Source organism: Coregonus clupeaformis, chromosome 18, assembly GCF_020615455.1.
Source record: "Coregonus clupeaformis isolate EN_2021a chromosome 18, ASM2061545v1, whole genome shotgun sequence".
NCBI classification, from domain to species: domain Eukaryota; kingdom Metazoa; phylum Chordata; class Actinopteri; order Salmoniformes; family Salmonidae; genus Coregonus; species Coregonus clupeaformis.
Genome location: NC_059209.1, coordinates 14,000,338 through 14,144,516, shown reverse-complemented (window position 1 = coordinate 14,144,516; position 144,179 = coordinate 14,000,338). Strand labels below are relative to the sequence as shown.

The window sequence follows — 144,179 nt, the reverse complement described above, 5'->3', positions numbered from 1 at the left end:
ATACAAGTCGTGATGAAATAAATCTCTCCTCCACTTTGAGCCAGGAGAGATTGACATGCATATTATTAATGTTAGCTCTCTGTGTACATCCAAGGGCCAGCCGTGCTGCCCTGTTCTGAGCCAATTGCAATCTTCCTTAAGTCCCTCTGTAGCACCTGACCACACAACTGAACAGTAGTCCAGGTGCGACAAACCTAGGACCTGCCTTGTTGATAGTGCTGTTAAGAATGCAGAGTAACGCTTTATTATGGACAGACTTCTCCCCATCCTAGCTACTGTTGTATCAATATGTTTTGACCATGACAGTTTACAATCCAGGGTTACTGCAAGCAGTTTAGGGTCCTCAACTTTCTTAATTACCACATTATTCATTACAATATTTAGTTGAGGTTTAGGGTTCAGTGAATGATTTGTCCCAAATACAATGCTTTTAGTTTTTTAAACATTTAGGACTAAAACGTATTCCTTGCCACCCATTCTGAAACTAACTGCAGCTCTTTGTTAAGTGCTGCATTAATTTCAGTCACTGTGGTAGCTGACGCGTATAGCGTTGAGTCATCCGCATACATAGACACTGTCGTTAGTAAAGATTGAAACAAGTAAGGGGCCTAGACAGCTGCCCTGGGGAATTCCTGATTCTACCTGGATTTTGTTGGAGAGGCTTCCATTAAAGATCACCCTCTGTGTTCTGTTAGACAGATAACTCTTTATCCACAATATAGCAGGGGATGTAAAGCCATAACACATATGTTTTTCCAGCAACAGACTATGATCGATAATGTCAAAAGCCGCACTGAAGTCTAACAAAATAGCCCCCACAATCTTTTTATCATCAATTTCTCTCAGCCAATCATGAGTCATTTGTGTGTGTGCTGTGCTTGTTGAATGTCCGTCCCTATAAGCATGCTGATAGTCTGTGGTCATTTTGTTTACTGTAAAATAGCATTGTATCTGATCAAATGCAAATTTTCCAAAAGTTTACTAAGGGTTGGTAACAGGCTGATTGGTCAGAATAGCCACCCTTTGCCTTCATGACAGCTTTGCAAACTCTTGGCATTCTCTCAACCAGCTTCACCTGGAATGCTTTTCCAACAGTATTGAAGGAGTTCCCACATATGCTGAATACTTGTTGGCTGCTTTTCCTTCACTTTGCGGTCCAACTCATCCCAAACCATCTCAATTTGGTTGAGGTTGGGGGATTGTGGAGGCCAGGTCATCTGATGCAGCACTCGATCACTCTCCTTGTTGGTAAAATAGCCCTTACACAGCCTGGAGGTGTGTTGGGTCATTGTCCTGTTAAAAAACAAATGATAGTCCCACTAAGCCCAAACCAGATGGGATGGCATATCGCTGCAGAATTCTGTGGTAGCCATGCTGGTTAAGTGTGCCTTGAATTCTACATACATCACAGACAGTGTCACCTGCAAAGCACCCCCACACCATAACATCTCCTCCTCCATGCTTTACGGTGGGAAATACACATGTGGAGATCATCCGTTCACCCACACCGCGTCTCACAAAAACACGGCGGTTGGAACCAAAAATCTCAAATCTGGACTCCAGACCAAAGGACAAATTTCCACCGGTCTAATGTCCATTGCTCGTGTTTCATGTCCTTTAGTAGTGGTTTCATTGCAGCAATTAGACAATGAAAGCCTGAGTCACACAGTCTCCTCTGAACAGTTGATGTTGAGATGTGTCTGTAACTTGAACTCTGTGAAGCATTTATTTGGGCTACAATTTCTGAGGCTGGTAACTCTAATGAACTTATCCTCTGCAGCAGAGGTAACTCTGGGTATTCCATTCCTGTGGGTGTCCTCATGAGAGCCAGATTCATCATAGCACTTGATGGTTTTTGCGACTGCACTTGAAGAAAATGTTCAAAGTTATTGAAATGTTCTGTATTGACTGACCTTCTAGTCTTAAAGTAATGATGGACTGTCATTTCTCTTTGCTTATTTGAGCTGTTCTTGCCATAGCATGGACTTGGTCTTTTCCCAAATAGGGCTATTTTCTGTCACAACACAACTGATTGGCTCAAACGCATTAAGAAGGAAAGGCACACCTGTTAATTGAAATGCATTCCAGGTGACTACCTCATGATGGTTGAGATAATGCCAAGAGTGTGCAAGGCAAAGGGTGGCTATTTGAAGAATATAAAATATATTTTGATTTGTTTAACACTTGTTTGGTTACTACATGATTCCATATGTGTTATTTCATAGTTTAGATTTCTTCACTATTATTCTACAATGTAGAAAATAGTAAAAATAAAGTAAAACCCTTGAATGAGTAGCTGTTCTAAAACTTTTGACCGGTAGTGTACTTGGATCTGTAGTTTTAGCGTTTGTTGCTGGCATGTCATGCCTAAGTTTGCTAGGCATGACATGGCAGATGTCAGCGTTGCGGATGTGTTGTTACCTACCCTCACCACCTGGGGGCGGCCCATCAGGAAGTCCAGGATCTAATTGCAGAGGAAGGTGTTCAGTCCTAAGATCCAGAGCTTAGTAATGAGCTTGGAGGGTACTAGGGTGTTGAACGCTGATCTATAGTCAATAAACAGTATCCTCACATAGGTGTTCCTCTTGTCCAGGTGGGAGAGGGCAGTGTTGAGTGCAGTAGAGATTGCTTCATCTGTGGATCTGTTGGGGCGGTATGCGAATTGGAGTGGGTCCAGTGTGTCTGGGATGATGGTGTTGATGTGAGCCATGATCAGCCTTTCAAAGCATTTCATGGCTACAGATGTAAGTGCTACTGGGTGTAATCATTTAGACAGGTTACCTTGGGCAACGGCACTATGGTGGTCTGCTTAAAACATATAAGTATTACAGACTGGGTCAGGAGGTTGAAAATGTCATGACTTGCCCTCATGGGCTGAGGATCAAAGATGCCGGCTAGGCAAAGGTTTGAACACCCCCTTTCCTGGGGGCCAGTTTTATGACCGGTCGTAAATTCCTTGCAGAAACTCTATTTTCCGTACCATGCAGTATTGGGAGAGGGAATTTCCCTGTGAAACAAAGGAAGTCTTCCCGCCAAGACTCCAACATCCAAAAGTGGATAATGAAACAATATTCCTACTTAAAAGAATGTGGGAAATATTCAGTGGGGACTTAAAGAACAATCATGTCAAATTCGTTACTATGTTGTGATGTCATTAAAGATGGTGGAACAACATAACTGTATCTCTGGGGGTATACACTTCCGAGTTATGAGGTTTGCATCTAATTGTTGAATAAAACAAATGATTAAATATAATAATACTTTTGTGAAGATAACAATGTGATTTTAGCATTCCAGATGAGATGATTGTTTTCCATATTGATTTGTTCTCAGTCAGTGGCCACGCCCAGATGAGCATAAACATGATGGAATGTCCCTTTAACCCGGAGTGCATAAAAAGCCTCGTGACGAAATTCACCTCAGACCAGGAAGCCCACGGCTTAAAATGGTTGACATTCCAAAAGACCAGCAGACGTAAAGCGTGAGCTAAACGTTACATAAATCGGTTTAAAACTATAACTCCATTACCAAAGGAAGACCAAGCATACTATGGTATAAGCCGGATGTTGCAAATGGTTGAATTTCTACAAGACCAAGAAGCATGAAGCTGAAGCTACACATTACAAAATGGTTAGACCAGAAAGACCAGAAAACTTGAGACGTTAGTCCACACATTTGAAATGGAGAAACACTAAAACTCTCAACCTCTACATGAGGTGAACAAGAAGACAATGCACTAGACTTTATCATTTCAGTCTGCAGCTGGCATGTATAGTCGTCTAGAGAACTTTCACTAAAGACACGAGGTGGGAAGGACAATCCATCTCAGACAACCGCTGGAGTATCTACATCTGACCACTACTACGACCATAAACTCTACCAAGGACATTGGGACCTCTGGTGGGCAAACCAGAGTCCTACATCATCAACTCAACTATCGAGGACAGCTACACGTATATACATGTTGCATTTCTAATCCGAATGAGCGTAGTTTCCAAAGTAACCACAATAATTTGAATCTCTCTCTCCCGTCCACTCTGGTTCTCCTTCTACCCAAGCATTCATGCTAATTAGGGGTGTAACGATTCGTTTTAACAACGATTCGATTTGTATCACGATTCGTGGTTGTCGATACGATTCAAGGACGATATTGGTTCATTTAGAACGATACGATCCGAAACGATTCAGCAACTTGAAATCGATTCAGTAACCTTTTAGCCAAAAATTCAACCAGTGTGACTGAAATAAATACCTGGATACTGGACAGTGCAGGTGAAGTTTCCTAGATTCCTGTTTCTTGTAAGGACCGCAATGGTGGCTTGATAATTTCTCGCTCGTCGGCTTCTCCTCTGTCGTCCGCCATGCTATGTTTTGTTGTCTTGGCGCCTTTGCGCTGCTGCTGGCGCGATGACGTCACGGATAGGCAGACTGAATCGAGTAATGTTTAAAGCCTTTATCATTAAAAGTGCTAAGAAAAAACATCCATATAAAGTCTGACGTGCTTAAATCCAATGGGTTATTTCCTAGTATCGATACAATCGATTTATTACATTTTAAAACGATGTTAGATCGATATATGTTGTCCAAAAGGCCAACTCGCCGAGCACAGATCGATGTAGTTGGATCATAGGAATATAAATCGATACATCGATGTAGTAGATGGATCGTTACACCCCTAATGCTAATGTTATTCCAGTCTAATGGGGACCTGTATTCATTATATTACGTTAGTCATCAATAACCTTGGTGTGTGTGTGTGTGTGTGTTTGTATGGTGTTATTATTTAGTTAGTTAGTAAATAAATAATTAAGCCAATTTGTGTATTGCTGATTCATAAATAAGGTTAGGGTTCTTGCAGGTTCAAGGATTATGCGACGTTCAGAATGAGACTGATAAGAGGTAATTATTTGATAAGTGACTGTTATCGATATATACAGTGGGGGAAAAAAGTATTTAGTCAGCCACCAATTGTGCAAGTTCTCCCACTTAAAAAGATGAGAGAGGCCTGTAATTTTCATCATAGGTACATGTCAACTATGACAGACAAAATGAGGGAAAAAAATCCAGAAAATCACATTGTAGGATTTTTTATGAATTTATTTGCAAATTATGGTGGAAAATAAGTATTTGTTCACCTACAAACAAGCAAGATTTCTGGCTCTCACAGACCTGTAACTTCTTCTTTAAGAGGCTCCTCTGTCCTCCACTCGTTACCTGTATTAATGGCACCTGTTTGAACTTGTTATCAGTATAAAATACACCTGTCCACAACCTCAAACAGTCACACTCCAAACTCCACTATGGCCAAGACCAAAGAGCTGTCAAAGGACACCAGAAACAAAAATTGTAGACCTGCACCAGGCTGGGAAGACTGAATCTGCAATAGGTAAGCAGCTTGGTTTGAAGAAATCAACTGTGGGAGCAATTATTAGGAAATGGAAGACATACAAGACCACTGATAATCGCCCTCGATCTGGGGCTCCAACGCAAGATCTCCAACACAAGATCTCACCCCGTGGGGTCAAAATGATCACAAGAACGGTGAGCAAAAATCCCAGAACCACACGGGGGGACCTAGTGAATGACCTGCAGAGAACTGGGACAAAAGTAACAAAGCCTACCATCAGTAACACACTATGCCGCCAGGGACTCAAATCCTGCAGTGCCAGACGTGTCCCCCTGCTTAAGCCAGTACATGTTCAGGCCCGTCTGAAGTTTGCTAGAGTGCATTTGGATGATCCAGAAGAGGATTGGGAGAATGTCATATGGTCAGATGAAACCAAAATAGAACTTTTTGGTAAAAACTCAACTCGTCGTGTTTGGAGGACAAAGAATGCTGAGTTGCATCCAAAGAACACCATTCCTACTGTGAAGCATGGGGGTGGAAACATCATGCTTTGGGGCTGTTTTTCTGCAAAGGGACCAGGACGACTGATCCGTGTAATGGAAAGAATGAATGGGGCCATGTATCGTGAGATTTTGAGTGAAAACCTCCTTCCATCAGCAAGGGCATTGAAGATGAAACGTGGCTGGGTCTTTCAGCATGACAATGATCCCAAACACACCGCCCGGGCAACGAAGGAGTGGCTTCGTAAGAAGCATTTCAAGGTCCTGGAGTGGCCTAGCCAGTCTCCAGATCTCAACCCCATAGAAAATCTTTGGAGGGAGTTGAAAGTCTGTGTTGCCCAGCGACAGCCCCAAAACATCACTGCTCTAGAGGAGATCTGCATGGAGGAATGGGCCAAAATACCAGTAACAGTGTGTGAAAACCTTGTGAAGACTTACAGAAACAACAAAGGGTATATAACAAAGTATTGAGAAACTTTTGTTATTGACCAAATACTTATTTTCCACCGTAATTTGCAAATAAATTCATAAAAAATTCTACAATGTGGTTTTCTGGATTTTATTTCCTCATTTTGTCTGTCATAGTTGACGTGTACCGATGATGAAAATTACAGGCCTCTCTCATCTTTTTAAGTGGGAGAACATGCACAATTGGTGGCTGACTAAATACTTTTTTTCCCCACTGTAACATACATATCTACTAAGAGTTTAATTCGGGAAATGGTAACTCGTTAAACAACTTCTTCCGTAGTGCCCCAAATTCCTAATGAGTTAATTGCTACATGATTAATTTAATCAAGTGACAATTAAACATAGTTAGGTGATTCGATAAATAACAGTGATACATTAAAGTAAGTCACGTCACGACAAGGTCTTACTCATATCAACTACGGAGAACGAGATCACACAGTTGTCCATAACAGCTGGTGCGCTCATGGAGGGTTCAGTGTTGCTTTTCGCGAAGCAAGCATAGAAAGCATTTAGCTCATCTGGTAGGTTTGCGTCACTGTGCAGCTCGCGGCTGGATTTCCCTTTGTAATCCGTAATAGTTTGCATGCCCTGCCACATCCAACGAGCCTCAGAGCCGGCGTAGTAGGACCCTGAACAGCTTCTACCCCAAGCTATAAGACTGCTAAATAGTTAGCCCAATAGCTATCCGGACTCTCTGCATTGACCCCCCTTTGCACTATCTCTTTTGACTCATCACATACGCTGCTGGTACCCCCTGTGTATAGCCAAGTGATCATAACTCATTGTATGTTCATTCCTGGTGTTATCTTTCTATTATTTTTATATTTGTCTCTCTGCATCGTTGGGAAGGGCCCGTAAGTAAGCATTTCACTGTTAGTCTTCACCTGTTTACGAAGCATGTGACAAATACATTTGATTTGATTCAGGTCTCAAACAAGGTTACTCATCATCACACTCAATCACCTCTGCTACGCACACAATAATGAGCAACCTTTCTTGCAACCTACCTTGAAGTAATTTCACTTAGCTTCCACAAATACATGGCTTTTTAAAGCCCCACTAAAATACACAACCTTCAGAGTTGTTTTTACACTAATGACTCGGTAGTTACCCGCACCCTTTCCTAAGTCTTGGCTTTCCCTCACTTTGGCCAATCCCATTTTTAGAGTTGTTCCCGTCTCAGCGTAGGTGTTGGGTGATTGTTGAGTATAACCCTTTGTCCCAGAATAGGATACAAGGGTCAGTGACATGATCTGGGCACAAGCAGATATTTAAGCTGGAGTGGTGTTACAAAACAGGGACATATAGGGCCGGTTTGCCAGACCTAGATTATGCCTACTCTTGGACTAAAAAGCATACCCAATGAAGAGTCTAAATTAAAAATGGTAGGCTTAATCTGGTTCTGTAATTGGCAACCCTTTTAATGTAGAATGAGTTCATGCATCATGGAGAATATCATATGGTGTTCAATGTGGAGGAAATTGTTAATTATGTGGATGATTGTTCACCCCACTTAGGACAGACATATTTAGGTTATGTGCATTTGGCAACAATTTATCTCTCTTCCTAACTCTACTATTTTGCTTGTTGGTCTGCAATGGAATTGGTTTGGTCATGGTCAAACACCACTGAGTGAGAGATCTGGAGTGGTGTTCAAATATGAGCAGAAACAGCCTAGACCAGGGGTGACTCTACCGATCAGTTCATCTTCATGTGTGGCTTTCCATACTGTACAGATACATAATGAAATGTGATGGTGAAAGAAGATTGACGGCTGTGTGGGAAATGACTTACAAATCTTTACTAAACCCAGGCTTTGTTACGACTGCTTGTCATCTGATTATTTTCCTTCTCTATCTCATAACCAACATGGTAAGAAGTCAATTTCCCCAGTTATCCATTACTGTTATGCTTTCATTGGACAGCTTTTTTTCTTTCTATGAGGTACTCACATAGGACAGACCTTGGCTTTCTTCCAGGGTAAAATGTGGTCCCTCTGAGCCACACACACACTCAGTGCATAGCTGTGTTCTTTATCCATTTTAGTCATTTAGCAGACGCTCTTATCCAGAGCGATTTACAGTTAGTGAGTGCATACATTTTCATACTGGCCCCTCGTGGGAAACGAACCCACAACCCTGGCGTTACAAGCGCCATGCTCTACCAACTGAGCTACAGGGGACTACACCCTGGTCCTCTCCAGCTGTGCTATGACATGGTTCTTCTTAATCTAAAGGAGAAATATAGGGTCACTGACAACGTGTCTGGCTTCTGGTATATACTATAATCCAGTGTGATCCCTCCAATGCCTTTACATCTTCTGATTCAACTCCAGCACTGTTAACTGGCCATGTGTTTTCAATCTGCAAGCCCTCTTTAACGATCCGAACTAGAGAGTTACATCCATGTTGTATTGCCTATTTGCTTACAATAAAATAAGATGTTGATTAAACTCAAATTAAAAACAAACATTAAAACAACTGACATGACGCGCTGAAGACATTTGAAATTTGTATTGGCGATGGCTCCAGTTGGGATCCTGGACTGTGTGACTTTTTACAACCCCTTAAATCAATTATGAATAAAAGCACATGTAGCTGTAAACCTGGCCCTGCCAGATCACCTGGGTCATTCATTAAATCTGAAGGAGCACAGTGATTTTCATGAATCCACCTCCCTACCCACTACCCCATGACACACGTCCTTCAAATTCCAATTGTCTACGGTTTCAGCTCTTTCCCATCCATAGAAGCTGACTTCAGCTACATACGGCCTCCAGCCTTACTAACACTCTGTGAAGGTACTCCTAAACTAATCAATTCATTTCACTAGGATCACAGAATACTTGTCTGAGGTAAAACTCTCTTGGATTGCAAAGAAACATTGAATGGAGGAACCCGTACTCCAAAGGCTTGCATGGTGAGTAATGACACTGTCTCCAGCACTCAAAGCCCCGCTGCCTTTCATCTTCTCCTGTCCTTTTACTTGGACCAAACCATGCCTAGACCACAGACCTAATGATTCACTGTGAGGAAGAGAGGTGGTTGTTCTCCAGTCATCAGGGACCTTAATATGTTATTTACATTTACATTTACATTTTAGCAGACGCTCTTATCCAGAGCGACTTACATTATTATTATTATTAATTATTATTTATATGTATTTTTTTTCCCCCATACTGGCCCCCCGTGGGAATCGAACCCACAACCCTGGCGTTGCAAACGCCATGCTCTACCAACTGAGCTACATCCCTGCCGGCCATTCCCTCCCCTACCCTGGACGACGCTGGGCCAATTGTGCGCCGCCCCATGGGTTAGACATCTCAGTTAGACATCTCCCCGAGCCATGTGTCTTCATGGTGCCACCTTAAGCCTCTCTAAAGTCCAGAAGCAGATGCTAAGAGGCCTTGTTTCATCATGCTTAAAATGATTCAGAGAAGACCAAATACTGCACATCCTGTAATTTGTCCCTTGAGGAGTGAATGTTTGAATATACAGTACCAGTCAAAAGTTTGGACACACCTACTTATTCCAGGGTTTTTCTTTATTTTTTTAAATTTTCTACATGTAATCTAATGATGGACTGTCATTTCTCTTTGCTTATTTGAGCTGTTCTTGCCATAATATGGAATTGGTATTTTATCAAATAGGGCTATCTTCTGTATACCAACCCTACCTTGTCACAACACAACTGATTGGCTCAAACGCATTAACAAATTCCACAATTTAACTTTTAACAAGGCACACCTGTTAATTGAAATGCATTCCAGGTGACTACCTCATGAAGCTGGTTGAGAGAATGCCAAGCGTGTGCAAAGATGTCATCAAGGCAAAGGGTGGCTACTTTGAAGAATCTGAAATATAAAATATATTTTGATTTGATTAACACTTTTGTGGTTACTACATGATTCCATATGTGTTATTTCATGGTTTTGATGTCTTCACTATTATTCTACAATGTAGAAAATAGCAAAAAATTTAGAAAAACCCTGGAATGAGTAGGTATGTTGAAACGTTTGACTGGTACTGTAATTCTGTAACAGGGTCTGATATTTCATCAGATGTCACTAAGTGGGCCTCCTGTAGCTCAGTTGGTAGAGCAAGGCGCTTGCAACGCCAGGGTTGTGGGTTTGATTCCCACGGAGTGGGGGCGGTATGAAAAATTTATGCACTCACTAACTGTAAGTCACTCTGGATAAGAGCGTCTGCTAAATGACTAAAAATGTAAAATGTAAATGTGGTTTGGGTGGTGAGAGTGAGGCTTACAGGCCACTGTAAAGAAGGCTAGACCACCCTCTCCACTGATTGGTGACACATTGGTGCAGCTGACACGTTAAAGGTATGATCACTTACAGGAATATAACAACAGTAACTAATGTAGCTCGGTTTCTCGTAAATAATGACTGTATAACGCTGTACCACTCGAGGAAACCATAAACAAATGTGCTCAGTGATGGCAACCAGTGAACTTAAACAGAAAGCTATGAGACTGACAATGTACTGTAATCACATCTGGGTTCTATGGAGCGTACACTTTCTTTATCTTCAGAGATATTTTATGAAAAAGTATTGTTTTGGGTTTGAATGTTTTCCTTTCAAACACCATACATTCAGAACCCATAATGAGACATAATTGTCCAATGCTTAACTATTTTTTCAAAAGCAACTGAAACAGATGAAGAGAAAAACATAGCGTTTGATTGTTGATTGTTCCTTGCCAGTGAATTCCCCGGGAAACATAGACATGTCTGTCTCCATCCTGACACACGTTGGGAAGCATGCCAGCACTTATGCAAAGGCTACAGACCACCACTTCCTCCTCCCCATACTGGTTCTACCAGAGCCTGACTGAAAATGATGGGGAGTGTGTGCCCACTTCAGAGCCTCACCCTGTGTCCCAATCCAATATGGCTGACTCCATATGCATAGCCCGTTAGCTGTAGTCTCACACAGAGGTCACATGAATCCTATTACAACCCTAATTATTCCCTGCTATGCATTCAGACCATGGGCCATTTGTTTTATAACACTTCACTGATTCAGATATATGCTTTTCCATAGAGTCATGGACCTCTAAAGCACTCTCAATGTCTCTATTCTACGCCAGCTGTGGGGTTACAGCCAGCAATTAGCTGGCATGAAGGAAAGTGCACTGCCCCCTGACTGTCAGCTATAGCAGCACCACAAATAATCAAGGTTTTGCAACAAAGGATGTCTAAAAAATATGTGTACACCCCAACATACTTATCCAACATTTGTTTCATTAAATCTGGCAACAACAAAAGAGAGAGCCAGAGTGACCCTTGCCAATAGCTGAGCACCCAGTGGTGTCTCCATCCAACGATGATATAATTTACAATTATATGTAGTAATCATAAGAGGTTTAATAATTGAAGTTGGGCTTTTTAAACAATCAAAGGGTTACAAGTCATAAGAGGTGTAATAACTCATGTTGGCCTCTTACCAATTATGGTGATGCTCCCACCGTCCTTGGCCAGAATGGTTTACATCTGCAGCCAAAATGGAGCCATATACTCCCTTGCCGCCCCCAATCCCCCCAGGGGTCTTATAATGCTCTTAACCTGTCTTGCAGTCATAAACTGATCCAAGGTGTGTTTTATGCCCTCTTGTGTGTGGTGTGTATATCACAAGCTGTGTAAAGTTTCGAAGACTTATCTGAGTGGTTCTTGGAGGGAGTTGTGGGTACTCATGCTCCATCCATGTGCATTTGTTGTGTTCCTCACATGGTTGCTTCATGGTGGCACAGTGCAGACATATTCTCATTTGAATATCTCTTTGTTCATGGAGTGGTGCTTTTATAACTTTAATGTAGCATTGTGTGTTTCTATCTGAAATCAAACAGACAGGCCAAATGCTAGTCTTTAGCATTTGAGATGCTGTGCAGTGATAACGACCTGGCATGGGCAAAGGACACTCTTACTATTGCCACCCTGGACGCCATGCATTGCACATAGATGGCATATAAATGGGGATGCAGTGCTAAGGCAACTCTACCGTTAGTCAAGCCATCTTTAAAATCAGGATGAGATGACGAAGTACCTCCATAATAAGACAGCTTAACAAAACACATTGTTTTTGTTCCTCCCTGATCTGAAGCGAGGCTGAAACCACTATACACCACTTCTGGTCACGCATGAGTCCAGCCCTTTCTAAACGCACCTAGCTCCCCTCTTTGTCCCCACCACATCCTCATGTTACTATAAGCAGCATGTTGTCTGAGTGTCATTAACCAGCAATATTCCTGTCCCCAATCACATGTTGTATCTGTGAAGATGATTAGAAACACGTTTGGCGGTGGCTAATGTGGCAAACATGGATACCCTCTCCCTGTTCAGCCTCGACCTGCTCTCCTCAGGCCTTTGTGGAGGTTCATGTAATAGGGCCCCAGGGGTATCAGATGCCCCTCCGGATGCCTGCCGTCGGATGGCCCTTGTCCCGTGGCCACCGATGGCAGGAGCCCAGGGAGCTGTTATATGTTAACGGGAACCGTACCACCCTGTCAAGAGCAGGAAGCACAAACCTCAGAGAGCCAGCTGTGATTGCGCTCATGGCCCGTGAGACTTGGCTCTGACGCAGCAGACTCGGGGAAGGGTCTTTGGGTGGGACACCAAATCCAAAGTCTCCAGACATTCCACAATACTTATATACAGCTCAGCATGTCCTCTTCCACACACACACTCCCACAAGTGCACAGACGGAAAGGCTCACAGACACAACAACAAATACTTAGGGACAGTTAGAAATGTACTGGGGGGGGGGTGACTGGTCGAACTCGAGTCGAGGTGTCATAAAAAAAACATGCACCCCCCTCCTCAACGTTAAAAGTATTTTCACATGACCTTCCCCTTGTACTGTAAAAAAAAGAAAATGGCACAACCTCCCCCGTAAAATAAAATCCATCAAAAATAATTATTATCACCATAAATTACAATAGCTGTAGCAAACCTGTGTTTATAAACGTGGATATCAACCTTACCATTTCAGCATGGGCTAATGAGCCAGCAGGTTGATGGTTCGCCAACCACCATGAACGAGCTCACTCTCCCTGCCTGTCTCATTGCACTACAATCAGAGCCGGCTGTAGACAATGATCAGCTAGTGGGAAATCAGATTTTCAAAATGTTGATGCTATATTTATAATTATATAAAACATATGTAACACATTTTCCACCAACAGGTTTCTATGCCAATGCACCACACACAACCAATAATCAATGCGTAACTGCATACCAATTACCGACTTTGAGAGCTTATCATCATGGTTTGCATTGTCAACATCACAATCAAATAGAGTATGTCAATCTCGACAAACAGAAAATACATCCCTTTCTACTCAGTATCAAAGGCTTAGTTAGAACATTTCCGAATGTCATTAAACTTTTTGGTGTTTTGTAACAGATGTCTTGTTCCATTAAAGCTGCAATATGTAACTTTTTGGGCTACCCGGCCAAATTCACATAGGCATCTGTGTTATAGATCTGTCATTCTCATTGAAAGCAAGTGTAAGAAGTGGTAGATCAGTTTTATGTGCGCTATTTCTATGCTTCCCGTTCTTTAGCTTCATTTTTGTATATTTTACTTTCAGTTTTGTACACCCGCTTCAAACAGCTGAAAATACAATATCTTTGGTTATGGAAAATATATTGACTGAGCTCAATTTCGAGTCTCATAGCAAAGGGTCTGAATACTTACGTAAATAAGGTATTTCTGTTTTTTATTTTTAATACATTTGCAAACATTTCTAAAAACCTGTTCTCGGTTTGTCATTATCAACGGAAACAGGATGCACCCGAGCTCAATTTCGAGTCTCATAGCAAAGGATCTGAATACTTACGTAAATAAGGTATTTCTGTTTTTTTTACATTTGCAGAAATTTCTAAACACCTATTTTCGCTTTGTCATTATCGGGTATTGTGTGTAGATTGCTGAGGATTTTTATTGTTATTTAATCAATTTTAGAATAAAGCTGTAACGTAACAAAATGTGGAAACAGTCAAGGGGTCTGAATACTTTCCGAAGTCACTGTATGTGTGAAATGTTGGATAATGTACAGTAAGTTTGGACACCTTCTCATTCCAGGGTTTTTCTTTATTTTGTACTATTTTCTACATTGTAGAATAATAGTGAAGACATCAAAACTATGAAATGACACATATGGAATCATGTAGTAACCAAAAAAGTGTTAAACAAATGAAAATATATTTTATATTTGAGATTCTTCAAAGTAGCCACCCTTTGCCTCGATGACAGCTTTGCACACTCTTGGCATTCTCTCAACCAGCTTCATGAGGTAGTCACCTGGAATGCATTTCAATTAACAGGTGTGCCGTGTTAAAAGTTCATTTGTGGAATTTATTTCCTTCTTAATGCGTTTGAGCCAATCAGTTGTGTTGTGACAAGGTAGGGGAGTATACAGAAGATAGCCCTATTTGGTAAAAGACCAAGTCCATATTATGACAATTTCAAGAACTTTGGAAGTTTCTTCAAGTGCAGTCGCAAAAACCATCAAGCGCTATGATGAAACTGGCTCTCATGAGGACCGCCAAAGGAAAGGAAGACCCAGAGTTACCTCTGCTGCAGAGGATGTTAATTAGAGTTGCCAGCCTCAGAAATTGCAGCCTAAATAAATGTTTCACAGAGTTGAAGTAACTGACACATCTCAACATGAACTGTTCAGAGGAGACTCCGTGAATCAGGCCTTCATGGTCGAATTGCTGCAAAGAAACCACTACTAAAAGGACACCAATAAGAAGAAGAAACATGATCAATGGACAATAGACCAGTGGAAATATGTCCTTTGGTCTGATGAGTCCAACTTTGAGATATTTGGTTTCAACCGCCGTGTCTTTGTGAGACGCAGAGTAGGTGAAGGGATGATCTCAGCATGTGTGGTTCCCACCGTGAAGCATGGAGGAGGATGTGTGATGGTGTGGGGGTGCTTTGCTGGTGACACTGTCAGTGATTTATTTAGAATTCAAGGCACACTAAACCAGAATAGCCACCACAGCATTCTGCAGCGATACACCATCCCATCTGGTTTGCGCTTAGTGGGACTATCTTTTGTTTTTCAACAGGAAAATGACCCAACACACCTCCAGGCTGTTTAAGGGCTATTTGACCAAGAAGGAGAGTGATGGAGTGCTGCATCAGATGACCTGGCCTCCACAATCACCTGACCTCAACCCAGTTGAGATGGTTTGGGATGAGTTGGACCGCAGAGTGAAGGAAAAGCAGCCAACAGGTGCTCAGCATATGTGGGAACTCCTTCAAGACTTTTGGAAAAGCATTCCAGGTGAAGGTGGTTGAGAGAATGCCAAGAGTGTGCAAAGCTGGTTTGTTTAACACTTTTGTGGTTACTACATGATTACATATGTGTTATTTCATAGTTTTGATGTCTTCACTACTACTTTACAATGTAGTAAATAGTAAAAATAAAGAAAAACCCTTGAATGAGTATGTGTCCAAACGTTTGGCTGGTGCTGTATTTGATATCAACAGAGAGGTGTGTATATATATATATATATAATAATAATAATATATATATTATTATTTATTTACCTTTATTTAACCAGGTAAACCAGTTGAGAACAAGTTCTCATTTACAACTGCGACCAGGCCAAGATAAAGCAAAGCAGTGCGATAAAAAACAACAAAACAGAGTTACATATGGGGTAAACAAAACATAAAGTCAAAAATACAACAGAAAATATATATACAGTGTGTGCAAATGTAGCAAGTTATGGAGGTAAGGCAATAAATAGGCCATAGTGCAAAATAATTACAATTTAGTATTAACACTGGAATGATAGATGTGCAAGAGATGATGTGCAAATAGAGATACTGGTGTGCAAAATAGCAAAATAAATAACAATATGGGGATGAGGTAGTTTTCAGATGGGCTGTGTACAAGTGCAGTGATCGGTAAGGTGCTCTGACAACTGATGCTTAAAGTTAGTGAGGGAGATAAGAGTCTCCAGCTTCAGAGATTTTTGCAGTTCGTTCCAGTCATTGGCAGCAGAGAACTGGAAGGAATGGCGGCCAAAGGAGGTGTTGGCTTTGGGGATGACCAGTGAGATATACCTGCTGGAGCGCATACTAGGGGTGGGTGTTGCTATGGTGACCAATGAGCTAAGATAAGGTGGGGATTTGCCTAGCAGTGATTTATAGATGACCTGGAGCCAGTGGGTTTGGCGACGAATATGTAGTGAGGACCAACCAACAAGAGCGTACAGGTCACAGTGGTGGGTATTATATAGGGCTTTGGTGACAAAGCGGATAGCACTGTGATAGACTGCATCTAATTTGCTGAGTAGAGTGTTGGAGGCTATTTGGTAAATGACATCGCCGAAGTCAAGGATCGGTAGGATAGTCAGTTTAACGAGGGCATGTTTGGCAGCATGAGTGAAGGAGGCTTTGTTGTGAAATAGGAAGGCAATTCTAGATTTAACTTTGAATTGGAGATGCTTAATGTGAGTCTGGAAAGATAGTTTACAGTCTAACCAGACACCTAGGTATTTGTAGTTGTCCACATACTCTAGGTCAGACCCGCCGAGAGTAGTGATTCTAGTCGGGTGGGCGGGTACCAGCAGCGTTCGATTGAAGAGCATGCATTTAGTTTTACTAGTGTTTAAGAGCAGTTGGAGGCTACAGAAGGAGTGTTGTATGGCATTGAAGCTCGTTTGGAGGTTTGTTAACACAGTTTCCAATGAAGGGCCAGATGTATACAAAATGGTGTCGTCTGCATAGAGGTGGATCTGAGAGTCACCAGCAGCAAGAGCGACATCACTGATATACACAGAGAAAAGAGTCGGCCCGAGAATTGAACCCTGTGGCAACCCCATAGAGACTTCCATAGGTCCAGACAACAGGCCCGCCTATTTGACACATTGAACTATATCTGAGAAGTAGTTGGTGAACCAGGCGAGGCAGTCATTTGAGAAACCAAGGCTATTTAGTCTGCCAATAAGAATGTGGTGGTTGACAGAGTCGAAAGCCTTGGCCAGGTCGATGAAGAAGGCTGCACAGTACTGTCTATTATTGATTGCGGTTATAATATTGTTTAGGACCTTGAGCGTGGCTGAGGTGCACCCATGACCAGCTCGGAAACCGGATTGAATAGTGGAGAAGGTACGGTGGGATTTGAAATGGTCGGTGATCTGTTTGTTAACTTGGCTTTCAAAAACGTTAGAACGGCAGGGCAGGATGGATATAGGTCTGTAACAGTTTGGATCTAGAGTGTCACCCCCTTTGAAGAGGGGGATGACCGCGGCAGCTTTCCAATCTCTGGGGATCTCAGACGTTACGAAAAAGAGGTTGAACAGGCTAGTAATAGGGGTTGCGACAATTTCGGTTGCAAATTTTAGAAAGAAAGGGTCCAGATTGTCTAGCCCAGATGATTTGTAGGGGTCCAGATTTTGCAGCTCTTTCAGAACATCAGCTGTCTGAATTTGTGTGAAGGAGAAGCGGGGCGGGGGCATGGGCAAGTTGCAGCGGAGGGTGCAGAGCTGGTGGCCGGGGTAGTGGTAGCCAGGTGGAAAGCATGATGCAAATTTCTGTTTGAAAAAGCTAGCCTTTGCTTTCCTAACTGCTTGTGTATATTGGTTCCTAACTTCCCTGAAAAGTTGCATATCGCGGGGGCTATTCGATGCTAATGCAGTACGCCACAGGATGTTTTTGTGCTGGTCAAGGGCAGTCAAGTCTGAGGAGAACCAGGGGCTATATCTGTTCTTAGTTCTGAATTTTTTTGAATGGGGCATGCTTATTTAAGATTGAGAGGAAAGCACTTTTAAAGAACAACCAGGCATCCTCTACTGACGGAATGAGATCGATATCCATCCAGGATACCTGGGCCAGGTCAATTAGGAAGGCCTGCTCGCTAAAGTGTTTTAGGGAGCGTTTGACAGTGATGAGGGATGGTTGTTTGACCGTGGACACGTTACGGACGCAGGCAATAAGGCAGTGATCGCTGAGATCCTGGTTGAAGACAGCTGAGGTGTATTTAGAGGGTAAGTTAGTCAGGATGATATCTATGAGGGTGCACATGTTTACGGATTTAGGGTTGTACCTGGTAGGTTCCTTGATAATTTGTGTGAGATTGAGGGCATCTAGTTTGGATTGTAGGATGGCCGGGCTGTTAAGCATATCCCAGTTTAGGTAACCAAGCAGTACGAACTCTGAGGATAAATGGGGGGCAATCAATTCACATATGGTGTCCAGGGCACAGCTGGGGGCTGAGGGGGGTCTGTAGCAAGCGGCAACAGTGAGAGACTTATTTCTGGAAAAGTGGATTTTTAGAAGTAGGAGCTCAAACTGTTTGGGCACAGACCTGGATAGTATGATAGAGCTCTACAGGATATCTCTACAGTAGATTGCATCTCCACCCCCTTTGGCAGTTCTATCTAGATGGAAAATGTTGTAGTTGGGGATGGACATTTCTGAATTTTTGGTGGCCTTCCTAAGCCAGGATTCAGACACTGCTAGAACATCAGGGTTGGCGGAGTGTGCTAACGCAGTGAATAACTCAAACTTAGGAAGGCGGCTTCTGATGTTAACATGTAAAAAGCCAAGGCTTTTACGGTTACTGAAGTCAACAAATTATAGTGCCTGGGGAGTAGGAGTGATACTGGGGGCTGCAGGGCCTGGGTTAACCTCTACATCACCAGAGGAACAGAGGAGGACTAGAATAAGGATACGGCTAAAGGCTTTAAGAACTGGTCTTCTAGTGCGTTGGGTACAGAGAATAAAAGGTGCAGATTTCCGGGCGTTGTGGAATAGATTCAGGGCATTATGTACAGACAAGGATATGGAAGGATATGAGTACAGTGGAGGTAAACCTAAGCGTTGCGTAAAAATGAAAGAGATAGCATCACTGGAGGCACCGATTCAGCCAGTCTCCGCGTGTATGGGGGGTGAAACAAAGGAGCAATTTGAGGCAGTTTGAGAGGGACTTGGGGCTCTACAGTGAAATTGTATAATATGAACTAACTGGAAGAGCAATAGGCAAGGCATATTGACATGGGAGAGAGGCATAAAGCAATCACAGGTGTTATTCGAGAGAGCTAAGACAACAACTGGTAATGGCGATGAAAGTTTGGGCTGAGGCTAAACAGATAAAACAGGACAGGGTACCGTGTAAAGGAACAGTCCAGCAGGCATCAGCTGTGCAGCTGAGTGATCATAAGGTCCAGTGAACAGCAATGTGAGTCCGAGAGTAGTTCGAATTGGTGCTACAGCACAGGCGATCAGGAAGCATGGATGTTGAATTGCCTGTGCTAGCGGGCCGGGCCTAGTAGATGGATCTTCGTGGTTGTTGCAACGGGAAGCCTGTTGAAACCACAGACGATTACGTTGGCAGACCAGTCGTGCTGGATCGGCGGGGCTCCGTGTTGACACTAGGAGGTCCCGTCCGGTTGACAGAGGTAGATAGCCGGGAGATGGGCCTGACTCGAGGCTAGCTCAAGGCTGATTAGCCAACCACAACATCCATTCGGTTGCAGCTAGCTAGTTGCGATGATCCGATGTTAAAGGTCCAGTGATTCAGTGATTCCGGCAGAAAATCCGATATGTTCTGGGTCGATAACGCGCTGTGCAGACTGGCCGATAATAGTCCAGGCTAGAGCTGGCTGGTAGGTAGTGCAGACACGGACAATGGTGAAAATAAACGCTAACGGTGGCTAATAGCAAGTAGCTAGTTACTCCCATCCGGTAGACAGAGAGGTAGATAGCCGGGATATGGGCCTGGCTCGAGGCTAGCTCAAGGCTAACTGGTGCTTGCTTCGGGGGCAGTGGTGATTAGCCAACAGCAACATCCATTCGGTTGCGGCTAGCTGGTTGCGATCCGGTGTTAAGGTCCAGTGATTCAGTTATTCCGGCAGAAAATCCGATGTTCTGGGTGAAAACCGCTAATGGTGGCTAATAGCAAGTAGCTAGTTAGCTGGCTAGCTAGTTTCAACTGGAGATTCTAGATAAAAGGTAAGTAAATAATAGAATACGTTCCACATTGAGTGAGGCGGGTTGCAGGAAAGTATATTTAGTAGAAGGATGAAAATTGTGATAGGGGAAATATATAAAACAAAAGACAAAAAAAGAAAAAACAAGCTATATACACGGACACACAACAGAGTACACGACCGCACTGCTACGCCATCATGGGTGACCTAAATATTGACTGATTGTCATCAAGCTGCCCACTCAAAAAGAAGCTCCAAGCTGTAACCAGTGTCTGCAATGTGGTTCAAGTCATCAGTCAACCTACCAGGGTATTTAAAAACAGAACTGTAACAAAATCATCCACGTGTATTGATCACATCTTTACTAATGTTGCAGAAATCTGCTCTAAAAGCAGCATCCACACCCATCGGATGTAGTGATCATAATACACTGCTCAAAAAAATTAAGGGAACACTTAAACAACACAATGTAACTCCAAGTCATTCACACTTCTGTGAAATCAAACTGTCCACTTAGGAAGCAACACTGATTGACAATACATTTCACATGCTGTTGTGCAAATGGAATAGACAACAGGTGGAAATTATAGGCAATTAGCAAGACACCCCCAATAAAGGACTGGTTTTCGCAGGTGGTGACCACAGACCACTTCTCAGTTCCTATGCTTCCTGGCTGATGTTTTGGTCACTTTTGAATACTGCCGGTGCTTTCACTCTAGTGGTAGCATGAGACGGAGTCTACAACCCACACAAGTGGCTCAAGTAGTGCAGCTCATCCAGGATGGCACATCAATGCGAGCTGTAGCAAGAAGGTTTGCTGTGTCTGTCAGCGTAGTGTCCAGAGCATGGATGCGCTACCAGGAGACAGGCCAGTACATCAGGAGACGTGGAGGAGGCCGTAGGAGGGCAACAACCCAGCAGCAGGACTGCTACCTCCGTCTTTGTGCAAGGAGGAGCAGGAGGAGCACTGCCAGAGCCCTGCAAAATGACCTCCAGCAGGCCACAAATGTGCATGTGTCTGCTCAAACGGTCAGAACAGACTCCATGAGGGTGGTATGAGGGCCCGACGTCCACAGGTGGGGGTTGTGCTTACAGCCCAACACCGTGCAGGACGTTTGGCATTTGCCAAAGAACACCAAGATTGGCAAATTCGCCACTGGCGCCCTGTGCTCTTCACAGATGAAAGCAGGTTCACACTGAGCATGTGAGAGTCTGGAGACGCCATGGAGAACGTTCTGCTGCCTGCAACATCCTCCAGCATGACCGGTTTGGCGGTGGGTCAGTCATGGTGTGGGGTGGCATTTCTTTGGGGGGCCGCACAGCCCTCCATGTGCTCGCCAGAGGTAGCCTGACTGCCATTAGGTACCGAGATGAGATCCTCAGACCCCTTGTGAGACCATATGCTGGTGCGGTTGGCCCTGGGTTCCTCCTAATGCAAGACAATGCTAGACCTCATGTGGCTGGAGTGTGTCAGCAGTTCCTGCAAGAGGAAGGCATTGATGCTATGGACTGGCCCGCCCGTTCCCCAGACCTGAATCCAATTGAGCACATCTGGGACATCATGTCTCGCTCCGTCCACCAACGTCACGTTGCACCAGAGACTGTCCAGGAGTTGGCGGATGCTTTATTCCAGGTCTGGGAGGAGATCCCTCAGGAGACCATCCGCCACCTCATCAGGAGCATGCCCAGGCGTTTTAGGGAGGTCATACAGGCACGTGGAGGCCACACACACTACTGAGCCTCATTTGGACTTGTTTTAAGGACATTACAATCAATGTTGGATCAGCCTGTAGTGTGGTTTTCCACTTTAATTTTGAGGGTGACTCCAAATCCAGACCTCCATGGGTTGATAAAATTGATTTCCATTGATAATTTTTGTGTGATTTTGTTGTCAGCACATTCAACTATGTAAAGAAAAAAGTATTTAATAAGATTATGTCATTCATTCAGATCTAGGATGTGTTATTTTAGTGTTCCCTTTATTTTTTTGAGCAGTGTATAATAGCCATATTTTTGAAAAACCTAAGTTCCAAACACTGTACCTAAAATTGTGTATAAACAGTCATACAAGAGGTTTTGCAATTATTCCTTTGTCGAAGATGTGAAAAATATTTGTTGGTCTGATGTGTGTAATGAGGAACATGCGGACGCTGCACTTGAAGCATTTATGAAACTGCTTCTTCTGGTTACTGATAGGCATGTGCCCATCAAGAAACTGACTGTTAGAACTGCCAAATCCCCACGGATAGACGATGAATTCAAAAACAGTATGGCTGAGGGATGAGGCAAAGGGAATAGCAAATAAGTCTGACAACACAGCAGACTGGCAAACATACAGTACAATTAGAAATCACGTAACTAAACTAAACAAAAAGAAGAAGAAACTATACTATGGAACAAAAATACATGATATAAAGAAGGATAGTAAAAAGACTGTCTGTTCAAGCAGTTGGCACACAGTTCGGACACTCATCGGTACAACACAAGACATGCAACCAGAGGTCTCTTCACAGTCCCCAGGTCCAGAACAGAGGCTGGGAAACGCACAGTATTAAATAGAGCCATGAACTACATGGAACATCTATCACCCCAGGCAACTCAAGCTAGCAATAAAAACAGTTGAAAAAAAACAGATAAAAGGAACACCTTACTGCACAAAGGGGACTGTGAAGAAACAGACATTTTATATATCTTGTATTGTAATTTGCACTGTACTATGTATTAGACCTAGATATTGTGTGTATGTACTGATATGTACACTATGTGTGACGTTTGAAATGTATGTATTTCAGTCCATAACTAATAATGTTCTGTACTATGTATTATGTCATGTTTCATGTGGACCCAAGGAAGAGTAGCTGTTGCAGTGGCTAATGGGGATCCTAATAAATACCAAATACCAAAACAGCGGCGTTTAAACAGTCTTTCAACAGGACTGTGTTAAAGGCCAATATGCCAGTGATTAAGTTCTAAACACTAGCTTGGTTCCATCCAATTTGCGACAGATTTTCATGCAATTATTATAAAATCTGCATTAAATATGCACATTTTCCCACCAGAGGTTTATTTCCATCAAAACTGACTTGTTGTGGATAAAAGGCTGTTCATGATGATGTAGCGCACATAAAAAAGTTATCATGTACAGTTCCAAATAAAAAACTTAAGTTCAATGTGTTTCCATTGCATTTTCCAATCTATTAATGGTTTTGTCATGCAAAATGTTGAGTTAAATGGCACACTTGCCCAATCTGGTTTTCGTGCATTCAACAGTTTGCTGATAAAGTTGACAAGTTAGGTAATATGATGAGACGGATAAGAGCAAGATCATTCTTATTTGTTAATTGGCAGCTAAACACTGATCATCATGTCACTTGCATACAGATTAAAAAACGTGATATTTATTGGAAAGGAGCATCAAGCTCATAACCGTGCAGTTTCACCAACCTGTGAAGTTCATCATAATTTATTTAATCTGTAGCCTAATAAACAATGCAGCTTTTTCAAGTCGTGGTAAGAGGACCATACAACATAGCATCGCTATTCTAGCAATACTTGCGCAAGAAATCGTTTCCACAACAATTTGTCACATAATTCCTTTTACCGACACAAAAAGATCCCACCATGTCGAACGAACAAACAGACAGATTTTTATGGTGATTTTTGTATTATGCTAATTTATTTCCACGGGCCAGAAATCAACTCTAGGGGGTTAATGAATGGTTTTCTATTACATTGTTACTGAGGGATCTTCGTCATGGTCAATGATCTTTGGCTTGGATTCTGTGGGATGGGTTTGTTTCAAGTGATGATCAAAGTTGCTGCTAAAATACAAAAACTATGGAAAAGGTGGAACTTGAGAGACTATGAGTGTCCAAATCAGTACAACAGAAAGGAAAACACTTGGGAAAATCTGATTTTAAGCCTTGATCTTATTTAAAAAGCATGGAATGCCGAAGTAACCGAGAAAGCCAGTGTTTGGAGAACATCAGGTATCAGTTGTGTCCTCAAAGGTTGATTGTGTGTCTAACTACACTTACATGATTTTTCCCATAGACAATTCTAGTAAAACAATACTGTTAAAATCTGCTCACATCCAAGATAAACTGGTTCAATAGCATTGTAAGTTTGGATGCAGAATGGTTGGTGTGTTTGCTGGATCTACATTTCCCTTGTGGTTTGTCTGTAAGTATTTCCCTCAATGGGGGTGAAAATGATCACAATACTGGCGGTGCTTGCTTTGATTAGAGGAGAACACTATATAGACTTGTATGTTGAGGTGAAATCCCCCAGTGGTTACACAGCCATTCATTAGATTTACTTTCCAGCCTAGAGCAGGTCTGTAGTGCTCATACGATCTGCCAAACATTTTACTGTAATTGCTGAAACATCAACTACCACAGGACTAGAATCTTTTGAAAGTATAGGCAAAGGTATTCATCTATGCGATATTGCACCATACATTGAGTTCCCTTGCATTTTAGATCAATCTTTACTGAATCCTACTGCTGACAACTTACAGTAGAGGATTGAAGTTGCATCTGGCTAGCTTATGTTCCAAGTTCCTATCTCTGCTCATCCCTGTAGTAAACTTATGGCTTAAGCCTTACGTAACATCTCCGGTGGATGGAGGTTTAGGTGGGGAGGATGTGATTAGCTGGGGCTTTAGTCTATACAACAGGGGGCCCATAGGGTGTTCTGTGACAGGGGTGTTGTCACATCTCAGGGGGTGTAAAAAAAAAGATAGAGAGATAGCGAAAGAGAGAGACCGAGAGAGAGAAAGAGAAAAACGTTGAATTCCCCCAGCTGTAACAACTCTTGTGATCGAGTGGCCCAGGGCACCATATGCGGTTTGTTCCTCCATTCCCAGTGCTGCCTTCACTCAAGGACTATCCGGACAGCTGAGAAAATGATTAAGACAGACCACATACGCCCCCTCCTTACTCCCCTCACCCGCCATCCCCTGGAATAGCCTAAGTAGCCCCATCAAATCTGTTCAGAAAGACCTGAAGAGCTTTCCAGATTAGAGTTTAAATGTGGAGTCCTCTTCATTGAATAGGGCACTATCTATAGTGTCCCTATCTAGTCAGTTATTATTGCCCACATCTCTGCCATAGAACAACTTTAAATGAAAATTGGCTTTCACTGTACATAGAGCGTTAGACTAAGAAACCAAAGAAAGAGAGGGGGTTAGGGGGAAAAAATAAGGTGAAGGCGCGGAGAGTGGTTTGCAGTGAGGTGTACTTTGGGTACACTGTACATATTTGCAGCGAGGCACATTTTAGGTGCTTGCGTCATAATTAGATGTAGAAATAATTCAAATATCACCAAGGGCCGAAAAGAAAGAGCAGGCGAAATCAAATGAAGGCCACCACACACCCCAACACAAACCCCAGGCAGGTGCAGCCTCTACAGTGAGGGAAAAAAGTATTTGATCCCCTGCTGATTTTGTACGTTTGCCCACTGACAAAGAAATGATCAGTCTATAATTTTAACGGTAGGTTTATTTGAACAGTGAGAGACAGAACAACAAAAAAATCCAGAAAAACGCATGTCAAAAATGTTATAAATTGATTTGCATTTTAATGAGGGAAATAAGTATTTGACCCCCTCTCAATCAGAAAGATTTCTGGCTCTCAGGTGTCTTTTATACAGGTAACAAGCTGAGATTAGGAGCACACTCTTAAAGGGAGTGTTACCTGTATAAAAGACACCTGTCCACAGAAGCAATCAATCAATCAGATTCCAAACTCTCCACCATGGCCAAGACCAAAGAGCTCTCCAAGGATGTCAGGGACAAGATTGTAGACCTACTCAAGGCTGGAATGGGCTACAATACCATTCCCAAGCAGCTTGGTGAGAAGGTGACAACAGTTGGTGTGATTATTCACAAATAGAAGAAACACAAAATAACTGTCAATCTCCCTCGGCCTGGGGCTCCATGCAAGATCTCACCTCGTGGAGTTGCAATGATCATGAGAACGGTGAGGAATCAGCCCAGAACTACACGGGAGGATCTTGTCAAAGATCTCAAGGCAGCTGGGACCATAGTCACCAAGAAAACAATTGGTAACCCACTACGCTGTGATGGACTGAAATCCTGCAGCGCCCGCAAGGTCCCCCTGCTCAAGAAAGCACATATACAGGCCCGTCTGAAGTTTGCCAATGAACATCTGAATGATTCAGAGGAGAACTGGGTGAAAGTGTTGTGGTCAGATGAGACCAAAATCGAGCTCTTTGGCATCAACTCAACTCGCCGTGTTTGGAGGAGGAGGACTGCTGCCTATGACCCCAGGAACACCATCCCCACCATCAAACACGGAGGTGGAAACATTATGCTTTGGGGGACAGGACAACTTCACCGCATCAAAGGGACGATGGACGGGGCCATGTACCGTCAAATCTTGGGTGAGAACCTCCTTCCCTCAGCCAGGGCATTGAAAATGGGTCGTGGATGGGTATTCCAGCATGACAATGACCCAAAACACACAGCCAAGGCAACAAAGGAGTGGCTCAAGAAGAAGCACATTAAGGTCCTGGAGTGGCCTAGCCAGTCTCCAGACCTTAATCCTATAGAAAATCTGTGGAGGGAGATGAAGGTTAGAGTTGCCAAACGTCAGGCTCAAACCCTTAATGACTTGGAGAAGATCTGCAAAGAGGAGTCGGACAAAATCCCTTCTGAGATGTGTGCAAACCTGGTGGCCAACTACAAGAAACGTCTGACCTCTGTGATTGCCAACAAGGGTTTTGCCACCAAATACTAAGTCATGTTTTGCAGAGAGGTCAAATACTTATTTCCCTCATTAAAATGCAAATCAATTTATAACATTTTTTACATGTGTTTTTCTAGATTTTTTTGTTGTTATTCTGTCTCTCACTGTTCAAATAAACCTACCATTAAAATTATAGACTGATCATGTCTTTGTCAGTGGGCAAACGTACAAAATCAGCAGGGGATCAAATACTTTTTTCCTTCACTGTATTTAAGATGGCGCTTTCCCCCCTCTCAACTGTAAAGGTGCTCGGCTTTCAGTTGCGGAGGTAAAACATTACAACAGGACTTACAGCCATAGTAAAAGTACTATAATAGTTTAGGTTGTGCTGCAGTCTCACTACATAGAACATGGAAGAAGCACCATTGTGGTCACAGGAACAAAATCATCACCAAAAAGTAATTAAAATGAGTGGATAAAGGTATTTTTTTTGCTTTGGAACTGAATAGACACTATATCACTATTTCTTAATATATTTCTTTGTTCAGTGGACTCTCCTGAGGGACACGTTGAAGACAGTATAGTGTACCTTTTCTGCTCCTCGCAGAGACCAGCGTGGAGACACCTAACGTTGTGGGGATGTTGAGGAGAGCTGTTCATACATTACGTAGCTGAGGGAAGCCTTTATAGAGCCAGGGTGATGGGCTCTCTCTCTCTGAGGGGGAGTGGTCTCAGCCATGCTGGGCTACAATAAAAGGCACTTGTGTGGACCTCTAAAGAGCCCAAACTTTCCAGTAGCTCCACCAGGGTTACTGGCACACCTCATAAAAGAAGGAAAGAACAAAAGAAAGAAAACAAACAAACTCTTGATTCTGACACATTTGTTACATAGCTAATTAGTGTGACTTTTCTTTTTGAATTTCTTTGCATTTCTAGTGGAGGCCCCTTGGTGTGAAAAAAAAAGAGAAAATGATAGCTCTGCTTTGCACCGCTTTGCTTTCCCTGACCCTGGCCAGCAGTGTGCACAGTGATACCAACAGCACTGCTTCTACACCAGTCTACACAGCAGGTAAGTGAGTGTGTGTGTGTCTGTGTGTGGGTTTGTGCGTGTGTTGGCAGGGGTGTGCGTGTGCATGCTATGGGGCCTCAGTAAAGTGGTACCATAGACTAATATAACAGCAGGGTCATTGTAGTGGTTGGTAATGGAACCCTCTCTGGGGTGCCATACACAGTCTGGCTCACTGACTCACTGTTTACGGCTGGCCACTGGCTGAGCATAAATCAGCGTGTCACTCACAATGGCTTGCTTCCACACATCACAAACTAACGGTTTTACACTGCATATGGACCAAACTACTATTTTTAGAATAGAAATGTGTCACTGTTTTCATTGTAGCTCAAGTTCTAGTTCAGAATTGTTCAAAATGGTTTACAGAGACTGTAGCTAATTGATTATTATGTCTACAATTGGACCACTTGGTCTTTTTTGTTTCTTTACAATGTGTTTATTAGGATGGAGTGAGAAGTGGAAAATTGGAGGGGAACATTTTCAGATTGCACCTGCTCAAGCTACATAATTGAGTTTAACTTAAAATAGCATCTGTGGCCTACACCAAATAATGGGGGATATCTAACTGACAAATGCACTAGTCCAATACCACTGAGAAACACATGGTTCTAGCTCAAACCAGAGTCTCAATGTACAAAGTGAAGAGTATATGAATGAATTTTTCCAGTCCTGTAGGCTGACTCAGGGGATTTGAGTTCCAGCATGTGTTAGCTCTATCACGGCAGAGAGAGAAATCCTAGCAATAAGCAAAATGCACTTCCTCAGAGTCTGTAGATGAGATGCTGCTGTTCTGTCTGTCTCTGTAAACATTTGTTCTACTCCTGCAGCCTGATGATGTCAGAAGTGTGTGTGTGTGCGTGCGTGTGTGTGTAGACCCATGATTTCAGAGCCTTGGCTCTGGCCGGCACCCAGCCCTACTCTATACAGTAGCTCTTTATACTAACCATATGGAGAAGACGTCTTAATTTACACTTATGCCAGGGGCGTTGCCTGCTCCACAGACTCAGCAGTACATGCATTCTGACAGGAACGAAGTTAAGATTAACAGCCACAGCCAAATCTATAGAGCCCTGTGCTGAACACTCTCCAAATGACTCTCCCTTTCCAACTGGCGTTGCAAGCTCCATGCTCTACCAACTGAGCTACAGGGGACTTGGTGTAATAACGCAAATCTGTGAAAATAATAAATGTTCTGTCACAGTGAACATGCAACATTTGGGAAGGACAATCGATTGTGAGATATGGCATATTCATTTGATGTGGGAAAAATAAAATAAAAGTGATACATTTGGGTCTTGGTTCACAATTTGAACTTTTTTGGGATCTCTGCCAAGCAAGGAGGAAACAGCAGCTCAGCTTACTGCTCATGCAACAACACATGCACAAGAGAACTCCTCATAAACCCAACGCTGTCACTGGCAGCTTTCAAAATACATCAGACTTTAGCACATCAACCAACACAACACACCTTTTACTATAGGCCTATTGTCAGAAGCATAATCAGACCTCAGTAGTAGCCTAGTTTAATTTCTCTCTTTCAATGCCTTTCTCTGGAAACCAAGCAGAAAATGCTGTGAGCTAAAAATGGCATTGTAGCCACAAAAATAAATTAGACGATAATTGTCAAACAGATCAGAAACACTACTGCTCACAACCTTTACCTCCTAAATGGTGTCGCTGGTGTGTTCTGTTAGAATTTCGGAATATAATGCGCAATAGGCTATAAGGTTTTTACCTGGCCCGAGTCCATCCATATACTGTGCGTGACACAACACACATAACTTTTAATGCGCTCGAGAAATACTGAAGCAAAGTTTCACCCACCTTTTAGATAAGAACATGTCTGCCTACCTTTCTGTCATGTCAACCATCCATCCAAATCAAATAATTCCATGTGTCCGTCTGTTTTTTTTTTTGTCTTCATAAACGTTCACTCACGTAGCCTATAGGCTACGTGAGTGAATGTTTATGTTAGGGATCATCAACTAGATTCAGCCGCGGGCCGATTTTATTTTGCTGAGCAGATGGTCAGGGGGCTGAAACATAATTACAAATCATTTGTAGACTGCAAATTGACCGCAAGAAGCCCAAACAGATACAATATTTGACTCAAACATAATAATTCCAAACCTTGCCTACATTTGTATGCGATCACGTGTCTTTCTATTATCCGTGGGGATACTTGGGAAAATATTTCCAATATTAAAATCATTTGGAGGTGATTTCCTGGTGTTTTTACAGTCTTTCATGTTCAACAATAAATAAATAAATAATTTATTTTTTTGCTCAGAAAACTTGGGGGCGAAATAAAACCACTCGTGGGCCAAATTCGTCCGCCAGTTGGGGAACGCTGTTATATGGGGTAATCCAATGAGCAACATTGCAGCTGTAGCTTGCCAGTAATAATCATTCATCACGTATACTATACAGCATATAATCAATACACAACTTTCAAGAAGTAGGGTATTTCATGCAGAAAATTATAACTACTTGCTATTTTATAAAATTATCACATTCTCTGTCTCGCTCATATAAATACATTTGGCCCTGGCTGTCACGTCTCCTCCCGTTGCTCCCCTCCGGCGCTCTGATTCGCCGATCTACTGAGCAACCGGTCTGAGCGCACCTCCTCGGCAACACCGGAATGGAAACCCAACGCACCCTAATCACCTCCAGCGCACCTGCACCTCATCATCTCATCACCACCCCTATTTAGCCCTGGACTGTTCTGTATTGTCTTGTGTGTGATTGTTTAGTGTTGTGTCGTTTACGCTCTCTTTTGTTATTCTCGTTCTCATTATTAAGTAAACCTTGACCTTGTTTATTCCTGCGTCTGCTTCCTGCTTCTTCGTATCAGTACTCGCTTGCAAACGAAATCTCTTGCATAATTTTGTAAATTATTGTCATTAGTCTACCGATTTCAAAATGTAAATGTAGGCCTAATAATAGCGTATTTGATTCAACCCCTCAAAAAATGTGGCGTGACCATGAATCGCATTTCGATAGATGCACGCATCAGTATGCTATTATAGCCAATCTGCAGTGGGGAAATTATTTTACAAGGATATATTTTAGGTCAGCTGGCTACTGTAGAAAAGTTACAATCTAATGAAACATTTGTTACATAATTTAGCTCATGTGTCATCCTATGAAGTGGACATTATGATGCACATTCAACACTAATTAGGCGATCCCTCTCATTTTAGTAGCTATACGTATATTGCCGTAATGATCTGATGACACCATAAAACAAGGGATGTAGAGTCAATAGCCTACGACAACCTAAAGTGATGGACAATGTTGATTGACAGGTGGAATGATGTCCAGTGGGATTGCAAGGTAAAAGTGGGAGGTAGGATCAGGTTGGCTCCCTATTTCCTTGGTTGGTAGAGACTTCAGAAAATATGAAATTGTTACCTGTGACCCAAATGTATCACATAAAAATGTATATGTCATATCTCACAATCGATTGGGTTTACCGAATTCAGTATGTTCGCTGTAACAGAACGTTAATCTGTGTGTGTTTAAGAGAGTTGACGTGTGTATGTGTGTGCGTGCATGCATGCGTGTTCACGCATGTGTGCCTGTGCATGCGTTTGTGCGTGTGCTTGTACATGCATGCGTGTGTGTATGTGTATGAGAGTGAGTGAAAGTGTTTTGGGCACGTGCCAGGGGTGTGTGTGTAGGTGTGTGCCTTGGTCACAGCTGTGCCTGTTAACTCCATCTTCTTATTGATTCAGACTAGCTGTGCAGAGCTGTAGGATGTTGTAAAGGATAGCATGTCTAGCAGGCCTGGGTTGGTGTGGTTTTCTACTCAATGAGACACATGTAGTTACAGCTGTGTAACATACTCTCTCTCTGTATACATACTGATTTAGGCTTATAGGCTAATTAGTGACTAATCAACTTGCTCGGTTGCTCCTTCAACATCTCAGACCACAATCAAGTTAATATAAGTTTAGGATAACATTATTAAATGCCTGTAGATGCAGAACATACAGTATATGCCGCATGGCAACGTTGGACAATTATGATGTTACTGTTAATTTATTCCATTATGATGTTACTGTTAATTTATTGCCTACGTTGCTACACTCTCAAAGACACAGCTGTTTCCAATAACTCAGTACTGTAAGCTTTTACGGAGTGAGAGAGAATTGTGTTTAGTTATTCTCTGCTCTCTTTCATTTTAACCCCACCCTTAACATAATATGTGGGGGGGAAATGGTTGGTAATGGTTTAATGAGCCGTTTGTATACGTTACATCTGACAATTAGGGGTAACCCTTGACCCCACAGAAATAGCCTTGTATAAATAAGCTAAGGCTTGATATAAAAAATACTTGGCTGTTTGCCAAGTGGTTAAATACACATGCCAGGCTGCCACTTTATGATTGCAGTGTATATTACTTGGGGCCACATACTCTCAAGGGCAATATATCTCCACTGGTAACTGAGGTAGCAGGGGTAGGGGTAACAGAGCAGTCTTACACTCATGTCTCTTCTGAAATTAGGCATTTTTGTGTGCAAGTGTTCACCAATATATCTTTACAAAGTCATTCTTTGTTCACCAATATATCTTTACAATGTCATTCTTTGTATAGTATTTTGTGCAGGATCTGTCTGTTCTTCATGTTTCAGATGCATGTTGTCAGTATTTGTGCTGTATGGGGTCTCCTTGTACAGGTTTTTTTTTTGTTTACGTTCAACCACATAGTGTTTCCTGTTAGCTATGAGATCTCTTATTTTTACCATGTACACCCAATCCCCAGCCTCATATGTTCAGGGATTATAAACCTCAGCCAGAACAACGTTTCTATAAATCAGACAAACAAGGTCTTTATTATTTTGCCTCGTATCTGCTGAATAAGAATCAGAAACGTTTAGGGATAAATCCTGGCCGATTGGCGTTGACGTCATCATGCGCGCCCGGTTTGATGAGGAGCGACTGTGTCATTCTGGGCTTTCAGTTTCCAATCAAACTTCAGTCAACGGCTTCCCAAGTCCAGAATTTATGAGGCTGAGAGAAGCTGTGAGTCATAAGCCAGTGACAGAGGGGGAACTCATACAAAGACACTTGGCTTCTTCAAGAAACTCTCCACGCCCCATTAATTTTTTTTGCCTCTTAAACCCTTTGGCGTGCATCTGGTGCGCCTGCCTGCCTGGATGGAGGTGAGGTGTCTGGGTGGGTATGGAGGGGAGGGGTGGTGGTGAGTGAGTTGCAGCCCTGAGGAAAGGAAGGAAATGAAAGAGCGTTTGGAGTTAGGGATATAGGGTGACATTACATTTGTCAGGCAGCACAGCTTCTGTTCATTAAACCCCTCTGCAGGATAGCGTGCGACTGATAAAGTATAGGCCACTCTATTAAGCCCAGCCACGTGTCGACTATTTGCTCTGTGTGCATGGGAGAATGGGGTTATGGGGTTTAGATAGGTTGGGTGAAAAACAGGGGTGGAGGAAGTTGGGGTGGGGGGAGAGATGATCGGAGCAGAAGGCTGCTAACCTGGAGCGCCTGGTAGTGATTCCTGCACCGGTATTGGCACATGTGGAAAATATTTTGCCTGTTGAAGAGACAGCAGAACCGTTTTCCAGTCATGGCTTTGGTGTGGCTCAACGAGAACCCGACAGAGACAAGAAGAGAAAGAGAGAAAGAGACAGAGGCACCAGGAGAGACAGTCAGACACAAGGGAGGAAGGGAAAGAGGGAGAGAGAGAGGCATACTATTTTGTTAAGCTTAGATACTGGCTAGGATGACTGTGGACACTAGTTAGTAGCTTCTGACATAATTTGATCACTAACCAGGTTTCCATCCAACCTTTTTATATGTCGGATAAAAAATGTAGTGATGGAAACAGTATTTTTTTCCGTCAACTTTCCAAATGTCGACAAAACAAAATACGCTAGACAAGGTGGCATCTTTTTGTGTCGGTAAAATTAATAATGCGAGAAATGTGGGTGGAAATGCTTTTATGCATATATTGTTGTGAAGGGCCTGGAGGTCAGGGAGATTGTGGGAACTCATGTCGAGTTGTCGGGAAAGCATGCAGTTTAGGCTACAGACAAAATAAATTATCATGAACTTCACAGGGTGGTGAAAGTGCAAGGTGATGAGCTTGATTATCCTTTTCAATATTATTCTGGTGACATGATAATCTATGCTTTGCTGCAGTTTGACATATAAAAATAATCTTGCTCTTTTGTCCATAATAATAATCTCATCATATAGGCCAGGGGTCTCCAACAAGTCGATCGCGAGTTACCAGTAGCTCGCAGACCACCTATGAGTAGCTCGCCAAACAATTATGAACATGGAATTTACTTCATGATTTATACTTTTACATTTGATACTTCAGTATATTTTAGCAATTACATTTACTTTTGATACTTAAGTATATGAAAAAACCAAATACTTTTAGACTTTTACTCAACTAGTATTTTACTGGGTGACTTTCACTTTTACTTGAGTCATTTTCTATTAAGGTATCTTGACTTTTACTCAAGTATAACAATTGGGTACTTTTTCCACCGCTGCATACAGTAAATGCTTATTTTACAGTAAATGCTTATTTTACAGTAAATGCTTATTCTACTCTTTCCGTAGATCATATAGACTAACTGTTTGTCTTTTAGCCATGTTTGTATAGTTAATTGAAGTGCGATGTGTCAGCATTGTGTTTTTTAAACACTTTAATTTACTACATCATATATTTAAGAAGTGGCTGATGTGTGGTGACCATTGGCTGCTCTGTCCAGCCCAGGGGGCTGTATATCCTGGGGCTCTACACACAGCTTTATTGGTTGTGGTGAGTGGGTCATGGGTCAAGTGCATCCATCATGTCCCTGCCTGGGCTCAGTGGGCTGGAGGCCAGGGAGATTGTGGGAACTCACGTGGAGTGACTGATAGCAGCTACCACTCTGAACTGAAGGGTGGCCTGGTTAGGAGGGAGGCCAGGAGGGAGGCTGGGAGGGAGGGAGGGAGGGAGGGAGGGAGGGAGGGAGGGAAGGAGGGAGGGAGGGAAAGAATGATGATGGCCATAACGTGAGGGAAAACGTGTCAGTTTGCAAACAATATAGTCACCTTTTTTTGTAAATGCTGAATAGCAGGATGCCCAACTCATGTTTTTCACAAGTCTGCTGGGGCGGGTGAAACATAACATTTTTATCTCGGGGGTTAATGTGGAATAACGTTGCATTTGATAACTGCCAGAGCTGGTCGTGGTATACAGTTTGGTGAGAGCTAGCTGCATATTATTTGCTCCAGAGGCGGGAGACTGGCTGGTTCCCAAAACTGAATCTAATCAGGACTGAAGGGACACTTTTATGATATAGCTGACTGGCCCCTACAAAGAGGGGGAGTGTGTGTGTGTGTGTGTGTGTGTGTGCGTGTGCATGTGTGTTCATAACACACAATCACCATAAAGTATTCAAATAATATGTCTACAGTGTATAGTGTGACCCAAGTCTGTAAAAAACAATGTGTTAACTACTGTAAGACTCGGAGAGTGATAAGGAAACTTTGCTGGTAGTCAGTTTCACTCCTGCACCCCCCCACCAAAATACACTATAAAGTTAAGCCTATACAGTTATGTCCATTTAAACTGCCCCCCATTCCCATACCCAACCACTAGTGCCAGGAACATGGCAAGATTGCTCTGCAAATTATTGCTAGGGGGACAGAGCCATGCCACAATGGGAAAGACATTTTGTGACAAACAATCTGGTCTCATAGCTATATTAACATTGTTCAACTACAAGCCACAGTCATTATGGGTTTCAAAAGCGTAAAATTTTAGAGGACAGAGCCTGTTTATAGGCAATGTTGAGAGGGGCATTTTTCAGAGATCTTTTACTGCTTTTTTGCTTGCCAATCAAACACATGCAAGGCCATAATTATTGAGGGCAATCTTGATTCTGGTACAATTGTATGTCCTTGTCCAATCATTAAAATCAATGCATTACTCACCCAAAACATTAAAAGACGTGACACCTAAGAACTGACACCAGTAATTAATACAACTTTGTTATGTATTCTACTGTATTATTCTGATGCCTTAGTACATCTTGACTTACGCTACACCTTCTCCTGTCCTTCCCAGAGACTGAACTTGGTGATCAGAACCGGGTGTTTGCCAGTCGCGGCTCCAACATCACTCTACCATGCCGGCTCCACCGCCAGCATGGGATGTCCTTCGGCCGCATGGGCATGAGGATCAAGTGGACCAAGCTGTCTGCGGACGGGTCACTAGAGGAGGATGTGCTGGTGTCCATGGGGTTCCACAAGAAGAGCTACGGCAGCTTCCTGGGCCGTGTCCACCTGCTGGAGGCTGACGATAATGATGCCTCACTGCTCATCAACGACGTGTCCCTGGACGACATGGGAAAGTTCAGTTGTGAGGTCATTGATGGCATGGATGATGTCATCCATGAGGTTACCTTGGAGGTGCAAGGTAGTGTAGGCTACAGCGATGGTAAATCTTTATCTTTTTACTTCCTGCCCCGGCTCAGCGATAGCCATCTCATGTCATCATCCTGCACTTCACGTCACCCCCCTCCATTTCATTTTGTCTTCACTGTTGTGTCTTTATGGTGTTGTTATACTTTTGTTACACTGTAAATAAGGACAGGAGGTTTTCATGACCCTACCCATAAACTATTGTCTGGTAGAAATGAATGGTTTCAAGACCAGAGCCAAGAAACAATGGTTTCAAGCCAGAGCCTGTTTCCTTATTTTCAACACCATTTTATTGATTCATGTGTACATTTACATTTACATCATTTAGCAGACGCTCTTATCCAGAGCGACTTACAAATTGGTGTAGAAAGACAAAAGACAAAAAAGAAGACAGCTTTTGTTCATTTTTTCGTAGTTTGTGCTGATTATATTCACACAGCCTTACACTGCAGTAAATGAAAACACATTTTCCATTTGAACTAATCCCACTCCGCAACTATCCAAACATCCTCCTTGCTCATACTATTTGCATAATCATAAAATGAGTCCTGTTCTTCCTTTTAATATGTGGTACAAATACAACTTTTTAAAAAACATTCTATCCTTAAAACTGAGTCAGCCTGAATGCGTCCAATAATATTACATGGTCATAGTTCCCATCTGGGTCAAGACCGCCTGAGCAGATTTTGCTCTGGGGTAAGAGAAAAGCTAGCTTGCTAGCCATAATGAAAACAGGCTGGCACAACTATCCATTGTTAACATTGGAACAAAGTCATGCCCAATGAAAAGCCTCAATGCTGGTTGTGACAGTCCAGCACTCAGGTACTTAGGCTACCATGGGATGCAGGCTTGTGTAAAAGATGAAACTACAGATGCTGATGTAACAATCTAATATGTTACAGGGATTGTTTTTGCTTTACCTGCTCCTAGTTGTTTCTAAACCACAAAGGGTCAAACGCCACCCTCTCTGTTAGCTAGGAAGAACATTGCATCTCCAAAACAGTATGTCAACAATCACTACAGCCAAATGATAACCACCTTTCCCTCACATAATTTTACATTTTAGGCATTTAGCAGACGCTCTTATCCAGAGCGATTTACAGTAGTGAGTGAATACATTTTCATACTGGTCCCCCATGGGAATCAAACCCACAACCCTGACGTTGCAAGTGCCATGCTCTACATGTATAAGGAATTACATTTGCTGGACAATAGAGGAGTGGACCAGCAAAGTCTGAGTCAAGGGAATTAATCCCATTACATAACCATAATACCTAAGGGGCTGTTTTACGGCTGTAAAATGACATAAGTAACCCACCCAATGATTGACACCAGAGGTTCCATTTGCTGGACACAGTTGATGATTGTGCTTTGTATTATAGTGCTTTGGAGTCTTGTTCGGGCCTAACATACTTGCTAGCTTGGCTGTTGCAGCCTAATTAAAATGTAAACAGCTTGTTTGGAAAAAGGAGCAGATGTCACACCTAGCTTGCGTGAGATGAATCTCCCTTCCCTGCTGAGCGGCAGAATACTACAAAATTAGGCAGTTAGCGAAGTCTGAAGCCTCTCTGGAGGCAGCTGCTCTTTTAACACTCACCAGGAGCTGCAGGACCAAGAACAGCAATTGCTTACACTCACTAACATATACTATCAGATCGTATGTCAGAAACCCCCATTCCCTCATGACTGGTCCAGTCTACACCCAAGGCCCACACACATTCTTCATCCTATTTACTGGCTAGGTCTGCAAACCCACAGTAGGATGAGTGTGTAAAACATACATCCAAAATTATCTGTATTCAGATGGACTGTATTGTGTTAGAATAATATTCCTCACCTACAGTATGCTGTGATATACCATGTTTTATGTGTGTCTGTATGTTTTAATTTACGGTATAATTCAATGAACTGTATTTATATAGCATGCATAACTATGCAATGGGTTTCTATCCACTGTGGTGATTAAATTAAAGACCTAAAATAAACATTCACGTAAGGACACATTCAAAATAGTATATGTCATAAAAAGGATAACAATCTATTCCGACTCGCTAAAAGAGTTCTCACAATAGAATAGTGAGTTCAGTTGGCATTTTCCTGAGTGGGAGCTCCATTCAGCTTAAGAGCCAAATGAACTATGATATTAACCCCAGCTCCTTGCTCATTCCCAGGTGTGGTGTTCCCTTACTCCCCACGGCTTGGCCGATACAACCTCAACTTCCACGATGCTGAGCAGGCTTGCCTGGACCAGGACTCTGTGGTGGCCTCCTTCGACCAGCTCTACGAGGCCTGGAGGAGTGGCCTTGACTGGTGCAATGCCGGTTGGCTTACCGACGGCTCTGTGCAGTACCCCATAACCAACCCCAGAGGGGCCTGCGGAGGTGTCAACTCCGGGGCGGGCCTGAGGAACTACGGCCAGCGTGACAAGTCCAAGAGCCGTTACGACGTCTTCTGCTTCACCTCTGCCCTCAACGGTGAGTTTGTGTCTGCTTTATGTGGTTGTTTTCATTGGACATACAGTATCTATTATTTTAACACAAGTAGTAGAAATAGATAGACATACATTACTGTAGGGCAGACTTCATCAGCATAGCTAATTGACATCTCTTTAAAATGAGGCAACCCAACCAAAATTCTCTGTTGACCTTTGGCCGTCTTCCCCTCTCTGACCTCAGGCCACTTCTACTGGCTGGTACAGCCTGACAAGCTAACGTTCAACGAGGCTGTTCAGGCGTGCCAGGATGACGGAGCTGAGATCGCCAAGGTGGGCCAGATGTACGCTGCATGGAAGCTGAACGGTTATGACCGCTGCGACTCTGGCTGGCTGGCTGACGGCAGCGTTCGCTACCCCATCTCCAGACCCCGCAGGAACTGCAGCCCGACAGAGGCGGCCGTGCGCTTCGTGGGATTCCCCGACAAAAAACAAAAGCTCTTCGGTGTCTACTGCTTCAAGGGACAGCAGTGAAGAGGAAAGAGCTTAGCCATGAGCACCAAACCCATATAACCACCAAATAAAAACAACAATGACAACAACAACACCAATAAACAAAAGATGCATGTCAGGACTTAATTTGCATGAAGTAGCATCAGCTCATTAACTTACCAAAACTGTGATAACCTTTTTTTAATGAATACTGTAAAATCTCATTTTCATACTGCAATGATCCAAAACTATTTTGTAAGCTGAAACAAGAGTTATTCCTTAACATTTTCAGTCATGTAATATGTTGCTCATAGAATATAACAATGCAATTTTTACTTATATAAAATGTTGGTCATATAATAACACAGCACTATGGTTGAAATGGACTGGATGAGTTACATAATCTAAGGTCTAGATTCAATCAGATCCGCTTTAGCCAACATCCACATAGCGGTTGTTTTGGCGTTTGAAGTTGGAACTGCTTTAGAGCCGTCAAATCGGTGAGAAGCTGGTCTTGATCATTGTTGCAAAGCCACACCCGTCCCACTCGTGTTAGAAGTTCAGAACGAGAAATTGTAGGCTACATAGAAATAATGATGTTCTAATTGAAAATCATTAAATGAAATAATGAGGATTTCTATCAGCCTAATCAAGGTGTAGATTACGTCTCACATTCCAGTGTTTGAACCTGTAAACAAGGCTACGTGGGATTTCTCTTAATGCGACTCCGTGCAGCCAATGGCAATGTCCGCTTTAAGTATAATGCCAGGAGCCACTTGTGGATTTGACAGCTCTAACGCAGTTCCACCCCCGACACAGCAAAAACAACCGCTATGCGGATGTCGGCTAAAGCGGATCTGATTGAATAGAGCCCTAACTAACATGTACTGTGGCCTATCTAGCAGCTTATGGGCTAAATGGCATTAACATAATGACCACTGTTTGAATATGGCATTTCAATCCCAATCTGAAGTGAATCTTCATCTGAGCAGAGGGGCATTTCACAAAGGAGATTCAAGCTAGCAAGCTAACTTTCCTGTATGTCCTGAAACAGTGAACTAGGATATTGTTCCAAAGTTTCAGAATTTCAGAAAAGTTTGCTACTGGTTTACAGACCCTAAACTCTGAAAAACTCATTTTATTTTTTGCTTTTACTTGAATGATACCGTTCTCTCCTCTGCATCTAAAGACTTCCCCCTCTTACTAACAATCCTTTGGGGTGCTTTTCAACTTTATGAACTGTGATCCGATCTTAAAACATTTCTGTTTAAGGCATAAAATGAATGTATGTGTGCCGGACTGTCACCCACTCTTTATAGCTATTTTAAATCAATAGATAATCAAAAGCCATACTGAGCAATTATAACTTTTTTGTTCTTTTAAAAAGTGTTTTTATTGTCTTTTTCTAATGATCCTTTTATGTCACTATGTGTGCCATATTGCTTTGTCAAATTGTTTTGAATTGTTATTTTTAGCATCTCTTTTGAGAAAAATATACACTCCACATACTTGCCCCCACCAAAAACGTACTTAGTGTACAGTATCATATTGGACACAATTCTCAGATCTAAATGTTAGGTATAATTCCTAGGTATAATTTCAACTAAATGTCAGTGAAGGAAATATCTCAGCGTACTATAGGCCGAGTGTTTAAACACAATGACCTTGCCATCCACTCACAGCCAAGTGCATATCAGGATTGCATTACAATTGGCGTGAATCCTTGAAAACTAAGAGGAACTCTGATATTGGTCTTTAACAGCAGTACAGTAACAGCTGTATGTATGTAACACTGGAATGGCAGCCAAATAGGGATCCACAATGACAAACTGCTGATGCAAAGGATTTGGGTTGATTGTACATCATCACTGACGTTACGAGCTGCAAACACAGGGCTTACATTACACTACTCAGGGCATGCGACCCCCTTTAAGACCCAGTTGCTAGTGTGCAACAGTGCTTTAAGACAGTGCCTTAAGCCAGGTGACCATTTTGGGTAATCCATCCAGGCCCCCCAAGACCTGCTTTGAGACTGCCAATTGTATAATTATGGCAAAAATATGTTCAGCAGTTTTTATCTTCACGCACAAATGAAAACGCAGAGTCTGACTTAAATCCAGACTTGAAGAGGTTGGTCCAGTCCAGACTCGAAGAGCAAAAGAGTCACAAAGTATTTCAAAACAAATATAAAGTGGTAAAAAAGAGAGACTAGAAATACTGCATCTGATTTGTGGTCTATATATGTTATTGTTTTGTGTTCTCTTAGCATTAGAATACTAATGGGCCCCTAGGACATGCAGGAGGTTGACAACTGAGATCTGTGTTGACTGAAATCACAACCACTAGCCTATTGAAGCCAATATTGGCCAATAAAACTTATCATACAAATTATGGTGGTCATCTTTCTTTCTTTTTGTGTTGTACTTAGGCTTACCTTTTTCTCTTTCCTAGATCTAGCATTGAGGTAGCATGTGGTTATTTGGTTGAACCTGGTTTACTAACTGTAGTTAGATCAAATACACTGTTAGATAGACTGATACACATAATCTGCCGTTTTTCACATTTGTGTTACCTTTGTATGCACACATCCCTCGGTGGAGGTATTATTTGTATTCTAATGCCTAGTACCTTTTTGAACAAATGACCAAACTGAAAATAAAAACTTGGTAATAAACTTTTGATGCAGTGACTTTTTCCCCTCCATGTAAGGGTAGTTCTTCTGTGTATTTCTGTTGTCGTTGGACCTGGACCAACAGACATGGATTATGTTTCTATAAATGCAGAGGTTGCCCTTGTTGCAGTAGAAAGCTGTTTGCAGGAGCATAGGAGTTGGAAAATGAAGGACATTCTCTCCTGTCTCCATTTTCAGTGTATCATGGAGTTTTTGATTGAAAGTACACATCCTACATAAGGCTCTGTTACTGCGTGTGTATCAAACATTAGGATATACAATAGGGATTTATATAAAATAAGGCTCCAAACCTGGCACGGATTTGACATAGTAAACACTATTACATTTGTGTGATCCATAATAAACTTGAAAAATACAAAGTTATAAACAGGGACATCTACTTACTAGCAAGACCAAACTGATAGGACATAAGTGTATTTCCCCTTTATCTCCCCTGGCTGTTAATACTTCTCCATAGGAGACCTGCCAGCTGTGCTTCAATGTACTCTTATCTAACAAGTGAGAAAGCAGGACAGAGACTACACTTCTACTTCCTTTGCTTTGGTATGCTAAGTGTCCCCTAGCCTACCAAGTAGAATAAAGGGAGCTTTATCTCCAAGTGGTTCTATTATGGTGAAATGGAATGGGGATACATTTACTGTGTTAATGAAAGGAACACCCAGAAGAATGTAAGGGTGTTGTTTGACCAGCCCAAGAACCGATTAACATGCCACTTGAGGAGGTTGTGTGACAGGACAGCCTCTTCCAAGACTACTTAAAAATGCACTACAACCGCCATGGAGATCACTGGAAATAGCATTAAGGCCATAAAAAACAATGTAGAGGCAAATAGTGACAGTGCTGTTTACAAAGCAGTCATGAGTATACAAACTATGTGTGTGTGTGCGCGTGTGTGTGTTTGTGCACGTGCGTGTGTGCGTGCATGTGGCGTGCGCGTTAGGGGGTTAAATCCTTTCCATGTTTCATGCTTATCACTGATATCCAGATTCAGTTACAAGGATGAAATGCCACAATAATGAATGAATGATGGACATGGCGCATTAGACTGAGACAGAGTCTGAGACGACCAGGAAACCAAGGAACGCCAGAGCACATTTCCTTTCTAAAACAGAAGCATCCGATATTCTAGCGCTACCAGGCGAGAGTCTTGTTTTCCGGAGCTTAGCAGTGGGATGTCTGCGTTTCATGAGGAAGATTGAAGGATTTCTCTCCCTGGGACATCCAGCCAGAGGCCTGTAATCACAAGTCAAGTCTGCTCTAATGACAGAGCAGCAGTCTGCACAATGAGAACTAAACAAGCACAATCTAGACAAAGAATTTGACATTTTTCTACTGATGTTATTGCATACTGTAAGTAATGGCACATTACTTCACACCATTGTATTGTCATAGAGTATAGACAGAGCTGGCTTCTCAATAAGCACGCACTGGTGACCATGGGTGTCATGCTCAGTGGAACTGAAGAGGGCACACTAATTTCAACCATTATTTGTGTTTATACACGTTTCTGATTGGCTAGAAGGGCATTCTAGAATGGACATTAAAACCAGATAATGGGACAGTTGGAAAAGATATCGGGGCAGTTGGAAAGGATATCGGGACACCTTGCAATCATGACGCAATATGTGCCTAGACATGCAGGCCGTACTTGCTACAAAGTTACAGAAAGCTAAACCAACAACCACACAAACTAAAATTGGATTCATTATAAACGCATGTCCAATGAGGAAAAAACTTCGCTAGCTAGCATTGATTTGTTTTTTGCAGAAACATATGTTTTGGGGAGCATCTGATGACCTTACAGTGGGGAAAAAAAGTATTTAGTCAGCCACCAATTGTGCAAGTTCTCCCACTTAAAAAGATGAGAGAGGCCTGTAATTTTCATCATAGGTACACGTCAACTATGACAGACAAAATGAGGAAAAAAAATCCAGAAAATCACATTGTAGGATTTTTAATGAATTTATTTGCAAATTATGGTGGAAAATAAGTATTTGGTCAATAACAAAAGTTTCTCAATACTTTGTTATATACCCTTTGTTGGCAATGACACAAGTCAAAACGTTTTCTGTAAGTCTTCACAAGGTTTTCACACACTGTTGCTGGTATTTTGGCCCATTCCTCCATGCAGATCTCCTCTAGAGCAGTGATGTTTTGGGGCTGTCACTGGGCAACACAGACTTCCAACTCCCTCCAAAGATTTTCTATGGGGTTGAGATCTGGAGACTGGCTAGGCCACTCCAGGACCTTGAAATGCTTCTTACGAAGCCACTCCTTCGTTGCCCGGGCGGTGTGTTTGGGATCATTGTCATGCTGAAAGACCCAGCCACGTTTCATCTTCAATGCCCTTGCTGATGGAAGGAGGTTTTCACTCAAAATTTCACGATACATGGCCCCAATCATTCTTTCCTTTACACGGATCAGTCGTCCTGGTCCCTTTGCAGAAAAACAGCCCCAAAGCATGATGTTTCCACCCCCATGCTTCACAGTAGGTATGGTGTTCTTTGGATGCAACTCAGCATTCTTTGTCCTCCAAACACGACGAGTTGAGTTTTTACCAAAAGTTCTATTTTGGTTTCATCTGACCATATGACATTCTCCCAATCCTCTTCTGGATCATCCAAATGCACTCTAGCAAACTTCAGACGGGCCTGGACGTGTACTGGCTTAAGCAGGGGGACACGTCTGGCACTACAGGATTTGAGTCCCTGGCGGCGTAGTGTGTTACTGATGGTAGGCTTTGTTACTTTGGTCCCAGCTCTCTGCAGGTCATTCACTAGGTCCCCCCGTGTGGTTCTGGGATTTTTGCTCACCGTTCTTGTGATCATTTTGACCCCACTGGGTGAGATCTTGCGTGGAGCCCCAGATCGAGGGAGATTATCAGTGGGCTTGTATGTCTTCCATTTCCTAATAATTGCTCCCACAGTTGATTTCTTCAAACCAAGCTGCTTACCTATTGCAGATTCAGCCTTCCCAGCCTGGTGCAGGTCTACAATTTTGTTTCTGGTGTCCTTTGACAGCTCTTTGGTCTTGGCCATAGTGGAGTTTGGAGTGTGACTGTTTGAGGTTGTGGACAGGTGTCTTTTATACTGATAACAAGTTCAAACAGGTGCCATTAATACAGGTAACGAGTGGAGGACAGAGGAGCCTCTTAAAGAAGAAGTTACAGGTCTGTGAGAGCCAGAAATCTTGCTTGTTTGTAGGTGACCAAATACTTATTTTCCACCATAATTTGCAAATCAATTCATAAAAAATCCTACAATGTGATTTTCTGGATTTTTTTTTCTCAATTTGTCTGTCATAGTTGACGTGTACCTATGATGAAAATTACAGGCCTCTCTCATCTTTTTAAGTGGGAGAACTTGCACAATTGGTGGCTGACTAAATACTTTTTTTCCCCACTGTATGTGGTGAGTGATGAACATACATTTCTCCTGTCCTCTCCACCGCTAAAGCTGTCAAATCCTTCCATGTTTCTAGTTTGACCAGCTGTTTTCAGCAACTGATATTTTTGAATTTGGTTGTCATATTGGCAGGTTTGCTAGCAACAAACTATTTAGCTAGCTTCTAGCCTAGTGTTTGATATGCAATGTGATCTCCTCATAATTAATATTCAGTGTTGAAGAGTGTCCTGATGAGAAGGCAAACTTTTCTAGCTATGTCAGGCAAAATCGGGCATTATCAGCTCATTGTTATGGATGTATCCAAATGAATGTCAATAGAAAACAGCTACTTTGCTGTTATTCTGGCTAAAGAGGTCGTGACTGTGTCAGCCATAGCTAGCTGGCTAGCTAGCTAGCAAGCAAGGGATAAGAAAGTTGCCAGCGAGCTTGGCAGCGGAACATAAAGAACGAATGACTGGGTCGCATCCATAAATATAGAACTAATCGAACGAACGACTGGGTCGCATCTAGCAACCAAAAGATGAGAAAGTATGACTTTGCTCATATAAATGAAAATATCAACAGTAAGTTTTATTTCTACCGGTAAATGTGTGCTTCTTACTGTTTTCTTTAGCAACTGTGGTATAAGAGGGATAAATAGCTTAAACAAACGCAACAGAATTAACCTTTCTGTTATTCTGGCTGCAGAGGTAGTGACTTTGTGGCCTTAGCTAGTTGGCTAGCTAGCAGCAAGCAAGGGATAAGAACATTGCCACTGCGCATGGCAACGTTTAAAAAAGAACGAACGACTGGGTCGCATCTGTAAATACCGAACTAATTGAACGAACGACTGGGTCGCATCTAGCAACCAAAAGATGACAAAGTATGAATTTGCTTATAAAAAAGAAAATATCAATGAAAAAAAGTATTTATACTGGTAAATGTGTACTTTCATATTGTTTTCTTTGGCAACTGTGGTATAAGCGGTATAAACACCTCCATTCTGTACATTACCTTGGAAAAATGAACTCCGCAAAGGGAATCGGCTCCACTTCATCCCGCTGTGTTGTCCATTATTTCCAAGGTAATGTACAGAATGGAGGTGTCTATACCTTAATTCATTATTTTTAAGGCATTGAGTATTCTAACCCATACCAATATTTTGAGCCACAATGAAATTACCTGCTCAGTACACGAAAGTGATGTGCTTTTGACCTCATATGTTAAAGTCATTGACTATGGCCATCAGTGTCCCCTAAAAGTGAACAGTATGTGCTGTACATATGCTGTGGATACGACAGGGAGGTGATCCATCCACCTCTGTTCTGTACTGTCTACTGTTGACACAAGTGTTGCAACAAACCAAATCCCAAATGAGAATGTAACGAGGTTACCAGTTTCAGAGTGGACATGTTCCATTGACTTAGGAAAACATGTCCTCCTTTTGTTAGCATTAAGTGTGCAAAAACACTCCAAGAGGCATGTCAAAAAAACTTGTCATAACATTGGACCACTGAAAACTAAGCAACCAGCTGACCAAGCTTTTAGGGTTTGGTAGTACTACTGTATGTGGATAACAACATAGCATGCCTTACCCCCAGCGCCAGGCTCCCCAGGGAATTGTGGAATAAGGGCTCTATTAAATCAGATCCGCTTTAGCCGACATCCGCATAGCGATTGTTTTGACGTGTCGGAGGTGGCCTTAAGTGGGCATTGCCATTGGTTTAACGGAGCCACATTAACAGAAATACCATGCAGCTTTCCTTACAAGTTTGAACACTGGAATGTGAGATGTAATCTACACCTCGATTAGGCTGATAGAAATCCTCATTATTTTGTTTAATGATTTTCAATTTGAGTGTCATTATTTCTATTTAGCTACACTTACTCATTCTGAACTTCTAACGCGAGTGGGATAGGAAGGCTTAGTGACAATGATCAAGAGCAGCTACTCACCGATTTGACAGCTCCAACGCAGTTATACCTCTGACACCGACAAAACATCAGCAATGCAGGTGTCGGCTATCGCCGCATGTCTTGTTCAGCAAGTCCCCAGAGTCACTGGCCAATAATATAATATCAGCCTGCTTTCTCTATGTTTCACAACATAGACCTGCGCTCCGGAGCCAAGAGGAATAACTTAACTCGTTACTGAAAGAAAATATTGTGATTTATGAACGCTACTCTTTCTGCAATGTCATCCATTTGGGCATAAGTTCCATTTTCTTCCCCCTTCTCATCTCTCTGTTCCATATGCTGACCATAATTCACACTCAGCCTACCAATTACATCTCCATGAATCTACAGTGAGGGAAAAAAGTATTTGATCCCCTGCTGATTTTGTACGTTTGCCCACTGACAAAGAATTATCAGTCTATAATTTTTATGGTAGGTTTATTTGAACAGTGAGAGACAGAATAACAACAAAAAAATCCTGAAAAACACATGTCAAAAATGTTAAAAATTGGTTTGCATTTTAATGAGGGAAATAAGTATTTGACCCCAAAGACCAAAGAGCTCTCCAAGGATGTCAGGGACAAGATTGTAGACCTACAAAAGGCTGGAATGGGCTACAAGACCATCGCCAAGCAGCTTGGTGAGACAGTTGGTGCGATTATTCGCAAATGGAAGAAACACAAAATAACTGTCAATCTCCCTCGGCCTGGGGCTCCATGCAAGATCTCACCTCGTGGAGTTGCAATGATCATGAGAACGGTGAGGAATCAGCCCAGAACTACACAGGACGATCTTGTCAATGATCTCAAGGTAGCTGGGACCATAGTCACCAAGAAAACAATTGGTAACACACTACGCCGTGAAGGACTGAAATCCTGCAGCGCCCGCAAGGTCCCCCTGCTCAAGAAAGCACATATACAGGGCCGTCTGAAGTTTGCCAGTGAACATCTGAATGATTCAGAGGAGAACTGGGTGAAAGTGTTGTGGTCAGATGAGACCAAAATGGAGCTCTTTGGCATCAACTCAATTCGCCATGTTTTGAGGAGGAGGAATGCTGCCTATGACCCCAAGAACACCATCCCCACCGTCAAACATGGAGGTGGAAACATTATGCTTTGGGGGTGTTTTTCTGCTAAGGGGACAGGACAACTTCACCGCATCAAAGGGATGATGGACGGGGCCATGTTCCGTCAAATCTTGGGTGAGAACCACCTTCCCTCAGCCAGGGCATTGAAAATGGGTAGTGAATGGGTATTCCAGCATGACAATGACCCAAAACACACGGCCAAGGCAACAAAGGAGTGGCTCAAGAAGAAGCACATTAAGGTCCTGGAGTGGCCTAGCCAGTCTCCAGACCTTAATCCCATAGAAAATCTATGGAGGGAGCTGAAGATTCGAGTTGCCAAACGTCAGCCTTGAAACCTTAATGACTTGGAGAAGATCTGCAAAGAGGAGTGGGACAAAATCCCTCCTGAGATGTGTGCAAAACTGGTGGCCAACTACAAGAAACGTCTGACCTCTGTGATTGCCAACAAGGGTTTTGCCACCAAGTATTAAGTCATGTTTTGCAGAGGGGTCAAATACTTATTTCCCTCATTACAATGCAAACCAATTTATAACATTTTTGACATGCGATTTTCTGGATTTTTTTGTTGTTATTCTGTCTCTCACTGTTCAAATAAACCTACCATTAAAATTATAGACTGATCATGTCTTTGTCAGTGGGCAAACGTACAAAATCAGCAGGGGATGAAATACTTTTTTCCCTTACTGTATGTCTGTAGGTGGGCTTGTGGAATAAGCATAATTCACTTTCCAGATTCGCATGTAATGTTTCTCCCTGCAAGGACGTGTGCACAAAAGCCCTGGATAACTTATTTATAGTGTGCTGTGCAGGCCTCAAAACCATTAGGGAGCTGTGTTCAAATGTGATAATGGTATGGAGAGGACTTGTGCCTCAAAGTGTGAGAGGGTTGTGTTAGAATGTGAACTGTACAACAATATGGAGTCTTGCTTTGGTAGCCATTACATTTCCTCTAATTCAATTAATTTGTTCTCTCATATCATTCACATTTTAAAATACATTCACCAGCCAGTTTATTAGGTAAACCTATCTAGTACCGGGTTGGACCCACTTTTCCTCCAGAACAGCCAGAATTATTCGAAGCATTATACAAGGTGTAGGAAGAATTCCACATGGATGTTGGTCCATGCTGACGCGATGGCATCACACAGTTGCTGCAGATTGGACGGCGGTACATTCATGCTGCGAACAGCCCATTCCATCTTATCCCAAAGATGCTAAATTGGGTTGAGGTCTGGGGACTGCGCAGGCCACTCAAGTAAATTGGACTCGCTGTCATTCCAGGCAATGTTTTTCCACTCTTCAATTGTCCAGTGTTGGTGATCGCGTGCCCACTGGATGCACTTCTTGTTTTTAGCTGATAGGAGTGGAACCCGGTGTGGTCATCTGCTGCAATAGCCCATCCATGACAAGGATGAAAGAAAGATGAAGAGTTGTGAGATGCCGTTCTGCACACCACTGTTGTACTGCACCGTTATTTGTCTGTTTGTGGCCCACCTGTTAGCTTGCACGATTCTTGCCATTCTCCTTCGACCTCTCATCAACGAGCTGTTTTCACCCACAGGACTGCCGCTGACTGGATGTTTCTTGTTTGTTGCACCATTCTCTCTAAACCCTAAACACTGTCGTGCATTAAAACATTCAGGCGGGAATAGGGCACCTCCTCGATACATGTTGCATTGTCGCAAGGAACCAATGTTCAGGAGTTAAAGATTTTCAAGTAAAAGTAACCATCCCAGTGCATTGACAGTAGCTGCTCTTGTAGACAAAGATTTGAGGCAGTAAATGTAATGTCTTGCAACTACTGTAGTGCAAAGGTTGAACAGCGCAACCTGCTGGTAATAGGACTGTACTACTAACACAGAGAGGTCATGTTGACCACCACAATCATAAAAGTCAAAGCTTACTTTGAACGTTAAATCATGGTTTGTAACATGGTTTGAAACCTAGCCTCTCCCAGACTGTCAATGAATGTAATGGTGGTGACTTTACAAACAAAAAGGAGCCTAAGTAAAATGTACAAACATATATTTATTATTTGGCGACGGAGAGCAGGAAAAAAATAGTCTTGTTTTCTTTAAAAATGAATTTCATAAACATCACAGACATTCACATTGTAATATAAAAAGTTATACTATGAATATAAAACATTATGCCGACTTTAATGCTAAAACACAACTGACAAAACGAGACAAACATACAAAAACGGTTTTAAAAAGCACAACTGCTGGGGACTACACAAATTGATGACAGTAATCAACTGTGCAACACAGAATTTGTACAAAGTGTTTGGTAATATTGTGACGGGGACAAGGCATATTCAGCTGATTGAAGCCCTACACATTGGTCCATTGTTGACCCCTAAATGTCATACTATAAGGTCTATCTAGCTTAGTGTGTAGTAAAGGAATATCTTCATCACACTGACTAATACTGTGATGTTAGCTGTCTCCTGCAAAGCATGTACAAAGTATTGAGACTGTAGTCAGACCAACTGATTGCATCATCAGAATATTTTACTGTTGAAGCAATAGCATAGCAAGAAGAGGAAAAGCAGCTTGAAAAATAAATATTGCATCTCTTGTTGAAAAAGGTGTTTGTTCAAGTCTTTTGGAGTGTTTCACAGAGTACATTCTCTCAATTGTCATTTTACATTGACCTAAGAAAACAGCACCCATTATCAATGTATAATATATTCTTTATATATCTATTCATTTATATTTATCTTTACAAGACACAGAGTAGACGGGATGAAGGCTGCAGCGGATGATAAGGAACTGGTCATTTGTTCAAAGCTGCCGTCACAAAACGAAAGGTCTCCAGCACTCTAAATTGATTGGATCGCCCTTTCCCATGTTTCTTTTATTTTTTTCAGTGATCTGAAATCTGATTGGTAAGTGACGTGTGCCATCCAATAGTCCCAGGACCTGCTCCGTTCCTCTGGTGAAGCTGAAATCTTGGATGAAAAACGGCACAAAATACAGTAATCATTTGTAACAACAAGACCTCTATTGACGTGATGATTTACCCAAGGATAGATCCTTTTTCTTTGAAATTGTATTTTCGGATTATGGAGAGGACCTTAATGGAGAGATGTATTGGGTAATGTGGATTCATTTGAGCGTTAGGAGCTGCGTAGCAGACTATTTGGAAATGTATTGTATTCTTTTGCAAAACACAAGCGCTATAATTTCACAAAAGCTGGTATTTGCCTGTATCTTTTTCCCCATGTAAGAGTTGAACAATCTTCAGTCTGTAAAATAGAGAAAACTGTCTAATGAATGCACTATTTGGTTCAAAGTTCTTCCCCAGCACACTCATGAGGTAATTTTTCCTTATTTTCCAGTAGCCAGCGGAAGGTATCCACTTTGGCGTTGTTATAAAATTGTGTCCCTTTATCAGAATATTATTTGAAAAGGCACTTCATTCCAAGATTCCATCATCAAAATGGCAAGAAAATTTCACATTTCCTTTGGGTTTCTTTTTTTAGTTATTTTGTTCCTTTTTTATTAAAATGTATTTTTCTTTTGTAAAAAAACAAATCTCCACGAGTGACAGTCATGCGTTCCTATAGTGTAGGCTCTGCGGATTGTGAGTAGGCGTGATCTAGCCTAACCATGGCGATCACCGTCTTCTGTTTCGCTTGTTCACCGATCTCCTCGCTCTCCTTCCTTGATGGCGAGGACTGTGTCGGGCCTCCGCCTCGTCGGACCGCCGCTTGTAGTTGTTACTGCTGAACAGGCTGTAGCCCTGGTGCCTCCTTGAGAAGGTCCTTTGGAAGTTTGATGCTAAGGGAGAAACAATAGCACTTGTGGAGTGAAAACCAGTAAACAAAGGTATCCTCACTAGCGTCAATCAATCTACTGTACTTACGACTCATGCAAGCAATTTTGGGGATGTCCCATCGGCCGTCTCCACGGCAACGGATGGTTGGCACGTGCCTCTGGATGAAGCCGTCCTTACACTGGTACCTCACCAGAGCATTGATCTCATAGCGTGACCTCTTCCTGCCGAAGGTCTGAGCGTTCAGTACCAGAGGGGGCTGACTACAGGCCACTGAGGAGAACACACAGGGGTAGATGGCTGAATAGATGAATGAATGAATGAATGAATGAATGAATGAGTGATGTACACAGTCAGTGGACTGGAATAGCTCAACAATGCACTGCATTTTTTACATTGTGTAGGTGTGGTGAACACAGTCCCGTATCTAAAATATGGCAAAAAGTATTGTTGTGGCTTTTAAAAAAAATTGTATTTAGTCCAGTCAAGTCACAATTTATTGTCTCAACACACATTTCAAAGAAAATAAAAACAACAAGAAATAACTTTGTCTTACCTGTGCCTTTCTTGCAGGTGAAGGTGAGGTGATAATTGCAGGGCACATCGTTCCACTGGCCGTCTTCGTGCCAGATCATCACCACACAGTCCTCTCCAGACGAGAAGAAACTGTCCGGCTGGTTGGGACGCCAGTTTTCATATTGCTGATGGGAAAAAAAACAAAAAAAAAAACATATGAATGGATGATCATCGTCATCATCAGGTTTAAGTTCATTTCAACATATTGGTACATATGGAGAAACATATATAAAATGTGATGACAATATAAAAAGTAAAATACATGATCAGCCTAACTATATGGACAGTGCATCATCAATAAATCATAAGTCCTAAACAACAAATTGGCATACCATTAAATCAAGTAGGATCAGACCAGGATCTCCGTAAATACAACTTAGAGATTTTCCACTAGCCAGTGTCTCACTTTGTCCTACCTGAATACAATACATAAACACGCACGCTCTTTATCTAAGAATGACAGCTAACGGCATGCTGACAACACTGCTTATCTCTGTGGTAAAATTGGAACAGTAGATATGGTCAGTGATAGTCCAGTCTTAAGCCACCTCTAGGGCAAAGGCTACACAATCAGTACATTCACTATCACAATAAATCCCAAATATTTCTTACCCCTAACACGACCCACCAGCTCCCCCTTGCTATTGCACATAAGTGTACCAAGTTAGACTATATTGATAGTAAAGGAACTTGGGCTTTTACCAATAATGTGTAAGATGCATTGTTTGATGCAGCAGGAAGGAGCAACACTGCTGTTGAAAATATAAAAACAAATGCCATTGGTTTCACATTCACAGTCTGTTACCAATAGCCTTTCAGTATATACATTGAACAAATATATTGCAACAATTTCAAAGATTTACAGTTGATATGAGGAAATCAGTCAATTGAAATAACTTCATTAGGCCCTAATCAATGGATTTCACATGACTTGGAATACAGATATGCATCTGTTGGTCACAGATACCTTAAAAGAAATGGGCCTCACAATCGGCCTCAGGATCTCGTCACGGTATTTCTGTGCATTCAAATTGCCATCGATAAAATGCAATTGTGTTCGTTGTCCGTAGCTTATGCCTGCCCATACAATAACCCCACTGTCACCATGGGCCACTATGTTCACAACGTTGACATCAGCAAACCACTCGCCCACAGGACGCCATACGCGTGGTCTGCGGTTGTGAGACCGGTTGGACGTACTGCCTAATTCTCTAAAATGACGTTTCAGTTGGATTATGGTAGACATTAAATGATCTGGCAACAGCTCTGGTGGACATTCCTGCAGTCAGCATGCCAATTGCACACTCCCTCAATACTTGAGACATCTGTGGCATTGTGTTGTATGACAAAACTGCACATTTTAGAGTGGCCCTTTATTGTCCCCAGCACAAGGTGCACCTGTGTAATGATCATGCTGTTTAATCAGCTTCTTGATATGCCACACCTGTCAGGTGGATGGATTATCTTGGCAAAGGAGAAATGCTCACTAACAGGGATGTAAACAAATTTGTGCACAACATTTGAGAGAAATAAGCTTTTTGTGTGTATGGAACATTTCTGGGATCTTTAATTTGAGCTCATGCAACCAACACTTTGCATGTTGCATTTATATTTTTGTTCACTGTAGTAAGTGTAGCTACGTTGGTGAGGCAATTTCTGACTGACTCAATTGTGACAGATGTATGTGATGCTTAGATTCCCCACAGGGGGGCACTATATTCCTCTTGCCTGTTCAGATCAACAGACTTATTGACACATCTGTAACTATGATAATGGTCATGTTGTGGCCCTATAGACATCACAACTACTTTTTATTTTATTTATTTTTTACCAGATTTATTCTTTAAAACACATGTTTACTTAAAACCAAGATCTGGCAACCAAGAGTTGTAGAATGTACTGTGACTTTGGGTAAGCTAAATCACTTTTCACTTTCTCCCTCTTTCAAACTGACTCTCCTACCCCTGTCTCTCTGACCACCCTCTTAGCCCCTATTGTCACCCCCTCTGTCCTCTATCCTCACCCCCTCCACCCATCTGTCCTCTATCCTCACCCCCTCCACCCATCTGTCCTCTATCCTCACCCCCTCCACCCATCTGTCCTCTATCCTCACATCACCCCATCCACCCTGCTGCCTCAGAGTTCCCAAAGGACACTGCAAGACCAGCTACACTATGACATCATTGTCCAGCGTTTTCACTGGGACCCTGAGAGAGGCTTCACTTGAAAAGTAAACAGCCTGTGAGCCCTGCTCAGATAAACATTTACACTGCTACAGAGATGTGCTGAGCAGCATGGAAATAGTCATGGGAAATAGAAGGTTTCTACTACAAATACAATGTCATATTGCCAATTTGTAAGATGGTGGACACAGATCCATTTTGGAGAATTGCATATTATCTATTCATCCATGGAAAGTATATTCCAAATGCTACACTAATAATATAATTGTCCTATGTTAGGAATTGTTTTATTTCTAACAAGGTGGGAGTGGGGTTAAGAGACGGAGGCTTCTCAATGCCTTGCTATCGTCACTGTACACTACACACTTAGGAAAAAAAGTGCTATCTAGAACCTAAAACTGTTCTTCGGCTTTGAACCCTTTGAAAAACCCTTTTTGTTCCAAGAATAACTATTTTGGGTTTCATGTAAAACCTTTTCCACAGAGGGTTCTACCTGGAACCAAAAACTGTTCTCCTATAGGGACAGCTGAAGAACCCTTTTGGAACCCTTTTTTCTAAGAGTGTCCACCAGAGGAGGCTGCTGAGGGGAGGACGGCTCATTATAATGGCTGGAACGGAGCAAATAGAATGGCATCAAACCATGTGATTGATGTATTTGATAACATTCCACTTATTCCACTCTAGCCATTACCACAAGCCTGTCCTCCCCAATTAAGGTACCACCAAACTCCTGTGGTGTACACATTTCCAACAACATACAATATATACACTGTATATCTATATTTTTAAAAACCTTTATTTAACTAGGCAAGTCCGTTTAGTACAAATTCGTATTTACAATGACGGCCTACCCCGATAGTGGTATGTCATTACATCCCACAAACACTAGTAATTCCAGGCATGTATTGTAACTCTGCACACACACACACACAGTATATAGACACAGCTTCAGAGCTGTGTGGAATGCACTGCTGCATTGATCAGAGCTACCGTCTCTCAGCGAGGCTTTTGGTTCAAATAGTCTGTTCAAAGCTGTGACCCCCCCCTCCCCTCTCCCCATTCCTCCCCCGAGGCCCAATGCAGGAACCCTGTTATTACGGTTAGCAAACACATCAGCTTCCTGCTCAGCTGACTGACTCAACAAACACCCGCCTGGGCAACCCCACAACAGCCCCCCGCATCCTCCCCAAAATAATCAAACTCTTTCTCCCACGTAATCAAACTTACCCACCCCCCTCCCACACACACACTGGAATTCATACATTTCCTGAATGAATTGAGAATCAACGCTGAGCGTGTTATATGTATGTCTGTGTTTTTTCCTTCTCTTATTTAATACCAGTTATGTTAATACACTCTCTGTTCCCAGATAAAGCCGAGATACAGTAAAGCTGACCACCCACCCAGGCCCACTACCCTACCCTGCCCCCCCTCCCCTTCTCTCTCTCTGCTGCCGGGCACAGGTGCTGCCCATCTATGTGTCTGGCTGCTGGTTGTTGGCCCTTCCCCCGGCTGCCTGCTGTGCTCCTGAGGAGAGGGGGGAGAGGGGAGGCATGTACCTGTCTGCGCCTGTCAGCTCCTCTCTCTTCCGCATCACTGACACCTTTATTCCCATCTCTCTCAGCTGAGAGGGGATCCTGCTGCAAACGGACACAACTTATCTCCTGCCCCCCAGGCCCTCTCTGCACTTCCCCCCTCCCCCTCTCCCCTGGTGACGGTGGGCTCTTATCTTTGAAGTGAAGAGTTAATCTGTATAATGTGGCTGAAAGTAGTAATTAACCACTTTCCTGTTTTGTGAGGGGAATCTGCAGTGAGTTTACACAACCACAAACAAACACGCTTCCACTTGTGCAGACACATACGTTACATACTGAGGCACACCTGGTGGCTCATTTTTTCTCTCTCATACACTCAGACACACAATTTAAGCCAGTGTGGTTACTGTTAAAGTTTGTGAATGACAGAGATTGTTGTCAGTGAGTGGCACCCGATGTCACTGGACATGTAGTGTAGCATGACACCAAGCCAGTGCGCTCATCCAACAGGGTGTCCAGGACAAAGTAGGGTACGTCATGAGAAAGTGACCACAGCGAGATTCTTCATTCACTACCGCAGGAAATGACATCTCCCATGCGATGGTGTTTGTCAGCCTCATCCTTCTAAATATTTAACAGGATTTAAAACCGTTTATTGAGGCAAAAAAGTGTGAGAACCCCTTCTTACCATGGGTATGCTGTCGGTCCAGCGGAAGTCATTCTCGTACATCTTATCGTTCAGGCCGATCCATTGGTAGTCCTGTCCAAGACCTGCCGTGCATGGCACAATGAGACACAGGAGGTCAATGAGTTGATTCCACTGCCTTATTAGGCCTCTTTCAGTCCCTCCATAAAGAGAGAGGCATTTTTCTACACATGCATCACTCTTCCTGTTCCAACTGCCTGCCTGTGTTCTCTCTCTCTCTCTGTCGAGACGTTTGTCGTCTACTCTACTGGCGCTGCCAACCAGCCAGAAACCTACTGTAGTCATCCACTATGCCTCTTTAACTATTGGTCCACAGCCCACTGATGAGATTAGCATATACAGACTTTAAGGCGAGCAGCATGGGTATAAATGTCTTGGGAATTCCCTGGTGTTTCTGGAAATCCGTTCCAGATGCAGGATAATCCTACTATTTGCTGCTACCCTGCAGGGGTTGTGCCTTAAGAGGTATACTTTCTGTGACATACTGTAGAAGTAACTTACAGATTGTTAATACTGTGTTATTGAGCATTCTTCTATGCAAGAGTGTCTGTCTGCTTGACTGTCTGGTAATGAAAATGTTAGTTGGTTGTGTCTTGTGTGCAACTAATAGTGTTGTTTGTGTGACATGTATGTGCATGTGTGTGTGTGATATCACACTTACGGTTGACAAATTGCTGCTCATCATGGGAGAGGATGCTGGTGAGGTGTGCCCCCTGTACCCGACAATCCTTCTCTGCTGTATCCCAGTTCCTCCTCTGGGGGATGTACTTGTAGCAGTGTCCCTGGAACTTATGCCAGCCGTAGTCACACGTCTCAGTGTCTGAGGGGAGGGAGAGAGGGAGAGGGGGAGAGAGGAGAATTTGTGAGAGACGTGTTTCAAAGGGACCACAGAGAAGATGAGTGCAGCTGGGAATCCACAGACAATGACACAGACTTTCGCCGTAGACAGAATGTCTATGAAAAACCACAGCATTTTCAAAAACTGTTAATGGGGGCAAAATAGATTGTAAACAATGTATGAGTCTATAACATTTCAAAAAAAAAATAATATGATTAATGAATATAAAGGTTACACATATTCCAATACTCTTTCACTGAAAAATAGAATCTGCCCTAAGAATGTCCAATCTGTCCAACACCTGTAGGAGCCTGGTCCTATCTCCATGTTTATCTTCATGTTTGTTATCTCATTAACCAATTAGGTTAAGGAGATAATTGGGAGAAAGACAGAGAGCGGGGTACTGTGTGTCTTAAGGTCATCCTGAGTCTTCTGGCCCTGCTGCTATCTCAGGCACACTCATCAGAGCGATCTCTCTATCCCTCTCTCTTTATTTCTCTCTTTCAGGGTCAAGATATGGCTGCTGCCTCCTTTAGCCCCCAGCACCACTAAACGAGTGGGGAGGTCAAACAAAGGAAGACACTTAAGGTCTACAACAGCAGGAGTGTCACACTCAATCCCTGGATAGCTGTGTGTACTGTGTACTGGATCTGCCCCAAATCCCAGGTCTTGAGAGTTGAATTGTGTCTTAACTTTTGGCTAGGCCTACACCGTTTTGTATGAGACAATGCTAAACAAATTAAGGTTATTATTATCATAGCTAATTAAAAGTGAAATACTGTAAGACTACAATTTTGGAATGTCATTTATACTGCTCTGCAAGGTGAATAGTTACAGGGGTGGACAGGTCACATATTCTGCATACATAGACTTATGTTGGGAACCCCTGACATGGTACAAATTAATATTCCATAATATAGTTGAGCATCAGCTGGCTATTCCTACAGCAGTTACTGTAATCGGAACCATGGCAGGGGTTTCCCAACATCAAAATCTAAGTATGAAGCATTACACATTCTTCAGCTATCAATCCCCTCAGATTCTAAGACACACCGGAAGAATAACATCTCCTAACCTCGTTACATAAGGGCTGCGTTTACACAGGCAGCCCAATTTAGATATTTTTTTCACTTAGTGGTGTTTTGATCAGCTTTGATTGGTCAAAAAAACAATTTATCGAAAAAAGATCAGTTAGCCTACACTAGTAGTTATCTATGTTTCTTTTTTCAATATCAGATTTTATGAACAATTTTGATTGTAACCCTGTCATGATACAGGTATCTCTCTCTCACACACACACACACACACACACACACACACACACACACACACACACACACACACACACACACACACACACACACACACACAGAGAAAGAGGTCATCGTGGCCTTTTCTCTGTTTGTCCTCCTTTACTGTTTCTCTTCTGGCACGAGACCCTTAGAAAAGAGTTGGGTTTTAGCACACGGGATCCAGCCCTGATGAGTGACGGCATCAACATTCAGGGTGTGGTCAGGTCAAACTGGCCATTGTGGATGATGCCCTTGGTCAACACACTAGGGACAAAATGAGGTGCAGCGAAGCTATAGACTCGCTAGAGAATAAGAGGCTATGAGTTGGTCTGGATGACATCATCCTTAGTTATTACACCCATCAATGTCAATGAGTGTCCCGACCCAGGTTCTGTTGAACAAATACAGTAATGTCTACTGATTCCTTTCACATTCCCTGCTTAAGGCCAGTGAATGATTGCATCATTGTTGAGCGTCTTGAAGTCTAGCACACGTGTACTGGAAAGTTCCTTTACACCTGGACTGGGTGGTTATCAACCAAATGTCTGATTTCTTCATTGTGTTTCCAGTCATGTGGAATTTGTAGAGACTGTAGCCCCTGGCAATGTGTTTAGCAACACTACCCTATATCTTAATAGTATGAGCCCCTGAGGCCAACACTAAGGCCTGTAAAATGTGGATGTCCTGAAGACATAAATAAAGATGTTTATGACTCAGACTGTCTGTGAGTGGAAGCAGCAGGGGTTATGGAGAAGGCACTGAATGGAGCTGTGCTGTGAGGTGGGAGGTGACCACACATTTCTACTTTAACTTGGCCTCTAACTCCAGTGTTTTAATGACTCAGTCTCATAGTCTCTCTATTTCCCAAGGGCTGATCACGAATTAAGATAGTGTGTGTGTGTGAGATCTATCTGGAGATCTATCACTTTTCCCCAACAATGCCACATGTTTTTCCTCTGTGATCTAAATTCAAATGATCAGTGATGTATTTTTGTGTGAAATAGAAACCAGCTCTGGAGCACCTCACACTGTTGCTAAGAACAATGACATTGTTTATTTTACTATGTCATATTCTCCCTTGTATGTACCATTGCTCTAATGTGTGGATACACTGTAGGTCGGACATAAAAAATAAATAAATAGGGTTAGCTGGAAGCCTGGAACAACCTAAAACAAATACCTAATGAAATTCTGATTAAGCTGATATGTTAGACGAGGAGAGAATCATACTGACAGAGGTTTTACTGACGGATCCCATGGAAATTGTAACAAACATACCTTCTTCACAATACAATCCAGTGTAGCTTGGGAGGCAAACACAGGTGAGGGAATTCAGGCCGTCAATGCAGGTACCTCCATTGCGACAGGGGTTGGATTGACATTCATCAATGTCTGAAAATAATTGTGAAAAAACATGGGTAGATTACACTGCACAGGAAACCAATTATTTTTCAAGAACTGCATAACCATTCAGATGGGGGGACAGCTGCATTTTGCAGCGTAAACACGAAAACAAATTAATGTCTGATGAACTCTATGAATTCAAATAATTTGCAGATAATACCATTCATCTAATTTTGGCACATGGCTAATGCACCGACGCTGCTACACCAGTAAGCCACCAAAAAGTGTCTTATTTGAGATACATTTCATTAGCATATTGAGAACTGATCATCACACTCTAAAACGCATAGTCCACCACTGACTGAAAACCATTCTTGGCATACCTGTTTCACATCGATCTCCACTGTAGCCAGGGGCACAGCCGCAAGATTGGAGACTTCCGCTTCTGTAGCAAGAGCCCCCATTCAGACAAATGTTCTCAGCACAGGAGTGGATGCCTGTGGTTTAGATTAGAAGTAAAAAGAAGAAAACAAACATTCAATTGATTTCACATTCTGGAGAAGACAAACGTTAAATGACAAACGGTAAAAAGTATGATATGATATTATTTCCATAACACAAAATAGAATTGTATTATTGGCCGCCATTTGTCAAATCACATACCTGCAATCTCAACTGTCTCACCAACAGTCGTGTGGCCCAAATCCAGTCCAGTCTCAGCTGAAGTGATAGTTTCCACTACCTTGATGGGGGGTTCACCCTCGACTAATGTAGGTCCTGATACATTATCATAGTCCAGACTTTCCTCCTCCTCAGACACAGATGAAGGAGTGCTTTGGATCATAGAGACTGATTCTGCCTGGCTCTGTGTTTCAGCTGGCGAGACAGTTGTGTACTCTGGCATTTCCCACATTGGCATCTTAGTGGCAGGAGTAACAACTTCCTCAATTTGACCCACTGCTTCATGTTTTTCATGGGAGCTTTTGACACTAACGGACTCCGCCCCAGTGTCTGGAGACTTGAGAGATGGTGGACTGGTAACACCTGGCAGAAATAAGGTCTGAATCTCAGCCCACGATGGGGTGGTTTCTCTGTCAATCTCTGGCTTCTCAGAACCCATCTTTCCTTTGGGACTGCTCTCAGAACCGGCTGATTCAATTTCAGCCCTAGGAAGCATGAGAGAGGGTGAACCAGTGACAGTGGCTACCAATTCTGTCTGAATAACAGAGAGGGATGGAGTGGTCTCCTCTGTTGTGTCACTCTCTGGCTTCACAGTGGAAGCAATGGTCACCTTGGTCTCCGAGCTGCTTCCTGAGCTGCTTTCAGAGCTGGAGGAGGCTAATACTGACTGAGTCAAAGACTCTTCCTCTGACCTGCTCGATGAACTGCTCTCTGAACTTGATGATGCACTCTCAATCTTCTGAGTCTGTGTTGGGACAGTGCTGAGCATGGTTGCTTCTACCTCAGGTTTTGTGATAGTTTCAACAAGGGAAGGTTTGGAATCAACCTGTAAAGGCTCTGTAATACTTTCATATTCCACTACTTCATCGATGTCTGTCGTTGCAGATGGTGTACTATATACTTTAGTTACTAACACTTTCTCAGTTAGAGGAGAAACAATGGTAGGAATGGCTGTCTCTTCGACCTCAGCCTCTTGTTTGGAGCTGCCCTCTGCAATAGGAGAAGCATCCTCTGTTGTAGGTACCTGGCTTGAAGCTTCAACTTCCTCTGATGTAGATAGTACAGCATCAGTCTTCACTGGAGAAGCAGTGGAGACAAAAGTTGATTCAAAGCTCTGTGCGGGTGTTGTTATAGATTCAACAGACTGGCTTGAATCTTCCTCAGGCAGCATGGGACTGGTTGTGGGCATTGCCGTTTCCTCAGAAAAGATGTCAGGTTGGGAATGATGGGTAAATGCAATCTCAGACATGGCCTCTTGGAGCAATTCCTCAGGTGTTGTCATGTCTGGTTTGAGGGCACATGTTGTGACAAACTGGATCATCACATTGGGCTCCATTGGCACTTCAGTGGAATGGACAGAGACAATTAGAGGGGCTGTACTAGCCAAGAGAGGAGCTTCTGTTGCAAAACCGTCTGTGGTGAAGCCCTCCCTTGTCTGGTCACCTGAGCTCTTGTCATATGGTAAGACGTAGCTGGTTTCTGTATCATCAGTAAGTGATGGTTTGTCAGAGCCTGCTGGTCTCTCTGTTTGATCAGTGACTTCACTCTCTGCTGTTACAGTTTCCTGTGAAGTTGTTGTAGGTTTCTCAGTGCTATACAGAGAAGAAACTGTAGTAGTTGGTGAGTCTTTGGTAAACATATGAGGAGTCTGGTCACCTGAGTTCTCCTCATCTGTATAAGGTTGGACTGAGCTCACAGTGATTTCCATTGAACTGGGAACACCTGATGGCTGTTCTGTGCTTGTTGATTCCGTCTGTTCGGTTTCTTCACTATCAGCAGTTATTTCAGCAGAGGAGAGGTCACTCATTGAGTCGGGTTTTTCTGTGCTGTACAGAGAATACACTTTTGCAGTTGCCATCTTTTCACTATCTGCTCTTGTGGTCATTACATGTGGCATTGCTATGGTTGTTACTTGTTCAGTGGCAGACTCTTTGGTAGACATATCAGGGGGTTGATCACCTGAACTATTTTTGTCTGTAGAGGAGAGGACTGGGCTTGTCTCCATCTCATCAATAACAGGAGTAGATGATGGCTGTTCTGAGCCTGATGGCCTCTCTGTTTCCTCTGTGACTTCAGTCTCTGCTGTTACAGTTTCATGTGAAGATACTGTAGGTTTCCCAGTGCTATACAGAGACTCAGCTGAAATTGTGACAGACTCTTTGGTAAACATATCAGGAGTCTGGTCACCTGAACTCTCCTCATCTGTATCAGGTAGGACTGAGCTCACAGTGCTTTCCATTGAACTGGGAACATCTGATGGCTGTTCTGTGCTGGTTGATTCCGTCTGTTCTGTTTCTTCACTATCACCAGTTATTTTAGCAGAGGTGAGGGCACTCACGGATTCAGAGACTGGTGATGTGGATGTCTGAAATGGGTTGGCTGTGCTACTGTGCAAATGAACTTCTGTCTCTAGAGACTTCTGGGTTGTCATCCGAGTTGTCTTGTCTACAGAACTTTCTTCATCTGTAGAACCTGTTTCTGTGTCATCACTTGGAGTAAAAGACTCCTCAGAGTCTGATGGCTTTTCGGTCTGATCAATAGCTGTACTCACTTCTGGTGATTTTGTTGTTTTCATTACCTGTAGTACTGGGCTCGTCTCTGCCTCTGCCTCATCAATAACAGAAGTAACCGCTGGTCCCTTGGTTTGGTCTGTGCCTTCAGTTTCTGTTGTTACAGATTCCTGTAATAATGTTGTGTGTTTCTCTGTGCTAAACAGAGAAGAAACTGTAGTTGTTGTAGCTGCATACTCTTTGGTAAACATAGCAGGTGTCTGATCACCTGAGATCTCTTCGTCGATGGAGGTGAAGACTGAACTTGTGTTAGGGGCAGTGCTGACAGCTGTAGGTTCTCCCTCTGGTTTTGTGGTTGTATGAACAGCAGGTTCAGATTCAACCTGTGACAGATTGGGAATATTTTCATAGTCCATCTCTTCCTCAATGTCCGGCAAAGCAGATGTGACCGCAGCGGAAGCAGGCGTAATGTACACTGCAGTGGCTATGTCCGTGACTGGAGAAGTAACTATGTCCCCGGTCACTTCCTCCTTTATAGAGATACTGGTGGGAGTGGAAGTCCCTTCGACCTCACTGTCTTGTTCTGAGCTGACCTCTATGTCAGTAGAAACACTCTCTGTTGTAGGTCCCTGGCCTGATGATTCAACTTCTGATTTAAATGGTATTGCTGTGGAGACAAAAGGTGATTCTGAGCCCTGTGCAGGTGTGGTTACAGTGTCAATGGTGTCCCTTGAATCTACCTCAGGCAACATGGGACTTGTGGTGGCCTCTACAGTTTCTTCAGAAGAGATGTCAGTGAGAGGATGTTGGGTAAATGCAATCTCAGACCTGGCCTGTTGAAAAGATTCCCTAGGTTTTGTCACGTCCACCTCGGGAACAAAGGTTGTGACAAACTGGACCACCACATCGGGCATTACAGATGGCTGGACAGCTTTCTCTGTGTTCTCAGTGCTAAACAGAGACAACACTGTAGTAGTTGTAGTCTTTTCAATCTCTGCTATTGCTTTTTCAGGTGGCATTGTTATGGCTGTTACCTGCTCCATTTTGACAGTGCTGTCAAATGGAGAAACTATGGTAGTTGGAGACCCTTTGGCAAACATATCAGGGGTCAGCTCACCTGAGCTCTCTTCATCTGTGGAGGTTATATCCAAAATGGAAGCAACTGAAGGTTTCTCAGTGCTGTAGAGATAAGAAGATGAAGTTATAGCAATCCTTGCAGTCTCATTTGTCACAGTTTCATGTGACGTTGTTGTTACTTGTAATGGTTTCTCTGTGCTGAACAGAGAAGAAACTGTAGTTGTAGAAGTCTTTTCACTCTCTGCTGTTGCAGTTTCCTGTGATGCTGTGGTAGGTTTCTCAGTGATATACAGAGAAGAAGCTGCAGTTACAGTGTCTTTGGTAAACATATCATGGCTCTGGTCACCGGAGCTTTCTTCATCTGTGGAGGTTAAATCGGAAATGGAAGCAACTAATGATTTCTCTGTGCTATACAGAGAGGGTGTGGTTTCAGAGGGTTTGGGTGTCCAAGTTGTCATGTCCTCCAAAAAGATGCCCTCTGAGGATGAAGGTACTGGAGTTGTAACCTCTGTCACTTCACCCTCCTTAGTAGCTGTTGATCTTGAGTCTGGTGTGGGGGTTGTGGTTTGGGAGGTCTCCACTACAGAGGTGGAGGTTCCAGAGCCTTCAGAGTTGTCATCTCCTGAAGACTCATCAATAGGCAATAGGCTGGTTGATTTCACAGTTTCTCTGTCTTCCCCAGTGTACAGTGATGTCTGTTGTGTAGCAGTGGCAGACACCACGGTGACTTGCATGGAACTAGATAAAGTTGTTGTGTTCTCCACTTTAGAATCCTCATCAGATGGGCCTTTTTCTGCAGATTCAATAGTAGTAGGAGAAGGGGTGGTGGATAATTCTATCTCATCTGTCAGGAATCCATCATCCTCACTGCTAACTGTGGTCTGTGAGCTTACATCTAGGGGGTGAGTTGATGCTTGGGATGATACAGGGGCAGAAGGAGTAGTCTCTGTATCGAACTCCTCTTCAGTGACACCATCTCCGGAGAACTCATTAACAAATATATATGGTGTGGTGAAGGCCGTCTGAGAGCTGGACTCTGTGGAACGAGTTGTGGCTTGAGTGGTTTGAGCTACAGTGGACAAGACCTCTGAACTAGATGCCTCAACATCCTCTACAGATGACGTGGTGGTCGTTCTTACAGTCTCTGAATCTTCAACTTGTGTAGAGCTGCTTGTCGCCTCAGCATTTGCCTCTGCAGATATATTTACGGAGGTGACTGATGGAATTTGTGTTGTAGCCAGACTCAATGGGTCAATTGTGGAAGACAAGTAGTAATCTGTCCCAGACCCTTCAGGTTCCTCTATCATTGCAATTGAGGACTGTGGTGTCATGGTAACGGCTGTGACTCCCCCTGCTTCCTCTGCAAAGATGGTGGGGTAGAATGGTGAGGAGGGGTCCACCATTGCCACAGTATCTGCGTCAATGATTGTGTCATCTTTAGTGATAATCTCAGGGGTTGTGCTGTCTGTGACAGTGGAGAACAGTGCGTCCTCATCTTTGGCCTCCTCTGTAAATATGATAACTGTGCTTGTCGATGGTTTCGTACGGTGCAGCACCATGGTGGGGCTCTGGTCAGTTTTGGTTTGGCTGCTGGTTGAGGTGATGATCATAACCTGCTGGTCGGTAAAACCCTGGTAGATAATAGAGGGGATAACAGTGGGTGACTGTGATCCAAAAGGCACTGTTGTATGACCTCTGACCGTTGTGTGGTCTCTTGCTACAGTGTGGTCTCCAACGGTTAAATGATCACTCGTTGTATGGGCTCTCACTGTAGTATGATCTCTTTTGGTTGTATGGAATCGGTGTGTTGTACGGTCACTCATAGTTGTACGATCACTCACAGTAACAGGAGACTGTGTAGCCTCAGGAATAATGGTGGTTTCTGTGTCTGGGCTGACATGACCTTCCTCATCTATGCCTGGTGTGCTTGACACAATGGATTCTGTTTGGCCTGTTGCCTCGCTGAATGTGTCTCTCTCAGTTGATGGTTGTTGTGTGGTTGTGAATGCCATCTGTTTTGTTATGTCATCGACACCAGTCTTGGGAGTGGTGTAGTCAGAGTGAGGTGATATGGAAGTCTGAGAAGCTTGGATTGTTGTTGACATTGGTGTGGTCATTACTTGTTCTGTTTTGACAGTACTGAAAAGAGAGGACACTGTTGCAGTGACAGACTCTTTGGTAAACATATCAGGGGTCTGATCACCTGAGCTTTCTCCTTCTGTAGAGAAGACGACTAAGTTTGTCTCGGTGTCAGGGAAAACACTGAATATGGTAGCTTCTCCCTCAGGTTCTGTGGTAGTTTGAGCAGCTGAAGGTAAATATTCAACCAGTGAAACCTCTGCGCTAATGTTATAGTCCACCACCTCATCAATATCTGGCAAAGTGGATGGTGTGAAAGTGACGGTAGCAACAGGTTGTTCTGAGCCCGATTCTCTCTCTGTAACTTCACTCTCTTCTGTGGTCATTACTTGTGGCAGTGCTGTGGTTGTCACTTGTTCTGCTTTGACAGTGCTGTACAATGAAGAAACCACTGCAGTGACAGACTCTTGGGTAAACATATCAAGGGTAAGGTCACCAGAGCTCTCGTCATCCGTGGAGGTTAAATCTGAAATGGAATCAACTGATGTTTTTTCAGTGCTACACAGAGAAGGTAAAGTTGTAGCAGTTCTTGTGGTCTCAGCTGTTGCAGTTTCATGTGACGCTGTGGTCAGTATTCGTCTTGGCTTGTCAGTGCTGAACAGAGAAGTTGCTGTAGTTGTAGTAGTCTTTTCACTCTCTTCTGTTGCAGTCTCTTGTGACGTTGTTGTAGGTTTCTCAGTGCTATACAGAGAAGAAGCTGCAGTGATTGTAATCTTTGATGTTTCAGCTGTTGCGGTTTCATGTGACGCTGTAGTCACGACTTTCTCAGTGCTGAACAGAGAATAAACTGTAGTTACTCCATCTTTGGTAAACATATCAGGGGTCTGGTCACCAGAGATTTCTTCATATGTGGAGGTTAAATCTGAAATGGAAGCAACTGATGGTTTCTCTGTGCTATATAGAGAAGAAGCTGAAGTTGTAGCAGTACTTGCAGTATGATATGTTGCAATTTTATGCGACATTATTGTCATTACTTTTCCTGGTTGCTCTGTGCTGAACAGAGAAGAAACTGTAGTCGTGGATGTGACTTGTTCTGTTTTGACTGTGCTGTATACAGAAGAAACTTTTGCATTGACAGACTCTTTGGTAAACATATCCGGAGTCTGGTCACCAGAGCTTTCTTTGTTTGTGCGTGTTACATTTGAAATGGAAGCAACTGATGGTTTATCTGTCACATCACTTTCCGGGGTCTGACCTTTGCTAGAAGTAACCTTTGCAGTTATGCCAGATGATATAGTTACATCAATCTCAACATCTGTTTCTTGGATGGTTTCATTGCTGACAGAAAATGTGGTAAAATCCTCCTTTGTTGTTGCTGTACTAGACAGGTGAGGAAAAGTTGTGCTTGCAGGTTGCTTAGCAGACACATCAGAGATGTCTTCACCTGAACTCTTGTCCTCTGTCCTTTCAGCCTCAGCTGTAGAGTCTATTGTCAAGTCATCAATACCCTGCTCTGTGAAAGAGGCTTTGGAAGCCTCTGTTGGTTTATCTGTGCTTGACATGGAAGGAGATATGATTGATGTGGATTTCTGGGACTGTGTGAACTCTGTTGAAGATTCAACACTAGGAGTCTCAGATGTGCTTTCAGTCTCTCTGATTTCAGTCTCATCTGTTGTAACCGTGAACTGGTCCTGTGGTTCAGTGGTGGTCTCCACTGGTGCCTCCTCACCTGACCCTTCTGGCTGGCTTTTCTCCTGGTCATCATCTGTTGGTGAGATTTCAGAGACCTCCATGTCTACGTAAGTGAAGGAAGTGACAAAGGGTTTTGATGTGCTTGCTAGTCCAGTTGTTTGGTCCACAGAAAGCTCCACAGTTTCAATGTCTGCAGTGGGAGAGTATAAGGGTGTATCATCTATTTCTTCTGTGGGTGTGATGACTGTTCCTACAGTTGTGCTTTGGAATGGGTCACTGCTGATGATTGGGGAGGAAGATTTGGTCATCACAGCTTCTGACCCTGGTGATGTTGCTGTAGCAAATTCCTTGTTAAACATATCAGGTGTCAGGTCGCCAGAGCTCTCCTCGTCTGTGAATGTGACCACTGAGGCGGCCACACGTGAGTCAGAGCCAGCTGAATGTCCCTCTGTGCCTGTTAGTTCTTCTGTCTGTTCAACCCCCTTGGTTCCATCAGTTACACTTACTGATTTTGTAACCATTGAGTCTGTTGAAGATGATGTAGTATGCAGTGGGGCTGTTGTAACAGCAGATGTGTCATCACCTGAACTCTCATCCTCTTTGGCCTCATTTTCTGAAGTAGAGGGTTCTGTGAAGTCTCCACTTCCCTGCTCAGACAATGAAGCTGTGGCTGATTCTATTGTCTCAGCTGTGCTAGTGGAGAGAGGAGATAGGGTTGATATAGATGCTTGGCTGATCTGTGTTGACCATGTTGAGGATGCAAAACTTGGAGCCTCAGATGTACTCTCTGTCTCTTTGAATTCGGTCTCATCTGTGGCTACAGTGAACTGGTCTTGTGGTTTAGTGGTGGTCTCCACTGGTACCTCCTCACCTGAACCCTCTGGCTGAGTTGTCTCTTGGTCATCCTCTGTAGTTGAGATTCCAGATCTCTCCATGTCTATGGGTGTAGAGATGCTGTGAGTAGCCTGTGTTGAGGCCCCGGTGTATTCTGTCACCTGTCCAGTTGATGTATGAGGAGTGGTATAACTACTGACAAAATCAATTGTCGAGGCTTTCACCTTGCTAAACATATCAGGGGTCTGGTCACCAGAACTGTCTTCTTCTGTACGTGTCAAGATTGAACTTGAGGTCACTGTTGGTCTTGATGTAGTGTAAGCACTAACTGACTTTGATGCGGATGCAGTTTTTGCAACAGATTCCTTGGTGAACATCTCAATTGGTGCACCACTTGAGCTTATATCCTCTTCTGAAGTGAGGGTGGCACTTGTCTCTGTTTCATGAATAATGATAACAACTGATGACATTTCTGAGCCTGATGGTTCCTCTGGCTGTTCTGTTCCGACTGTACTATACACTGGAGGAAGAGGTGTTGCATCGGACTGCATAGTAAACATATCAGGAGTCTGAACTCCTGAGCTCTCCTCCTCTGGGAGGGTACTCTCAACATGAAAATGTTTCTCTGTGCCATGTAGAGAAGAAACTGTAGTAGCAGTCATTTTACACTCCGCTGTCGCAGTTTCCTGTGATGGTGAAGTCATTATATGTCCTGGTTTCTCAGTGATGAACAGAGAAATTCCTGTCGTTGTAGCAGTCTTTTCACTCTCTGCTGTTGCAGTTTCATGTGACACTGTTGTAGTTTTCTCAGTGCTAAATAGAGAAGTGGGGATTGTAATCTTTGAAGTCTCAGAGGTTGCAGTTTCATGTGATGCTGTAGTTACTACTTGTCTTGGTTTCTCAGTACTGAACAAAGTGGACACTGTGGTGGTTGCAGTGTATTTGGTAAAAATATCAGGGGTCTGGTTACCTGAGCTCTCTTCGTCTTTGGAAATTAGGACTGAACTGGTGTCAGGGGCAGTGCTGATGATTGTAGGTTCTGCCTCAGGTTTTGTGGTTGTTTGAACGGTAAAAGGTATAGATTCAACGAGTGGAGGCTCTGCTCTTATGTCATAGTCCACCTCTTCGTCAATGTCTGGCGAAGTGGATGATGTGACAGTAATGGAAGCTAAACGTGTTGCTTCTGTGCTGTACAAAGAAGATGTAGGTGTTAAGGAGGAAGTATTGGTAAACATTTCAGTTGTCTGGTCACCTGAGCTTTCTTCATCTTTAGAGATGAGGACTGAACTTGATTCTGTGTCACCAGTAATATGGGTAACTGAAGCTTTTTCTGTTACTTGTCCTGGTTTCTCTGTGCTATATAGAGATGAAACTGCAGTAACAGCCGTCTTTGAAGTCTCAGCTGTTGCAGATGCATGTGACAATGTAGACACTGCTTGGCTTCGTTTCACTGTACTGAACAGAGAGGAGACTGTGGTAGTTGCAATTTCTTTGGTAAAAGTATCAAGGATTGAGCTTGTCTCTGTATTGCCAATATTGGGAATACCTGATGTCCTTCCTGTTTGTCTAGTCGGTTCAGATTCTGTTATCTCAGTTAATGCTTCCCGTGAGGTGCCGATCACTGTAGCTGATGCAATAGTTATATAGTCCACCACTTCAATAATATCTGGCAATGTGGATGATGTGACATTAATGGAAACTAAACTTGTTGCTTCTGTTCTGTACAAAGAAGATGCAGGTGTCACAGAAGAAGTCTTTGTAAAAATCTCACTTGTTTGGTCACCTGAACTCTCTTCATCTGTAGTGGATAAAGAGGAAGTTGTTTCTGTGCCATCAGAAACCGGAGTAACTGAAGGTTTATCTGTGGCTGTACTTTCTGCAGTTTTCTCTGTGGTGTAGAGCGACGTTGCTGTAGTTGTAGCGGTCTTTCCACTCTCTGCTGTTGCAGTTTCTCGTGACATTGTTGTAGGTTTCTCAGTGCTATACAAAGAATATGCTGCAGATATTGTAATCTTTGATGTCTCAGCTGTTGCAGTTTCATATGAAGTTGTAGTCCCTACAAGTCCTAGTTTCTCTGTACTGAATAGAGAGGACACTGTGGTAGTTGCAGTGTCTTTGGTAAACATATCAGGGGTCTGATCATCTGAGCTCTCCTCATCTGTAATGGTAAGTACTGATGCAGTTGTCTGAACATCAGAGCTCTCTGAGCTTGTCTCTGTGTAACCAGTAACAGGGGTACCTGAAGGTTTTTCTGTGTTTGTGTGCCTCTCTGTGACTTCTGTGACTGTCTCCACTGTTGCAGTGTCTTGTGACATTGTTGTTTTCTCTGTGCTATATAAAGACAAAACTGTAGAAGTAGCAGTGTCAGCTGTTACAGTTTCATGTGATGCTGTAGTCACTACATGTTCTGGTTTCTCAGTACTAAACAGAGAATACGCTGTGGTTGTTGTAGTTACAGAGTCTGTGGTGAACATATCACTTGTCTGGTCACCTGAGCTCGCTTCGTCTGCAGAGGAGATAACTGTGCTCATCACTGCATCATCAATGACAGGTGTAACTGATGGTGTTTCTGAGCCTGATGGTTTCTCAGTCTGCTCTGTAACTTCACCTTCTCCTGTTGTGATTATTATATCTGGCATTGCAGTGGTTGACATTTGTTCTGCTTTGACTGTGCTATAAACAGAAGAAACAGTTGTAATGACAGGCTCTTTGCTAAACATATCAGAAGTCTGGTCACCTGAGCTCTTTTCATCTGTTGCAGAGAGGATTGAGCTGGTCTCTGTATCAGTAGCAGAAGTTCCTGTAGCTTTACTCTCCTCTATTTCATGTGACATTGTTGTAGACATTACATGTTTTGGTTTCTCAGTGCTAAACAGAGAAGAGACTGTGCTGGTTGGAGTGTGTTTGGTAGACATGTCAGGCGTCTGGTCACCTGAGCTCTCTTCATCTGTGGAAATAAGGACTGAGCTTTTCTCTGTAACAGGAATAGATGAGGGTTTTTCTGAGCTTGCCAGTTTCTCAGTCTGCTCTGTAACGGCACTATCTGCTGTTTCATGTGACACTGTTGTAGTAATAACTGGTTTATCAGGGCTATACAGAGAAGACACTGTGTCAGTTGCAGTGTCTTTGGTGAAAACCTCACTTGCCTGGTCACCTGAGGTCACTTCATCTGTAGAGGATAGGGTTGAGCTTGCATCTGTTACCTTAGTATCCATTGTAGTTCCACTAGAAACAGCTGTGCTGATAGTCACAGAAGGTGAGACTGTTGCTGATACATCAAACGTGTCACTGGGTTCAATGCTTGATGATACTGTTGATCTATCATCCTCCTTTTTGCTTGTGCTGAACATAGGAAATACTGTTGTCACAGGGGACTCCTTAGTGGACTTCTGAGTTGTCTTATCTCCAGAACTCTCTTCATCTGTAGAAGTAATGGTTGTTCTAGTCTCTGTGTCATCAATAACGTGAGTAGCTGATGGTTTCTCTGTTTGCTCTGTAGCCTCACTGGTTGCTGTTGAGGTTGTGGTCACATCCTCTTCTGTTTTGACTGTACTATAAAGAAGAGAGAGAGGTGTTGCAGTAGCTGTGCTAGTAGACATATCAGGATCACCTGAACTTTCCTCCTCCGTAAGACTTGGGGTAAGTGAAGGTTTATCTTTGCTTGTGGTCTGTTCTTGTTTAGGTACATCACTTGTCACAATTGTGCCCTCTATGGTATATTGGCTGACAAAGTCTAATAGAGATGCCATGGTTGTCTTAATCATCTGAATAGTACTATATATTGGAGAGCCAGGTGTTGCAGGATATTCTTTGGTTGGCATTGGAGATATCATTGGACTCTCAGAACTCTCTTTATCTGTAGAAGTGGAGGCTGAGCTTGTCTCAACAATGATAGTAACAACTGATGTTTTTTCTGTGCCTGTTGTGTCTTTGGTCAGTGCTGTTACCTCTCTTTCCTTTGTTTCTTGTTCTGTAGTGTCTGATGAGCTTGTTCTTGGTGATGTTATTGTGGATTCTAACAAAATATGTTCTGTGCTGGATAATGGAGAGCTGGTCGTGAACATTTCAGGAGTTTGGTCTCCTGAGCTCTCCTCCCCATGTACAGAAATTACATGTGTTGCAGTAGAGCATTTCACTGTGGGAGACACTGAAGGCAGGCTAATTGTTGTTCCTTCTTGCTGGCTTGCCAAAGATTCAGCTGTGGTAGAGATCATTGAAGGTGATTCTGTGCTGCCTGCCTCTTTGGATGGCATCACCTCAGTCTTGATTGTTTCTCCTAAAATGATCTGGCCACTTGTCAATGAGGGAGGCAGAGTGATGCTAGCTGGTTCCTGAGGAGTGTGTGTGGCCTGTGTTGATCCTTCCTCCTCACCTGAGGTGGGGCCCTCAATGTCACTTATGGTCACTGGCACTGATACATCTTCAACATCACCAGAAGAGGGTGTAGAGACAGACAGAGGGGTTTCAGTAGAGATTTCAAAATCTGGAAGAGCAGAGGTGCTCTTTGTTACTTCCGCAATGTCACCAGCAGCCACGTGTATTTCTTTTGTGGGAGAAACAGAGGGCTCTTCCCCTTCTGGCCGAGTCACCTCAGCATCCCTGTCATTATCCGGGGGTTGTGTCCCTGACCCCTCCACCTCTTTGTCATGCACAGAGGTGCTGACTTGCTGGCTTCCCTCAGGAGTCGTGGGTGCATAAGATGTTTGGCTTTGGGTTTGTTCTGAAGCGTTGGTCACTGCTGTGCCAGATGGTGAAACAGTGGACACTGCTTCAGTGGATGAAGTTATGACGTCATTTGGTCCGTCTGTGGTCTCTGAAACAGATGACACACTCTCAGCTGTTTGCTCCGTTTTGGATGGAGTGGTTCCCACCATTGTTGTGACAGGTGCAGAGGTTGCAGTCACATCTGGCTGCACAGCAGGGCCTTGTGTGGTTCCCTCAACCTGCTCTGGGGGTGTAGGAGGATTTGATGCCACATTAACCACCTCAGGCCCATAGTCATAAAAAATTTGATCCAGAGTGGACATTGACAAAGGCAGTGGGGTACGTGAGAATGGTTCCTCTGTGGACTCCAAAGAGCTCTCCTCATGATCAGGCTTACCTGGTATCTCTATCAGAGAGTAATCAAACACAGTGGGGGTCACCTCCTCCTCGCTGCCACCCAGCGCGGTCACATTCCCCTCAAACTGGTCACCTCTTCCTCTCTCTGCCTCCTCCTCTACCTTTCTTCTCTCTGGCTCCAGGGTCACCTCGTGTTTGCCATTGATGAAGATCAGTGTTGGAGTGATGGTAACAGCAGCAGAGGAGAAGAAGTCAGGTTCTCCACTGCCCAGGATAGGTTCACCGTCCACCAGGGATGGGGTGGCCCGGTCAGGAACGACAGGGATGACAGGAAACTGACCCAGGTCAGGAACCTCTGGGAACTGACTCAGAGTGTCTAAGATCGGCAGAGTCATATCCACTGAAAAGAGAGAGGCAAATGGAGAGAAAAGGAGAGAGAACAAAGAGAGAGAGAGAGATTGAGAGAGAGAAAGAGGGGGGAGAGAAAGTGATTAGTATACATGACAATGACACTATAAAGAGCAATAGCGTGGCTAGCATTAGTTAATGCATACATTTACTCCTATTTACTAAATAGGTTGTGAATGTGATTGATACAGTGCACAAAATGAACATTTTTTTTTTACATTACATTTTTTTTACATTTTAGTCATTTAGCAGATACATCCAGAGTGACTTACAGTTAAGTGAGTGCATACATTTTCATACCACCTATTTACTGAACACAGTAATGGTCATACTCAACTATTTTAAATTAACACTTGGAGCGCCCGAATTCCACTACTAGAATGGCCATGACGGTCATTCTGACCGTTAATATTTCAGTTCTGTAAATATTCCATAATAAATAATATGTTGCTGAATGAATGCATTTATTATGTTTAAAAATGGTCATAAGAAACCTCAGGACACCAAATGTAAATTGTAATCAGTCAGAAAATATATTAATTGATATTAATTGATGCAGAAGCGCACAGCTCAGCTGGTAGAGCACGGCACTTGTAACGCCAAGCTAGTGGGTTCGATCCCCGGGACCACCCATACACAAAAATGTATGCACGCACGACTGTAAGTCGCTTTGGATAAAAGCGTCTGCTAAATGGCATGTTATTATTATTATTATATTATTAGACTGTAAATACTAAAATAAGACTAGTGCATTTTCTGACTAAGAAAACAGTTGCCTACCCAGCTGGCCCATCTTAACTACACCTAAACTATACTGAAACTAATTTCACACATAATAATAATAATAATAATAATAATAATAATAATAATAATAATAATAATAATAATAATAATAGTGGCCTAAAGATAATATTAAATTGACAATAGTCTGATGGGTGACAATATTATCAATTGACAAATAGAGAATGAAGAGACTGATGACCAGTGCAGTTTGCATTGACAAAGAAGGGAACGGAGTTACAAATAGCCCTTCTTCCATAACCTTCCTACAGAGGTCCATGCAGGCCAGACATGTAGATTGCTATACCCTAGAAGAAAGAGCATATTCCAAGGTTTCTAATGAATCTATTTCTGCCAAACAACTCTACAGATTGCACTGATGGTCTCTGTTTCAATATATAACCTCTTCCTAGAAAAACTGTGGCTACTGGTGACAATCAGCAATAGCCATTTGGGGAAAAAAATTATTTTTTATTTTCTTCTGTTATATTCTTACTGTAAAATATGTGTGTTGACTGTGTTAGGGCAGGGCCTATGATGTCTGCTAAATGAACAAGTTGATTTCATTGGAGCCTTGGCTACTAAGCACAGTGCTTTTCTGTTCTTTTGAAATAAATTGTCTAAAAGCACCGTGCTTTTCTGTTCTTTTGAAATAAATTGTCTCGTCATGTTTTTTTATGACCTCTCTAAATGAAATATTAATGTATATTTTGTGATTGTGTATATTAAAACTAGAAAGTCAGAGAGCGTCATAATGACAAAACTAATTTAAATGTTTAATATAGCATGGATTATCCAAAGATAAATAAAGTAGATTTTGTGAGATAAGACATTCCTATGAATACAGTGGGGAAAAAAAGTATTTAGTCAGCCACCAATTGTGCAAGTTCTCCCACTTAAAAAGATGAGAGAGGCCTGTAATTTTCATCATAGGTACACGTCAACTATGACAGACAAAATGAGAAAAAAAAATCCAGAAAATCACATTGTAGGATTTTTCATGAATTTATTTCCAAATTATGGTGGAAAATAAGTATTTGGTCAATAACAAAAGTTTCTCAATACTTTGTTATATACCCTTTGATGGCAATGACACAGGTCAAACGTTTTCTGTAAGTCTTCACAAGGTTTTCACACACTGTTGCTGGTATTTTGGCCCATTCCTCCATGCAGATCTCCTCTAGTGCAGTGATGTTTTGGGGCTGTCGCTGGGCAACACGGACTTTCAACTCCCTCCAAAGATTTTCTATGGGGTTGAGATCTGGAGACTGGCTAGGCCACTCCAGGACCTTGAAATGCTTCTTCACGAAGCCACTCCTTCGTTGCCCGGGCGGTGTGTTTGGGATCATTGTCATGCTGAAAGACCCAGCCACGTTTCATCTTCAATGCCCTTGCTGATGGAAGGGAGGTTTTCACTCAAAATCTCACGATACATGGCCCCATTCATTCTTTCCTTTACACGGATCAGTCGTCCTGGTCCCTTTGCAGGAAAACAGCCCCAAAGCATGATGTTTCCACCCCCATGCTTCACAGTAGGTATGGTGCTCTTTGGATGCAACTCAGCATTCTTTGTCCTCCAAACACGACGAGTTGAGTTTTTACCAAAAAGTTATATTTTGGTTTCATCTGACCATATAACATTCTCCCAATCCTCTTCTGGATCATCCAAATGCACTCTAGCAAACTTCAGACGGGCCTGGACATGTACTGGCTTAAGCAGGAGGACACGTCTGGCACTGCAGGATTTTCAGTCCCCTGGCGGTGTAGTGTGTTACTGATGGTAGGCTTTGTTACTTTGGTCCCAGCTCTCTGCAGGTCATTCACTAGGTCCCCCATGTGGTTCTGGGATTTTTGCTCACCGTTCTTGTGATCATTTTGACCCCACGGTGTGAGATCTTGCGTGGAGCCCCACATCGAGGGAGATTATCAGTGGTCTTGTATGTCTTCCATTTCCTAATAATTGCTCCCACAGTTGTTTTCTTCAAACCAAGCTGCTTACCTATTGCAGATTCAGTCTTCCCAGCCTGGTGCAGGTCTACAATTTTGTTTCTGGTGTCCTTTGACAGCTCTTTGGTCTTGGCCATAGTGGAGTTTGGAGTGTGACTGTTTGAGGTTGTGGACAGGTGTCTTTTATACTGATAACAAGTTCAAACAGGTGCCATTAATACAGGTAACGAGTGGAGGACAGAGGAGCCCCTTAAAGAAGAAGTTACAGGTCTGTGAGAGCCAGAAATCTTGCTTGTTTGTAGGTGACCAAATACTTATTTTCCACCATAATTTGCAAATAAATTCATAAAAAATCCTACAATGTGATTTTCTGGATTTTTTTTTCTCAATTTGTCCGTCATAGTTGACATGTACCTATGATGAAAATTACAGGCCTCTCTCATATTTTTAAGTGGGAGAACTTGCACAATTGGTGGCTGACTAAATACTTTTTTTCCCCACTGTATGTGAATTGAAAAGCATGTTCTCAACCTCCACAGTTCTCCTGTCAGTGTTCAATGCGCTGAAGCTGTATTTAGTGGTAATCCAGATAAAAACAATCCCATGTTTGTCTTTCCTCCTTCAGTCTAGTCAGCTCCATGCTTTACAAATACAATGGACCTGAATCCTGTAAGATCACCTAGGCCTAGGGCATCAGTGGGGGGAATGACAAAAATTGGCTACATTTTGCACTAAGCAGAGCTCAGCATCTTATCCCTGTTATGTGCATATAACTTCATGATATTAGATGGTCACAGCATCTTCATGACAGAGAGAGCATGAGAGGACTAGTGAATTTAATTGTCCAAGTAGAAAGTGTCTTACAATAAAGGTCAGCCTACAAATAATCAAAACATTATTCTTTGTTTTATGATTTAGACTTTTCTTAATCTTGACGAATGTTGCCAATTAAACAGTGACATCTTCCATTCCATCTTTGTGGAACATCGTTGGCTGTTCTGGGGTTATCACGGTTGCTTCACAGGTATGAAAGGTCTTTATTTCTGGTGGCCTGCCTTGCTTTGGAAAGCACACTGAGTGACATTCTTCACAAATTAACGTGATGTCATCTGGCATACCTCACAGTGTTTGGCACTGATGCTTCAATCAGGCTCTTACGGGGAGCATTATTAATCCATATACACTGTGTACAAAACACTAGGAACACCTGCTCTTTCCATGACAGACTGACCAGGTGAATGTGATGACCCCTTATTGATTTCACTTGTTAAATCAGTGTAGATGAAGGGGAGGAGACGGGTTAAAGAAGGATTTCTACGCCTTGAGACATGGATTGTGGAAGTGTGCCATTCAGAGGGTGAATGGGCAAGACAAAATATTGAAGTGCCTTTGAACGGGGTATGGTAGTAGGTGTCAGGCGCACTGGTTTGAGTGTGTCAAGAACTACAACGCTGCTGGGGTTTTTTTGTATCAAGAATGATCCACCACCCAAAGGACATCCAGCCAACTTGACACAACTGTGGGAAGTATTTGAGTCAACATGGAACGCTTTCGTGCCCTTGTAGAGTCCATGCCCCTATGAATTGAGGTTGTTCTGAGGGAAAAAGGGGAAGCAACTTAATTATAGGAAGTGTTCCTAATGTTTTGTACACTCAGTGTATACAGTGCACTAATATTCAGACCCCTTCCCTTTTTACACATTTTGTTACGTTACAGCCTTATTCTAAAATGGATTAAAAACATTTTTTTCCTAATCAATCTACACACAATACCCCATAATGACAAAGCGAAAACAGGCTTTTACACATTTTTGCTAACTTATAAAAAATAAAAAACAGAAATACCTTATTTACATAAGTATTCAGACCCTTTGCTATGAGACTCGAAAATTAGCTCAAGTGCATCCTGTTTCCATTGATCATCCTTGATATGTTTCTACAACTTGATTGGAGCACCTGTGGTAAATTCAATATATTGGACATGATTTGGAAAGGCACACACCTGTCTATATAAAATAAGGTCCCACAGTTGACAGTGCATGTCAGAGCAAAAACCAAGCCATGAGGTTGAAGGAATTGTCCGTAGAGCTCCGAGACAGAATTGCGTCGAGGCACAGATCTGGGAAGGGTACCAAAACATTTCTAAAACATTGAAGGTCCCCAAGAATACAGTGGCCTCCATCATTCTTAATTGGAAGAAGTTTGGAACCATCAAAACTCTTCCTAGAGCTGGCCGCCCGGCCAAACTGAGCAATCGGGGGAGAAGGGCTTTGGTTAGGGAGGTGACCAAGAACCCGATGGTCACTCTGACAGAGCTCCAGAGTTTCTCTGTGGAGATGGGAGAACCTTCCAGAAGGACAACAATCTCTGCAGCACTCCACCAAATCAGGCCTTTATGGTACAGTGGCAAGACGGAAGCCACTCCAGGTAAAAGGAACGACAGCCCGCATGGAGTTTGCCAAAAGGCACCTAAAGGACTCTCAGACCATGAGAAACAAGATTCTCTGGTCCGATTAAACCAAGATTGAACACTTTGGCCTGAATGTCAAGGGTCATGTCTGGAGAAAACCTGGCACCTTCCCTACGGTGAAGCATGGTGTTGGCAACGTCATGCTGTGGGGCAGGGACTGGGAGACTAGTCAGGATCGAGAGAAAGATGAACGGAGCCAAGTACAGAGAGATCCTTGATGAAAACCTGCTCCAGAGCGCTCAGGACCTCAGACTGGGGCGAAGGTTCACCTTCCAACAGGACAACGATACCTACATGTTGTTTCAAGCAGACCACCATAGTCCTTGTGCCCAAGAAAGTGAAGGTAACCTGCCTCAATGATTACCGCCCTGTAGCACTCACGTCAGTAGCCATGAAGTGCTTTGAAAGGCTGGTCATGGCTTACAACACCATCATGCCGGAAACCCTAGACCTACTCCAATTCGCATACCACCCCAACAGATCCACAGATGACGCAATCTCAATCGCACTCCACACTGCCCTTTCCCACCTGGACAAAAGGAACACCTATGTGAGAATGCTGTTCATTGACTACAGCTCAGCGTTCAACACAATAGTGCCCACAAAGCTCACCACTAAGCTAAGGACGCTGGGACTAAACACCTCCTTCTGCAAATGGATCCTGGACTTCCTGACGGGCCGCCCCCAGGTGGTAAGGGTAGGCAACAACACATCAGCCACGCTGATCCTCAACACTGGGGCCCCTCATGGGTGCATGCTTAGTCCCCTCCTGTACTCCCTGTTCACCCATGACTGCGTGGCCAACCACGACTCAAACACCTTCATTAAGTTTGCTGACGACACAACAGTGGTAGACCTGATCACAGACAACGATGAGACAGCCTATAGGGAGGAGGTCAGAGACCTGACAGTGTGGTGCCAGGACAACAACCTCTACCTCAGTGTGAGCAAGACAAAGGAGCTGATCCTGGACTACAGGAAAAGGAGGGCCGAACAAGCCCCCATTAACATCGACGGGGCTGTAGTGGAGCGGGTTGAGAGTTTCAAGTTCCTTGGTGTTCACATCACCAACAAACTATCATGGTCCAAACACACCAAGACAGTCGTGAAGAGGGCACGACAACACCTTTTCCCCCTCAGGAGATGATTTGGCATGGGTCCCCAGATCCTCAAATAGTTATACAGCTGCACCATCGAGAGCATCCTAATCGGTTGCATCACCGCCTGCTAAGGTAACTGCTCTTCATCGGACAATAAGGCGCTACAGAGGGTAGTGCGTATGGCCCAGAACCACACTGGGGCCAAGCTTCCTGCCATCCAGGACCTATATACAGTGGGGATAAAAATTATTTAGTCAGCCACCAATTGTGCAAGTTCTCCCACTTAAAAATATGAGAGAGTTCTGTAATTTTCATCATAGGTACACGTCAACTATGACAGACAAAAAAAAAATCCAGAAAATCACATTGTAGGATTTTTAATTTATTTATTTGCAAATTATGGTGGAAAATAAGTATTTGGTCAATAACAAAAGTTTCTCAATCCTTTGTTATATACGCTTTGTTGGCAATGACACAGGTCAAACGTTTTCTGTAAGTCTTCACAAGGTTTTCACACACTGTTGCTGGTATTTTGGCCCATTCTTCCATGCAGATCTCCTCTAGAGCAGTGATGTTTTGGGGCTGTCACTGGGCAACACAGACTTTCAACTCCCTCCAAAGATTTTCTATGGTGTTGAGATAATAATAATAATAATAATAATAAGCCATTTAGCAGACGCTTTTATCCAAAGCGACTTACAGTCATGCGTGCATACATGTTTCTGGAGACTGGCTAGGCCACTCCAGGACCTTGAAATGCTTCTTACGAAGCCACTCCTTCGTTGCCCGGGCGGTGTTTTTGGGATCATTGTCATGCTGAAAGACACAGCCACGTTTCATCTTCAATGCCCTTGCTGATGGAAGGAGGTTTTCACTCAAAATCTCACAATACATGGCCCCATTCATTCTTTCCTTTACACGGATCAGTCGTCCTGGTCCCTTTGCAGAAAAACAGCCCCAAAGCATGATGTTTCCACACCCATGCTTCACAGTAGGTATGGTGTTCTTTGGATGCAACTCAGCATTCTTTGTCCTCCAAACACGACGAGTTGAGTTTTTACCAAAAAGTTATATTTTGGTTTCCTCTGACCATATGACATTCTCCCAATCCTCTTCTGGATCATCCAAATGCACTCTAGCAAACTTCAGACGGGCCTGGACATGTACTGGCTTAAGCAGGTACATTTGAGTCCCTGGCGGCGTAGTGTGTTACTGATGGTAGGCTTTGTTACTTTGGTCCCAGCTCTCTGCAGGTCATTCACTAGGTCCCCCCGTGTGGTTCTGGGATTTTTGCTCACCGTTCTTGTGATCATTTTGACACCACAGGGTGAGATCTTGCGTGGAGCCCCAGATCGAGGGAGATTATCAGTGGTCTTGTATGTCTTCCATTTCCTAATAATTGCTCCCACAGTTGATTTCTTCAAACCAAGCTGCTTACCTATTGCAGATTCAGTCTTCCCTGCCTGGTGCAGGTCTACAATTTTGTTTCTGGTGTCCTTTGTCAGCTCTTTGGTCTTGGCCATAGTGGAGTTTGGAGTGTGACTGTTTGAGGTTGTGGACAGGTGTCTTTTATACTGATAACAAGTTCAAACAGGTGCCATTAATACAGGTAACGAGTGGAGGACAGAGGAGCCTCTTAAAGAAGAAGTTACAGGTCTGTGAGAGCCAGAAATCTTGCTTGTTTGTAGGTGACCAAATACTTATTTTCCACCATAATTTGTAAATAAATTCATAAAAAATCCTACAATGTGATTTTCTGGATTTTTTTCTCTCAATTTGTCTGTCATAGTTGACGTGTACCTATGATGAAAATTACAGGCCTCTCTCATCTTTTTAAGTGGGAGAACTTGCACAATTGGTGGCTGACTAAATACTTTTTTCCCCCACTGTACTAGGCGGTGTCAGAGGAAGGCCCAAAAAATTGTCTAAGACTCCAGTCACCCAAGTCATAGACTGTTCTCTCGGTTACCGCACGGCAAGTGGTACCGGAACGCCAAGTCTAGGATCAAAAGGCTCCTTAACAGCTTCTCCCCAAAGCCATAAGACAGCTGAACAATTAATAAAATGGCCACCCAGACTATTTACATTGACAGCCCACTATTTTTTAGGCTGCTGCTACTCGCTGTTTATCCTCTTAGATGTAATGGCAAAATGTTGATTTCCGCCTAAATAGACATGCCCAAAAGTAACTGCTATTCATGTGTAATTACATGATTCTGACATGCCAAAACGTGGTATATTTGGAAAGAAGACATCTGGGAGATTATGAGAAAATGATCAGAAGATAGATAGGAGTTACATAGTTCAGAATACACAACATCAAGCACACACAAAATAAAAATATATTTTTCTTTTGGAAGTCATTTTTCATTGACAAGCTATAAGTGAATTATTTATTTCCAGAGCTGGAAACACAGAAGGCTTCCACAACATTATCAGAAATAAAAGGGATTGATAGACTAGAAATGGGCAGATGTTTTAGTAAGTGGTGTCAGGTGTGGTCACGGGACGTTTCCAAGTGTTCCTAAACCTCTCCAAAGTGGCATATGTCTAAATTAGATAATTCCACTGCTATTACATTTTTGCAATCCCTAAATGCTATTTGTTCAGTATAAAAACACAATTTCTACCATATCAACCTCACTCAAACATTGTTGTGGTGTTATGAGGTATCCAGGGTACATTCAAGTGTCCTTTCAACCTCTCCAAAGTGTCTGAATGTGTTAATTGCACTGTTTTTGCACACTGGATGTGCCTAAAAGTTATTGTTCACTATAAAAATTGTAATGTCTACAACACCAACCTCTCTCAAACATTGTGCTGGTGGCAGGGGACATACACGTTTTTTTCAACCTCTCCAAAGTGCCTGAACGTTTAGCCTAGACAGAGCTGGAAACACACTCAGGCTCCCGAGTGGCGCAGCGGTCTAAGGCACTGCATCTCAGTGCTTGAGGCGTCACTACAGACCCCCTGGTTCGATTCCAGGCTGTATCACAACCGGCCGTGATTGGGAGTCCCATAGGGCAGCGCACAATTGGCCCAGCGTCGTCCGGGTTTGGCCGGTGTAGGCCGTCATTGTAAATAAGAATTTGTTCTTAACTGACTTGCCTAGTTAAATAAAGGTACAAAATAAATAAAAAATAAAAAAGTATTGGTCCCACATACAAATGAACTGTTTACAAAAACAATATAAAAAGCAACAGATATACATAAAAATATATGAAACTGTCTTATCAAACACAAACTTGGTTCACTAAAAAAGGTGCAAAAATACAAATGGCATTCGTGTTCGTTTTACATTCCAGGTGTAGATGATTAGATTTCCCTTTCGCCGTAGCGTGTGCATGTCGTGATAGTCTTTGAAGCAGTCCCTCTCTGCCAGGAAACAAAAAGCCAACTGCCATTTCGGACAGAAGATCTGGCATTTCCCCCTTTTTTCTGTGCAATGCTTGCAGTTCTATCTTTTGTCTTTTGGCATGTGTGTTGGATAGTGGCGCTCACCTTGAGTGAGTTGTGTGGTTGCTTTGGGCCCCCAATTCAGCCATTTCCAACACCAGCTGCTCTCGAAAGGCCAACTGGGAGAGAGGGGTTTGACCCTTTGCTTTGGCCATCTGCTTGTGGAGATTGAAAGCATTTACTGTAGCAATGTCCACAAAGTGGTAAAAAAAAAGTCTACCACTTCCTGGTCTTGTGGAGGACCTGGTAGTAGCCTATCAGAGCATCAGGTAGGTCGACCCCCCCCCCCCCATGCTGGCATTGTAGTCCTTCACAGAAACAGGAATGGGGACATTCTTCCTATTTCAACATCCTTGAGACATGGTTGTTATTGAATGCCTTATGCTGTGTGGTGAGCATAGTTACTTCCCTAGTGTCCTTCCATTTCAGAAAAAGCAACTTGTTAGTCCTGATCCAACGTATGATCCCCCTCTCTGCTGTCTTTGTCATGTTGTTTTCCTTGGTCTTGGCGAAACCGATTCTGTTAGGACGAATGGTGCCACAAGACCCTATTTTCTTTTTCAAGAGGTCTATGAAAAGTGGATGTAGAACCATCAGATGGGGTGATTGACATAGCAGTGGGGGGTGAAGACCTTGACCGGCGTGGGCGTTTGCTGGGGAGGGGTGGCTCCCACACAGCAAGCGGCAAGCGGTACCGGAGCGCCAAGTCTAGGTCCAAAAGGCTTGTTAACAGCTTCTACACCCATAATAAGACTGCTGAACAGCTAATCAAATGGCTACCCGGACTACTTGCATTGCCCCCCCCCACCCCCTCTTTTACGCTGCTGCTACTCTCTGTTTATTATCTATGCATAGTCACTTTAACTCTACCTACATGTACATATTACATCAATTACCTGGACTAACCTGTGCCCCCGCACATTGACTCTGTACCGGTACCCCCTGTATATAGCCTCACTACTGTTATATTACTGCTGCTCTTTAATTATTTCTTAGTCATCCATTTTTTACTTAACACTTATTTTTCTTAAAACTGCATTGTTGGTTAAGGGCCTGTAAGCATTTCACTGTAAGGTCTACACCTGTTGAATTCGGCGCAAGTGACAAATAACATTTGATTTTAAATGTCATCATCCAAATCCTCTGCATCCATCTTTTATCCTAAAATAAAGGGTTATATTGTTGTAAGACACAGAATTACAGTTAACTAAATTTACAAACCGACATTACTGTAAAGTAAAAACACCAAGCCTAAACTTTATCTGTACAGTGATTCACATAGGTGTTAAGTACACATAATGCAAACAGTAACAAGGCAGAGGTGAGAACCACAAATAAACAATGGCCGTGAGAGTTTAGTGGCCTCTCCGAAGTTACAAGGATGAAACTTAGAACAGCAAACTAATATGAAACACAGACAATAACTACTTTATATAACATTGAAATTACTTGTTACATAGGTCTATGTAAACTAAATCCAAAGCACAAAAAGCAGACAACTTACAGTTGAAGTCTTAGGTTGGACTCATTAAAACTCATTTTTTAAACCACTGAACAAATTTCTTGTTAACAAACTGTAGTTTTGGCAAATCGGTTAGGACATCAACTTTGTGCATGACACAAGTAATTTTTCCAACAATTGTTTACACACAGATTATTTCATTTATAATTCACTGTATCTCAATTTCAGTGGGTCAGAAGTTTACATACACTAAGTTGACTGTGCCTTTAAACAGCTTGGAAAATTCCAGAAAATAATGTCATGGCTTTATAAGCTTCTGATAGGCTAATTGACATAATTTGAGTCAATTGGAGGTGTACCTGTGGATATATTTCAAGGCCTACCTTCAAACTCAGTGCCTCTTTGCTTGACATCATGGGAAAATCAAAAGAAATCAGCCAAGACCTCAGAAAAAAAGTCTAGTTCATCCTTGGGAGCAATTTCCAAACGCCTTAAGGTACTACGTTCATCTGTACAAACAATAGTACGCAAGTATAAACACCATGGGACCATGCAGCCATCATACCGCTCAGGAAGGAGACGCGTTCTGTCTCCTAGAGATGAACGTACTTTGGTGCGAAATGTGCAAATCAATCCCAGAACAACAGCAAAGGACCTTGTGAAGATGCTGGAGGAAACAGGTATAAAAGTATCTATATCCACAGTAAAACTAGTCCTATATCGACATAACCTGAAAGGCTGCTCAGCAAGGAAGAAGCCACTGCTCCAAAACGGCGATAAAAAGGCCAGACTACAGTTTGCAACTGCACATGGGGACAAAGATCTTACTTTATGGAGAAATGTCCTCTGGTCTGATGAAACAAAAATAGAACTGTTTGGCCATAATGACCATCGTTATGTTTGGAGGAAAAAGGGGTAGCTTGCAAGCCGAATAACACATTCCCAACCATGAAGCACGGGGGTAGCAGCATCATGCTGTGGGGGTGCTTTGCTGCAGGAGGGACTGGTGCACTTCACAAAATAGATGGCATCATGAGGAAGGAAAATTATGTGGATATATTAAAGCAACATCTAAAGACATCAGTCAGGAAGTTAAAGCTTGGTCGCAAATAGGTCTTCCAAATGGACAATGACCCCAAGCATACTTCCAAAGTTGTGGCAAAATGGCTTAAGGAAAACAAAGTCAAGGTATTGGAGTGGCCGTCACAAAGCCTTGACCTCAATCCTATAGAAATTAGTGGGCAGAACTGAAAAAGCGTGTGCGAGCAAGAAGGCCTACAAACCTGACTCAGTTACACCAGCTCTGTCAGGAGGAATGTGCGAAAATTCACCCAACTTATTGTGGGAAGCTTGTGGAAGGCTATCCGAAAAGTTTGCCCCACCCAAGTTAAACAATTTAAAGGCAATGCTACCAAAAAAATAAATTTCAGACTTCAACTGTATAAAAAACGAAATACATACAGTAAATTAACTATATAAAGTCATTAAAATAATTTACTAACCAATCCAAAAAGGGATCAAATTCTTCTTGAAAGGAATCTTCTTTGGCTGAGTGGAAATACTTGTCCAAATAGCTCCCCTGATCTGAGTCTGACCAGTATTTTATTCAAAGCTTCTATGTCGGTATACTTATTCATTGCTGCCTTCTTTTTAGGTTCCTGTTCGATATTGTTAGTTTTTACCTTTTTCCCGCCCTTGAGAAGTAATATTTTATGTTCTCGGTGCGTGTCCTCTCTGAGCCAGGTAGCAATAGTTAGCAAAATATATAAAAAGGTTATAGGCCTTACCTTGTCCCTCCCAGGTCAACTGCATATCCCTGGAAAGCTTATCTCATTGGCTACAACACTGTCAAGGTGCCATAGTAGCCAATCTCCTGTGTAATGGATGCCTTCAGCGTGTAAGCAGGCGACGTCATATTTTTGAAGCAAAGATATAGTCAATGGTGTACATTCGATGTTGCCATTCAGTCATACATTATCAGATAACATGTTCAATAGGCTAGATCTGTTCCTACCAACCAAAGGATTAATTTGATACCCCCCATATAGCTATAGCGTGAACACAGACCAAATTGAAGCTTACCTTGTAAGATGTTTGGGGAAAACGTTATATAAAATTAACATTTTGACTCTCGGGGCTGGTAGTCAATAACGGTAGGTCACAGGCAGACAAATAAGACATCCTCATGATCTGTGGAGTCCCGGCTTTCGGTGTGTATTGACGTATTCCGTGTTTATTTCCTTTATGCTTAACAACGCTAACCGGAACGTCGGTACCAGCCATCTTGAAATGAGGTCATGGGCTCAGCCTGCCCGCATACATTCGTATACCCATATATGGTAGTAAATCATACCAAAGATTTTAAGGCACCGATCAATAGCCAAGATACTCAGCTTTCCGCAGACACCGTGCTTTTGCAAATAAGGCTACCGTTCTCATACCAGACTGAATTGAATATTATCTATGCATAGTCACTTTATGTACAAATTACCTTGACTAACTTGTACCCCCGCACATTGACTTGGTAACAGTACCCCAATATATAGCCTCGTTATTGTTATTTTATTGTGTTACGTTTTATTTTATTTTTTACTTCAATTTAGTAAATATTTTCTTAACTCTATTTCTTGAACTGCATTGTTGGTTAAGGGCTTGTAAGCAAGCATTTCACGGTAAGGTCTACACCTGTTGTATTCGGCGCATGTGACAAATAACATTTTATTTTATCTTTTTTGAAGAGCACAGCCAATACAATGCAGGAGTGGCTTCGGGACAAGTCTCTGAATGTCTTTAAGTGGCCCAGCCAGAGCCCGGACTTGAACCCGATCTAACATCTCTGGAGAGACCTGAAAATAGCTGTACAGTGACGCTCCCCATCCAACCTGACAGAGCTTGAGAGGATCTGCAGAGAAGAATGGGAGAAACTCCCCAAATACAGGTGGGCCAAGCTTGTAGCATCATACCCAAGCAGACTCCAGGTTGTAATCACTGCCAAAGATGCTTCAACAAAGTACTGAGTAAATGGTCTGAATACTTATGTAAATGTGGGGTATATTGTGTTTAGATTGATGAGGGGGGGGGTAATTAAATAAATTTTAGAAACATAACACAATGTGGAATAAATCAAGGGGTCTGAATACTTTCTGAATGCACTGAATGCTCGGTGCAGCACTGACCTTATTAAGCCCTTGTCCTGTGGGCTGAAAGGTCCCTCTCAGACCCCAAGTCAGCTAAGGCCCTGAGCAAAGACAGACATCCTGTTCTTGCCCTGCTTCGCAAACAAGAGCGGCTGTTAGGAGTCAAGCCCTGAGCAGATCCACTGGATGTCAGTGTCTCCCTGGAGAGGAACATGCGCCACATCCGAAGATCGGCCCACACAACTGCACAAAGCCTTTGGAAAATAAGTGCTCACACGTCCCCTCGAGATGCACATTCCCAAAAATTATTAACAAACATTGTGCTTCACTTCCTGATCTGATGACACTAAAACTAGGTATAAAGCAGGTGGCAAACGGCTTCGCTGAACACAGAGCAGTGTTGTGGTCTCTCTGTTATAGTGAATAGCTCTGCATTCTTTGGCTTGTGACTTGCAATCCCACCAACGCCAGGGTAAGGGATAATGGTTATTCATTCACCATTCACTCCTCCTCCATCCATCTCTCTCTCCCCCATCTGAAAAGTGGAGTTTCCCACAAGCTGTGGCTCAGCTAGATTAGTGGCTGGGAGCGAGAACACCTGCAGGAGTCTGACACCTGTTTAAGGCCAGTGGAGCCTGGGAACACAGGAGAGCAATAACCCACCCCCTCCACACACACACACACACACAGACACACAACCCTCCTCTTTAATCACTGCACCTTACCTCACTCGACAGCCCCAATTCACTACAACTCCCTTCCCCTTTCTATTCCCCGCCACCACCACCACAATTGCCATGGCTCCCCGCCTCCCTCCTGACCCTTCCAGCCTCAGTTGCTCAGTGGCCGGTGCCCAAGCTCCTGGTGCCGTATTACGAATCTGTTCAAATAAACAGCCGCCCACATAAACCCAGGCCAGCGGTGGCTCTGGAGGGAGAGCAGTGCTCCATGCTGAGGACAGGCACAAACGCTCTGTTGTGTGCAAATAATGAACTCCGCAACACAACTCACCAGCCCCACAGTGCCACGTGTATCTCATTACTGTAATTCAATGGGCAGGTAGGTACTGTGGTTGCTTTGAAGGAATCCTTTTGCACTGAATGGCACATAATAAGGTTGGACCACACACTAAAACTTGAAGATCAAATTTTATGCGGACAAATACCAATGTGCACTTACGGGATCAATTTGTTCTTTCTGATCTGGGAGATGTGAATTATTATTCTAACATCTCAAGCCCTTTGTTTAATATGACTCCAGTGAGTGCACAAAACAGGACAATATTTTTCAGAGGCCAATTCCCATAAACCAGGGGTTTCTTCTGTGAAGGTCCTGGTTGCACCAAACAATATGGCACTAAAACACCCATAATCCCCCTCTCTAGTCAGGCAACCACAACACCAGCTGTTCAACTGTCCTTACAGAGCAACTAGCTCTCACAGTCTCATGTCAGAATTAGACATTCATCTATGTTTCTCAAATGTCAAATTTCGATGTTGTTGCAAACATCACATTTCAAAGTGTTTAAGGTTAAGTTTAGGCATTAACTCACACTTTTTAAGGTTAGGGTTAAGTTTAGGCATTAACTCTGAAATCTTAAGGTTAAGCATTAACTCCGAATGGTTAAGGTAAGGGTTAAGTTTTGGGATAGACTTAAAACAGAAATCTCAAACCAACTTTCTATCGCTGAATTCGAACATGCAACCTTTGGCACCAGAGGCAAATGTTCATCCATGTTCCTCAGACATCACATTTTGAACCTTTGGAATCAGAGGCAGATGCTAACGCCCATCCGCCATCCCTGTCCACAATGCCCTAGCAAAACTGAAACCTACTTGAAGATAACAGAACTCACTGTTGCCCCTATTGGTCAGTTTCCACTTAATTTCCCGTCGTCCTCAGACATGGATGGACAGCGAATACTGACTAGTATCACGGGTGACCTGGCTGCACAGAGATGGGAGACTTTGCCTTAAATGTTTATCATAGTCCAAAACGTGTAGGAGTACACACAGCAGTGTTCTAGAATATTGAACCGTTGGCTTACATACTTTTCAAATTCTCAGCGCAGCTCAAGCAATTTATCAAACTGTCAATACGTTCAAATAAATAGAGGACGTGTACCGGAGCCGCGTTGGTTGGGAATTGTGGGGAGGTGCGTCTTCGGGCTGTGCGTCTCCCGCGGAAGGTGGTCTCAGAACCGCGTAGCTATGTCACAATGGTACTCAACATCTGTGGACAATGTTTTACGCTTTAGTGGTGACATCACCCCTGAGTTGGCGTCCAGGCTGCAGTGTGCTGACAGGCATCTGTGCTTACTCAGGTAGGCTGCCAAGCCTCCTCCTTTGCTGCCAGGCTGGCAGAGGGAGTCACACATATACACACACACACACAGGCTGTGCCCTTTGTCCTTGGTGTGGCTCCTCTGCACATAGCTTTGGCTCTCTCCCCAGGTTGCACCAGCAGGCTTGCACTCTGAGAGGGAGAGGGAGTCCAGATCAACCGGTACCCAGGCTCCATGGCAGCTATGCTCCATGGCAGTCCCAAACCAAGTTTTTTCTTGTACACAGTGCCAGAACACCAGACTCATTTACAACTAGTGTAGCACCACCTCAGGTCAGGAACGCTTGACTCATGCATAGCTTTGGTTGGATGCTCAGAGTCACAACAGAATTGCCGTGCTGGAATCCATGTGTGTGCATGTATTCCTTCTCTCTTTCTCATCTTTCTCTACCTCAACTTTCTTCAAGACCAGCCATATCCTCTTCTGACATAATGGGGAAAATAATAAAACATTCCCATATAATGTAATGTGAAGTGGGTGAGGTAATGTTACTGACGCATGTTAAAAGGCCACTTCAGGAGAAACTGCTTGTCAATTTGCTTATGACACATTAACAAGGATTGTATTGCCTTACACTGATTTAAATTAAAGAGGAACAGTGGCATTATGACGCATGGTAAAATATTATAATAATGCAATCCTAACTATACCCCAGCATTACTCAACAATTATGAGTAATGGAGCCTGAGACACACTGCCACAGTGAGCATCCATCAACCAACCAATAACCTGGCTACTAAATCGTAAGACACTCCTGTTCAGTAATCTCTCCACTGGCCGATTGACTGTGAGGTGAGTGGTGGAACTCAACGCACCGCATTCCGTCGGTTACACCGTTGCGGCTGCCTCCGTGAAGGTTAATACCAGAGATAGCAAAAAAGAGAAGTGGGGAGAGTAAGCCTAAGCCCTAATTTACATAACTGAGGTTCTGGAGGCTTCACTGTTATGCTGACCACAAGACCTGTTAATACAATAAACAGCTGCATGCTGAGAGATTGTGGCCTTTTTCATTTTTCATTCAGTGTTTATTTCCCTATGACCCCCCTGTCTGTCTGGACATCTGTTCAGCTGAACTGACTGACTGAGTCGAGGTGGTCCAGGCACTAAGCACTAAGCTGCAGTCTGTCAACGGATGTGGGAGAGAGGGCCCACAGAGGAATTCGTAAGCTAGCTAGGGGGAAGAAGAAAACAATAACAAATAATGGGATTTGCAAGAGGTCCCTTGATAGGTCTAGAAGGGTGGACATATAATACATACAGTGAGGGAAAAAAGTATTTGATCCCCTGCTGATTTTGTACGTTTGCCCACTGACAAAGAAATGATCAGTCTATCATTTGAATGGTAGGTTTATTTGAACAGTGAGAGACAGAATAACAACAAAGAAATCCAGAAATAACGCATGTCAAAAATGTTATAAATTGATTTGCATTTTAATGAGGGAAATAAGTATTTGACCCCCTCTCAATCAGAAAGATTTCTGGCTCCCAGGTGTCTTTTATACAGGTAACGAGCTGAGATTAGTGCTCCTAATCTCAACTTGTTACCTGTATAAAAGACACCTGTCCACAGAAGCAATCAATCAATTAGATTCCAAACTCTCCACCATGGCCAAGACCAAAGAGCTCTCCAAGGATGTCAGGGACAAGATTGTAGACCTACACAAGGCTGGAATGGGCTACAAGACCATCGCCAAGCAGCTTGGTGAGAAGGTGACAACAGTTGGTGCGATTATTCGCAAATGGAAGAAACTCAAAATAACTGTCAATCTCCCTCGGCCTGGGGCTCCATACAAGTTCTCACCTCGTGGAGTTGCAATGATCATGAGAACGGTGAGGAAGCAGCCCAGAACTACACGGGAGGATCTTGTCAATGATCTCAAGGCAGCTGGGACCATAGTCACAATTGGTAACACACTACGCCGTGAAGGACTGAAATCCTGCAGCGCCTGCAAGGTCCCCCTGCTCAAGAAAGCACATATACAGGCCCGTCTGAAGTTTGCCAATGAACATCTGAATGATCCAGAGGAGAACTGGGTGAAAGTGTTGTGGTCAGATGAGACCAAAATTGAGCTCTTTGGCATCAACTCAACTCGCCGTGTTTGGAGGAGGAGGAATGCTGCCTATGACCCCAAGAACACTATCCCCACCGTCAAACATGGAGGTGGAAACATTATGCTTTGGGGGTGTTTTTCTGCTAAGGGGACAGGACAACTTCACCGCATCAAAGGGACGATGGACGGGGCCATGTAGCGTCAAATCTTGGGTGAGAACCTCCTTCCCTCAGTCAGGGCATTGAAAATGGGTCGTGGATGGGTATTCCAGCATGACAATGACCCAAAACACACGGCCAAGGCAACAAAGGAGTGGCTCAAGAAGAAGCACATTAAGGTCCTGGAGTGGCCTAGCCAGTCTCCAGACCTTAATCCCATAGAACATCTGTGGAGGGAGATGAAGGTTTGAGTTGCCAAACATCAGCCTCGAAACCTTAATGACTTGGAGAAGATCTGCAAAGAGGAGTGGAACAAAATCCCTCCAGAGATGTGTGCAAACCTGGTGGCCAACTACAAGAAACGTCTGACCTCTGTGATTGCCAACAAGGGTTTTGCCACAAGTACTAAGTCATGTTTTGCAGAGGGGTCAAATACTTATTTACCTCATTAAAATGCAAATCAATTTATAACATTTTTTACATGCTTTTTTTCTGGATTTTGTTGTTGTTATTCTGTCTCTCACTGTTCAAATAAACCTACCATTAAAATTATAGACTGATCATGTCTTTGTCAGTGGGCAAATGTACAAAATCAGCAGGGGATCAAATACTTTTTTCCCTCACTGTACCTGTTTAATATTATTTATTCCAATGACTTGATAAGATGTAATGTTATTTATATGTTTATGCGCTTTGTAACTACAGTGTATGATCATATAAAAATGTGACGATAGGCTGATACTCTGGGGCTTTTCTTCTGTCATTTTCAAAGGGTATTTTTAAATAGCCTACATGAATATTGCTTGGTCTAAGGTATTCAAAGAATACACGAAAGTAGCCTATATAGAGTAAAATGTTGTTATGATTTTGATTAAGTCCAGACAACACACCCTATTAGGGTCATTTTTTTTCTCCCTTAATCATTTCACAATCAACTTTTACCAGTTGAATGTGGACTCCTGAGTGGCGCAGTGGTCTAAGGCACTGCATCGCAGTGCTAACTGTGCCACTAGAGATCCTGGTTCGAATCCAGGCTCTGTCGCAGCCGGCCGCGACCGGGAGACTCATGGGCGGCGCACAATTGGCCCAGCGTCGTCCAGGGTAGGGGAGGGAATGGCCGGCAGGGATATAGCTCAGTTGATAGAGCATGGCGTTTGCAATGCCAGGGTTGTGGGTTCGATTCCCACGGGGGGCCAGTATAAAAAATAAATAAATAAAATGTAATCACTAACTGTAAGTCGCTCTGGATAAGAGCGTCTGCTAAATGACTAAAATGTAAATGTGACACAAATATAATACTTTTTTGTATTACAATTCTTCTGAAATATTGCATTGAAATATGCTACTTATGTGATACCTCATTAAATATGTGCATATTTGTATATCACACAAAAAAAACATTCTGGACAATGGATGAAGTTTTATACATTGTGGATAAATACTTCTCCTTGGCTGAGAATCAAAGCCCCCACTTCAGGACCCTGGACAGCATATGGTCTTACTGTCTCTGCCACAAACCCCTCTACTGCACATTCATGTGCATTGGCAGAGAGCAGCAGCACATTAGGCTATAAGCGTTAACACATGCCTATGTTACAGACAGCCACTCTCTGTCATATAGGACCTAGGCCAAAACATAAAGGGGTGTTCTCCACAGTAAAACCAAAACATGAACTGTGCTTATGTCTTCAATAAGCTTTTTTGCAAGTCAGCAGTTGGAGAGTGATCAAGTTGAAGTCACACCCCAGTAACAGTAGCCTAACACGTCTGACCTCCTACCAGAGCAGACATAAAGGATCCCAGGCAGGGGCTGATCTGAAGGACTACTAAGCCCATGTGCACCACATGACTATGTAGTAGGCCTAATCCTATTGCAGGAAGTCCTGGTCTTTCCAGGTGACATACAGCAAACTTTAACTACCGCTATTAACTCAATTGCAGACATGATTACTGTCAGGAAAAGAGACATCATCTGGAGAGCTACTTGGAGTTTGACCTTTATATGACATACTTTATATAGGTCAACGTTTACGCCTAGCTTATATCATATAACCATAACATTGCACTTGATGGAATACAGTGAACAAGAGGAATTCTTCTTACCTGACTCGTTCTGCTTCTGCTCGTCGGCATTGATGTTGATGACTTGGATGGGGAGTCCGTCTGGGCCCACAGTGGCTGTAGCCCCGGTGGGCTTGTCCACGGCTGAGATCATGGAGGTCAAGGGGGCGAATGTGAAGTACTCTGTATCGATGTCTGTGGTGGTGTCCTGGCCTTCAGTCAAGGTTTCACTAGGGGACACAGGGATGTGAGTGGTGGGCTCTTCAATGACCTGATCACCTGAGGTCACATCATCAGCTGACGTCTCACTCTCGATGAGAATGGTGGCTGCTGTTGGGTTCACTGAGGAAGGTTGCTTAGAGGTCACGGTTGCATGTGAAGTGGTGTTAGTGGGTTCAGTTGGTGGGGCCTGTGTTTGACTCGCATCCTCCTTGTACAGAATGGCTGGTGTCTCTACATCATGAGGAAGAGGTTTCTGTGTGGGCTCAGCTTTAGAAACGCCTTCTGTCTCAGCCAGGTGAGTGACCGCTTGCACGATTGAGTATTGGGATGAGGGTGTGGTCGGGGCATCAGTTGCTGAGCCATCTAAAGGCTTCGATGATGACTTTGTTGGTATTGCTGAGCTTGTAGCTCCTGATTGTGTCGGGGTGGTGGTCTCCATGCCGGTGCCGGGCTCTGTATCACACACGATGGTGGTAATCATGGTTGTTTCATCCATGACAGTGGTGGTAGAGGTGCTTGTTGAGGGATCTTCATGCACTGCTTGGGTTGGTGGAACTGGTGGGGTATCCTCTACAAATCCTGCAGTTCCAATCTCATCAACATAGTCTGGGAAGGGGGTCGTTGAATGAAGGCCCTCCTCAGAGGATGGCTCTCTTTCTGGGGACGCTGTTGTGCCAATGGGACTGGATGAATCAGTGTGGGTGCTAAGTGTGCTTCTGTCCTCAGTGTTTACTGCCACTGTAGATGATGCCCTTGGTGTAGGTGACAAGGTGACCGCAGCAGAGGAGCCCAAGTCAACGATGGTTTCGGGACCCATTCCACTGCCCTCCACATCTTCAGTGAATAATGTCACCACCATACTGGAAGTGGCAGTGGATAATGTGGGTGGGGTAGTTTCAGTGATTACTGCATCAGAGGATTCCTCAAGGACCTCTGCTGTTGTGGGCAGCGCAGTGGCCTCAACTTCACTATGATCAATGGGTTGAGAAGTAGTTCCACTTACAGACGCATCTGGAGTGGTGGAGTCAATCAACATTGTGCAATCGTCTGTGGATTCAAGAGTGGAGGGCTGTTCAGTTACATGTAGACTGGACTCATATATAGTGTTCTCAGTACTAACAGGTTCATCTGTAGTTTCCTCTGAGGTGATTGGTTCAGTTGGTTCGGTTGTCGAAACTGATTGGGCGTCTATCAGGTCAGAGGTAATCTCTACAGTGATCCCTTCCAGGGTGGTTTCCTCTGTGTTTCCGTGAGCAAACATGGGTTCTGTGCTTGGAGAGGCATCTAGAAGAATGTCAGGCTGAACTGTGCCCACTTCTATCACAGAGTGATCCTCTGGTTCTTCTGTGGGCTCAGCCAGTCTCTCCCCAGATTCTGTCCTCGATAGCTGGGCCACGGTGGTATCTACGGACCCTTCAGGTTTGGCATCTTCTACCTGGATGGCTGCAGTAGCCTGAGGGGGAGCAGTGGAGGTAGAATCACCAGGATGTGGACTTCCTGTTGTGATGGGTGGAGCTTGGAACGTGTCTCCGCGGTGAGGGACCGACTCCACATGGCTTGGGCTTTCCTCAAAGTCATCGACGTTGTAATCGGGGAATGGTGTTGGTGTGAAAATGTCACCCTCTTGTTCTGCAGCGGCAGTGGTGTGTGGCAAGGTCACCTCCTCAAGATCGTCTTCATGTGTTTCCAGGGTGGGGCGAGGCAGTACCATACTGGTTGAGAACATAGACAAAGGGGCCGCTGTTTCGGCTGATTCTCCGGTCTCTGAAACAAGTTCAGAACTTGGGGTCTGAGTAGTGCTGCCTCTGTCCAGGGGAGAGAGCGCTGTAGTGGGACCAATGGCGGATGTGGCCAGCATGGGGGGGGGCATGGTAGCACCCTCCACAGACACTTCCACCCAGGTCGTCTGATTTATCAGCTCCTTCCTAGCTGAGGATGGAGAAAGAGAAATAAAGTGAATTACTGTCAATTAAATCCCCAGACCGAAAAACAGCAGACCAAAATAACCAATGACCAGCATAGGAACATTTGTCCAGGCCCAAAAATACTTTGTTACATAAGATCAGATTGATTAATAGCCAGTAAATTAATATCCCAGCGTTTTATTTTTGGACCACATAATTATCTAATCATTCTATTTTCAAACTACCTAGTTCCTGTCTGAGGCTCCTTGGCTGGTACCAGAATGGCATGTTTGTCTTGGCTATACCTTGCCAACTCACTCAGTCCACCAGGTTTCCCACAGCACTACCCACTTACAATACAGCACACATGCTGGTATATGGCACAACGCCAGTATAGACTTCAGTATAAACCCTACAGTGAGAAGTAGTCTTTAGAAGACCCAGCCTCTAGACCTACAAAATCTTCTTCCACAGCCAAACCTAAATACTGCAAACTCTGAAATAAAAAATAAAATGACAACAAAATAACAAAGAAAATAATAATGATTGATTAATATTATTGACTAATTGTTTATGAAACAAAGCAGAGTCATCCCCTTCTTTACCAAACTGCGGGCCCCTTCTTACAACATTCTGTACTCTTTCAGAGTTTATAATAATTTGTAACACTTCTTCAAAAGTCTTTCTTCTTGTGAGGAAAACAACTAAATGAGAGTGAAATACCAGGCATGGATCAATAACATTGTATTGACATGGCATGGGAGTGTAGGGCATGAAATAACTCTGTGTAAACATGACACTTAGAGAGACATCTTTGTCTTGGGGGACTTACCCACAAAGCTTTGACAGCTAGTGTTTTTACCCCTGGTCCAACCATGAATCCACCCTTACTCTCTAAGAAATAATGATATAATTCTGAAATGGTATGGAGGAGACTCTATGGAGCATTGGTTTTGGAAGCAGTTTCACAGCATCCACCCCAGAGGCTTGTGATCATAACAAGGGTGGACATTACCAAGCAAAGGTCATAAACTGTGTCTAGAAGTCCAATATTATCATGTTAATCCACTCTGAATGTTCTTTCCCCCCATTCCCACCACTGACACAGGCTAATTTACCTCGCAAAGGCAGAGAATGTAGGTGAGGTCATTTTCAAAGCTTTCTATTTCAGTGCACACTTTGAACGTTCATTTTACATTTCCTATTGTGTCTATGGGCACTCATGGACCATTAAGAGTGAATTAAACAGCACATAAACTTTTGTTGTGGTTTTGGGGAGTGGACCTGAGTCTTGTCTTCTGGTCTCTTCCACCCTGTCCTCCCACAGTCTCTCAATGTTTACTAGTGTTTTCCCTCCATGTGGTCCAGCTCCTGACATTTGTATTTATTCGTATTTTTTTATGTGGTCACTTGGGCTGCTCCTCCAATATTCCTATTACACAGACTAATAATAATTATGATCCCTCCCTATAAGCTACAGCACTGTATGAATAATAAAAGTTAAGCTGCTAAAAGACCAAGACTGAATTCCTCCCAGACTGCTCTGTGACTGGATCAAAGCTTGATTGTTCAGAAGGCACATACTCACTCGCTCTCTCCCTGTCCCTATGTCTGACCCACTCACACTCCCTCTCACACTCTCTATCTCTATCTCCCTCTCCCTCTCCCTCTCCCTCCCTATCTCTCTCATATACTGTACAGACACAGGCAGTGTGACAGCTTCAGGATCCTCTCCTCAGTGGCGCGACACAGACTGTGTAAAGCAGACGGCAACTGTTCAGCATTACGTACTTGCCCTCCTTCTCCAAGCAGCTATCTCTGATGTAAGGTGTGAAACACTTTTTTCCCTAGCAGGAAAAATAGACCCTGGTCTTTTAGAAAGCAGAGGGAGTGCATTATCTCACTGATGTTTGTGTGTGGACACTGTTACTGAGGCCTTTGTTTTCTCCAGTCCAGGGACCAATTATCCCTCAATTTTCCTCCTCTGCCACTCTTTCATCTAACTGACTAATGTTTATACAACATCTTCTTTGGTGTTTTTGTGTTCCTGGAAGGGGAAATTGTGAAGAATTCCAGCCAATGGAAAAGGGGGTACTTGAAAAGCACTTAGGTGAGAACAAAACCAAAAAGCACTGAGAGAGCTAAAATGGAATACACAAAGCAGGAGATCAGGGTGCCCTGTTTGCGTGACCTCCTAACCCTGTGGGTACTTATCACGGCGAGAGCTAGCGTCTCTCAGGGAGACCCAATAGCCTGGCAGGGGGTGGCTTATCTCGCCAACCCTCTTTTAAAAAGATGGAAAGGCCAGGTCAGAGGTCACCGAGGCTGACTGGTTTTAGAAGTCCGGCCAGTAGCTTCATCTATTATCCGAACGTCTGCTCTGATAACTACCAAGTGAGAGTGATGGAAAAGGGGCAAACTCTTGACAGCTGAAACAAGAGGAGAGAGGGGGAAAGAGAGAGATAGGTTGACAGGTGCTGTATCTACACTTTTCGTCATACTGAAAAGTGGTGGCTGATTCCAACTATCATTTGGCTTTACCCGGAGATAGTCATGTTTAGATGCAGTTTACTTGTATAAAATAAGTACAGTGCCTTCAGAAAGTATTCATACACCTTGACATATTGCACTTTTGTTTAGGGGGGAGGCTTCTATCAATGTAATTGTCTGCATAATTTCCAATCCTCCATATATATATATATATATATATATATATATATATATATATATATATATATATATATATATATATTATTATATTTTTTTAAATTATTATTTTCTTCTTTATTATTTTCCCTACCACTCCTCCCCTAATTGGAGTAAACTAATTAAATATATTTTCCTTCTTTCTTTTGTTGTGTTACAGCTTGAATTCAAAATGGATTAAATCAAATGTTTTTTTCTCACCCATCTACACACAATACCAGATAATTACAAAGTGAAAACACGTTTTTAGACATTTTTGCAATTTATTGAAAATGAAAAACATTTACATAAGTATTCACACCACTGAGTCACGACTTTGTAGAAGCACCTTTGGCAGCGTTTAGAGCTGTGAGTTTTTCTGGGTAAGTCTTTAAGAGCTTTCCACACCTGGATTGTCAAATTGGTTGTTGATCATTGCTAGACAACCATTTTCCGGTCTTGCCATAGATTTTCAAGTAGATTTAAGTCAAAACTGTAAGTTGGCCACTTAGGAACATTCATTGTCTTCTTAGTAAGCAACTCCAGTGTATATGTGGCCTTGTGTTTCAGGTTATTGTCCTGCTGAAAAGTGAATTCATCTGCCAGTGTCTGATGGAAAGCAGACTGAACCAGGTCTTCTTTTAGGATTTTTCCTGTGCTTAGTTCCATTCCATTTATTTTTAATATGTGGAGAGTGGTACTCGGTAAAGTGTGGTATTGGATTTGCCCCAAACATAACATTTTGTATTCTGGACAAAAAGTTAATTGCTTTGCCACATTTTTTGCAGTATTACTTTAGTGCCTTGTTGCAAATAGGAAGCATGTTTTGGAATATTTGTATTCTGTACAGGCTTCCTTCTTTTCCCTCTGTCAATTGGGTTAGTATTGTGGAGTAACTACAATGTTGTTGATCCATCCTCAGATTTCTCCTATCACAGCCATTAAACTCTGTAACTGTTTTAAAGTCACCATTGGCCTCATGGTGAAATCCCTGACTGGTGTCTTTCCTCTCTGGCAACTGAGTTAGGAAGAACGGCTGTATCTTTGTAGTGACTGAGTTTATTGATACATCATCAAAAATGTAATTAATAACTTCACAGTGCTCAAAGGGATATTCAATGTCAAAAATATATATTTTTACCAATAGGTGCCCTTCTTTGTGAGGCATTGAAAAACCTCACGTGGTCTTTGTGGTTGAATCCATGTTTGAAATTCACTGCTTGACTGAGGGACCTTACAGATCATTTTATGTGTGGGGTACATTTACATTTGACATTTTAGTCATTTAGCAGACGCTCTTATCCAGAGCGACTTACAGTTAGTGAGTGCATACATTTTTCATACTGGCCCCCTGTGGGAAACGAACCCACAACCCTGGCGTTGCAAGCGCCATGCTCTACCAACTGAGCTACAGGACAGCAGTACAGAGATGCGGTAGTCATTCATGCAACTTATTATGTTACTTGTTAAGCAAATTTTTACTCCTGAACTTATTTAGGCTTGCCATAATAAAGAGGTAGAATACTTATTGACTCAAGACATTTCAGCTTTTGATTTTCTATTAATTTGTAAAAATCTGAAGAACATAATTCCACTGACATTATGGGGTATTGTGTGTAGACCAGTGACAAAAACATCTCAATTTAATCCATTTGATATTCAGGCTGTAACACAACAAAATGTGGAAAAAGTCAAGGGGTGTGAATCCTTTCAAAAGGAACTGCATGTTATCAAGTATTTTAAAAGCGTATATTTGTATATTTTATGACGGAGTATGTGACACTGTTTTCTCTGCTCAACTGCACCAATGAGGTTATCCAAGGCTAGCCACAGAGAAAGACAACAAAAAATGTGTCCTGCCTTGAAGTGCAGTAATACAGGTAATAAAACTGGACAGATAATGATTGTGTAGGACTCTCCAACAAATTATTGGTCAATAAATCACCCATTAGTATCAGATTGGGCTATGCATCGAATTCAAAGGCATCATGAGTTTAGAATTATGATTTCACCCTCCTGTTAGCCAATCCCAATTTAGTTGCCAAGGTAACGGGCGGGAACCCAAAAGGACATGCAGTGAGGTCAGTAATTCACTGTACTGGGCTACACAGTCTAGCTCTAGCACAAAATGCACAACGCTCACACATTCTCCTATCAACAAACAAAATAAACACGAAAGTGAACATCCAAATAAACATGACAATCGATTCAAGATGAGTTATAGACATCATATTGCAAGAAGACTGTTTTGTAGACATTTCAGTATTTGTGTCAGAGAGGGTGCCGAAAATATGAGGATGGGGGGGGGTGGGGGGGGTGCAGGAGTTACACACTAAGAGGGTAACATCACGGTTACTCACAGCGCTGGCTGTGCTCTTAGAGTGCTCTTTCAAATCCAAAATGTAACATTTGCACATAGATGAGAATATAACAGTAAAATGCCTATGTGTTTTTACCTTTGAAGCAGTATGCTCCCAGATGGGTGAAGGGTTCTGGGAAGCCTGTCTGGTTCCTGTAGCGGTACATTGTCCTGACGCCCAGCAGACCGCCGCCACACTGCATTCTGGGTACCGCGACGGGGTGGCGAGCGCTGCCATCGGCCAGCCAGCCATAGTCACACCTGTCCAGACCCTGTCGCCAGGCGGAGTGGAGCTGACCCGGCGACGCCAGGACAGCGTTCCTGTTTTCACACTCCTCCTTTGCCTCCTCAAACGTCATCTTACGGGTCACAGGTGCGTAGTACACCTCACCTTAGACAAACAGGGATTACATGTAAAAGGTGACTTTCTAGTGACCGGTGATTGTCAAGCAAATAACTGTCGGTCTCATGGTAATTGACCGTTAATTAACATAAATACATTTAGCATCTCCTGGCTTCCACACATATCCTACAAACCACTGATGCAGACCTTTGGAACATCTACATTTTAAAAGTCTAATAAATCCATGTAATATAGTCTACACCTTCACAATAAATCAATGATTTATTTTAGACAGGTCTAAAGAAGCATGATATGAAGAAAAAGTAGTGTATTTCAGAATAAATGAATAGCATACTCTGAGTTGTCCTTATGTTAGGTCCTGATGTGGCTTTGCCAAATGGTTGTGGGATACACTAGTTCATTTAGCAGAAAAGATTTGCTTAGAATTCTGTGGCATTATTTTATATTATTTTATAATATGAAGAATACAATTGAACAAAGCTGAATAAAATATATATATATTTTCTCCAAACGATTTGAGGGAGTGCACACATGTGGCTATTCTGTGTTGAGCGGTTAACAAAGAAATAGGTACTCCTATGTACTTAATGTAGAGTTATTAATAAACTTTAGTTGTTCTACAAACGTTGGGCTATATGTTTGGATTTTTAATACATTGTAAGGCTGCATGATGCGACTCTAATGATGATTTGAAAAAAGTCGCTTGAAAGGCATGAGCTCCTCTTTGTTTTTTGCGCAGGCTGTACACACTTCATTAGTCTCTCATTCACAATTTGACAAGCACTTGATAATGCCTCGGATTTCACGGCGGCATCCCCTTTGTGGCCGTAATGCACCCTAAAATAATCCATGCCTTTTGCGGTCAGTGGTCGTTGTGCCCTTCTCCCTGAGTGCTTCCTCACTTACATGGCTCTCCATCATGTCATAAGGTTTTTCTCACAGGCTACAAGTGAAGACAGACCCATTGGGGATGCAACTGCGCGCGTCCTTATCCAATTCCGAGGTGCATATTGAAGACATTGGAAGAACTGTCCACATATACTTTTCGTCAGCCAACGAGATGAGTAGGCCTAACGAACAGCAAAATCACTAGCCTATGTCAATCTACTATGCCCCATAGTACAAAAGTCGACCTATTTTATTATGTGTGAGAAATAAATATTCCAAACATAGTCTGGGACAGTTGTGGGGTGCAATAGTTCCCAAATTAATACAACCGCTAGTATAACAACAACAAAATTATGCAATGTGGCTGACACAACAGATCAGAACGTTTAGCTTAAAATGTTGATTAACTATTAGGCTATTTCTTCACATTACAAGCGCAGCAATGCACACATGGCAGTAGGCTATAAGTGCGAATGTTCCATTTGCGGGAAAACACCATTATCAAAAGTGACCGCAAATGGGATTATGCATGTAATGCTTTATTATAAAGGTGCATTTTTATGGTGAAAATTATCTTCCCCAAACTTTAAACTCACACGCTGCTTATGTATGCCAGTTAGGCTCTAAACCCCTTGTAAACCCCTATGCTACATGAGATGTGCAACTATGATCCGAAAAAGTTGCCCAAAAAAGGCAGTTTCTTATGCTGGGCATCATTCATAAGTGATAATATATAAGTGATTGGCTAATATTGTCACCCATCAGACTATTCTTGATTTAATCTTGTCTTTACATATACTAAATAATATATGTGTGAAATTTGTTTTGATTTAATGGACCATTATCATGCACCTGTCTCGAAACAGGGGTAGCGGGGAAAAAATATATGTCATCTATGCACTTAATTAGCGAATGTAGGACGCTTTTCCTGTGGTTAATTTTCATGCCAGCCAGGTGGGCTATACTCCTGTTGTAAAGATAAACAAGGTGCTTAATATTAGGAAAGTTGAGAAATAAATATAGTTGGCCTAGTCTGCAGAAAGCTGATGGGATCCTCCTCTTTTTAGTAGAGGCCATCACTCTGTTTCCTAGTGTAATTGCATAGCCTATAGAAATGTTGTGCAACATGAGCTCATGGGCTCTCATGAAGTGTTTGATTAGATTTTCTAATACATTTGCATTGATGTCAGAGTGATTAGAGGGACAATAGAGTGCTGAGTACCAGGCAGTTAGCAAGTTTGGTAGGCTACTAATGACCAGCAGCAGCATCAGAGCTTGGAGAAGCCTAATTACCATGACTAAACGGTCACATGGAATTTGACTGCCTTCATGACTCGTGACCGCCGGTGTGGTGGTAATACGGTCACTGCAACAGCCCTAGGAATGAATTATATAATTCCAATTTGACCATGGTAGCAGTTTCATAGAGATATAGACCCATAATTACAACCCAGTGTCAATGCTGTGGAGGGCTCTGAGCCCAAACTTTCTCCCACTAATTCATTTAGGACTACAGTACAGCATTCATTCCATTATCCTGAGGTGGGCTAGCAATGCTGACTATGTGTTTGCACTCTCAAAGACGGTCTGTCCCTCATGCCATTAGCTCCCCCACAGTGGGTGTGGCAGTCCATTGTTAATGTGGTCAACTTAATTTTTTAAAACGTAGGTTTCCCACTAAATGAAGTAAACACTTATTGGCTGTGTTTTTAACTTGGCAACATAATCAAAACTTGTCAGAAGGAACTACATCTGCTCCTCAGCTGGCCCCCGTCACACTGCATAAAGATAACAATAACACTAATACACCACTGTTACACACGCCAATGGTATTATCTTACTCCTCGCTGACTGATCCAAGAGGATTTGACCTAATACTACCACGAGAAAGATGCTTGTGTTTGCAGAATGACACCTCCCCAGCAATATGACCCACATCCTTATATGGTGGAGGGATATATGTGGGCTAAATGTTGCATAGCCCAAATATTTTTAGTCTCACACCTGCACTCTTAGAAAAAAAAGGGTTCCAGGAGGTTTTTCAGCTGTCCCCATAGGAGAACCCTTTTTGGTTCCAGGTAGAAACCTTTTCCAAAGAGGGTTCTACCTAGTCCCAAAAAGGCTTCTACAAAGGATTATTCTATGGAGACAGACGTATAACCCTTTTAGGTTCTAGATAGCAAATTTTTTCCTAAAATGTGCCTTAGGTTTAGTGGCGTGAGGAGTGATGTTAGAGCTCATAGATGAGCGATGGGCATGCTGCACCTGAGGTTCAATTTGTCAGTAGGCTCAGCGTGTGTAGAAACTCACTTCTCCCCTAACTAGCATCAGTGTACTCTACACCTGTGCGTGGTTCCATTGGATGTGCTCATCCTGCATAGGTTTTCATTGGATGTATCACTAGGCCACTTCCTTCCACATTTTGTTCTCTTACCATTCAGCTTGTCCACATAACAGTACACATCATAGGTCTCTGTGGCCTTTCGGGGTCCATATGTCCTCACTCCAGGCTTCCCCTGCAGGTTGCCATAGCAGCCAGGTCTCGGTCTAGTGATTGGGTATCTAAACATGCAAAGAAAAGATAAGATCATGTAATTGATCGGCAAACAGAAATGTGATTGTGTCAGTCAACCTATAACTTCACACCATAAAATTATAACAAAGACAAAAGGGACTCCCAGGTGAGTTAGAATACAGCTGGAACTGTCACTGGCTTGAAAAATCTCAGTATATGTGCAGTTCACATTCAGACCAATTGAAAACTATGGCAGAGTGGGTCAAAACCAGTTACCAGTAGCCTGGGAGCCAGTCATTTTCTGATTAAACCAATGACTTCTACTTTGTCTTTGACACAAACATATAATTGATGGTCGTCTTTCTTTTTTTCTTATTTTTTGGGGGGGGGTAGATCAGCTTTAATACTGCAGATATATGTAATTGTAATTATCTGCATCATTTCCAATCCCTAATACTTTTGTTTGTAAATATATATATATATATATATATATATATTAAATATATTTTCCTTTACTATTTTCCCCTAACCCTACCACCCCCTCCCCTAATTGGAGTAAACTAATGGACAACAACACTTAAGCCTCTACTTCCAGCTTATATATACTATATCAATTTTACGGACACAATGTGTTTTACAATAGTTATCTTTTGTTTGTTTTTAATCCCAACCTCCAGCTACCATCAACCCCTCTCATCTATCTCTGAAGACCATCCAGTTTGTTTTCTATTTTGCTATATATTTTTAACTGTGTTGTGATGTTTCACAAAAATTCTGAAGATTTATATTCTCATAGTTTCTACAGATTGTAAATTAAAGATAAACATTTTTGCTAAAAGTATTATTATATCATTGATCGATTGACTAGGACTTTTCAAATCACCAATAGTGCTATCTGTGGAGTTAGCTCCAGGTAACTTCTTCAACCATTCCTGGACCTGCGACCAAAAACAAGCTACATATGGACAGTACCAAAACAAATGATCTAATTATTTGGTTTCTTCGCAAACAAAATCTGCAGAGCTGGGATGGTTGTATCCCCCAAATATACACTGCTCAAAAATAAAGGGAACACTTAAACAATACATCCTAGATCTGAATGAATGAAATAATCTTATTAAATACTTTTTTCTTTACATAGTTGAATGTGCTGACAACAAAATCACACAAAAATTATCAATCGAAATCAAATTTATCAACCCATGGAGGTCTGGATTTGGAGTCACACTCAAAATTAAAGTGGAAAACCACACTACAGGCTGATCCAACTTTGATGTAATGTCCTTAAAACAAGTCAAAATGAGGCTCAGTAGTGTGTGTGGCCTCCACGTGCCTGTATGACCTCCCTACAACGCCTGGGCATGCTCCTGATGAGGTGGCGGATGGTCTCCGGAGGGATCTCCTCCCAGACCTGGACTAAAGCATCCGCCAACTCCTGGACAGTCTGTGGTGCAACGTGGCGTTGGTGGATGGAGCGAGACATGATATCCCAGATGTGCTCAATTGGATTCAGGTCTGGGGAACGGGCGGGCCAGTCCATAGCATCAATGCCTTCCTCTTGCAGGAACTGCTGACACACTCCAGCCACATGAGGTCTAGCATTGTCTTGCATTAGGAGGAACCCAGGGCCAACCGCACCAGCATATGGTCTCACAAGGGGTCTGAGGATCTCATCTCGGTACCTAATGGCAGTCAGGCTACCTCTGGCGAGCACATGGAGGGCTGTGCGGCCCCCCAAAGAAAAGCCATCCCACCTGTGGACGTCGGGCCCTCATACCACCCTCATGGAGTCTGTTTCTGACCGTTTGAGCAGACACATGCACATTTGTGGCCTGCTGGAGGTCATTTTGCAGGGCTCTGGCAGTGCTCCTCCTGCTCCTCCTTGCACAAAGGCGGAGGTAGCGGTCCTGCTGCTGGGTTGTTGCCCTCCTATGGCCTCCTCCACGTCTCCTGATGTACTGGCCTGTCTCCTGGTAGCGCCTCCATGCTCTGGACACTATGCTGACAGACACAGCAAACCTTCTTGCCACAGCTCGCATTGATGTGCCATCCTGGATGAGCTGCACTACCTGAGCCACTTGTGTGGGTTGTAGACTCCGTCTCATGCTACCACTAGAGTGAAAGCACCGCCAGCATTCAAAAGTGACCAAAACATCAGCCAGGAAGCATAGGAACTGAGAAGTGGTCTGTTGTCACCACCTGCAGAACCACTCCTTTATTGGGGGTGTCTTGCTAATTGCCTATAATTTCCACCTGTTGTCTATTCCATTTGCACAACAGCATGTGAAATGTATTGTCAATCAGTGTTGCTTCCTAAGTGGACAGTTTGATTTCACAGAAGTGTGATTGACTTGGAGTTACATTGTGTTGTTTAAGTGTTCCCTTAATTTTTTTTGCAGTGTATAACATTCTATTGGTTGCAAGAATTTTGTATAATAATTTAAATTGAACAATTCTAAGTTTTGAATTTTGCGTATCAGTTCATAAACTATGTGCCATGGAATCGGTCTCTTCCCAACTATTTTGCAATCTATATGGCACAGCTGTCAATTTTTTGGTCCCTAAATGAAACTGGTATACTTTTTAATTAATCACAATGTTCTTTAACCAATGTTGGTCTTTAATGCAGGGCCAACAGACAAGTTCCTTAATTTTTCCCCCTTCCACTTGCCTCTTCCATTTTTGCATTAATGCTGCAATTAGTTTGTTGTAATTTTGGTAGAGCAGACATGTCCATATATTTGTGTTAGCTGCATGTGTGACATAACTCCACCAGTCCTATTTATGGTATCATTTACAAAGATTACACCTTTTTAAAACATATTTTCAAAATAATCATGTTTTTTTAATCAATTAGTATATTTGAGTTTAACCACAATATTTTTTGTATTATTTGTTCTCTTTTCTGGTGGATTAAACTGAAATTGCAACCAACTTGCTATGGCTTGTTTTAAAAATAGCAAAGTTTTGGAGATTATTTCATTTTCTTACCTAACTGACAGATCTGCGATCCAGCCAGCATCGCAGTGGTCAAAGCCGTCCTCATAGGCTGATTTCAGCTGGTCAGGCGTGGCAATGGAGGCGCCTATGGTTTGGCAGGCCTGGACAGCACTCTCATAGTTCATGGTGTACCTGCTGGTACTTGCCCGGTAGTGAAACACAACACCTGGGAATAAACACATACACACATAAAGACATATTTGGTCCTGTGTAAAAAAGTAAAATAGTAAAACTGAATCAGGGGTAATGTCTAAAGCCTTGCTCACATTGGCAATTTGAAGTGACTCAAAAAATGTTTTTTTGCATATCCAATTCGAATCTGTTATTTTTCCTGCAGTCTGAACAGCCAAAAAGCACATGGAATCGGATATTTCAAGCCACATTTCAAACCATCTTCGTAGATGGTTTGAAGTCAGATACAAATCTGATTCTGTCCATGACAGGCATAGTTGTCACCTTAGCTTGCTACATAACTTCTGCGAGATCAGCCTGCACCACTGCCCACACACCTGTCGTTACTATGACAACTAGCGTAGCCATGTCAGCAAATGACTGCTGTCTGAACACCCACAAATCAGATTTGGCCACTTGTAACTTGCCGTTTGTACAGTCAATATTCCCAAACCGATTTGATAAACAAAACTGATTTGAGCATTAAGGCCTGCAGTGTGAACAAGGCTTAATAGCACACGTGTGAAATAAATCAGGGTCTATGTTTCTTGTGATGATACAGTATATTACAATTTAGTGGAAGATTACTAGAATACTCTGCAATGACCACAAGATAAAAATGATGGGAACCACCAACAGACTCCGAATATAATCAAATGTGCACAGTACTTAGGACTATACTGTAGCTGAGTATTCAATTCCTTCCTATGGCATAGCCACTCCATAAGTGATGTGTCCCAAGTGACAATACATATAGGATAGTGTTGAAATGATTCCATAGTAATTATAATCAAAAGCATTAAGAAAACCCATGTGAGATAAATCTTTAGTGAGAATGTGTGCCTCTAGCACAAAATGCAGGAAACCCCTAGTCTACAGTTGATACATGTGTTCCCTAATTTCATCTTGACTGAATGACACATTGAGGGAAAGTGCTTTGATTTGTCACTCAAATGTATCCGCCACCCCCACTACATTCAAAGGTTGGCTCATTAACTTCATCTGTTTAGATTTTTCCAACATGAATTTACCAGAGTGTCAATGTGCCTAGAATATTTTTGCTCCAGCATAAGGGAAGAAGCAGAGAAACTGACTATACTTTTTACTGTAAATGTTTTGAGTGTGGATTAAGTAAGTATAAGCAAAACCATAATGGCAAATATAAGCATCATAACCAAAACCGTTTTTCCATAGCCCACAAGACCGAACTGGGCATACTATTATAAAAGCTAACCTTCACTCGACCTCTTATAGATTGTTGAGAGGTGTAAATAACAGGGGTGAAAACAGACAGAATAAAAACAGATGACACCAACCGTTGACATTGAGGTTGACCGTGTCCTGCGTGTCCTCGATGCCGTACATGACCTCGCAACGGTAGGTGCCGGCATCGCTGGCTCTGAGCTTCACCATGGTCAGAGAAGAGTCCCCCACATCCTCTGGGTGGCTGGGCACCGACACGCGATTCCTGTAGATGGAGCCTATTTTAATCTTGCCGTTTTGGGCCACCAACACTGTGAATTCCTTTTCCCCATCCATTTTGGTCCATTTGATGCGCAGGTAGTCGGTGCTGGGGGTGGTGCCTTTGGCGTTGATGGTGGGCATGGTAGTGGGTATGGTGGAGAAGTGGCACGGCAGAACTACCTTCCCCGAGAGGGAGCCACTCACGGGCCTCATCATGGTTAATGTGTTGGAGACTGGGAAACAGTACAAAAGGTCTAGGTAAGGCAGTGAAAATAGATAGGTTACTGAACAAGTGCATGTTTTTTCACAATCAATGGAATCAGAGAATAACAATGTCAGCTGTGGCACAATATCAGCATGGGTGATATTGGACAACAACAACACACAATACATTGATTCAAGGTTGTGCCCTTTGACCACACTATCCAAGTTTTTCCTCTATTTGTTTATATAAAGTCTGTGACATGGTCTTAATAAAAAGTAAAACATTATATCCAAAGTTCAAATCACTCTTTAAGGACGTTTAATTAGTCAAGTGGGTAACACTTTACATTAAGTTGTCCCTATTACTATGTAACTACACAGTAATAACTGTAGTAACAACATTGTAATCACATAGGTGTTACTATGTAATTACATGGTAACAAGGTTGTAGTGCTATCAGTTATTATGCAATTGGAACAAGGAATGTGTAATTACACATCCATTTGCTTGCATTACCATCGAATCCAAATTTAAACAGGCTCCTGAAGAGCTTCTACCCCCAAGCAATAAGACTGCTAAATATCTAACAAAAATGCTTCATGGTTTGACCCTTGTATTTATTTAAATGTTTGCACTGTCTCTATGCACACTCACAGTACTCTACACACTCACGCACACTGACACTCCAACACACACATTTATTCTGACTCTACACAAACGCACATACAATCTTCATTAACGCTGCTGCTACTCTGTTTATCATACATCCTGGTCCTCTGTAGCTCAGCTGGTAGAGCACGGCGCTTGTAACGCCAAGGTAGTGGGTTCGATCCCCAGGACCACCCATACACAAAAAAAAATTATGCACGCATGACTGTAAGTCGCTTTGGATAAAAGCGTCTGCTAAATGGCATATTTACTCTGTTTATCATACATCCTGATGTCTAATCACCTTACCCTTACACTGTAGATACCTACCTCTATCACTCCAGTATCCCTGCACTTTGTAAAGATGGTATTGGAACCGACCCTGTATATAGCGTCTTACTTTCTCGTGTTCTTCTTATTTCTTATTTTTATTTGTCATGTGTAGGGCTGTGGCGGTCATGAAATTTCGTCAGCTGGTGATTGTCAAGCAAATAACTGTCGGTCTCACGGTAATTCACCGTTAATTAACATAAACACATTTAGCATCTCCTGGCTTCCACATATAGCCTAAAGGCCACTGATGCAGACCTCTGGAACATCTACATTTAAAAAAGTCTAATAAATCCATGTAATATAGCCTAGACCTTCACAATGAATCCATTATTTATTTTTAGACAGGTCTAAAAAAGTGTAGTCTATTTCAGAAGAACAGAAGAGCATACTCTGAGTTGTCCTTATGTTAGGTCCTGATCTGACTATGCCAAACGGTTGTGGGTTAAACTAGTTCATTTAGCAGAAAAGATTTGCTTAGAATTCCATGGCATTATTTTATATTATTTTATAGTATGAAGAATACAATTGAACAAAGCTGAATAAAATATATATATTTTTTCTCCAAACGATTTGAGGGAGTGCGCACATGTGGCTATTCTGTGTTGAGCGGTTAACAAAGAAATAGGTACTCCTATGTACTTAATGTAGAGTTATTAATATAACTTTAGTTGTTCTACAAACGTTGGGCTATATGCTTGGATTTTTAATACATTGTAAGGCTGCATGATGCGACTCTAATGATGATTTGAAAAAAGTAGCTTGAAAGGCACGAGTTCTGCTTTGTTTTTGCGCAGGCTGTACACATTAGTCTCTCATTCACAATTTGACAAGCACTTGATAATTTCACGGCGGCATCCCCTTTGTGGCCGTAATGCACCCTGAAATAAACATGCCTTTTGCAGCAAGTGGCCGTTGTGCCCTTGGCCCGGAGTGGCGCGTTGTGCCCTTCTCCCTGAGGGCTGCGAGCTCCTAAGCACCTCTCACTCACATGGCTCTCCATCACGTGATCGGGTCTTTCTCACAGGCTACAAGTGAAGACAGACACATCGGGGACGCAACTGCGCGCGTCCTTATCCAATTCCGAGGTACATATTGAAGATATTGAAAGAACTGTCCACATTTACTTTTCGTCAGCCATCAAGATGACTAGGCCTAACGAACAGCAAAAGCACTAGCCTATGTCAATCTACTATCCCCCATAGTACAAAAGTCGACCTATTCTATTCTGTGCGAGAAATAAATTTTCCAAACATAGTCTGGGACAGTTGTGAGATGCAATAGATCCCAAATTAATACAGCCAGTGGCATCAAAAACCCTTTTTACGTAATGTGGCTGACGCAACAGATCAGAACGTTTAGCTTAAAATATTGATAAACTATTAGGCTATTTCTTCACATTACAAGCGCAGCAGTGTGCACATGGCAGTAGGCTACAAGCGCGAATGTTCCATTAGCGGGAAAACACCATTATCAAAAGTGAACACAAATGGGATTATGCATGTAATGCTTTTATTATAAAGGTGCATTTTTATGGTGAAATTTTTCTTCCCCAAACTTGAAACTCACACGCTGCTTATGTATGCCAGTTAGGCTCTAAACCCCTTGTAAAGCGAATTAATGTGCTTAATTTTAAGAAGTTATTTGGCCACTTTAGTTGTGAGACAAACCTTATCAAAACATATAGGAATTCGGCCTATGCTACATGAGATGTGTGACTGTGATTAGAAAAAGTTGCAAAAAAAGGGCAGTTTCTTATACTGGGCATCATTCACAAGTGATAATATATAAGTGATAGGCTAATATTGTCACCCATCAGACTATTCTTGATTTAATCTTGTCTTTACATATACTAAATAATATATGTGAGAAAGTTGTTTTGATTTAGAATGGACTATTATCATTCACATGTCTTTTTAGTAGAGGCCATCACTGTTTTCTAGCGCAATTGCATAGCCTATAGAAATGTAGCGCAACATGAGCTCATGGGATCTCATGAAGTGTTTGATTAAATTTTCTAATACATTTGCATTGATGTCAGAGTGATTAGAGGGACAATAGAGTGCTGAGTATCAGGCAGTTAGCAAGTTTGGTAGGCTACTAATGACTATCTGCAGCATCAGAGCTTGGAGAAGGCTAATTACCGCGACTAAAAGGTCACGTGGAATTTGACTGCCTTCATGACTGCCAGTGTGGTGGTAAGACGGTCGCCGCAAAAGCCCTAGTCATGTGTTTTTGTTCTACCTTATGTTATTTTTAGTACTACATTGATATTGATTACTGCATTGTTGGGTTTAGAGCTTGCAAGAATGCATTACACTGTACTTGTGTGCGTGACATTGAAACTTGAAACTTAATACCAAGGTTGATAAATAGGCTAGGACCTGGCAACACAATTGTAACAAGGCACACCCTGTCATTAACTACCGGTCATTTTCAAATAGTTTATTTCTATGTTATGACCTGGCTCAAAGGCTATACCGAATCAAGTGTAATGTAAGAACAATGTAGTTACGTACTTGTATCTATCATGTACCCAGGAGCAAGCAACTTAATGTAAAGTGAAACCCAGTAGGCTCACCTTTATAATGACTATGTAGTTACAATGTAACAACCTTCGCAGACAATAGGCTGACCAGGATAAATTAGGAGACAAGAGAAAAATATGTATAACCCTTTTAGTTACATTGTACTTACAATGTAACAATCTTGACTAGTGACTAGGCGACAGGATAGATAATAAAGAGTAGCAGCAGAGTACAGTATGTGATGAGTCAAAATAGTGGAACAAGATTCTATTTAATTACATGGTAATAAGGTTGTAGCGCTATCAGTAATTACACATGTGAAATAACCTTTGGCTGTGTAATTACACATCCCTTGTTCCAATTGTGTAATAACTGCTAGCACTACAACCTTGTTACCATGTAATTACATAGAAACACCTATGTAACTACTATGTTGTTACTACAGTTTGTACTGTGTAGTTACATAGTAATAGGGACAACTTCATGTAAAGTGTTACCGTCAAGAGCATTGCTATTTTGCTATGAACTTCTCATTCAATAACATACACAGAGGGTGTTACATTTACTCCAAGTCTATATAAAAAAAAACATGGATCATAGTACCAAACTGGCCCTTGGGAAGTCAATCCTCATCCTCAAGATTATGGGTGGGGAGCCTTCCAGTGATATATTCTATATACAGTATGTGTGTATAAAAAAAGTGTATTACATAAAATAGAGTTCCCCACCCACAAAATAAAGGTCAAACAGGAAAGGCATGTCTTCATCCTTAAAAGTTGTTCCACTGCTATACTACTTGTCCTGAACCATAAGACCAACTGATTCATTGTTCTTCCTGGGTATCAGCACTAAAAAGATTGGCTAGTTTCCCAAACACAGATTTAGCCTAGTCAGACTAAGAAGCACTTTCAATGGATAATGTAGGGTGAATGTAGCGGACATGAGTCAGGTACATGGTTGCTCATTGTCTCGGTGATGGGTAGCCATGCCTGCGACTTAAAAATTGCTGTTGGCCCTCTGCCCAAAAGTCTAACGGTCAAGAAGTTGGATTCTCCCGTGTGAGACCCAGGTTCAGATAATGCCTGTGAAATTAGCATTGCATCTGGTCATTTTAGACCAACGTTTCCCAACTCCAGTCCTCGAGTACCCCAAACAGCACACATTTGTTTTGTTGCCCCTGGACAAGCACACCTGATTCAGCTTGTCAAGCCCTCAATGAGTTGAATCAGGTGAGTTTGTCTGGGGGGCAACAACAAAAATTTGTGCTATTGGGGGTACTCGAGGACTGGAGTTGGGAAAACACTGTTCTAGACAACTTAAACTTTCAGGCAGCAGGTCAGACAGGCAAACAGTCCTCTGGAGCAAGGTTATTCACAATTCCCTATCTTCAACTATTTATTTGTATAAAGTTATCCACACAAAGTGACTCCCAGTGAGAGCCACACTACACACAGCGCACACCCTCACAATGCCAGACGCAATGCCATAGCAACAGGCTGAATCACCCTTGGCCATCGGAACAGGATTATCCCATCGGAGGGAATCGATGAACACTCCAAGCAACAATGCGCAGAATGCTTTGGAAGCGGTGTGGGACAGCCCCTAAGGCATGAGCCAAGGCTCTAAACAGAGGGCCTTATTAGGGCTGAGAGGTGAATCCAGCTGTTTTAGCTGAATCCAGACTGGGACCTGGGCTTAATTGAAAGGTGTCCTGTCTGTAGAGAGATAGGGCCAAGGACCTGAGGCTCTAGCTGCCAACTGTTGCCCAGCACAGGGCTGACCTTACCCTGCTAGGATAGGGCTGAGGACTCACAGTCATTGACTTGGTGTAGTCTGTGTTATTTGTAGACTGGGGTGAAACCTTATTGCTGTGAGACATGGAAACCAGTAAAACACAATAGTTTGCAATTGACTGGGGGCCAAAAAGTTGTGTCTGACCACTTGCAAAACACACACACACAGAGAAGGTGAGAAGGAGAGAAGGCGAGACAGAGAAACAGACAGACAGACAGAGAGAGAGAGAGAGAGAGAGAGAGAGAGAGAGAGAGACAGAGAGACAGACAGAGAGACAGACAGAGAGATAGTAGTAGTAGTAGTAGTAGTAGTAGTAGTAGTAGTAGTAGTAGTAGTAGTAGTAGGCTACACTTACCAAGCCCAGATACAGTTTGACACAGGCAGTATAACCACAGGATATGTTTTATATTCAGTATCATCTTGAGCCTGAAGGTTGGATGGAAACACATTGCATTAATTGATAGTTATAATGAGACAAACCAGCCGTCTGCTATAAGGTCTAGCAAGACCCAAGTGGGCAAAATACACATTCATTACAGTGATGTTTCCATTGATTGCCATGTTAGCAAGTTCAGAAGTGAGCCATAGCGGTGCACCAACAAGATAACTATTGTTAGCGGCGAAGCTAACTGGATGATAAGGGAATCCCGACAGGGGGAAATTGGATGTGTTGTCATTCTATAGCCCATAACTAGCGTCCAGGGTCTCTCTGTTGCTATAATCATGCCCCAACGGTGCTCTAAGGGCAATTTGTCAGTCTGGTCACTTCCTCCGAATGCGTGGGTGGTGAGATTGAGAACCCCATGGAGGTAGCCTCCTGTTGCTGTTGGGTCAAGTCACAAACCTGTGGGAGAAAGGGGGGCCCTGAAGAGTGCCTGTGAGTGGCCTCATTTGCACCAGGGCTATGTAAACACAATTGAAAAGGTTAAGGTAACACATTTATCTGATAGCACTCTGTTCTTTGAGTGGATTGTGGGAGAGTTCAGGGCGGGTAAGCTCTATGTGACATGTTATTTAGTGATTCAAATCTAGAGGTCAATCAATACACTGCACCCTAAAAATAAGTGCGCTCTAGCCTATGTATTAATCAGTAACCTGTCTGTCTGTGGCACTGCCCCGTGTTCTGTCATCTATTTCTCTATATCATTAATTGCTAGAGAGAGCCTGCTGGGTGGACAAGATAATGCCTACTAGCTCATCAACCAGTGTATAGCGCGCCATACTTTGGATAGCCTTGTTTTACAAATTAAACATTTTTTTTCGATAACCATTTACACTGTGCATGAATTCACAAATAGGCTTGCATAGTGTTTGTTATGCGTTCTCCGCTTGTGCATAAAAGTGCGTATGGGCAAACATGTAGCTTATACAATTGTTGTATCCTTAAGAACTTTCTCAGTGTTTTGGGATATGAAATGCAGTCAGTGATTAATATAAGAACACCGCGTTAGCATCACTCGACGGGCGTATAATTGGTTACAGGTTTTTGGCGCATATGAGGATACGAGAGGGGTTGCCATTAAGCAGCTACTGTATGTGATCATAAAATGCACCTTGCTACGAGTTTGAACTGTGAAACAGAGATTATTGTAATTGTCAACCTTTCCTACAACGCTATATATATATATATATATATATATATATATATATATATATATATATATATATATATATATATATATATATATATATATATATATATATTTGTAATGACCCTGCTGGGTCATAAAGTAAAAGAGAGACGGGCACGATGTGTACAGGCAGAACACAGGTTTATTCCTGAATGGGCTATTGTTCAGGCCACAACCCACGCCGCTAAACCTCGAACATACACAAATAGAACATGTCAAATCAAGGGTCCGAAACAGAAGAAAAGAGAGATGAGACCGTAACCCCTATTTAAGCCTTTCAAAACCCCGCGGGATTACCCATCATACCCCCCCAACCTTTCCATCTGTCCTGGCATATTTAACCCCTGCTAGCACCCATGAGAACGATAACACACCCATGAACACAGAACACAATACAGGGTCGTTACAATATATAAACAGCTGTGGGCTACCGTGTGTCAATTTTGCTTACATTTAAGGAGAACTTGATATGACCAATATCTTTAGAATATAAACTTTCAGAAAGGTGGCGCGTAACTGACTGGAACGGTTTCACCTGTCAGGCTACGTATCTCAACCGTATAGTGTACAGAATAATACAACATTTGGTCTTCAAATGTGGACAAACTATGAGTTCGGCTACACGGACAAGGCAATGTAGCCAACAAGGATGCACATACTTAACTGTGTTGTCCAATGAGGCTATCATCCGCAAACGATGCTCAAATAAAACATCAGAAAATGTAACTTGTCGCTCTAGATTATTATTGTATCCCTGTTCCAAGACAAGATATAGGCCAATAGAGAGACATACAATATGATAAGCCTTGTTATAAGTCATTATAAAGGCTCATTAATGATAATAAATTCTAAAGCATTATACATGGTGGTTTTAGTAAATTGAAACTTCTTGAGGATTTCAACAATTGTAGGCCTATATGCTACATGTAAAAAAAAAAAAAAAAGCCTAATAAAAAGCCTAATTAAATTGTATAAATGATAAAAATAACAATACAAAACATTACCTTGAACAAGGTTTTAACTCCATGAAATAGAAAAATAACCAGTTAATATCCTTACAATTCCAGTTACTACCACGCGTAAAAAAGTGCCCAAGAATATATGTTATCCGCAAATCGGGCGCTAAGCACTTATTTAACGGGCGCGCTGTTCCTCAACGATCACTGCTGCTGTGGATAGTTCCACTCCAGTATGTTGCTTGTTCTGGTACGGGCAAGAGCAACCAAGAAGTGCTAGCCCGCTGCACGTTCAAATTTGACTTACACCAACTGTTATTCTGTCAGTGTGTGAGAGGAGGAGCGCACTGCCCATCCGAAAATTGAGTGGACACCTTAGGGAGGGAGAAAAAAAAACATAATTAGACCCTCTATCCAACAAGAACATCTTCATCCAATAAGATTGTTGCTACATCACAAAAATCACTTGCACTGGTCGGACCGTTCTCAATGGTACAGTTTGATATCAATTTGGACCCCAGACATACTCATTGGTACATTTAATAAATACAAAATAATGATGTACCGAGTGTACAAAACATTAGGAACACCTGCTCTGTCCATGACATAGACTGACCAGGTGAATCCAGATTAAAGATGTGATCCCTTATTGATGTCACCTGTTAAATTCACTTCAATCAGTATAGATGAAGGAGAGGAGACAGGTCAAACCTTGAGACAACTGAGACATGGATTGTGTATATGTGTCATTCAACGGGCTATGGTAGTAAGTGCCAGGCGCACCAGTTTGATTGTGTCAAGAACTGTCACGCTGCTGGGTTTTTCACGCTCAACAGTTGCCTGTGTGTATCAAGAATGGTCCATCACCCAAAGGACATCCAGCCAACTTGACACAACTGTGGGAAGCATTGGAGTCAACATGGGCCAGCATCCCTGTGGAACACTTTAGACACCTTGTAGAGTCCATGTCCCGACAAATTGAGGCTGTTTTGAGGGCAAAAGTGGGTTCAACTCAATATTAGGAAGGTGTTCCGAATGTTTTGTACACTCAGTGTATGTTTCAATTCAATATTGAAATCATCCATCAGAGCCATTGTATTTTTGTCCATACCTTGATCCAAGATATTCCGTAGATGATTAACAAATTCCTTTGGAATAAAATGATGCTCGGTGGAGAGCGCTCCTACCCAAGGACGCGCGCAATGGAACAAAGCCTGCACGCTTTATAGGATCAGCTGTGCAGATTCAACTGTCTCAGGATAAACTTCCTTGTGCTAACAGGTTGGACACCACACTCACAACTGTAGAGGGAGGAGCTCGCCCACTGGACAAAACGTATATACAGCCCCGTCGAAGCAATTAGGCTACAAATTATGCGTAAACATCACCGTTTGCGCAACGGCCTATTCCTGCCAACCGTGCGGTCCGGGGAATTGGTGATAATTCAATGAAATAATCTTATTTTCTGTACAGAAATATAATAAGTTAGTAAATTCACTAATAACTATTGCAGTATTTCATTAAGTTTACCATGGACAACGCAAATCAGATGCCAGCGTGTATCTTTGGGGCATTATGGTTATCTAAGAACAACTGTAGCCTAGGCTATTTTACGGCTCTGATTTGGTCTGGTAACTGAGACAGACCACTGACATGAACCGACAGAGCCAGTGAGTGATCTGACAGTAAGTGAAGTCCCTTTGCCTGTGCTTCCACACTCAGCTATCTCCTGGCTGATAACCCCGTTCATTGGCTACTGCCAGATAAGGAGGCTGGATGAACCTCTGGGGAGGTGTGTGACCAAAACGGTTAAAAAGGGATTACATTCCGAAATCGTTGTCAGAGGAGCCTGTTTATTCTTAAATCCCTCATGGATTGCACATGCTGTCCTTCTCATGTAGCCTGTCATCGATTTAACATTTCCTGAAATAGTTGTTGATATGTGCACTGTAGTTTTTTTTGTTTGGGAAAAATAATATATTTCTCAGGTCTAATATCCCACCTCTCCATAAAATATTTCATAATGAAAAAATGCGTGGCCAGGTTTAGGAACATGTTTATTAAAACTAGGTCAAAGTTCTTGTTTTTGAACCAATGAATGTCAGCTATAAAATAATAAAGGTGATTTAAGAGAACATGAATGTTATAATGTTTCACCTACTTTTGCATGACAACATGTTGGTCAATAATATGTATTACATGTTGTAATTAAACTATGTAGGCTAATCCTGTGTTGTGGAATTGTGAATTCCATATGTTTAGGGTTAAAATAACTGTTCCAAACAGACACTTTATTCAGACTATCCATCAACTGTTTATACAGAGATGTCCAATCCAACACAATTCAGCACTTACTTGCCTAACCAGTGATTTAAATCAAACCATTTGGATAGTGGAGACAGCTAACAGCTACATTTTGGGTGTTTACATAGGAAAATTGGGACCACCACACCTGTTATGTGCTTAGATATGTTATTAGACTTGAATTTGGTATATGATCATTGATTACATAAAACTGACATGTCACTCCATTATCATTATAGTGGATACACAGTGGGAATGTGTGTGTTCCTTCGCTGTAAAAAGTATGTGAATGATATAGCCTACTTTTGCACTGTATTTGCCTAGTCAGTTCTAGATTGCTGACCGATGTCTGAACATGCAAGGATACATCCGTTTGTCATTGGAATGCTGATTTCCTGTTGCGTAACATCTCAAACAAGCTGATTTGTCTCTAAACCTTTGACACTTCATGTGTTGTGTGAGACCTGCTTTATTAGGCTAGATACAATTAAGAAGTCAAACATAGAAGACATACACGCCATAGTGCATTTCTTACTAACATACACTGTATTTAAGTCGTTTATATGAGATATTCATTTTTGTTGTTGTTGAAAAAAATAGTTTGATCAGTATTCTAATAAACTAAGAATCAAGTTCAGACCAATTTTTATAGAAATGTTTCTGTTATAAAAACGGTGAATTTTTTTTAGGGGGAAAACATTTCACAAATATTAACTTCCTCTTCCAAATTGTACAGTGGTATTCCCCTTGACAAGAAACAATAAATCAAATTGAATTAAATCAACTGGTTTTGTAGAACCTCTCTCAAAATCAATGCACTGCATTGACAGTGGTAAATCACTAGCTAAGTTTCCATCCAATTGGCGACAGATTTTCATGAGTATATTCAAAAAAAATATGCAACTGTTTCCACCAAAGATGTGTTTCCATCAAATGTACTTGTTGCTGATAAAAGGCTGTGCGTGATGACAGGGCACATAAAAAATACCTTGTTAAATTCCCATGTACTGAATAAAAAATACAAGTTAAATGCAGTGGCGGCTGGTGAAAAATATTCTCGGTGGGGCTGTGCCATACTTTTTTTTTCCTGTAACCATCGCGATATATTTTAACACAAACTGCAGGACAGCAGTGCTCAGTGAAACATTCAGTAATTATTTAATGCCAATATTAAAAAGTTGAGGCATTCTTACACAAAAACATATTACACAAACCCAAGCCTTTCATTTGCATTTAAAGTGAACTTTTTACCATTGGTAGTAAACAGGCAACGCAACAGGCATGCTGTCAGAACAGAGTGGAAAGTGGACAATAACATGAAATTATTATAAAGTTTATAGGAAATCTTACACTGTATAAAAGGATGTATAATATAGAAATGGATATCAAGTGGATGAACTCAAACCTTTGACTGGAAGAATAGCATACAGTATTTTATGATCATACTAAATGTGACTAATTGTTAATGTGCTCCAGAACTGCAACAATTAATTGATACAAAACAACATATATACAGTAATATTAGCAAAGACACTATTAAGACTTTCTAGAGTACCATATATAACTGGATTTTTTATGCTAAGGTCAACTATATACAAAGAAACATGCGGCCAGAGCTGCTCTGTGTGTGTGTGTCTGTCATCTTATTTGTACAGGAATTTTGCCCGTCTGTCCTTCTGAGTGGCAAACCTCTCAATGACCCTTTGATTAAAGTCAGGAATGTCCCTGACAAGTTTCTTCTCCATGGAGAGCATGGCCAGAGCGTTCAGGCGATCCTGTGTCATGCTGTTTCTCAGGAAGGTCTTGATCCTTTTCAGTGTAGAGAAGCACCTTTCTGACTCAGCAGTTGTCATGGGTGTGGTGATGAGGATCTTGAGGAGGCTGGCAGTCTCTGTGAAAGTGCTCTGAAGGTTGTTCTCCATGAAGAACTGGTACAGGGGCACTGCACCACTACAAGCCTTGAACTCACTGTTCTCATAGATGAGGGACAGTTCGGTTTTGAGCTTGGCCTTGTTCAACATGGGGTACGCCTCCACGGTTGTTTCAAGCGCTGTATCGGGAACTTCACACTGTGTTGTGGGAACAACTCTCCGTGCAATAGTGTTGCGCTGATGAGGTGCTGGGTGAAGGAGAACCTCTCTTTGGCATGACTCAGGATGGTATCACATACCTGTAAAAGATACATCATCAGCTTTAATTTGCAATTAAGCTATTTTGATGCAAGTGATCCTGACTGACACATGCCTATGTCCAACTCAAGTATATGATTACCAAGGTGCTGATTGTTCAGGGTTTTGGCTACATACTACCAGGCCTGAAAAAAGTTCTATGGGGAAACACTGACAATTACATCACAACTTACCTCTATAGCCAACCTCTGTTGTTCTCCTGGTCCCAGCATCCTCCGTCGCTTGATGGGCTGTTGCTGCTCGTCAGATGCGCTGTCCCCACACAAAGAGGGAATTGAGGCCCTGGGTCCAAAAAATAAAGTTTAATTTGATAACTTGCAATCAGACTTCTTAGCTCACTGTAATTCCCCCTCAACACACAACCAGTGACTTATATATATATATATATATATATAGACAGACAGACAGACAGACAGACAGACAGACAGACAGACAGACAGACAGACAGACAGACAGACAGACAGACAGACAGACAGACAGACAGACAGATAGTGTGTATATACACACAAACTATGTCTAGTAACTGCTTTTAACCTGTGATGTACATAATTAACTGATGTTATTACGTTTTAAAGCCTTTTTCTATTACATTTGTGAGAGGGATGCAACATAATTTTGTTCTGCTGTGCACTTAGCAATAAAGTTAATCTTCAATAACAACTAGGCCTCTTCTAGAAATTGACCTGGTGGACACCTGAATAATTATTACAAACTGTGTAGTACTTTCCTGCATTATTATCAACGTCTGATTGTGTCTTTTTGGACAAACACTTGTTCTCGTGGTCGAGTAACAACAACTGCGCTCCTTGAGTGACGGGGTGGTACTTGGTGAGAGAGGGAGAGAGACGACCCAAATTGCGGAGTAAACTAGAAAAACGGACGTTACACATGGCGGAGTGGCATTACCACATTTAACAAACCAAACATTGAAATACCGGTATATAGTAATATATAGGCAACATACCGTAAATCTGTATCAATTATGTATCAGTTTTACATGTGACCCATATCAAATTTGCGCATTCACACTGAAGGAGCACACAAATGCAATGCTCATTTGGCGTGATTGTCGTGGTAACACAGGTGAAAAAAAATCCTGAATGGTATCCTAATGGCAGCCATTTTGGTTAGGGAGAAATACAAACAACTCTACTGCCATACATTCCAATTAGACTGAAGGCATACAGTTGTGTCCAAATATATTGGCACCCTTGGGCTTTTCTTAAATAATTCCCTATTTCTTCTAAAATCAGTTGAAATTTGAGAGGAAAAAATGGGTCTCCACACCTTTAATTATATTTCTGTAAACTTAAGTTTACAATTGTAATTTAGAAAATATAGACAAATGTCATGGACTAAATTATTGGCACCCTGGAGCTAGTACTTGGTTGCACAGCTTTTGGCCAAGATAGCTGCCAACATATGCTTATTGTAGACATCAATGAGCTTGCTGCACCTTTTCTGCTGGCAATTTGGCCCATTCTTCAGCAGCAAACTGCTGTAATTCTTCAATGTTTGAGGGTTGCACTCCACCAACTTCTTTTTTCAGATCTTGCCAAAACTAATGTGGTCCCGTGTAGCTCAGTTGGTAGAGCATGGCGCTTGCAACGCCAGGGTTGTGGGTTCGTTTCCCACGGGGGCCAGTATGAAAAAATGTATGCACTCTTAACTGTAAGTCGCTCTGGATAAGAGCGTCTGCTAAATGACTAAAATTTAATGTAAATGTCTTCTCTTTCCTTTTAAAATACTAAAACAAATATAATTGTGACGGCTCTATGATAATCACTCACTTTGATGACCAGACACATTTAGGCTTTTAAACTGTTGTAAGTGAACTATTCATCTTTCTAACAGCATCTTTATCAGCCAATAGTAAATATAGTTATTTACCTGATTGTTAGCATGCTTTCTGTGAACCTCTGGACAAGTGCTTTAATGAAGACAGGGTCGATGTTCCTCTTCTGCAGCTGGCTGAAAAGCATGTCCACATTTGGCATGATCTTGTGGAACAGTGCCAGGAAAAAACAGAAAGCCTCGTCTTCGAGCATCCTCACAAAGCCCCCCGCCTCTCTGACAGTCGGGGCATCAAAGTTCCCAGAGTCTCTGATGGTCTGGAAACACGTTAGGAGGTCATCCCTGTACTCGTACACAGTGTTTACAGCGCGACTGTGGAAGTTCCACCGTGTTGTAGAGGCTCTGGGGAGTCTCCTCGTGCCCACGCAAGGCCAACTCAAAAGCCCCACAGAACTTCACACAATCGATAATTTTGGATAGAATGTGCCTGTTTTTATCCACCTCCTCATTGTGTTTCCTCACCGCAATCCTGTGGCCGTCATCCAGCTGCGTAGCAATGTTCACCCTTCCTAATACAGCTAGCTTTACAGAGTTGTCCATGTGTGCCCTGGTGTTCTCATGTTTCTTTACCTTCTCTGACAGGTGCTTCATATCCCTCACTCCGGTACCTGTCCATGCTGAATCTGACCCGTCGTTTTAAAAAGCAAGCACGGAAAGCAAAATAAAGCATTAGCATCAGTGCACCCAGCTAGCCAAGCCTTCCTGGTGTACCAGCTACGGGAGAAGCCGCGCATATACTGCTTCCCTTTCTCGCTAGCCTGCTGTCTGATTGAGAGGTCAGGTTGATCTGGGCCCAGCTCTTTCACCCGAACTTTCTCTGACAAAGTTCTCCTCTCAAACGGATCTTGGAGGAGAGATTTCACCGAGTTAGGGTTGGGTCTTGGAGGAGTAACGCTTTGCGTTCGCCATTGTCGTCTAGTAAAAATGGCGCCACTGGAGCCCGGTCCTTATTTTATCAGGGGCGAGCTTGGGGCGATAAAATAATCGCCCTCCTTGGATTCAATTAAAATCGCTGATTAGCTACATTTTATGTCATACATTCATATCTTAAATTAGCAATTGGCTTAACTGCTACGTAGACCCGCCTCCTCGGGGCACTTTCTGTATCGCCCAGAGCTGACGAGGCGTTTGACAGGCAGAGGAAAGGTTGCGAATATGATTTTCTATCATATCTTACACATATTACTGTGTGCATTCCATATTTCAAACACACAAATATTGACATACTGATGTTTTTATTATTATTATTATTTTTTTTATTTTTTTATTTTTTTAAAAAAATAATTTTATTTAAGGGGGCGGCGCCCTAGCGCCCTCTATCGGCCAGCCGCCACTGGTTAAATGGTATTCCATCACATTTTGAATTCTACTGATGGTTTAATCACAAAAAAATGTTGCGTTATATATATATAGCAAGTGTGCCCACTCTGGTATTGGCACGTGCGCTCTAGCCAACAGTTTAGATACAGGCAGGTCTATAGCCTACATGATGAGATTATTATGGACAAAAGAGCTAGATTATATTCATTTGTCAAAAGGCAGCCAAGCATCGATGATCATATCACCAGAAGCAGACTCTCAATATTTATTGGAAAGGAGCATCAAGATCACTTTCATAAATAATTGTATCTGTTCATGAATGATTTTATCTGTAGCCTAATAAACTGCATGGATTCCCAAGTCGTAGTGGCAGGACCACGCACCATATCATCGTGTGACTCCAAGGTCACTTCGATATGATGTTTATGATAACAATATTTGCGAATAAAAGTGTTTCCACCATTATTTCTCGCATAATACATTTGACCAACACTAAAAGATCCCACCTATTTTGTTGAGTCTACATTTGGAAAGTTTGCCGATACATATTCTGTTACCAAAAGGCCAGTTTTTTATTTGACATGTACTTTACTCAGATAAAAAGGTTGGAAGAAAACCTGGTTATAGACAAGACAGTCTGTCTTCCTTGAGTTTGGCTGTGATACTGCGAACAACCTCAAAAGGGCATCCTGATTGGCTGTCCACTCAGCTCACGTTGGTGGGTCCTTCCTGCAAATACGAAAGTCACATTTCGTTTAGTTTCCTTGAGCAAAGTTAACACTAATGACAGGCCTTAATAGCAGTCATTGAAAAAGGGCCTCTGTTAATCAAAGCTGACAGGCAGGTCTGTTTGGCAGGGTAGCTGTGCAGGCTAATTGTGTGAAAGCACTGCCTTGTCTCAGTGACTCCTCAGACCAGATGAGAGCTGGAGCAGAAGTTATTGGCCTGTTGGAAGATGGCCCTGGACCCCTGGGGGCACTTTTAAAAGTGTTAGGTATCTTTTGCATGCGTGTCTGCACTGTAATCATCCCTGGGCTGACCGCCAGTTACCTACTATACCCCCTCCCTACAGCTTGCTGGCCTAAACTGGTAAAACTTGAAAACAGATGATGGTAGTATGTGTGTGTGTTGTGTGGGGAGGGGGGAATGGGGAAGTGAGGCAGGGGGAGATACACTATATAACATATACAAAAGTATGTGGACAGCCCTTCAAATGAGTGGATTCGGCCATTTCTGCCACACCCGTTGCTGACAGGTGTATAAAATCGAGCACACAGCCATGCAATCTCCATAGACAAACATTGACAGTAGAATGGCCTTACTGAAGAGCACAGTGACTTTCAACGTGGCACCGTCATAGGATGCCACCTTTCCAACAAGTCAGTTCGTCAAACTTCTGCCCTGCTAGAGCTGCCCCGGTCAAGTGTAAGTGCTGTTATTGTGAAGTGGAAACGTCTAGGAGCAACAACGACTCAACCGCGAAGTGGTCGGCCACACAAGCTCACAGAACGGATCCGCCGAGTGCTGAAGTGCGTAGCGTGTAAAAATAGTCTGTCCTCGGTTGCAATTCTCACTACCAAGTTCCAAACTGCCTCTGGAAGCAACGTCAGCACAATAACTGTTCGTCTGGAGCTTCATGAAATGGGTTTCCATGGCCGAGCAGCCTCACACAAGCCTAAGATCACCATGTGTAATGCTAAGCGTCGGCTGAAGTGGTGTAAAGCTCGCCGCCATTGGACTCTAGAGCAGTGGAAACGTGTTCTCTGGAGTGATGAATCATCTGGCAGTCCGACGGACAAATCTGTGTTTGACGGATGCCAGGAGAACGCTACCTGCTCCAATACATAGAGCCAACTGTAAAGTTTGTTGGAGGAGGAATAATGGTCTGGGGCTGTTTTTCATGGTTCGTACTAGGCCCCTTAGTTCTAGTGAAGGGAAATCTTAACACTACAGCATACAATGACATTCAACACGATTCTGTCCTTCCAACTTTGTGGCAACAGTTTGGGGAAGGCCCTTTCCTGTTTCAGCATGACAATGCCCACTGCACAAATCAAGGTCCATAAAGAAATGGTTTGTCAAGATTGGTGTGGAAGAACTTGACTGACCTTCACAGAGCCCTGACCTCAAACCATCGAACACCTTTGGGATGAACTGGAACGCAGACTGCGAGCCAGGCCTAATCGCCCAACATCAGTGCCCGAACTCACTAATGCTCTTGTGTATGAATGGAAGCAAGTCCCTGCAGCAATGTTCCAACAACAAGTGGAAAGCCTTCACAGAAGAGCGGAGGCTGTTATAGCAGCAAAGGGGGGACCAGCTCCATATTAATGCCCATAATTTTGGAATGAGATGTTCGACAAGCAGGTGTCCACATACTTTTAGTAATGTAGTGTATATTGTTTGTTAACAGTATATTGCAAATATATTATTAAGCATCACCCCCATATGCAATTGTTTAATAATCACAGTCTCTAAAAAGAAAAGGTTCATGGAGTATCCTTTAGGGGTTCTTCAAATTGAAACTGTGGGGGAACCCCTATAACTTCTTCAAATAACCATTTAAAAGGGTTCTTCAAAGAACAGCTTTTAATGGATCCTCGAATAACCTTTTGAATAACATTTTGGGGTGAATTTTTGAACTACCCCATACATACAACATCTGTAAGGTCCCTCAGTCAACTATTGAATTTCAAGCACAGATTCAAATACAAAGACCAGGGAGCATTTCAATAGTCTCATAAAGCAGTGCACTGATTGGTAAATGGGTAACAATAACAAATCAGAAATGTAATATATTTTTAAGCATGGTCAGTGTTTATATTTGTGCTGTGGATGGTGTATCAAACCACCCAGACACAACAAAGATACAGTCGTCCTTCTGAACTGAGCTGGAGAACAGGAAGGAAACTGCTCAGGCATGTGACCATGAGGCCATTTATGATTTTAAACAGCTACAGTTCAATGGCTGTGAAGGGAGGAAAGTGTGGATGGTTCAACAACATTGTAGTTACTACACAATAATGACCTAAATGACAGAGTGAAATTAAGAATACAAATATACAGAGCAAAAACATATTCAAAAACATGCATCCTGTAAGCAACAAGGCCCTAAAGTAATACGGAACAGAAAAGAAACACAGAAAATCAATACAACTAAAGGATAACCTGCTTCAGTCTGATTTACCCCTGACACTGGGAGAGTAATTCACCTTTCAGCAGGACAATAAACTACTACACAAGGCCAAATCTACACTGGAGTTGCTTACCAAGAAAACAGTGAATGTTCCTGAGTGGCCAAGTTACAGTTTTGACTAAAATGTGCTTGAAAATATATGGCAAGACTTGACAATTGCTGTCTAGCCATGATCCCCAACACCTTGACAGAGCTTGAACAATTTGAGCAAATATTGCACAATCCAGGTGTCCCAAGCTCTTAGAGACTTACCCAAGAAGACTCACAGCTGTAATCGCTGCCAAATATGTTTCTAACATATATTGACTCAGGGAGGTGAATACATATCTAATCAAGTTATATTGTTTTTTATTTCTCATCAATAAATAAAAATATTATAATATTTCTTCCACTTTGACATTACAGAGTATTTTGTGTAGATCAAAAAAACGAATGTTTGTGCAAAATCAAGCCAGGTCACCTGTGATACAAGTAAGTATTGGATGTCCATCCATATCTGAGGACTTCGGGAGATGATGTGGAAACCAGCCACTAGGAGCGCAGTTACCTCCAGATTTGGCCTCTGATTCCAAAGGTTGCAAGTTTGAATACAGCAATGTAAATATTTATTAAAACATTTTTATTCAAAGCCTATCCCAAACCTTAACCCTTACCTTAACAAATCTAGGACCTTCAAAAGTTGGTGCTGTCTTATCAGCTTAATATTCGGTACTAAAATATTTACTTGAATCTACTTTAATTTTAAACACTGTTCCACGTAATGGAAACAGATTATCATTATAGATGACATTACCTCCTTGCTTAAATCACTGGTGTTACCCAAACTATAGAATTAAGTAATAATAATTGGAAATTGTCAAAACAACGTCTCTTACAGCCCAGTCTAGCCCAGCGGACACCACTTGCTTTCACCTGCGGCTTATCTATTTGTCAGTCTCAAGGCTCAATCCCTCTATTTATTATTTAACCTTGTTTGAAACCTCAGCTTCTTCGAATTACTAAAATATGACATTAATTAACCCTCTGGAGAGCCCTGTGGTTGTGGGCGGTGCAGTTGCCGTACCAGGCGGTGATACAGCCCGACAGGATGCTCTCAGTTGTGCATCTGTAAAAGTTTGTGAGGGTTTTAGGTGACAGGCCAAATTTCTTCAGCCTCCTGAGGGCATAGGTTTTGTTTCTAAATGTATTAGCAGGATGGAGGAAATCCCATAAGCATTTATAGTTTTATTGGTTTATTGGTACTTTTAACAAAAATGGACATACGCCAAACTGTAGACAGTCATATAATGCTTTAACCTGATCTCTATCAAATGATCCATAAAGGGACCAACTCAGAATACTTTTTTCACCCCTTACGTACGTCTACGTTTGGGTGTGCAAGTTTGTATATCATTATTATTTTCATTATTACTTTATCAAATCTCCTGTAATTGATTATACACATACAATTTCTAATTTTTGTCATATCTTCACAGAATCCATATATAACGTTATAAATCTTAGCTATTCACATCAACACGTGCATCTCCAATGACTCTCCGCTGCTGCAAAGCAGCTCTGCAACCATACTCCCCCCGGAACCCAAAGACTTTGGTTTCCCGGATGCTGCCCGGCTGGTCATCGGAATAATGCACCACATGTATCCTCAACGGCGCTCTAGCCTCCCAGAAACCACGTTAAAGTCTAGCCTCCCGGAAATGCCTATAGACTTGCAGCAACTTTCTATACATATAAAATAACACCCTGTGATATTACTAGTAGTCCCAGACTATGATGGGCAGTGGTGGACCGAACAATATAACATTATCAATTGAAACTTATTATCCAAATTTCAATCATCTTATTATGCAAATTCCAATCTCTTATTATCCAAATTAAAATATTATTATGCAAATGTTTATATGTTATTATCCAAACTTCAGATTAACACTTATTTCCACACTCACACAACTCTCATATCACAATTCACACAGTACTGTTCCCAAAACACACTTAATCAATTAGTTGTTTCCTAAAATATTTTTTTATAACCTGAAGGAATATTTTCTAATTTCACATTTTTACCCTGGTGCACACATCAGGACCTTGTCCCAGTATCTCATCAGGACCTTGCCCCGGTATCTCAATATTTTATACCATATCACGTTCTATACTATCTTCCTATTTAACGACTGCTCACACAGACTGCAGTCGGATATTCCATACAGAATATCAACCCCTCACACAGATAGGGTCGGATCGCTCACAGACTGCGATCCTAATTGTTTAACATCTTAAGGGTCAGACCCTTTTCAATTTACGCCTAAAATGACATACCAAAATCTAACTGCCTGTAGCTCAGGACCTGAAGCAAGGATATGCATATTCTTGGTACTATTTCAAAGGAAACACTTTGAAGTTTGTGGAAATGTGAAATGAATGTAGGAGAACATAACACAATAGATCTGGTAAAAGACCAAACAAACAAAAAACATATGTTTTCTACTTCGATTTATGTTGCATCATCTTTGACATGAGAAAGAAAAGCCATACATTCAGATAGGAAGCTGAATGACATTTAGATGTTGTCTACAAGAGGGTATGTGCAAAGTTTCAGACTGATACCTTCAAAAATGAGGGAGCTACATAACATTTAGTATGAAGTCACCCAGGTGTCCCTAACGAGTATGCCCACATGTACCCAAGTGGCCTCCAAGTGGCCGAATTGGTAAATTGATACATTTCCAAGTACATAACTATAGAGAACATACAAAAATGCTATGTTAATAAAATAGAAGTTTACACACTTTCAGGAATGTCATACATGATGGATCATTAACTTCCCTACATAAAAGGTACTAACAGGAGTCATTTACATTACATTTAAGTCATTTAGCAGACGCTCTTATCCAGAGCGACTTACAGTTAGTGAATACATATATTTTTTATATTTTTTCTTTTTTCATACTGGTCCCCCGTGGGAATCGAACCCACAACCCTGGCGTTGCAAACGCCATGCTCTATCAACTGAACTACATCCCTGCCGGCCATTCCCTCCCCTACCCTGGACAACGCTAGGCCAATTGTGCGCTGCCCATGAGTCTCCCGGTCGCGTGACGAGAATGCTGATCCAATGCCTCCCAGCACAGAAGTGAACTATTTAAGAAAAGGGCCAAGTTAGCAGACAACACTGATCTATTGTCATAAATGAACACACCACAAACCACACAAAGTGAAAAATAAATATATATATATACACTACCGTTCCAAAGTTTGGGGACACTTCGAAATGTCCTTGTTTTCGAAAGAAAATAAAAAAAATTGTCCATTAAAATAACATCAAATTGATCAGAAATACAGTGTAGACATTGTTAATGTTGTAAATGGCTATTGGTGCTGGATTCTTAATGGAATATCTACATAGGCGTACAGAAGCCCATTATCAGCAACCATCAGTCCTGTGTTCCAATGGCACGTTGTGTTTGCTAATCCAAGTTTATCATTTTAAAAGGCTAATTGATCATTAGAAAACCCTTTTGCAGTTATGTTAGCACAGCTGAAAACTGTTGTGCTGATTAAAGAAGCAATAAAACTGGCCTTCTTGAGACTAGTTGAGTATCTGGAGCATCAGAAATTGTGTGTTCGATTACAGGCTCAAAATGGCCAGAAACAAATAACTTTCTTCTGAAACTCGTCAGTCTATTCTTGTTCGGAGAAATGAAGGCTATTCCATGTGAGAAATTGCCAAGAAACTGAAGATATCGTACAACGCTGTGTACTACTCCCTTCACAGAACAGCACAAACTGGCTCTAACCAGAATAGAAAGAGGACAAATACATTAGTAGTTTGAGAAACAGGCACCTCACAGGTCCTCAACTGGCAGCTTCATTAAATAGCAAAACACCAGTCTCAACGTCAACAGTGAAGAGGCAACTCCGGGACGCTGACCTTCTTGGCAGAGTTGCAAAGAAAGAGCCATATCTCAGACTGCCCATCTTAATATTTTCTTTTTATTGGCCAGTCTGAGAGATTGCTTTTATGCTTCTTGTTTTATGAAGAATGTAGGCACTACGTGAAGGTAAAAAACTAAATGACCCAAAGGACGGTCATTTACGATGGTAATGTACTAGTGCCAGGAAGTTTATTCTCTCCATATGCTTAAGTTAGAAATTGTTTGATGCCTCATTTGTGAGTTGAATGGGAGATGTTTTCGAAAATTGCTTGTGTGAACGTTGTTTTATTTTGATACCTGTATGCTTACTTGTAATTTTGTATTTGATTGAGATTACTCTCAAAAGGGAGGAATTATGGTAGAAAAATTACAATCTCTGTTATGCAATATGTAAGTCTTAATCTATTTGCAATAATATGTTTGTTCATGTAAGAGGAAGCTAGTATTTTTCCTTTCTGAGATGTTTTGCAGAAGGGTCAAATACTTATTTCCCTCATTAAAATGCAAATCAATTTATAACATTTTTTACATGCGTTTTTCTGGATTTTTGTTGTTGTTATTCTGTCTCTCACTGTTCAAATAAACCTACCATTCAAATTATAGACTGATCATTTCTTTGTCAGTGGGCAAACGAACAAAATCAGCAGGGGATCAAATACTTTTTTCCTTCACTGTATATATATACACACACATGAGAGACGGAATCTAAAACAAAAATCCAGAAAATCACATTGTATGATTTTTAAGTAAAGAACTTGCATTTTATTGCATGACATAAGTATTTGATCACCTACCAACCAGTAAGAATTCCGGCTCTCACAGCCCTGTTAGTTTTTCTTTAAGAAGCCCTCCTGTTCTCCACTCATTTCCTGTATTAACTGCACCTGTTTGAACTCGTTACCTGTATAAAAGACACCTGTCCACACACTCAATCAAACAGACTCCAACCTCTCCACAATGGCCAAGATCAGAGATCTGTGTAAGGACATCAGGGATACAATTGTAGACCTGCACAAGGCTGGGATGGGCTACAGGACAATAGGCAAGCAGCTTGGTGAGAAGGCAACAACTGTTGGCGCAATTATTAGAAAATGGAAGAAGTTCAAGATGACGGTCAATCACCCTCGGTCTGGGGCTCCATGCAAGATCTCACCTCGTGGGGAATCAATGATCATGAGGAAGGTGCGGGATCAGCCCAGAACTACACGGCAGGACCTGGTCAATGACCTGAAGAGAGCTGGGACCACAGTCTCAAAGAAAACCATTAGTAACACACTACGCCGTCATGGATTAAAATCCTGCAGTGCACGCAAGGTCCCCTTGCTCAAGCCAGCGCATGGCCCGTCTGAAGTTTGCCAATGACCATCTGGATGATCCAGAGGAGGAATGGGAAAAGGTCATGTGGTCTGATGAGACAAAAATAGAGCTTTTTGATCTAAACTCCACTCGCCGTGTTTGGAGGAAGAAGAAGGATGAGTACAACCTCAAGAACACCATCCCAACCGTGAAGCATGGAGGTGGAAACATCATTCTTTGGGGATACTTTTCTGCAAAGGGGACAGGACGACTGCACCGCATTGAGGGGAGGTTGGATGGGGCCATGTATCGCGAGATCTTGGCCAACAACCTCCTTCCCTCAGTAAGAGCATTGAAGATGGGTCGTGGCTGGGTCTTCCAGCATGACAACAACCCGAAACACACAGCCAGGGCAACTAAGGAGTGGATCCGTAAGAAGCATCTCAAGGTCCTGGAGTGGCCTAGACAGTCTCCAGACCTGAACACAATAGAAAATCTTTTGAGGGAGCTGAAAGTCCGTATTGCCCAGCGACAGCCCCGAAACCTGAAGGATCTGGAGAAGGTCTGTATGGAGGAGTGGGCCAAAATCCCTGCTGCAGTGTGTGCAAACCTGGTCAAGACCTACAGGAAACGTATGATCTCTGTAATTGCAAACAAAGGTTTCTGTACCAAATATTAAGTTCTGCTTTTCTGATGTATCAAATACTTATGTCATGCAATAAAATGCAAATTAATTACTTTAAAATCATACAATGTGATATTCTGGATTTTTGTTTTAGATTCCGTCTCTCACAGTTGAAGTGTACCTATGATAAAAAATTACAGACCTCTACATGCTTTGTAAGTAGGAACACCTGCAAAATCGGCAGTGTATCAAATACTTGTTCTCCCCACTGTATATACACTGCTCAAAAAAATAAAGGGAACACTAAAATAACACATCCTAGATCTGAATGAATGAAATAATCCTATTAAATACTTTTTTCTTTACATAGTTGAATGTGCTGACAACAAAATCACACAAAAAGTATAAATGGAAATCAAATGTATCAACACATGGAGGTCTGGATTTGGAGTCACCCTCAAAATTAAAGTGGAAAACCACACTACAGGCTGATCCAACTTTGATGTAATGTCCTTAAAACAAGTCAAAATGAGGCTCAGTAGTGTGTGTGGCCTCCACGTGCCTGTATGACCTCCCTACAACGCCTGGGCATGCTCCTGATGAGGTGGCGGATGGTCTCCTGAGGGATCTCCTCCCAGACCTGGACTAAAGCATCCGCCAACTCCTGGACAGTCTGTGGTGCAACGTGGCATTGGTGGATGGAGCGAGACATGATGTCCCAGATGTGCTCAATTGGATTCAGGTCTGGGGAACGGGCGGGCCAGTCCATAGCATCAATGCCTTCCTCTTGCAGGAACTGCTGACACATTCCAGCCACATGAGGTCTAGCATTGTCTTGCATTAGGAGGAACCCAGGGCCAACCGCACCAGCATATGGTCTCACAAGGGGTCTGAGGATCTCATCTCGGTACCTAATGGCAGTCAGGCTACCTCTGGCAAGCACATGGAGGGATGTGCGGCCCCCCAAAGAAATGCCATCCCACACCATGACTGACCCACCGCCAAACTGGTCATGCTGGAGGATGTTGCAGGCAGCAGAATGTTCTCCATGGCGTCTCCAGACTCTGTCACATCTGTCACATGTGCTCAGTGTGAACCTGCTTTCATCTGTGAAGAGCACAGGGAGCCAGTGGCGAATTTGCCAATCTTGGCGTTCTCTGGCAAATGCCAAATGTCCTGCACGGTGTTGGGCTGTAAGCACAACCCCCACCTGTGGACGTCGGGCCCTCATACCACCCTCATGGAGTCTGTTTCTGACCGTTTGAGCAGACACATGCACATTTGTGGCCTGCTGGAGGTCATTTTGCAGGGCTCTGGCAGTGCTCCTCCTGCTCCTCCTTGCACAAAGGCGGAGGTAGCGGTCCTGCTGCTGGGTTGTTGCCCTCCTACGGCCTCCTCCACGTCTCCTGATGTACTGGCCTGTCTCCTGGTAGCGCCTCCATGCTCTGGACACTATGCTGACAGACACAGCAAACCTTCTTGCCACAGCTCGCATTGATGTGCCATCCTGGATGAGCTGCACTACCTGAGCCACTTGTGTGGGTTGTAGACTCCGTCTCATGCTACCACTAGAGTGAAAGCACCGCCAGCATTCAAAAGTGACCAAAACATCAGCCAGGAAGCATAGGAACTGAGAAGTGGTCAGTGGTCACCACCTGCAAAACCAGTCCTTTATTGGGGGTGTCTTGCTAATTGCCTATAATTTCCACCTGTTGTCTATTCCATTTGCACAACAGCATGTGAAATGTATTGTCAATCAGTGTTGCTTCCTAAGTGGACAGTTTGATTTCACAGAAGTGTGATTGACTTGGAGTTACATTGTGTTGTTTAAGTGTTCCCTTTATTTTTTTGAGCAGTGTATATATATATACAGTTGAAGGCAGAAGTTTATATACACTTAGGTTGGAGTAATTAAAACTTATTTTCAACAACTCCACATAGTTCTTGTTATCAAACTATAGTTTTGGCAAGTTGGTTAGGATATCTACTTTGTGCATGACACAAATAATTTTTCCAACAATTGTTTACAGACAGATTATTTCACTTATAATTCACTGTATTACAATTCCAGTGGGTCAGAAGTTCACATACAGTAAGTTGACTGTAATGGCTTTAGAAGCTTCTGATAGGCTAATTGACATCATTTGAGTCAATTGGAGGTGTACCTGTAGATGTATTTCAAGGCCTACCTTCACACTCAGTGCCTCTTTGCTTGACATCATGGGAAAATCAAAAGAAATCAGCCAAGACCTCAGAAAGAAATGTGTAAACCTCCACAAGTCTGGTTCATCCTTGGGAGCAATTTCCAAATGCCTGAAGGTACCATGTTCATCTGTACAAACAATAGTACGCAAGTATAAACACCATGGGACAATGCAGCCGTCATACCGCTCAGGAAGGAGACGCGTTCTGTCTCCTAGAGATGAACATACTTTGGTGCGAAAAGTGCAAATCAATCCCAGAACAACAGCAAAGGACCTTGTGAAGATGCTGAAGGAAACAGGTACAAATGTATCTATATCCACAGTAAAAAGAGTCCTATATCGACATAACCTGAAAGGCCGCTCAGCAAGGAAGAAGCCACTGCTCCAAAACCGCCATAAAAAAGCCAGACTATGGTTTGCAACTGCACATGGGGACAAAGATCGTACTTTTTGGAGAAATGTCCTCTGGTCTGATGAAACAAAAATTTAACTGTTTGGATAATGACCAGTGGTCCTCTGTAGCTCAATTGGTAGAGCATGGCACTTGTAAAGCCAGGGTAGGGTTCGATCCCCGGGACCACCCATACGTAAAAATGTATGCACACATAATGGATAAAAGCGTCTGCTAAATGGCATATTATTATTATTATTATGTTTGGAGGAAAAAGGGGGTACCTTGCAAGCCGAAGAACACCATCCCAACAATGAAGCACGGGGGTGGCAGCATCATGCTGTGGGGGTGCTTTGCTGCAGGAGGGACTGGTGCACTTCACAAAATAGATAGCATCATGAGGAAGGAAAATTATGTGGATATATTGAAGCAACATCTCAAGACATCAGTCAGGAAGTTAAAGCTTGGTCGCAAATGGGTCTTCCAAATGGACAATGACTCCAAGCATACTTCCAAAGTTGTAGTAAAATTGCTTAAGGACAACAAAGCCAAGATATTGGAGTGGCCATCACAAAGCCCTGACCTTAATCCTATAGAAAATGTGTGGGCATAACTGAAAAAGTATGTGCGAGCAAGGAGGCCTACGTACCTGACTCAGTTACACCAGCTCTGTCAGGAGGAATGAGCCAACATTCACCCAACTTATTGTGGGAAGCTTGTGGAATGATTCCCGAAATGTTTGACCCAAGATAAACAATTTAAAGGCAATGTTACTAAATACTAATTGAGTGTATGTAAACTTCTGACCCACTGGGAATGTGATGAAAGTAATAAAAGCTGAAATAAATAATTATCTCTACATGGCTGCGTGGTCCCATGGTGTTTATACTTGCGTACTATTGTTTGTACAGATGAACATGGTGCCTTCAGGATGAACTTGTGGAGGTCTACAATTTTTTCTGAGGTCTTGGCTGATTTATTTTTATTTTCCCATGATGTCAAGCAAAGAGGCAGTGAGTTTGATGGTAGGCCTTGAAAAACATCCACAGGTACACATCCAATTGACTCAAATGATGTCAATTAGCCTATCAGCAGCTTCTAAAGCGTTGACATCATTTTCTGCAATTTTCCAAGCTGTTTAATGGCACAGTCAACTTAGTGTATGTAAACCTCTGACCCACTGGAATTGTGATAAAGTGAATTATAAGTTAAATAATCTGTCTGTAAACAATTATTTGTGTCATGCACGAAGTAGATGTCCTAACAGAATTGCCAAAACTATAGTTTGTTAACAAGAAATTTGTGGAGTGGTTGAAAAACGTGTTTTAATGACTCCAACCTAAGTGTATGTAAACTTCCGACTTCAACTGTAAATTCAGTAATCTTGCTCTAATTTGTCATCCTAAGGGTCCCAGAGATACAATGTAGCATAGTTTTGTTTGATAAAATCCATTTTTATATTCAAATTTAGGAACTGGGTTCTACAGTTTGAACCCCTGCTGTCTCTGGCTCCACACCCACCCTGCCCGGCCGTCTAGATGTGTGAAAGTTAGTGTATAAGCTAATGATCCATCATGTATGACATTCCTGGGAGTGTGTAAACTTACATCTTGTATTACCATATAATTATTGCATGTTCTCTATAGTTATGTACTTGAAAATGTATCAATTGACCAATTCCGCACATTTAGGCAGACCTGTTACAAAATAGTCCTGTATTGCAATGCTTCACTAGATCAATCTGAAACTTTGCACAAAAATTGCGCCTAAACTGCAATATTATATTGTGGCCTTTTTCTTGCATTTCAAATATGATGGAACAAATAATGAATAGAAAACAAGTTTTTTTGTTTGTATTATCTTTTACCAGATCTAATGTATTATATATTCTCCTACATTAATTTCACATTTCCACAAACTTCAAAGTGTTTCCTTTCAAATGTTATCAAGAATATGCATATACTTGCTTCAAGTCCTGAGCTACAGGCAGTTAGATTTGGGTATGTCATTTTAGGCGAAAATTGAAGGGTCTTATCCTTAAGAGGTTAAACAATGGCATTAGCATGATAAGAAAGAAAGTATTTTACTCACCAGTCTAAAGTTACGTCTTTCCCATCCAAAAGAAATCAGAGTGAGTCTACAGTGTAATCACTAACTGAGTCCTCATCAACTTCTATGTCACTTTCCCGATCGATTTCTGCAATAATCTCGTCCAAATCTGTATACTTGTTCTTCGATTGAGCTTTTCCTGTTTTATTAGCCATGTTCTACTTTCTGAAATAGCAATAAACTTGGTAGAACTAATCAACCGTGCACGCATAATACAAGTCCCTCTTTGTTCTCTCGATTTTATCTGCCGAATGTAGGTTGTTGCTTGCGAGCTCAGCACAATGGCTTTTACTCACACAAAGGACCATCACATACTCCTGTAAAGCCCTGCTCATTGGCTATCTAGCTGGCTATGTTTCAAAACGCCCGTCTCATTAGTTTGTAATCACATCAATCCTTGGTGGGCTAATATATATTTTGTTTAGCCGATGCGTCATTCAGAGTCATGAAACATGTTCGGTCGCCATCTAGAGTATCTGAGGATTGCAGAAAAACTGAACTTGACTGGGTGAAACAAGGTGTAGCGTTTATATTACGTTTTTAAATGTTTTGTTGCAAGTTCAACTAGTCGGAATTCAGGCGAAACGCTGTATACAACATGGACCGTGTTAGGATATAAAAATTGATTTTATCAAACAAAACAATACTATGTTTTATCTCTGGGACCCTCAGGATGACACATCAGAGCAAGATTACTGAATTTAAGTACATTATTTACGTTTAGAGATGAATGTTTCAAACCAGTTGCCTTAATAAGTGTTTTGTTGTTGTGCACTATCTTCAAACAATAGCATGGTACTATTGTAATACTACTGTAATTGGACACTGCAGTTAGATTAACAATAATTTAAGCTTTCTGCCCATGTAAGACATCTATATGTCTGTGAAAATGTGGTTTTGTTTACAATGACATTGTATTCACATTATCCGTATTGAGGAACAACTGTCCCAATTTCGGGACACCCATCCAGTAGAGGTTAATGCAATGAGGTTCCACTGTTGGGTTGAATTTGGGAATTATATAAAAGGTGTATTAACAGTTCTTGTTCAAATAAAAGGGATATCCTTAGGTCTAATAGAGAAAGTTGGACACTGATCATGAGTAATTTAAATATTTTTTTTACCCTTGACTCTTGCATATTATTCAGTAAGGAACCATAGGATATAGACAGAACTTCATACATCTCTGCACTGACACCCTGGCCTAATTTCTTCTGCAGGAATTTGCCACCTGACCTCAACATCATTATAGACTTATCTCTTTTGAAGTCTTACAGGCTTCATTTAATCATTTTACAGGTTTAATTTATTTATCGACAAGTAATAAAGTACGAGTCGAGAGTCATAGCTGTGTAAAAGTACCCTATACAGTGCTGTGAAAATGTAATTACCCCCTTTCTAATTTTCTCTACATTTGCATATTTTTTATTCTGAATGTTATCAGATCTTCAACAAACACCTAATATTAGATAAAGGGAACCTGAGTGAACAAATAACACAATTACATACTTATGTAATTTATTTCATGAACAAAGTTATGCAAAACCCAATGCCCCTGTGTGAAAAAGTAATTGCCCTTACACTCAATAACTGGTTGTTCCACCTTTAGCAGCTTGACTGTTCTTGAAGAATTTTGAAAATAATAATGTGAAAATATTGTACAATCCAGTTGTGAAAAGCTCTTAGAGACTTACCCAGAAAGACTCATAGCTGTAATCGCTGCCAAAGGTGATTCTAACATGTATTGACTCAGGGGTGTGAATACTTATGTAAATTGGATATTTCTGTATTTCATTGTCAATGTGATGTAAGTGCCTTAATGTGTTTGGACCCCGGGAATAGTAGTTGCTGCCTTGGCAGCAGCTAATGGGTATCCCTAATAAATACAAATACAAATAAATGTGCAAAAAAATAACATTCAGGTGCTTCGTCTTCTAACCCAAAACAACATGCCTGTCTTATAAAAGTGGATTGTGTATTTTCTAGGGTAAAAATAAATGAAGGATGGTACTTGTCTACTACAAATATAACTATGGCTCTGGCAGCAAATAGCAAAACGTGTCAGCAAGCATTCAGAAATCTACACAGCTGGTTGCATAGTAATGGTGTCAATGTCACCGGCCTGAATCAATTCTGTAGTTACAGTCCCTCTTTTAGCATATAAATTACATCCAAACTAGAGAAAGTTATTTTTATCGCTATATGTGTATTGAGTGATGATATTTTATTTAATTCACATGCTACATACAAAACCTGGTGGATTTGCTGTTCAGCAGCCATCCTCCTGCACCTCACATCTGCCTGTTGTTATTGAACTCTGCCTGCTGGATCCATGGGTTAAGGCAAACTCTGTAATATCCAGGATGACACCATGTCCATAACCTGTAATACATTACATAGACGGAAGGGATTTCATCACCCACTGGAGAGCTGTACATGTCAGTGTGTGGTTAGACAACCAAATCCTTAGATAGACAAATAGAATGCAATTCTAGTTCTGGTTAGACAGCTTAAGTTGTACTACTCTACACACTATTTAAATTGTTTTGCTAGGTATGTGTAGGCATACTGTCGTTATAATCACATCTATATTATATTTTCAGCATAAAATGTTTTGTCTTTGTAACGCGAACACACACATCAATTTTTTTTGTTTGTTGATAAATGCATCTACACTCTAGCTGGGCGATGTTTGTGCAATGTCCACATGTAGCCTACAGCTGTAGGGATAATAGTAGTTATGGGATTTGTCCCCCGGTAAAGATCTAACAGCGGACATAAGAAGAGACAAAACTAACCAGTTAAAAAACACATGTTGTAGGACAGTTGAGCTGACTCAAGACCGGGCATTCAACTCGCAGTTGATACTGTTTCCATGGTAACATGTCTTTGAATGAGGTGATGAAACTTTGAAACTAAGTTCCAAGCTACTTTGGTAGAACGAGTGTCTTATGAAACACATTCCAGACACTGTCTC

At 42.3% G+C, this 144,179-nt stretch overlaps 2 protein-coding genes across 3 annotated transcripts; one reads left to right on the top strand and one right to left on the bottom strand.

Annotated features, from left to right (window-relative positions):
* Positions 1-27,770: 27,770 nt before the first annotated feature.
* On the top strand, positions 27,771-39,624 carry LOC121550244 (hyaluronan and proteoglycan link protein 1). 2 transcript variants are annotated; one of them, XM_041862415.2, is made up of 4 exons: positions 27,771-28,066; positions 36,162-36,512; positions 38,689-38,991; positions 39,193-39,624. In XM_041862415.2, exons 1-4 carry the CDS (start codon positions 27,967-27,969, stop codon positions 39,480-39,482), a joined length of 1,044 nt encoding a protein of 347 aa, XP_041718349.1. In that variant the 5' UTR covers positions 27,771-27,966; the 3' UTR covers positions 39,483-39,624. The 2 variants fall into 2 exon arrangements, with proteins under 2 accessions (XP_041718349.1, XP_041718348.1); XM_041862414.2 differs by having other exon boundaries at positions 36,162-36,533.
* Positions 39,625-50,566: 10,942 nt separating this feature from the next.
* On the bottom strand, positions 50,567-111,904 carry LOC121550636 (versican core protein-like). Its single transcript, XM_041862967.2, has 11 exons — positions 111,544-111,904; positions 110,048-110,222; positions 106,976-107,103; positions 103,387-103,680; positions 61,196-61,309; positions 60,747-60,860; positions 58,000-58,158; positions 57,321-57,403; positions 52,895-53,039; positions 52,429-52,611; positions 50,567-52,343 (listed from the first exon to the last, which is right to left on the bottom strand). Exons 1-11 carry the CDS (start codon positions 111,902-111,904, stop codon positions 52,180-52,182), a joined length of 1,920 nt encoding a protein of 639 aa, XP_041718901.1. The 3' UTR covers positions 50,567-52,179.
* Between the last annotated feature and the right edge of the window lie 32,275 nt (positions 111,905-144,179).

Coding starts and splice junctions, on each gene's coding strand:
- LOC121550244 (XM_041862414.2), top strand. CDS start 27,967: ATGATAGCTCTGCTTTGCACCGCTTTGCTTTCCCTGACCCTGGCCAGC. Junction 36,534..38,688: donor TAGTGTAGGCTACAGCGATG/GTAAATCTTTAT, acceptor GCTCATTCCCAG/GTGTGGTGTTCCCTTACTCC. Junction 38,992..39,192: donor CTTCACCTCTGCCCTCAACG/GTGAGTTTGTGT, acceptor CTCTGACCTCAG/GCCACTTCTACTGGCTGGTA.
- LOC121550636 (XM_041862967.2), bottom strand. CDS start 111,904: ATGAGGCCCGTGAGTGGCTCCCTCTCGGGGAAGGTAGTTCTGCCGTGC. Junction 103,681..106,975: donor TTATGTGGACAAGCTGAATG/GTAAGAGAACAA, acceptor TGTTTGTCTAAG/GTGAGGTGTACTACGCACCT. Junction 52,612..52,894: donor CACCTGCAAGAAAGGCACAG/GTAAGACAAAGT, acceptor TGTTCTCCTCAG/TGGCCTGTAGTCAGCCCCCT.